General features: G+C 33.6%; 2 protein-coding genes across 7 annotated transcripts; both read left to right on the top strand.

Annotated features, from left to right (window-relative positions):
- Positions 1-16,155: 16,155 nt before the first annotated feature.
- Positions 16,156-24,699, top strand: LOC140443193 (endoribonuclease Arlr-like). 2 transcript variants are annotated; one of them, XM_072534307.1, is made up of 5 exons: positions 16,156-16,335; positions 17,267-17,474; positions 18,857-19,053; positions 19,144-19,376; positions 24,410-24,699. In XM_072534307.1, exons 1-5 carry the CDS (start codon positions 16,278-16,280, stop codon positions 24,641-24,643), a joined length of 930 nt encoding a protein of 309 aa, XP_072390408.1. In that variant the 5' UTR covers positions 16,156-16,277; the 3' UTR covers positions 24,644-24,699. The 2 variants fall into 2 exon arrangements, with proteins under 2 accessions (XP_072390408.1, XP_072390407.1); XM_072534306.1 differs by having other exon boundaries at positions 16,829-17,474.
- Positions 24,700-31,579: 6,880 nt separating this feature from the next.
- Positions 31,580-118,002, top strand: LOC140443192 (uncharacterized). Of its 5 annotated transcripts, none has more exons than XM_072534301.1 (15): positions 31,580-31,801; positions 32,068-32,294; positions 44,481-44,560; positions 50,920-51,084; positions 51,849-52,046; positions 54,023-54,571; positions 59,575-59,899; positions 63,312-63,486; positions 63,545-63,889; positions 67,278-67,458; positions 68,148-68,391; positions 71,395-71,568; positions 91,463-91,661; positions 102,261-102,399; positions 107,480-118,002. In XM_072534301.1, the coding sequence occupies exons 2-15, from the start codon at positions 32,186-32,188 to the stop codon at positions 107,549-107,551; spliced, it is 2,955 nt and encodes a 984-aa protein (XP_072390402.1). In that variant the 5' UTR covers positions 31,580-31,801; positions 32,068-32,185; the 3' UTR covers positions 107,552-118,002. The 5 variants fall into 5 exon arrangements, with proteins under 5 accessions (XP_072390402.1, XP_072390403.1, XP_072390404.1 ...); XM_072534302.1 differs by having other exon boundaries at positions 31,580-31,846; XM_072534303.1 differs by having other exon boundaries at positions 31,581-31,801; positions 68,226-68,391.
- The last annotated feature ends 12,680 nt before the right edge of the window (positions 118,003-130,682 follow it).

Here is a 130,682-nt window from a genome sequence, read left to right as displayed (position 1 = left end):
GATATTATATACTTGTTGTGAGCCTGTAGCCAGTAGCGACTGGATATTGAATGGTGCATACATATTAAATTCAATTAATTTTTGTAGAGAGAGTTTGAATGCTGTTGAAACTTAGGACATTCAAAAAATAGTTTTCCGCAATGTTTGCAATTATCATCTTCAATCACATTTATTTTATATAAATGACTTGGATAACAAGCATATCCAAAGCGTAGTCTATTTATGGTAGTTATATATTTACGTGGAGATTTAAAATTCTTAAACCAAGTAGTTTGTGGAATAACTGGTTGTAAAGTGGTGTATCTTGTTGAGTTTGTAAAGCAGTAAAGATTCCATTGATCTTTCCATGTCGATAGCTGATTTTTTTTAAAAATCGTGATGGCATCTGATACACATAAAGAATATGACAATAAAGTGCCTGATATTATACTGGTTTTAGCTAAGTAATCTACATATTCATTATCTTTGAGTCCAATATGTGCCTTAACCCAAATAAATTTTATATTAAAGCCAGAGTCTGCTAAGTGCTTTAATTGATCCTTTATTAAAAAAATATAAGGATTACTAAATGTTTTGGGCAAACAAGTATTTTTTATGTTCTGTAAAACTGAAAGACAATCTGAAAGAATTAACGATTTTTTAATATAAGAGTTTTTAACATATTTTAAAGCTTCGAGTATGGCCAATGATTCAGCCGAGAAAATTGAGAACTCATTGGAAAGTTTGTACTTAAATTCAGAACCTCCTGAGGGTAGAAAATAGGCACAGCCAGTCCCTTCTATTGATTTAGATGCGTCCGTGTATATAACTGTGGCATCACTATAACAGTTCAAAACAGATCTCAGAATATTGTTACTCAATTTGATGTTGTCACTATATGTGGGTATTATAACTTCAGTTTTATGGAAGAAAGCAAAGAAGTCTAAATTTTTGTCCACTTTGGCCAAATTCTTTGAAAAAATAGAATTGTTCTGTAAAGCAGTGCACAAAGGTGGAGATGGCTTTTTAATCCAATATTTGTGAGTTAGGTCTGATTCGTTAAGTTGACATATACTGGAAAATAATTTGAGATTTGTTGAGTGGGCTTTGAGTACCCATTTTTCGCTTAATAAATTTCTTCTAATTTCAAGAGGAGGTTCATAAGCTTCAACATGTAGTGGTTCTATAGGGGTAGATCTCATGGCACCTAAACAGACCCTTAAGGCAGAATTTTGAAAAATGTCAATTTTTCTTAGAAGATTTCTAGACGCGGAACCATAAAGAGTAGAACCATAATCTATAATGGATCGTATGTAAGCTCTGTAAAACAATAAGGATGTTTCAACATCGCAACCCCACCACACTTTAGTTGTCATTCTAAGAAAATTAATACCTTTATTGCATCTATCCAGCATATTATATTGTATGTGTTGTTTCCAAGTCAATTTTTTATCCAGTATAAGGCCCAGGTATTTGACATGGTTTTTGAATGTAAAAGATTGATTATCAAGAAGTATATTTTGATTTAGAGAAAGGTTGTGTCTTGTAAAGACAGATACTGCTGATTTGGCAATTGATAAATTTAAGCCGTTCTCTAAGTACCATGGGAAAAGAGAACTCCATACTCTGCTTAGGTCTTGCATACCGTTTTCATATTTTTTACTTTCTGTATAGACACAAAACTCATCTGCATATTGTATTATTTTAAATGGAATGTTGTTTATTTGCATATTATGTATGTCAGAGGTGTACATATTAAATAAAATTGGCGATAATACCGAACCTTGTGGTATGCCGTGATAGTTGTGTCGAGGTCCTATTAGTTTGTTATTATGGTCTCTGACGTAGATTATCCTGTCTGTATAGAAACCGATAATTGTGTTCACGAAAGCAATTGGCAAATGAAAGAAATTTACCATTTTGAATTTCAAGGTTGACAAACAAACTGATTCATATGCTCCTTCAATATCCAAGAATAGGGCTGTTAAATAGTTATTCCTAGTTAAGTTATTCTGTATATCTACAACAAGTGTTGTTAAAGCGTCTAGAGTTCCCAAACCTCTTTTGTAGCCAAACTGGTGTACTGGTAGTAAATTCTCTTTTTGTATCCACCAATCTAATCTAAATTTTATAAGTCTTTCTAGGGTTTTGAATACGCAAGAAAGTAAGGATTCAAATTAAGAGCACTAAACAATATACGGTTAGGGTAAAAGTTGCTATTGTCAGTCACCTTAGCATATTAGTAAAAAATGTAATTATCAATATTTATCCTTTAAATACATTGCAAAAGTAACATGATGTATTCTACTAACGGTGTGACAAGAACTGAGATCAAAAGAAATTAACATTTGCTATAATTTATCAATAAAAAAAAAACGTATATTGACCGGTATTAGACTTCATGGTGACACAAAACCGTTCATCACTTAGGTAATCACAACTATAGTCTTGGACAGACTCGTAATAATAACCCGAGCATTCAGCATGGACCCATAGACCACATAACACGCATCGGTACCATAGTTTTTTTTTGTCTCGTCCATAAGCATCACAAATAGCACATTTATTTTCCAGTTCTTCGTCAAGATCTGTGTCATCATCTTACCGTAAGTTTGGCAGTCTTGCAGTACTTTCCTTTTTACCGTCTGTATACCTTAGCCATAAATCTTTTTCTTTGTAAGTTCTGTTGTAGTGCTAACCACATTTTTCCGTTCTGTTTACCTGCATCCTTAGATTTTCTTTTCTTTGTCATGTTTGTTGAAGCTTCTAGCCACATTCTTATTGGCTATAATTTTCTTTTTGTCTTTTTGCATTAACACTTCCTTGTTTGGGGTGCTTGTTATTATTATTACATGTTGTTTTCGCGAAACGCGTGGCTTTGTCTTCACTGGATTATTTCTTGGAATCGGAAGCAAATCTTTGGCAGTGACATTTTGTACACTTGAATTAGATGACTTATTATTGTGTTCAAAGTTATGTTCTTGCAAAATTCTAGTGGGTGTCATAATAAGTTCTTGATCTTGACTTAATAGAGAGGGTGAATCAGCTGTTTGCGCCATGAATTGTACAGGATTTGGGAAAACATGAAATGTGATGATTTGGGAATCTAGTTATTTTACTTTCCTCGCATTTCTTCGTTGTCGGTCGCTATAGAGCTGTTATATATCTGCCTGCAAAAAGTCTTCATATTCGAAGACGCCTGGATTAAAAGGATAAATTCCTGTAACAGCAAATCCTGCTTCAGATTTAGTAATTGTCGATTTAGTAACTTTTTGAAATGCTGCTTTGAATGGACCATAAATGGAAACATCCATTGGCTGAATCCGGTGTGATATACGCGGGGATAAGGACATTATAATGTTTCTTTTTGCAAATTTCATATAATTTAAATGAGATGTGACTGGAATGTGGAATGGTAGTCTAAAATTAATAATATTGGATCATTTTCAGATCATCATCATCATTGGCTTTTACAACTCTTCGTGAGTTTTTGCCGCGTTTACTATTGCCTTCCATTGATTCCGATCCTGTGTTATTATTTCCCATGGCCTTACTTCCATCTTCTCCAGGTCTTCCCTGATTGCGTCTTTCCACCTTTTTCTAGGCCTTCCTGTCGATCTTCTACTATCTGGTCTTTCCCAAAACACATTGCTAATCAGTCTGTCGTCATCACTCCGTACCACGTGGCCTGCCCATCTTAATCTATTGGCTTTTATGTATCTTACGATTTTTCCTTTCCCGAAGACAGTCTCTATTTCATTATTGTATCTGCTCCTCCATTCATTTGTCACGCTGTCCCTGCAAAGACCATATATAATTCGCAGGATTTTGCGTTCCCATACTAATAGCTTATTGATTTCTTTCTTTCTCAATGTCCATGTTTCACTTCCATATGTCACTGCTGGTCGTATTATGGTTTTGTACATTTGGATTTTGGCACGCCTTGAGAGAAGCTTTGACCTCATTAGATGTTGAATGGCAAAGAATGATTTATTCCCCGCCAGTATTCGTATTTCAACCTCCCGTTCTCCTGTGTTTTCACTGGTAATTGTTGCTCCTAGGTATTTGAATTCTTTGACCACCTCAAAATTATGATCGTTTATGGTAATGTTTTGTCTTATTCGCTGTCGTTCCTTTTTTGATACGACCATGTATTTAGTTTTTTCTTCGTTTATTTTCAGGCCTACGCTTAGTGTTGCTTCTTCAAAGTTCGATACTATATCCTTAACTTCCAGTGTTGTCTGTGCTACTGCATCTACATCATCTGCAAATGCGAGAATAATCTTTGCTCCTCCGGCAGTTATGTCTGGTTTGACTCTGGTATAGATTTTTCGCATTGCATATTCCAATGCTAGGTTAAATAGTAATGGGACAGCGGGTCTCCCTGTCTGAGTCCGGTGCTTATGCCGAAAGCCTTTGAAGTTTTGCCTCCTATTCTAATTTGTGCAAAGGAATTGTTGACACACATTCGCGCAATCATGGTCAGCTTCTTTGGTACGCCTAACTCCATCATTGCACTAAACAGTTTTAAGCGATCTATGGAATCATATGCTTGTTTGAAATCTATGAAGATCTGGTGTACTTCTTTATTATTTTCCCAATACTTTTCTAGCATTTGTCTGATAGTAAATATTTGGTCGATTGTTGATCTTCCAGGCCTAAAGCCGCATTGGTAATCGCCAATAATTTCCTCTGTATATGGCAGTAATCGTTTTAGTACAACTGAAGCTAATATCTTATATGTAGTACCGATTAGTGAGATTCCCCTGTAGTTGCCACATGTATCCTTTCTGCCTTTTTTATGTATTGGCACGATAATACAGCCACTCCATTCTTTTGGCATTATTTCTTGTTCCCAGGCTTCTTTCATTAATTGGTGTATTTTAGTTCTAAGTTCATGTCCTCCTTTTTTAATCAGTTCTGCATCAATATTGTCTAGTCCCGGGGATTTGTCATTTTTTATGGTTTCTATCGCCGTGATAATTTCTTACAGGCTTGGCGGTGGTACTTCTATCTCGGCCGTTTGGTACTCACAATTTGCTTTATTTCCATCCGCGTCTACCTGGACATTTAGAAGACTTTCAAAGTATTCAGCCCATCTTTCGATTATTTTATTTTCAGCTGTAATCATTTGCTCATTTTTATCTCTCACAAAGTTCGGTGTTCTTATATATGCACCTTTCTTATGTTGTCTTACTTCTTTGTAGAATTTTTTATTTTGCTTGCTTCTGTGTTCACGTTCTACTTTTTCAATTTTTTGTTGTAAATGTTGTCTCTTTTTTTCTCCTTACTGTTCTTCTGGCTAAGGCTCTCTCTCTATTGTATTGTTCACGCTTTTCATCCGTAGGGTTTGCTAGGTAGTCGATTCTTCTTTTGTTTGCTTCTTTTAAGGTATCCTCGCATTCTTTATCAAACCATTTATTTTTTTTTGCTTTTCTCTTTCGACCTATACACTTCTCTGCTGTTTCTGTAATGATCGTTTTAATGGAGTGCCATTTCTGGTCTATATTTTCTCTTTCATTTTCTTTCGTTTCCAACACCTGGAATCTGTTTCTCAATTCTAGTTGGTATTGTCTCTTTCCCTCTTCTTCTTCCAATTTAGACACATTCCATCTTTCGATCTTCATCTGTTTGTCTGTTGTTTGTGTTGAGATTCTAGTTCTGAGCTTGGCCTTTACTAGGAAATGGTCTGTATCACTATCTGGTCCCCGTCTAGTTCTTACGTCTATTATACTACTGGAATGCCTCCCATCAATTAATACGTGATCAATTTGGTTCCTCGTTCTTCCATCATTTGATCTCCATGTTACCTTATATATGTTTTTCCTGGCAAATTGGGTGCTTTTGATAATCATGTTGCACCCTGCTGCAAACTCAATCAGCCTTGAACCATTGTCATTGGTAATGTCATGTAGACTCTGATTTCCAGCCTTATGTGTTCTTCTTTGCCTATTTTTGCGTTTAAGTCCCCTAATATTATTTTGATGTCATTTTTTGGGGCTTCCGTGTATAATCGGGTTAGGGAGTCATAGAATTCTTCCTTCTCTTCCTCTGCTGCTTCTTCGGTTGGTGCATACACTGAGAATATCGATAGATTGAACCATTTGCCCTTTATTCTTATGCTACATACTCTATCATTAATTGCTTTGAAATCTAGTATAGCAGATTTAATCCTTTCGCTTATTACAAAACCACACCCTCTTTCATGACGTGTTTCATGTCCAGACCATAACACTATTGACTTCTCCATTTGGATTGTCCCAGACCCAGTCCATCTGACTTCTTGGATTGCAGTCACATCGTATTGTAATTCTTCCAACTGTTTTATTGCTCTTGTGGAAATTCCAGGTCGATACCAACTTAGTACGTTCCATGTCCCTAATAGAGTGTCCTTTATTCGTAGCTTACGTCGTTTGTCCTGATAATCTGTCCTATTCCGAGGCAATAGTATTCGTTTCGTAGCAGTGTATTTTTCCGTGTATGGATCGCTGGTCCATAGCACAACCCCCAACCTGGAGGACCAGAATTTTCTGTCTGGGTTTATTCATTTTCAGATGGTTTTGTGAAATAAGCAAAAAAAATTCTACCAGTCAAAGAACAAATCTTCATTAATCCATCCATTTTTAGAGCACCGATGTATAGCACCACGGGTTTAATCTCCTTCCAGACCTGATAAATATCGTTTATCATCGTCATCTTTAGCTCGATTTGGTTTATTGTACTCGATGGCCTTTTCTGTGATTTGTCTTAGTACAAATACGGCGTCTACGCAGGATCTTCCGGATCTGAACCATTGTTGTTCATCTGATAGAGTTGTTAGTTTATTGATTTTGTTGGTTAAGACTTTTTTAGTAAGCTTAAGTGCAGTGTTCAGTAGATTTATACCTATATAATTGTTGGGGCCTTCTTTATCTCCTTTCTTGAACATTGGTATTATTATGCTGTTTCTCTATGCGTCTGGTATCTTGCAGTGCAAAATTACTTTTGTATCTTGTCTTTGTATTGTTTTGTCATCTCTAGGGTTAACTTTCTCCTCCGTGTTTTAGAAGCTCGTTGATTATTCCGTCTGGTCCTGGTGACTTTCTATTTTTGAGTGAATTTATGGCTATCTCTACTTTCTGAAAACTGATTTCTATTTCGTGTCTTAATTCAGGTACTTTATTGTGTTGATTATTATTTTCCCTTCCTTTAAACAGTTCCCTCAGGTATCTTTCCCATTCGTTTGCTGGTATGTTATTGTATTCCTTCAATTCTGCCATTTCTTTCTGTTGATTTTGAATCTCCATATTTGTTTTTGTGTATCGTAGAAGTCGCTTTCCATCCTTTTTATAAACTGTTCCCAGTGTTCATTTTTTGTTCTTCTTACCAACTGCTTTGTTTCATTTCGTATTCTTCTATAGGTGTCTCGAGATTCTGGAGTATTTGATGTTTTGTACTTCGTGTAGGTCTCTCGTTTTTCTTCAGCTCGCATTTATATCTTCGATGTTGTCTATTTGTTTCAGCTGTATCTTCTGTGCTAGCCTCCTTTGGTACATTTCTCTTGTAGAGTAGTTCCACAGTGATTCTACATTGAATTGTTCTTCGGTGATTTTCTGTAGAAAATATTTTGGTGTTTACTTCCTGCGTCTGCTAAGTTTAAAGTTCGTACATCTAGAATCTGGTTTCGGTGGATTTTTCTATTAATGACTATAAAATCAATCATAGATTTGTGCTCCCTGGAGTTTTCAAATGTATATTTATACTGGAGCTTATGGTCGAAAAATGTATTATTGATTCTCAGTTCGTTAAAAGCACAGAGATTAGTCATGGTTTCCATTAAATCTATGTTTTATTCCTGGAACTTTTCATGTTGTTATTTTCCTTCGTTAGTTCTTTCATTTATTCCATGATAATTTGATATTCTATTGTTGGATGGGTATTAGCCTCAGATCTGTTAAGGAGGGCAAACCCCCAAAAACGTTTAGCGTCTAGGGTATGCAAAAAAGAAAATCCGAAAAAGGTCAAGAACGTAAAAAGCAATAAAAGAGAATCAGTATATCTTCCTATTCCTACAAAAAAAGATAATTAGGTATATTAGCCGGGAGAAACGAGTAAACCTGCAGATCGAGACCAAGAAAGTACGAATAGGTTATTAAAAGAGCTCCTGAAAGAAAAGCAACAAATATAGATAGTACACATATGTAGATATCTATTGAAAAGAAAAATTATAATTTATTTTTGTACAATTACATGTAGTTAATTAAATCTAAACCTTAAATGCTTAATTTGAGGCTTATTTTCTAATAATAGATACTCATATAATCTTTTTCCAACACTTTTTTGTGAATATTTAAACAAAGATTAAATTATTTATTACTTAATCAATGTAAACCACGTTTAATAATATATTTATTCACGTGTTAATCTTTAAGATAGCAACCAGACAAAAATAACGCTTTGGCAAAATTTAGAACTACCATTTTTCACCGAGAGGGGAATCCATGTTTTGATTTGGAAATATACAATTACCCGATCAGTTTAAAGCACATATTTGTCCCTTAAAGCATAATTTGCATATCCTAATTGTACATCAGCTGACTGGTATGGAAAAGGGGAAGATTACTTTCACCTATAACCTTTGAGAGATACTATTATTTATAAAGTTTGTTTTGTTTCTATATTTAAACTGGAAATTTTCCGTTTAAAAGTTTCCATATTCAAATAAAGAAGAACAGCAATGTTGCCAGAATGAAAAAATTATACAGGTTTAGGGGAGAAAAATGTAATTCACCGATTCTTCATCTTTTAAAATATAAATAAAATATAACGTTAATATCTTTAATAATAATATAACCTTAAAACCCCGTAGGTACAAATGCTTTAACCTTCAAATAGCACTGAATCAAAACGAGACAGAAATTAACAAATATAAACAATATACTTAGAAAACTAACGAGTAACATATGGATTACATGTCCTGTTGTGCTAAGAACAACGGAAGAAGCACTATGTTTTCCAACTGGTGAATATTCGTGTCTCATCTGGAATAGATCTGTAAACAGATGCCGGAGAACATTTCCAGCAGTACTATGTTCGTAAAAACCTCTTCAGAGTCACGACGACCAGCCTGGCCCAGACTCAGATCTTCCTGCTGCCCTTAACTCCGATGTGACCAAGACCTGCTCTCTCTCATACTAGGGCATCTGGGTAGAACCGTCTGTTAAGACTTTAAGACAGAACTTCACTCTTGTGTCCTTTTGTCCGATGCTCAGTCGCTTGTCTACCGCTGCCTAACCAGGTTTTCTCCGCTATTGTTTCGATGTCATCGCAACCCTGATTCCGACGGGAGACAGCTCAGTCGTTTTCTCATTCGTACTCGCGTTTAACTCTATGTTGTCGACCTCTCTACCCCTGCGGGTCTAGTTCCGCCTCCTCGATTCTTACTAGAACTGCATCTAGCTCCCGTTCTTCCTTCCTTCTCTTTAGTCGCACCTTCTTCACGTAGTTCCGGATTTTGGTCCACTACTATTTATCCGTCACCATCTTCTATATCATTTCCCTCACCGGCTTAAACACTCTCTCCAGCTCATTCCTTTTTCTCTCCCATCTCTCGCATTCCAAGAGGGTATATGCACTTGTCCGATTCGGTCTTTTTCAATCTGAGCAAGTAGCTGCTGAAGCTTCCACGTCCATCAGATTGTCATCTAACCGCCTGTGTCCACAGTTCAGTCATTTCTGCAGATTCGGGATCAGTGAATTCGTCCACTGTGCTACATCCCCCGTTGCATCCCACCATCCAATGGGTGTGGCCCTCACCTCGCTTCTGACATTTTCCCCTCGTATTTTTCTAGTTCCTTGATGAAACGTCCTCTCTCTCCCATATACACACAAGCACATGTAAGGAAAAAGGGAATACAGCCGGTGACCATTACGATTTTATACCTTTTCACCCAAAGGTCCGAAATAGATCTGCTCACACCAAACAGACATCCAATAAGACCTGCAGGATAAAGACGGGATGTATGAGACCAACACCATTCATAAATCTGTAAAAAGCAGTAGGTTTTGCAGATCCCAGAACACGTAGAGAAATGTAAACAATTTATAGATAAGCGACATGGCCTTTATAAAGCTCAAAAGGCACAGTTTTATTAGGACAGTGCAGTTTGATCTGCCAGAAAACTTCCCCCGTTCGCAGATTCTATGGAGACCATCCAAACCTTAAACTTTATTGGACAGCATTAGAATGGTAATCATTCCAACTATGATAAAATGGGGCAAAATAGACCAATGCGAAGTATACTGTGAACTATGATTGTGAAGAGATACCTACAAAATATGAAACATCTTCTCACGTGCCAAATATGTCACTATTGGTGTACCATCGAAAATATTTGTAGCTCGTGAATAAAAATGGAAACGAAGTAGTCCGATATTGGACTGAAAACCTATAAAAAATTTATAGGAATACGATAAAGTAAGTAAAGTGCTAGTATTTTCAAAATTTTAACGGTAATAAAATCGTACCCGACATAGTTTTGGGATTAAGTTGCTTGTAGGTGTAGATTATAATATTGATTTCTCTAAAAACCTTTTAAAATATGTCTGAAAGATGGACAAAATAGACATTAGAGCATAATGTGTCTATTATTAGAACAGATCATTTATTATATGATTGGTGCATTAACTTTTTAAAACACTTACATTGTTTTGAAGATGATAAAACTGGCAGCCGAGCTGTTAATACGAGGATATATTCTTTACGCAATTATTAATTAACCTTGATGTCATTTGTTATTTTCAGAAAATATCATAAGAACAACAATAAAACAGGCATTTGTAATTTTGATAAGAATTTCAACATGTAAACTTTTGCTTATATCAGCTGTTACGTTTTGCATTGGGTAATCTACATAATTATTAGAAACATTCTTTAAAATAAATAATTATATATACATGTATTATATACATATATATATATATATATATATATATATATATATATATATATATATATATATATATATATATATATATATATATATATATGAATAGCAATATATGAAAACAGCAAACGACTATTTTCAAACATCAAAGACCCAGTACCAACCTTATATAAAAATAATGTTGTTTATGAAATACCGTGTCTACGTACATTGACCAAACATCACAATGGCTAAAACAACGCATCACACAACATAAAAGTGATTGCCGCTTAGGAAAAATACTTGCGCAGTAGTTGAGCACTATGAAAACACTGGTCATATGCTAGACTATAACAAAGCTCACATTTTGGCACAGACTGATAACTACAAAAGTAGATTATTTCTTGAGATGTACTACATTAACAAAAATAAAAACACTTTAAATTATAAAACGGACACTGGACAGTTATGTAACATATAAGTATTGTAATATATTGAACAAAATTTATAAATACTCAAAATAGCCAATATTCACCTTAATAACAACTAACCTTATAATTCATCAAAAAAATATCATTCTTCTAACGTTTCTTTTATTGTTATTTTTATTTTTTCATTTGAAGTAATTTTAATTTTTTTTCGTATTTCTATAACGAACGTGCTTAAGACAATTTAATCTTGACATTCAATATTTCAAATACTTCAATGTCAGTTTTTATTTGTGAAATCTTTTAATTTCTGTGAGTGTTTTTAAATGTATTTGTAGGCCATTTTTTGTAATGTTCAAATTGTTTTACAGTTTACTCCTGATGAAGCTATGAAATAAATAGCGAAATATTGAGTATCTTAGTATTCTTCATTTTTTAAAGTGCTTGAGTAGCTTCGTCGTTTGTTAGTTTGACGACCATTGCTGAACCTCCTTTATCTCACCTACTTTAATGCCAAAGACAAATGCTAAAATACTTTACTATGATCTGCCACCCTGAAGATTATATATTATATACATGAAAATCCCAGCAAAACAATAAACAATATGTAGTTAAGAACCAAATTGATTTCATCCTAGTAAACGAACGATTCCAGAACAGCTTTAAGAGAGTAGCCGCTTACCTTGGAGCAGCCGTTAACTCCAACCATAACCCACAAATTGGTGAATTCATGTTTAGAGGTAAAATTATTTCTAAATTGGTTTTATACAAAAATGAAACGAGAGATCTAGGAACACTAATTTAAGCATGAAGAAGACGATATAGAACAACAATAGGAAAACTTCAAAACCAGTATACATAAGGCTTCAAAAAATGGTCTAGGGCAAAAAAATGCGATAAGCAAAGAAAAGTTGGAGCACAGACGGAATTCTACATAATGAAAGAAAGAAGAAATGTACAAAGAAATAAAGTAATGTCTTATTCTTAGGGTGCCTGTCCGTTCCGAACGTTGGCGATCATTCTGGCTATGATGACTTTGTTGGTTGCTATACGAAATAGCTGTGTTGAGGTCTTTCTATACCATGCTCTCAGGTTAGCAAGCCAGGATATTCTTCTTCGTCCTGGGGCCCTTTTTCCTTCAATTTTACCTTGCAAAATGCATTAAAGTAGCTCGTATCTGCCTTGATTTCTCATTATATGTCCCAAGTACTGCAGCTTACGGCTCTTCACGATGTTGACCAAATCCTCAGTTGTGTTTATCCTCCGCAGTACTTCTTCATTGGTGACTTTGTCTGTTCATGGTATCTTCAGGATCCTTCTGCAAGACCATAGCTCAAAAGCCTGAAGTTTTGATAGAGTTTCCGCCTTCAATGTCCACGTTTCTACTCCGTACAGAAGCAATGAATACACAAAACATTTAAGGAGCCTTATTTTTGTTTCTAGGGTGAGTTCATGGCCCTTGAACACAGAACTCATAGTCAAGAATGCACTTTTTGCCTTTTCGATGCAACATTTAATCTCTTGGGTATTGTCCCACGACTCATTAATTATAGTTCCCAAGTAGTTGTATTGTGAGACACGTTCAATTCTCATTTGGTTCACATACAGATTTGCTCCAGTTGGTTTTGCTGGTGTTTATATCCAGTATTGATACAGACGTTAAACGAAATTGGGCTCAATGACAAAGACATGAGAATGATTTAACAACTATATTGGAATCAAAAAACGGGTCTACGCAGAAAAAATGAAGATAAGGAAAGGCGTAAGACAGGCATCAAAAGGCATCCAAGTTAATTTTCTTCCTATTAATAACCTAAGATATGCTAAGGATGAGGCCATAATAGCGGACAATTTAGAAGAGCTGCAAGATTTAGTGAATATTATAGAGTGTGAGAAGAGTAGGAGCTTAACATCAACATCTTCTTCTTAAGGTACCTTCTCCATTACTGAAGATTGGCGATAACTACAGCAAATTGCTCTCTATCTTGAGCTGTTCTTAGTATCGAATGTGTGTCCATGCCTGTCCAGTCTCTTACATTCTTCAACCAGGAGCATTTTCTTCTTCCTGGACCTCTTCTTCCTTCCACTTTCCCTTCCATTATAAGTCGTAGGAAGTTGTATTTTTCTCGTCTGTAAATATGTCCTAGATAACTCTTTTTTTTCTGTTTTTTACAATATTTAGGAGTTCTCTCTCAGTACTCATTCTTCCTAGCACCTCGTTGTTGTGAACTGTAATCGAACGAAGGTGATATTTTGGCATCAATTGGTAACACTTATTTGACAGTTGCGGTGTTGACTAATGTTAATAAGTAATGAAGAAAGTGTTGTTTTTGTTTAAGTATTCCATTTTACACCTTTATACGACGCATACAAGCTGATTAAATTGTTTTTAACAAGATTATTTATTAACTTTTGTTTTGTTTCTATTTATTTACATTAAATATTAATTTGTTTTGTTGTATAATCCACTTTTGCAATAATTGTGACCTATTTGATTTAAAATGGATTCAGGATTTTTTTATACTTTGACAACTATGTCAACTTCGATCTCTGTCAATGTGTCAATGATAATGACGTGCAACGGTATTTAAATTAGATGGACTGTATATGTGAGTTCGAATCACAATATGAATTTCCTTTTTTATTTTTGAAATATTTAAAAACCTCACGTTAGTCTTATTAAATATATGTAATATTCGCAAAAATGCTAAATTTTAAAATAAAATGAAAATTTACAACATAATCCAAGTTGTTGGTTTTTTATTTTTATCTTCCACAAACATTTTTTGAAGTTATACTTCTATACGCGCGTTCGACGTTGGAAATTTGTACGGGAGTGAATCGGCAAAATCATTATATATGTAAGATATAGGTACGAGAGAGACAGAAGATATATTTTCTCTCTCTCTTTCTCTCTCGAGAATAAAATATTCCTTTTGTAAATATATTTCATATTTATTAATATTATTTTTTATTAATATTATTATCATGGTAAATTAAACATATACGTAAGTAAGTTATGTATATTGTCATTTGTAAATACTTATGAATATTGCATTTTAATTTGTATTGTATTATTATATTGAATTATGTTGCAGTGTATTGTATTGTATTTTTATATTAATAACAAAATAAACAATGAATTTTACTGCAGAGTATGTGTAAAAAAATGTTTTTGTATTCAACTCCTTTTATACATATATGAAAATAAAAATATATATTTTCATTAAAATATTAATTCAATCATTCATTTACTATACTCCTATTACAGGTCAAATATTTATATACAGCAAACGATGCACCATATACCTATATACCTAATTATTTTTCTCTTTCTGCTCTCTCTTACCTATAGCATTACATAATGTAATGATTGTGCAGATTGACTTCCATATAAATTTGTAACGGCGAACGCGTGTATAGAAGTATAACTTCTACCGGCAGTCCCACTGGACTGCCACACGTGGCCACACCCGTTTTTTTTTAAGGGATTAACGTTATTGTCCTGCAGTCTAAGCAGATTGTTATACTATCTTTTTGGGTAACGCAGTCATTGGTTGAGGATTGTGCCAGTCTGGTAATCAACTAAATAGTTTAAATAGGTAAAAGAAATAAATTAGACTTACAATAAATTTAATTTTACTACCCAAAACGACCGGTTTCGCTTTCTAACACAGACATGTAATATTGGCATAATTACTATAACTTTTTTGATCTATATCTTTATAAGACAGCACCCGAATATGGGCTGTTCATAATTTCAGCATTTAATTTACTTTGTACCACATGACCTGAGGATGCTTTGCAAATTTTAGAAAGCGAAACCGGTCGTTTTGGGTAGTAAAATTAAATTGATTGTGAGTACCTAAGTCTAATTTATTTCTTTTACCTATTTGAAATGGACTCACACAAGCAACACATTCATGATTTAAATAGTTTAAGTGTTTAATTTCGATTACATTCTCATTAATGAATTTTATTAATTCGATAGAGCCATCGTCTGATTGAGTAGCTTTGTTATATTTTGTTTTTTCGATGGCATATGTTACGTGACGTCGTAGTATTGGTGATCCAGTATCTTCCTTTATTTCTTATGGCCATTTTCCTCTTTCATCAATTAACAGTTTTAGGATGTATTTGCTCCATTGCAGCACTCTCTTCTTCATATCAGCAATTAGGTATAAGTACTTCTTTTGTCATTTCTTAAGAAACGTCGTTGTTTTGTTATTTCTATGAATTTCTATACCTCTGAAACTCTCATCTCTTTATTTTTTTTGTGCAGAAGTAAACAGAATAGGTATAAATAATCATGATTATCGTTGAATGTCTTCTAATTTATGCATCTTTAACGTAACTAAGTAACGGCTATTTTTATTTACTTTAACCGATATTAGAATTATCAAATGCCCTAGTAAACTTCAAAGACTGTATTAGGAAACATGATAAAAATATTTATTTAGAATAATCTGGGAATATTATCAAACAATATAGAAGTAAATATAAATATGCGTCTAATATATTCTTTGATTTTATGTTCAAATATTCATCACTTAGACATAGACAACACAAAATACGTTATGACAGTTTACCTACTTTTAAAAGGAATATATCTTTTATAAAATAGTACTTTACAATAGATAAAAAAAGAAAAATAGTTGCCAATAAGACTTTGATAATCCATTAATCCTAGATTCCTGTAAGAAGTAGTGCCAAATAGTTGCAAAAACCCTAGAATAAGAAACAATTTTTTGATTCTGGGGAAAAACCTTCACGACAAGGATATTTCTCTCTTTCTTTGTCTAAGCATAGGCATTTGTATTGTATCGTCCTTGTCTAACGTTTTTTTATACAAAAGAGGGGAGAGGGATTTGTTTTGATTTTGATAATTTTCTAAATTGCAAAATTAAAGGATGACACGATCTTTCTAATTTTTTAAACATAAGAACAACCTTTGTGACAACCTAAGATGTCTACAAGGACAACAGTAATATTTATTTTTACAATATTTATATCAAATGCTTTATGTAAGTTAAATTGATGTAATTTTATTATTCATTGTTCAAGACATTAAACATATTTTTAAATATATAAACGGTTAGCGATTTATCAGATTATAAGAACCAAGACATTACATTAGAAGAAAAGTCACATTCTCATATACATGCTCACATTCTTACTTTATCAGTAAAGAACATTTAATGTAAAGCTAAGATTTTTACTTAAACCTTTTTGAAATTTTTATGGTCTACCCCTTTTTTTCAAGGTGACTCTGATTTAATATCTTTATAGTTGGCTGGCATGCCCTTATCCTAGCTATTTCTCTTGAACTATAATCTCATTAATTATAATTCTTATAATCTTTTCATTATGGCCTACTCTAGTTGAAATACAACATATCCAAATAGTATATGTTCATTTTTTCAATATAATAAATATTTTTATCATATGATATAACATTCACCTTGACTAACCAATCATCAATAATATCTTTCTAAATATTTATCACATATTACACAGGTGCTGATAACTCAAATAGAAATATCAAGCAAAATCCTTGGCAGAATTTGAACAATTCAAGTTATAATTATAATACTCAGGACAAAAATTTTGTCACACCATGGCCAGCATTGGGTGGTCAGAGAAACCAACAGAACAATTTACAAAGTACTAGGGCACCTCAGTGGGTTCGTCCAAATAATGGGCCAAATTGGGTGAGAAATACTTCACCAAGTAACTCTCAGTTAAGTAATCAAAACAATAATGTACCAGTTCAAAATTTTAGACCAGTTTCACAAAATTCTAATTCATATAACCAACAAAGATATAACAGTGCAAGGGAACAAAATGTGAATTATCCTAGGTTTGATAGTAGTGTAAATAGGGCAAACCAAAATACATATAATCAGAGGGGTAGTTATGTGAGACCTACTGGAGTAAATACTGTTGTTTCTTCAGGGTCTTTCCTAACGGGTTCAGAAGATGCTAGACGAACTAACCAAGGATCTAGTCCTAATTCTAACATAGAAGTTGATGATAATGAATTACGTCAATTCTCAGAAGATCTTTTAAATAAAGATACTATTAATAATGCTGCTCAGTACATTACTATTAATTGGCAAGGCCTTACTACTTCAAGATCAACTAGAGATGAAGCTCCTTTGCAGTAAGTAATTTCTAAATTTTCTCTTTAGGCAATTCTTTGTATCTTATCTATAAGACTATAATTATTGTGTAGTTATAGAAATACCAAATTGTTTAAATATACCCCAATAATTGAGGACTAGAATATGCTGGTGTCTGATCAGCCTATGGTGGAGCAGTACAGCAAGAGATAAGGGCTTGCGGCTTGGTGATACTCCTCCATAGATTCGTACCGGAAGGGCGTGTTTTATTTAATTACTTAAGTTAGTTATAGTATATTAGATACAGAATAGAATATATCAAAAGAACAGGAACATTTTTTTCAGTTCAGTTTAACTAAAATCTTTCACTTAAAACAGAAATGATCAGAGTACTCAACACCTTCTCAGGGTGGAATAATTTGACAATTAATAGGTAGTGTGTGTTATTTCATAATTTTCATAATCTATAACCAAATCCTAAGAACAGTTATTAAATCTTGACTAGCCATTGTGATAAGACTTCTTCATTTTAGTGGTAACCTCTTGTTAGCAAGAAATCGGTTCGTAGTGGATCGTAAAAGCAGATAAAATACCTACAAAAAAGTTTCAAATAACATATTTCTTGTCAAAGTTATAATATAATCAAAATTTTTAAAGCAATCACCATTTTTGTAAAAAGAATTCAAAAATACTGATTTTGCTTTGCACAGATTACGTTAGGTCATAATGGGGAATAATTATATGCAGTTACGTTTGGCATAGTTATAAATAATTGTTAAACTTTTTAAACTCTCTTATACCTCATTGCATTTGCATCAGACGTAATATTTTAATTTTGCAAAGACCTACCTACGTTATAGGAAAATTAATTTTGTGTTTTATAGACACAATTTTTCCCTAAAATGAGTAATACTTTTCGAAATGTATAATAAGATGTTGGGAACTCGTTTTTCACTTATTTTTACACAGGGTGTCCAATTAAGTCAGCACCATATGAGAAACAACTTGTTTATTTTTAGTTTTATGAAAAAGTTCTGCCTATTCTAAAACCTAAAATACAATCCCAGTTTGCCAAAAAATATGAATTGTGGATATTGTTGACTCTTACATAAAATTAATATTTTTTGACACAGCGCCTATATGACTGGAAAAATTTAATATCTGATGATTGTATTCTGGTTTTAGATCATTCAGAACTATTTATAAAGAATAATTTTTTTTTATAAAACTAAAAATAAAAATGTTTTCCATACAGTGCAGAATTAAATTGGATTTTGGGGATTAATGGTGATTCATGTGGGGATTTTGTGATAATTGGCTTAAGTTTTGGTGTTTAAAAAAATAGTTTTTACCGACTTTTCATCCTCAGGTCCCCAATTTAATAAATAAAAACCTAAAATTATGTAAACATATGAATTTTTAGGCTTTTGTCTGTAAGTCCCGCAGCATATTCATTGTCTACAGTCTCAAAACTTTTGCCTTTATATGATAACTACATTTTGGAAGCAAACAAAAATGAAGTTTCTACACAACAAGAGAAGAATGAAGAGAGAGATCTGTTGAATGACATAGTTCAAACTCCTGTGATGCAATATACAAGGAATTTTCTCATGAGTAAAGGTTAGATAATTCAATACATTAGTTTTTATATTATATCAACACCTCAGTGCAAGAACTGGGTGGATATTTTCAGGTATTTTCAATTTTCAGGAAAAATAGGAAGAGATGTCCAAGAATTTAAAGATCTCTTGAATCTTATCTGGTTTAGTATGTATTCAAGGCAAGGAGGAAAGGTTGGTTCAAGCGCATTTGAACATGTCTTTTTGGCAGAGATAAAAAACAACCAAGTCTCTGGATTACATAACTGGGTATATTTCAACGAAGAAGAGAACAAGAATCATGCTAATTATTTGGGTTATATGAAGAAAATCGATTTGGGCGGCGTAAGTACCTATATGAAATGTGTGATATTATCTATTTCTTTCCTAGGTGGCGTAGTTACCCTACCGGACAAACAGTGTGACTTGTCGTTCCAGCTTTTTATATAGATAGATACCTATATGTTTTCTGCAGAGATTTCGGCATTTTTGTTTTAATTATTAACAATTTATTGTATGGTGGAAACTTTGCTGTATGCTGCACTAGTTTTGTGGGAAAGCTTATTGGATTCCATTCCTCAGAGGGTAGAGTACCAAATATTTTACGATCATGGAACTGTAAAGGCTATTCCTTCGATATAACTTAGCAAATCTCAAGGCGTTGATTCAGTATGTGTTTGGTTTTATCAAGTTGTGCATAAGAGGAGAATAAATATTAATCGATTTATATAGCACATTTAATAACAAGAGAATATTTTACATAACTATTAAGAAAAAAATAGTTTTTTTTACAAAATTGTTGATTTATACTGGGTTTTGAATATCGCGCGAAATAGCGAAATATAACGTTGTTGACTGCATTTTAGAGAGAGCGTCACACACCTGGCTTAGTGACTTTTTTCTAGTTGGGTCATTTTGTTCCATCCGCATTACAGCCCTATCCACCTCAGACGTCCTATCTTAATGTTTTACAATATCAGGTTCCTGGTATATTCTATAAAGTTCGAAGTTTTTCCACATTTCATTGTCATTCGCTGCTCCATAGATTTCCCTTAGTACTTTTCTTTCGAAACGTCCTAACATGTTTTGATTACTTTTTGTTCGAGTCCAGGTTTCTGAACCATATGTTAGGACTGGGCGTATTATTATTTTGTAGAGTTTTATTTTTGTATTTCTCAATATAATTGTGGATTTAAGGAGGAGATTGAGCCCAAAATAGCATCTGTTGGCCGTGCAAATTCTGTGGTTTATTTCTGCGGTAGTATTATTTTCAGTCATTAACTACCACCGAACGAGATGGTCATCTGCATCTGCGGTACTAACTTCGCCACGCAGGCCGGTATGAATACTCACATACGGAGGCTACGCTACCGAGGATCCAGACAAGATGATGACAACTTCTGCGGCATTTGTTAGCGTGCATTTAAGTCGTACTAGGGTGTGCGTCAACACATGCGCCGCGCTCATCCTGATGCGTACAACGGGTAGCTCGAGCGGAAGTACGGGAATCCCAATAGGCTGGTGAGATTCACCGACGAGGATCTCATCCGGATGGGGCAGGAGGAATTTCGGTACGAAGGCTGATTCATCCTTGAGTATTTGATGGAAATTTTTCCGAATAATACTAAGGAGCAGATTCGACGTGCCCGGGTTAAGCCCGAATACAAGGAATTTCTCGAAAATCTCAAGGAGGAAGAGCGACGTAGGAATCGATCTACGAGTCCCGTCGCTGGACCTTCTAACATCGAGACTTTCGCGAACTATGCCTCTTCGAAGGGAGAAACCTCGCCGGTGAGAACACCGGCTCAGGGTCAATCGGACACCCTCTCGCCCCTGTGCTCAACAACGTGGGTCAGCACGGTGAACATACGTCCGCTTGTGTGCAGAACCCCGAGGTTGATGAGCCCGTTCCGGTGAGAGATTGTGTGGCGATTGCCTCTTATATCAACGATTATATCACAAGCAAGAACGGACGGTGGGAAATGTAATTAGAACTTTTTAGATATACTCAACTCACGAATGCTGAGCCACATCGTGAGGGCCTCAGGTTTCTGCTAAATGAGTATATAACCACAGAATTTACTACTATGAGTGCCGGGAAGCGAAAGCAGCCAAAATCTCACAATACAACTTTGAAAAAATCGAAAGCTTACAGCTTACAACGCCCCGACTATAGAAAATAGACGTGAAAGGGCTCAACGATACCGTTAGACCCAAACACGATTTCATGCCGATAAATCCGCTCTGGCTCTTGCGATCATAGATGACAAGCCTCTCTAGGGTATCGATGTATACCCCGACATCAGAACAGTGGAAAGGGAATATCGGACGATCTTTTCATCAAGATCGCCTACAGACAACGAACCAATTTCAGATCAGAAGGAACCGCTTGTGATCAGCTATGCTGTAACAGAAGCGGAAATTCTCGAAAATCAAGTCTCAAGCAGTCGGTCCTCAGTTTATTAAGATCGAGGAGCTGCGTAAGGTACCTGTTCAGAAATTGGTTTTAGTCTACAATATCATGCTCCAGTATGGTGTTGTGTGCTTATTTTCATATACTTCGTTTTGTTGGTGTTTATTATTAAACCCATGTTTGTAACTGATTCTTTTAATGCTACATACGTCTCTCGTACAGCGTTTTCCGTTCTCCAGAATATGGATATCATCAGCGTAGGCAAGGATTTGCACAGATTTATTATTTATTGAACCAGTAGTTGTGATTTGTGACATACGTATTACTTTTTCCAGAGCCAGATTGAACAGTACCTATACAGGAGAGAGGGTTTCCCTGGCGCAGTCCGTTATTTTGTTTTAAAAGGTTCAGACAGTTCCCCTGCATTCGTACTCTACATTCAACTTTTTCAAGAGTTAGTTTTATTAAATTTACCAACTGATTTGGTATTCCTAGCTCTTTCATTGCTTTGAACATTTCTCTTCTATTCACAGAATCATAGGCTGCTTTATATTGTGTAAATATGTGATGAGTATCAATGTTTATAAATCAAAAGTAACCGTAATTTTGCACAAGGGTTTTGCGTTGTATAAACTTTTTTTGATACATATTGATAATTTAACCATTAAACTCTCATCTGGTATTCTTCTTCAAGTTCCGCTCCTATTGGAAATCATTCTGGCAATTATAATTTTGTTGGTTACGCGCCTGAATAGTTCAATTGAACTGCATCCAAACCATTCACGGAGATTGCGTAGCCACGAGATTTTACGTCTTCCAACGCTTCTTCTGCCTTTGATTTTACCCTGCATTATATTCCTTAGTAGTTCGTATTTTTCACCTCTCATGATGTGCCCCAAGTATTCCAATTTCCTGATTTTTATGGAATTTAAAACTTCGCATTGTTTTCCTAGTTGTTCGAGAACTTGTTCGTTTGTTTTGCGATCCATCCATGATATTTTCAAAATACGTCGGTAATACCATATTTCGAATGCTTCTAGGTTTTTAATGTTGGATTTTTTAAGTGTTCACGCATCTGGTAGACTTACGTAGAATTACCGTGTCTTCATTATTTTCTGATTAATGTTATTGCAAAAAGAAGCCTGGGATAAACAAATAAAACACCTTTTAAACTAATTGATGGGTCGATCTGAAATTTTGAGGGATTGTTAAGGACCACAATACCCAACTTTGAAGACAACAACAAATTCCTAGGTTGATTTTTTACAATAGTTATAAACAAATAACGGTTTTACCTTATATTGTAGTTTTCAATTAATTTTATAACTTTTAGCGATCGCCATTTTAAACATTGTTAATGGTAAGCAAAGAATAAAAAAAAAATGGCATATTTTACACTAAATTGTTAATAAATACGTAAAATAGTTTCGAAACACAATTAAGATTTCTGCCTTAATCTGAGCCTTTTAAAAATTGCAAGGCAAAGCAGACGTTGATAAAGATGTTAATAGAGACATGGGGAATCTAAAATTTGCATTCCACGACATGTCTCCTCAACTAAGCAGAAATCATTAGCGAATTGGTTTCTTGTACTCATACAGAGTAGATCCGAATAAAATGAAAAAGACAGTCAAGATTTGATTTCACGTACAAAGCGTCTATGTATCTGTTTATACGTATTTCGCCCTAATAAGGCTCATCAGAACAGCTATTCATTGGCGTTCTCAAAGTGAAAAATAAATCTTTCCTGTCTTTAAGAAGCAACACAAAAATGGCTTCGAAACGGACGCAATAGCGACATCTGATAATAAATCCGTAAAATAGTTTCGAAACAATTCAGATTTCTGCCTTAATCATTCTGCCCTAATCTATTAACATCTTTATCAACGTCTGCTTTGCCTTGCAATTTTTAGAAGGCTCAGATTAAGGCAGAAACCTGAATTGTGTTTCGAACTATTTTACGGATTTATTATCAGATGTCGCTATTGCGTCCGTTTCGAAGCCATTTTAGTGTTGCTTCTTAAAGACAGGAAAGATTTAGTTTTCACGTTGAGAACGCCTATGAATATCTGTTCTGATGAGCCTTATTAGGGCGAAATACGTATAAACAGATACATAGACGCTTTGTACGTGAAATCAAATCTTGACTGTCTTTTTCATTTTATTCGGATCTACTCTGTATGAGTACAAGAAACCAATTCGCTAATGATTTCTGCTTAGTTGAGGAGACATGTCGTGGAATGCAAATTTTAGATTCCCCATGTCTCTATTAACATCTTTATCAACGTCTGCTTTGCCTTGCAATTTTTAGAAGGCTCAGATTAAGGCAGAAATCTGAATTGTGTTTCGAAACTATTTTACGGATTTATTATCAGATGTCGCTATTGCGTCCGTTTCGAAGCCATTTTAGTGTTGCTTCTTAAAGACAGGAAAGATTTATTTTTCACGTTGAGAACGCCTATGAAAATCTGTTCTGATGAGCCTTATTAGGGCGAAATACGTATAAACAGATACATAGATGCTTTGTACGTGAAATCAAATCTTGACTGTCTTTTTCATTAAATTGTTAATAATTAAAAAAAGACGCCCTTTCTTTTATATACCTGGATTTGTCACAGTCCTGAACAGAGTCATTTTTGCTTATTTCCCTATGTCGAGATGCATGGGTGCTTGCATCCGTATCATAACCAAACCTTTTAATATGTTTTTTTGTGCTGTCTTTTTAATGAAATTTTGAAAAAAATTTAAAATTTGATAAAGAATTTTTTGACGATTAGATCCCTCTCTTGTAGAGGTATTTCTGAAATTTGATCATTGCTCTAAAGATGGCAGTGGATGGCTAGGAATTAAATGCTTTACTTTGATGAATTACTTTTCATTTCAATTAATTCGTTAAAATTGTACAAATAATGTATAAAGATAAAAAAAACATTATAAATGTGTCTAAAACTTGTATTTTTTGCAGAAAGGGCATATAGTTAAATTCCATTTTACTCTCAATGGTGTAGATAAACCAGTAAACTCCATGTTTATTGGTACCAGTCCTGAATTCGAAATGGCTTTATATTCAACCTGCTTTATCCTGAGACCAGACAGAGTGTGTCCTCTAAAGTTGAATGGCAATCGTTTTATTATTAGGACTTACACATTCAGATACCGAGGAAAGAATTTGATTGGAAGTGCATTCCCAGAGATCTAATTTTGTGATATGTTGTTTTATTATTTTTTATTAATAAAGAATTAAAGTCTGTACAAGTCATTTTTTTACTTTTCTCAGTGTTGATTCGATGTCAGATGAAGAACATGAAGACTCTCAAAATAGTAACACCCATGGCAAACAATAAGATAAAAACAAAGACTTAAACGTGAAGATTCAAAAGACAAAGAAGCTTAAATTACACTCTCAAATAGGTTTCAGTCATTTCCACAGGAAAATTCAGTAATGATACGAATAAAAATCCACCAGTCTCAAAACCCCCTACAATATTTATATATGGCGTGAATGACTATAGCAAAATGATAGATAATTTAGCTCAAGCAATAGAAGTAGAAACTTATTTTACTAAAGCCTTAACAAACAACACAATAAAAATTTTACCAAATACACCTGAATCCTACAGAAAATTAATACATCACGTGCGAGAGGAAAACATCGTCCACCATACATACCAACCTAAGAAAGAGAGAGCAGTTATTTGAGACCTACATCCCTCCTTACCGATAGATGAAATAAAAGCGGAAATCCAGAAAAGGGTAATAAGGTAAGGAACATTAGAAATGTCAGACAAACATTGAGCGGTGAACCATTAACATTATTTTTTGTGGACCCCTAGCCTCAAACGAACAACAAAGAAATATTTGAACTACAGTATATACAACATTGTAAAATAAGGGTAGAATCACCGAGAATTAAAAGAAATATACCACAATGTACACGATGTCAAGAATATGGTCACACTAAAAACTATGCAAAACCATATATGTAATTGCGTAAAATACATTGGATCACACAATACAAAGGACTGCAAGAAACCAAAAAACACGCGAGCAACTTTTACTCACTGCAATGGTGACCATCCTTCTAAAATTATAGAAAATGTTTTGTTTATCGTGAACTACTAAATGTCAGATACAATGACAAAACAAATCACCACTCAAAATCCTGTCAACAGTCCCAATGTAAATATATCTACCCAATATCATGCTCACAATTTCAACAGAATCAATTATAGAGATGCTGCCATTGGAAACATAAATGCAGATAACAAAAATAACAATGAATTACCAGATAAACTATCAAATTTCCTAAACGAATTCAAAAATATGTTCTCTCAACTCTTAAACCAAAATAGCAGTATTTTGGCCATGTTAACTACAGTCATTAACAAAATAGCTTTCACGTTATTACGAATTGCGTCGTGTATGCTAATGGTATTTCAAACCATATACTAGAGATATCACTGTTTTTAAAAATGAATAATATAGATATTCTATTAATATCTGAAAGCCATGCCACACAAAGAACGGGTATTGACATACCTTTACTATACTGTGTATTATGCAAACCATCCAGAGGGAGGAGCACATGCAGGCTCTGCCGTTATTATTGAATCAAAAATTAAACACTGTGCAGTCCAACCTTATATTACGGAAAAAGTCCAAATAGCAATCATTAAAATCGAAACAAACCCACTCTCAGTGTAGCATCAGTATACAGCCTACCTAGACATCCCGTTTCATGCGAAGAGTCTCATGATTTTATACAAACTCTTGGATCCAAATTCACAGCAGTAGGAGACTGGAATGCCAAACACGCCACATGGGGTTCCAGATTACTCATGCCTAAAGGTCGAGTATTAATGAATATCATTCAACAAAATAACTTAAAATACTTATCAACGGGAGAACCCACATACTGGCCTACAGACCCCAAGAAAATCCCAGATTTGTTAGATTTTGCTGTAACAAAAAGAATAGCTGACATCGATAGTGGAATAAAGTCAAACTTCATTTTAACATCAAACCACAGTACAATAATAATAACGTTAAGCCCACACATAATATGGAGAACACCGCCACCCAAACTCACAACTAAAGAATCAAACTGGGATGTTTTCCAAAATCTTGTAAATATTAAGATTAGACTAGATATAAGAATAAAAGAAAACTAAGACGTAGAGAAAGCAGTAGACTATTTAACAACAGTTACAGTTACAAACAACAGGATGGGAAGCAACACCAAAGCGCCAAAGAAGTGTATAAGAAAACCATAATACCCCCCTCCATATAATAGAACTTGTAGCAGAAAAAAGAAGAGCTCGACGCATATGGCAACAAACGAGAAATCCGCTAAATAAAACGTACCTTAACAGGATAAGTCATAGACTAAATAGAGCATTACATGAAGAAAAAAACGACTCTTTCGAGTTTTATGTTTCGAACCTGTCACATGAAGACCACTCTATATCTTCTTCTTCAAGTGCCATCTCCGCGGCAGAGGTCGGCAATCATCATAGCTATTCGGACTTTTGAGACGGCTGCTCTGAACAGTTCATTTGATGTACATCCGTACCACTCTCTCAGGTTGCGCAGCCATGACATTCTACGGAAACTCTATATGGAAAGCTACAAAAAAATTTTTTTTTTTTTTTTATTTCGAATTAACGTGTCTCAACATCTTAGGTCATTGACACGGGAGCAAAGGTTTACAATAGTACTTACAAAGTTATGATACAAAGTTTACAATTGTGAAGAATAAAATATTATGTAAATTATATTTTGTTAAACAATTGAGAAGTTTTTAAAAAGTCTATTAGGCTCTTGAGTCGGCTTGAACAGTTCAGAAGTTCTTCTAGACTATGGGTTATATTGTAGGCAATGCGGGTGGCCTGGTAGTGCTGACATTCTGTGAGGATGTGTTTGACGGTGATAGGAATATCGTTGCAGTGATAACTGTTGGTCTGTAGAGGACATAAGATGACCGTGTGTCAAACGTGTGTGTCCTATTCTCAATCTTCGTATTGCTATCTTTTCTTTTCTGTTCAGAGATGCTAGGGATAAATAGCTGTAAACATTAGGTTGTATTTCTCTGAGCTTTGTGTTTTTGGTGATCCAAAGTTTCTGCCACTTGTCTTGGATATTCCTTTTGAATTTTGATTTTAAATCTTCTTGGAGCTGTTTGATGCTTCTTTTGCAGCGCTGTCAGCCATCTCATTTCCTTGGATGCTGATATGAGAAGGCACCCATATTATTGTTATTGAAGTCCCTCGGGAAGTGAGGAGATGGATCGATTCTAATATTTTTTGTACTAAATGATGTTGATTGTAAATATTTTTTAACGATTGAATTGCGGATAAGGAATCGGTACACAGAGCTACACTTTGATGATTGTCAAAAGGGAACTCGAGAGCTTTTGAAATACTAAAGAGTTCTCCTGAAAATACGCTACATTCGTTTGATATTCGGTATTGTCGCAGCACTGTATCAACTGTAGTGACAGAACAGCCAACTCCATCTGCGTTTCGGGATGCATCGGTATAAAGCACCTTATCATAGTGGGATGTATTCACAATATCTTTGAAAGCTTGTCAAAAAAATTTAAACGACCGAGAATATCAAATTCACCTTTAAGAAAAATAGATATGACCTGAGCCCGTACAAATACAGAAAAAACAACAGTATTCGCAGACCATCTTGCAATTGTATTCTCAGCACCAGATTCTAATAACGATAAAAATGATATAAGAATGTACCTCGAAACTCCATGTCAAATATCTCTTCCTCTAATAACATTTACTTCGACAACTAATAAAAATGCTAAATCCTAAGAAAGCTCCTGGCTATGATTTGATAACAGGAGAATTACTTTCCAAGATATAATGGAAATTTGCTTAAGTTACTATGATTCCAAAACCTGGTAAGCCCGCAACACAAGCAAATTCATATCGACCTATAAGCCTACTCCCAATAATGTCGAAAGTATTAGAAAGGCTTCTTCTTCTTATAGTTCCTTCTCCTATCGGAGGTTGGCTATCATCACAGCTATCCAACCTCCGATAGGAGAAGGAACTACAAGATGAAGAAGCCTTTCTAATACTTTCGACATTATTAGAAAGGCTACTATTATATAAAATCGAGTAAGTTGTTCCCATAAACGAAAATATAACACAACACTGTTATGTTATAGTATCATGCCACAACACCAATTCGGATTTAGACGTGAACACTGAATCATTCAAAAATGCCACAGAATAGTAAATATAATTAAAACAATTCCCGAAGAAAATAAATTACACCTAACAGGCAAAAATTATTCAATAAAATATAAAAATTACACCACTGATCACAACAACGAACTGATAAATAATTTATTCACCCAACCACTTGCTGAAAGAAGATTGAAGACAGTATGGCCAGAAGACCTACCGCAATAATAATTCTTAGAGAACCGCCACTGGACGGTACCTAATTCACGTTAATTTACTTATAGACTATTTGCTTATTAGTCTGTGTATAGAGTAGATTGTAAACATGTAATACAACTATAAAAAAAATTGTTGGCTTCATTATGATCAGATAACATTATCTGCCTTGTTTGAGAGTTTTTTGCTAGATCTCTACTTTTCTCATTGGACCACTACTTCCTTTCGTTACTTTTGTTCTTACATCCAAGTAAATTTTTGTTCGCCTTTTTACTTCTGTCTCTAATTCGTCTTTTTACAAGTTAAATAAATTGTATATTCACATTAAGCTCTAGTAATTCGTTTTCTTCGCCGATAACTTCTATTCTTTAAAATTTGACATACAGATATTTTTTCAAGACAATCCTCCCATTGTTGTATGATTTCTTTCTCAGTGTTGATTCTGTTACCTTGTAACTAACTAAATTGTATTTCTTTTATAAGTATATATTTCTCCTAGATTTTGTACAATTGTGTATTATTTTCGTAACTGTTTTCTTTTGCTGGAAAACGATCTAGAGACGGTAAAAAAAACATAAAAGAAAACCGTCTTGAGCAGGAGTAAGAATTGAATGAAAAGTTAAACTATAATATATAATATAATATATAATAAAAAAATGCCAGTGGGACGAAATATAAATGTTTTTATAATTAAGTATGTAAAAATATTTTAAAAAGGAAGGCACAGTAGATTTTCATATGCCTAGGTATTGATTTTATTATAATATATTATTGTATGTTAGTAGGTACACGTTGTTAGTAAGTACACGTAAATTCGAACTATAATAATAGCATTGTTTAATAGATTCTAAAGTGTAGCCACAGTTTGTCACGTAGGTAGTGGTGTGGTAATCTTACAATTAAAAAGGCTTTTTTTGAAAATATTGTATTTTTAAGAAATCTGTCATATGAAAGCTTGGTTTGAAATTGTTTAATAGATGGCGCTGGTTTTATGTCAAAATAATAGGAAGTTACTGATCATTTTCTTTAAGGTAAAATATATATTAATTACTTGCAAAAGAGGAATAAAACAGGAGATAATTATCGGGCTCAATAGAATGTTTGGAAGTGGACTTCAATGAAAATTAGAGAAGTCTTATAAAAAGGATTATTTAGGTTTTATGGAGGGATTAACTATTATTATTTGAACACCCCAATAGGCTTTCGACAAGAAGACATGTCGTCTCCTAAATTGTTTACAACTTTGCTAGAATTAGAATACGTATGTAAAACAACATATTGGAACGAGAAGGTCATCAATGTAGATGGGAAATTTTTAAATAATCTTAAGTTTGCAGATGAAATCGTTCTCCAAACGCTCTATTCCATCATTTTTTCGAATTCCAGACAATCAATGTTGATATAAGTATATTGAGTTTCTCGGTATCTCCCAAAAGTACGAAAATTGTACTCGAAACGCCTGTTCAGATATTGTAGAAACTAATAACTCTTCCTGAGTTTGCTGAACATTTTTTTCGGAAATAGTTTAGTACTTTGGCAGACTTAAGACAAAATAGTCTTTTGGATAGAAAAAATCAATTAGGATCAACTTAGCGTCAGTATGATATTGGTTAATGTTATGTAAATTGCATACAATTGACGAACTCGGTTATAACTTGATCATAACAATGAATTCTTTATTGCTTTATTTTACTTTTCGTATATTATTAAGTTGTAATTATTAACGACCCAACAGGTCTTTATTGAAATCGTGGTTTTATCTATCCGTCCGTCTGTGTGATAACTCTTAAATGATAAGTCCTAGAGTCTTGAAATTTGGTACGTAGGTAGATGCATCTTGGTGTAAGGAAAAACTCCAATGAATTTGAAATCAATTTATTATTATTCTTATGTTCTTATACCTATTCTTTTAAACTCCTTAAGTATTGAAAGCTTATATAGATTTAGGTTTGATTTTGATGCAAGGAAGAACGTTCTTGAATTTGGATAGGTATTTTTTCTTATTCTTGTACTTTTTCTTTTTCTTGAAGTTCTATTGTCTTTAAACTACAATTAATATTGTAATTCGAATAACAATCTCCGCAATTTAAACGCAAGAAACTGAACATATTGTTTACGCATGTCCAAAATATATGTAAAGTACTTGCATTCTATTCTACGCAAAATTCGAACGTACATTTTTGCAAATTCGGTATTTCGAATACCTTCTCCCTCCCAAACATAAACTATAATACCTCCTCGGTATATTGTGAGTTATTCCTGGTATTTATTCTAAACTAGCATATTCAGAATATAGGGAAATCTCATAGATAAGTTTCCTTTCGTCCAAGAAGATTTCGAGCTGAGGTTCCAAACCTTCTTTTTGGGAATTTTGGTCCTACGAATGCCTATAGTAGAAAGAATAATAAGGATCCGTACATACAGAGCTCGCTATATACAGACTGGCAAATTTCACTTTGTCTTTCAATGTTGCGGGTTTGTCAAGTTTGCCGGCAAAGTAAAAATCATTTATTCTAATACTAATACAACCCGCGGCAGAATTTTAATTATGGAAATAAACTAGTAGCTAGTAAAGCATAAGGTTTTAAATGCCCAAAGTCGTGAAATCGTCATATATTATGCTTGATCATTATTATATATGTATTGTGGGTTACCTACCTTACGGATTTCCCAGAATAGCCGAAACGCCGTATTGAATTATTATACAGTTCCAATATCGTTTGCGCATCCTCTGTGGGAGGCCGCTTTCAGCGCTTTTGTTTTTCGTGCAAATCAGAAAAAACAAAATGGTGACTATTTAATTGAATGTTTTATTTTGTATTTTACTGCACACTACAAATATAAGTAAATGCTTATGAGACTACACCAAAATTATAACTCTCCTGAGTGGAATAGTACACGTGATCATGGCTGTTTACATTAAAACAAGAAATTAGGTAAGATCGTGGGAGGCATGGTGTTCCAGAAACGAAACAATAAACGTAAATAGATATTGTTTATTCTTAGAAAATGTGTTTGAAATGAAAAGATGACTTAAAGTTTAACTTATTTTTTTAACGAATCTACCTTCGCTCGTATTTATAACTGTGTATAATGCAATTATATAATGTTCAAATGTTTATGCTTGTAATAACCTTGTTCCAATTTACATTAGTATTTTTTATTTGTTGTACTATACAAAATAAACATTTTCTTGTTTCAGGGTAATTTTTGCAGTACGGAACCAAAGAAAACGTAGAGATGAATGTGAACCTGTTGCTCTGGCTCTGTTGGGTGGGATTGTGGAATCGCTAGTTTAGCAAATACTGTTTTTCTGCATTATGAGGGAAATGGTAGGAGGCTGTTGTGTTTGTTCTGACGATAGAGGCTGGTCTGAGAATCCCCTTGTGTACTGCGATGGACAATCTTGCACTGTAGCTGTTCACCAAGGTAACTAATCTGACATATACCTTTAACATATTAACTGCCTTATAATTATGTTCTCCTACCTGGATTACTTAAGGATATTTATAATTTGGGTTTGTTTGCATCTTTTACAATACAAGTCCTTAAACATATAGGAGAAAATTGTTGTAGTCAACTGTCTGTGAAGTGACAACGGTCAAATATGTAGTTATTTGTAGGTACGAAGTTTATGAACTATTTGGAACTTATAAAAATGTTGCTTATCTCAACATATTTTGTTGTATGAACTTGTTATTCAATAATTTATATACACTTATTGGACGTTTTTCACATTTGGTCCCAGTGAAGAAAGCCTCAAATGGGTTTGACAGAATGAAATATTGGTGTTTGGCAGTGTTGAAATTTACATTACAAATGAAACATACGCAATCAAAAGGAATAAGATATTTAAAACAGTTTTCAAAAGTAAATAGTAAAATTTCAGTATAAATAATAAAGTTAAAAGACATCTGTTGCAATCTGGCAACTGGTGGTTTGAGGTTTCTGACTCTATTGCCAAATCTATACGCTAACCTATAAAAAGGCAATTGCCAAAAAAAATTTCTAATAATTAATTGCAATTAATATCAAATGAAACTAATATTAATTCATTAATGTTTTATATAAGGTATAAAATTGCAGAACCCATAAAATAATATAATAAAAATGTACATTTTAAAAGCTTTCTCTTTGTATTTGAAGCATATACATTATAAGCACATGGCAACACTGCCAAAGCAATATTTCGTTCTGTGAAACTTAATTGACAGTTAATTTGAGGCTATCTTCACTGGGACCAAATGGGAAAAATGTCCCACTTATCCTAAGAAATCCAATATACAATCTATATAGGTATTTTTGCATGAATGTAAACAATGTAATACTTTGACTCTAGTTTCAATGATATATACACAAGTATTTGTGGAGAAATAAATGTGATAAAAAGAAAATTTTGATGGTATCTTAAAGTTGTAAAAAAATTAAATCTGCTCAAATTCTATCTATCTTGATAAAACCTTCTATCAGTGTTGTTACATTCTTTTATTATGTAAACTAAATATATTGGTTCTACTTCATTTCTGATTTTTGTAGTTAAAATGGAATGCACCAACCTGTAGGTTCCTCAACCTAAATGACATTTGGATGATGATTATTTATTTTTTATTCATTCCAAAAACAAACAATTTACATAATTTAATGTAATTACATATAGGATGTATCACACATTTATTGAGATATTGAAGAAGACAATTATTATACATAAAAGAGAAGTTGTAGTAAAATCAAGCTATACAACTATATATAAGGGTAGCCTAATATCTTCAACAGTTTCATTATATTGTTTATAAGAACAGTCTACCTCAAATCAATCAAACATGATGTGAAAGAATGACTTTATTGAATTAAAACACAATAAATACATGAATTTTTGACAGTAGGCATGTATCTCACTTAAATTTTGTGTTGGCTCCAGTTTTGAATCATAACATTGGCATGTTCTTATGACTACTCTAGGGTATATGTGTCAGCAGACACAGCGATGTTGCCACAGTAATAAAGTAATGTTTATAGAAAGATATACGAGCATGAACACAATTAATTAGGCATTACACAATTTAATTATCATTTCTAATCTCTTAAATGTTGTCAACTCTTGTGTGCCTAGTTTCAAATCATAGTAACCTAAAGCCTCTGTTAGTAGTAATTATTGTATTGTAATGCCCTTTGAATTGTAAACTTGACTAAACATTCACACTGAGATCTTTACTCATCTTTTCCAGGAAATTATTACATACATTCTCCAATATGATATATCATATTTATTTCATTTCAAAGCCTTTTAATGGTTGATCAAAAGTTGATAAAGCACTTGTGCGAATGAGGCTTAACTAAAAATCTAGAAATATTGATATGTATTCAAGATATTTCCATTTTTTTTGTAATTTAGTTTTTTATTTTAGTATTTTTTAAGTAGATTTTACGTTATGGTAAACCATTTCTCAGTTTTGTTTATTTGTATGTTCTTATCAAGTAATGGCATTGTTTCTTTAATGGGAACAGTTCCATAATAGTCTGATTCAAAAATTGAACATAATCAAACAAAATTGTTCCGTTAACACATGTTTTAAATAATAACATAATAAAGTATTTTGTAAGATTAGGTTAGTTGTAGATAAAATAGAGTAGGTTAGACTGTATTAGATTTACTATTACTTGATTGCAATATATAAAAGAAACAGAAAGGTTAGTTTAATATTTGTTGATATAATTTGAGACTCTTGGTTTAATCCTGCAGTTGTAGCTATCTAAGAATCAACATGATTATTTGTCTTGTGTGAACATTTACTTATAGTGTAAATTAGAAGTTTTTTGTAAAACAAAAGCACCAAATACAAATATAATTTTTTCAAATTGAAATACTACTAAAGATCTATAAAAAGGATAAAAAATATAACATTCTAGTTACATATCATGAATCTAATGCAAAACTTGTTAAATCAAACCAGTTGATTTGGTGAAAATGGTATGTAAATAACAGTGGTATGTTTAATATCATCTGAGTCATAAACAAGGCTGTATTTTCTATTTCTTGTCATTCTACTGTACAAAAATACATTCTGTAGTGTGTTAATATTTTTTTCTCTAGTTGTTTATTAATTTCTGTAAAAATCAGAAAAACAAAACATAGAGTGGACTAATTATCCATACAAGATCTATTTTATTTATTTATTTAATACACGGTATAACCCCATTAACAGTTAGGATTCAAAACTTGAAATTACTTATAATATAAAATCAATATCAAAAAGTTTAAAAAATGAGACTAAAAATCTTACATACTAAAAAATACAATCAAATTATAAAAAGAAGAAAATTGAACAATACGAATATACATATCACAAAGCAAGATATCTTTTTAGCCAAGTTAAACGTAAAGAGTAGAAGAAACATAATTCAGTGAAGTTTGTTCTGATTGTAGTCAGTCTAAGTCATCTTACAACAAGGCTTGGTCTTTTAAGCTATCTATAACTTTCCAAAATTTCAAGTCATCTGCCAATGTTAGACATTTGCTACTTAGGAAACAGGAAGCGATGGCTTTAACGAGATATTAAAAAGAAGTGGAGAAGTGTGGCCACTTTGAGGACTCCAGATGTTATTGAGATACTGTCAGACAGATAACCTGTCTTGACTCTTTGACTTCTACCAGGTGTAGAATTTTTAATCCATTCAAAATCTGTGTATAATATATCAGATTAAGTAATAGCAAACCAAGTTTGTTGCAGTGGATTTTTTGCGCTATGAAAACCATGTTGTGATTGAGATATTAAGCTTTTACAGAACCAAGAAAGTTGCTTTGCTATAAGACAGTTGAAGAGCTTAGGGATTGCAGATTGTATACAGATGCTATGATAATTTTCAATGTTGTCTTTCTGACTATTTTTAGATATAGAAACAACATAACTTTCTTTCCATGAAGAAGGATACATAGAGGTTTCCAGAGATCTATTAAACAAAATAAAAAACGGTGTTACAAGAATACAGACACACTTTTTAAATAAAAAATTAGGCATTCCATCTGGGTCAGTAGTAAGCTTATTGGGCAGCTTATTTATGTTATTAAAAATATCAGTCATGGTAATCTTAGGACCAATATTTGTACTAAAGTTGCTATTTAATGGATGGACAGGTACATAAAGGTTGTTGTTATTTGGTGAATACACAGTTTGGAAGAAGTTCATAAATAAATTAGCTATGTCTTGACCATTTGTTGCTGATTAAGAAAACCAGACACTGTCAAAAAATGATGAAGGACTGCTTGCTACTTGCCATAATTTTGGAATTTTAGCTAAATTTATATTACATCCGTCAAAGTTAAAATAATAAAATAAATATAAAAATAAATATAAAATAAATAAATAATAAATAAATAAAAATAAAAAATGACATAAATCAAAGGTGCGCGAACTTATACCACTTTACTGTTAGCAAGAACATATCATACCCCCAGAAGAATAGTATAGTAAATGCCAAAAATTAAATTTTTGACTATTGGCATCATTCGTCATTTGTTTTGTACTCTTTGTAAGTCAAATACTGTCGTAACTCAATGTACATTGCATTCAATGATAATGGACATTATGATCTTAATAAATGCTTCAAACTTGGTTTTATTGTTTGTTTTTGTTACATTATTTTTATGGGAGCAATTACATTCTGTTTTTATTAAAAATATCTGCGAGTTCTCTAGCAGTCATAACACAAATTACACTTAATTGTAATATTTTGACTTATACCACTCCGGCTCTGAGCGGCTCATTTATGTTGTAGGTATTTTTTAGTACGGATTTAACTGTTTTTAACAGTGTACTTCACACAGTCTCTTATTACCTGATAAATAAAAATTTTGATCTTTAAACAAATTGACAATTTTAGTGTTTGGGTAACTTTCCAATTACACTGAAGATTCTTACAAAAATAAGTTGGTACTGTATTATATTTTGAATATACTGATATTTTGAAAATAAGTATTGAGTCAAAACATTTATATATTGTATATGCATATGTTCTTGCATACATACATCTTACATATGTTATTTTTAAAATCAACTATACATGATGACCTGAGTCACATATACAAGGTTTTTGTAGTTGTATATATAAGTGTAACTAAGTGATATTGAAAATGATACACCCACTTAAAACATAAGAAATATTAACGAAATTTTGGCAAATGATGTGTTGCATGGAAAGCAAATATCAATAAAAATATTTGTGTTTGGTCAAATGGTGCCTTTATTCTGTATGATAATAGGAATTTTTAAAATTATTTATTTTTGTTGCTTTACTGGTTTTGAAGGCATTAGTTACTGTACCTCCAGTAACACGCTCACTTTATTCAATTAAGTAAATTTGTACAAGGTAGCATTACAGGATTGAGAGATGCCGGAATGTCGTTTTGGGAAATTGTCAGCAGGAATAGTAAAAATCAATCACTGTAGTTCGAGCTTGAAATTACTTTACACAGAGCAAACGCAACAACGTCTTATATAGGGTGATCCTGAAGTAATTGTACAAAAAAAAACAGTAGATTCTACACTTTAAAATATTATGATTTAAGCCAACTTGCTTTAAAATTTATTTATTTTCAACGGGCTGCTGCCCAATAAGATTAACAATGTTTACAATGTATACAATAAAACAAAAAAATATAAGTATAAATATCACAACAATAAAAGTATAAATATCAAAAAAATTAATCAAGTAATTTAGTTTTACACATCAAAATTATGATTATGAACCAGAAATGAACTCGGCCTTTAGTGCAAAAAAATCTAGATCTGGGTGAATATTTGCCCATCTTAGGGCTTGAGATAAAAAATTATTATATGCATAGTTGTTTCTGTGAAGAGAAACATAAAAAGGTTGGTTTAATCGTGTTCTACAGAGAGGTACATGCAGACCAATCTGCTCAAGTAGCTGAGGACACAAGACTGTAGAATTAATTAAGTTGGGTTTCAATTTGATCATAATTTACTTGATTTAATTCAAAAGGTATACCCTGTTTATATGCTACATATTTCAAGAAGTTGTGTTGAACTGTCTCAATCTTTTATGTGTAAATATTATAAGATGGAGACCATACACAAGACTAATACTCTAAATGGGGTCTGACTAAAGAACAATATAGTAATTTAATCGCTTCAATATTCTGAAAGTCTCTAGTGAATCTTTTTATAAAGCCAAGCATTTGTAAAGACTTGGAAATTATTGACATATAATGCGATTCAAATAAAAGTTTTGAGTCTAAATTAATTCCCAGATCACGAATTTCAGTAACCCAGTCAACAAGAATGGTCTTTATATTATAATTATATTCCATTGGGTCTCTCGATTTTCTAAAAGAAACAGCATGACACTTAGATGCGTTCAGGGCCATGGCATTTAACACACACCACTCACTCAACTGATTGAGATCGTGAACACAATCTTCTGTATTATTGATAATTGTGTAGAACTTAAGATCGTCCGCAAAAAGAAGGGATGAACGGTGCTGGAAGCTTAATCTCACTGGAAACAAAATCCCTGATACGCACCATCTGAACTATGTCAATTAAGTATGTTCTCAGCCATCTAAGAAGTGGCCCATCAACACCCATTTTTTTAAGTTTAACTATGAAAATATTATGGTTGACCCAATCAAAGGCCTTGGAGAAATCAGTGTATACTGCATGTACCCTACAGCCCCTCTCCATGGCCTTCCTCAGGAAGTCCACAAACACTAGTATATTACATTCAGTTGATCTGCTATTCCGAAATCCAAATCATTGGTCTACTAGCTGTTTTTCAAGTGAAGCTTTAAGATAGTCACATACAAAACATTCAAATATCTTTGGTATTACACTAATTATACTAATGGGCCTGTAATTATTCACCAATGAATTATCTCACACTTTAAAAATAGATGTTAAAAAACTATTTTTCAAGCATTCCGGAAATTCACCCTTATTTAAGGATAGATTAAAAATGTTAAAAAGAGAATATAAAACAACAATTCTTAAGAAAACTGGGAGGCAATCCATCAGGACCAGGACCCTTATTCACATCCAGTTCTGATAATTTTAAATAAATATCAGATATAGTTATGTTGAAACCAGTCAAGTTAGGAAGACCAAGTGAAGGTGAATCACTGGGTATGTCACATATTCGAGTGGAATAGACTGTAGAAAAATATGCAAAAAGATTTACAATATCTTGTCCGTGACTGGATTCAACACCATCATAACTCAACACAGCGGGCAAGGAATGCTTTCCCCTCTGTGAATTCACAACGGACCAACATCCCTTCAAATTATTTCTTAATGATAATTCTGTTGAATAAATATGATTTCTGTAACCTTCAGCTCTTAACAATTTGCAGTTGACCCTAAGCTGAGAAAAAGTGCGATAATCCAGAAGTGATTTAGATAAAAGATATTTTTTGTGAGCGTTCTTTTTCTCAACTGTCAGGTCCTTCAACTCTGGAGAGAACCAAGAAGGGAATCTACGTTTTGAATACCTTTTTAGGGGGATAAATAATTCTATAGCTAAGTAAACTATATCATAAAAAATATTCACAATTTGATTCAGTGGTTTTCCTAAAAATAAATTATCCCAACAGAATGTTAAAGTTAAAATTTTAAATTTCATGTTTGAAATTTAAACTTTCATGTTTGTGGACATTTATGTATAAACATTTATAACTGGTGGTTTTTAAGTTAAAGGAATTATAATTTGATGTTTACTTTGATGTAGCTGATAGAGGACGCCACATATCTGGCATAAATTTATGCTTAACTTTTTTACTCTTCAAGTTAGCGCTATTTGAGTCAAAAAATATTAAAGATACATTATTAAAAAAAATGATATACCTATTAATAACTTCAAAACTCAACAGTTTTCGAGATAATCGCGTATTATAAATTACCTGCATAACTCTGATTTAATGGAATTACAAATGTACAGAAATATCTAAAAATGCGAAGGCCACTCCCGAAGGTTTATTTTATTAATAAACATGAAACATGATACAAGTGCCGTGAAAACTACAATACTAAGTGCAGAATCCCGTGAAATTATACAGTTTTAAAATTTACGCAGAAAGAAGCAGAAGGAAATATACTAATTAATGAGTTACTTAGGATACAAGAACGGATAGCTGCTTTGACAGGTAAGTTAATTTTATGTTTAAACAATTGTTTTTGTAAACAAGTATTCTGAATATTTTCGACTACCAACAAAATAAACAGATTTATTGTTGTATAACATATTGCTCTGAAGCTATTTGCTTGTGACATTTTAATATAGTTACTATTTAAATGGGAATAAGCCACAATTAAAGGTTAAAGTAAGTTTATTGAAGTTTCAATTTCCAAACTAATGTTTGTATTTTGAGAACGATTTCCGAAGTGGAAATTGAAACGTCAATAAACGTACTTTAACCTTTAATTGTGGCTTATTCCCATTTAAATAGTAGTTGTATAACATGTCAAGTAATTGAATTAAACAGATACGTGTTTACTGGTGTCAGTTTATCCAGTGTAAAAAAAATCGCCAAATAGGGTCGTGACATTCAGAATGGACAAAGCTCTGGATTTCAAACACCCAACAAACGACACGAAAAATCTTCCAAAATTAGATAGATGTGACCAAACCGGCAGAAAAACCTTTGAAACCCGATTGATCTGACAATATCGTGTAACCAAAGTTCTTCCTCAGTCTGACCTTGGCGGTTTCAGATATTTCTGTATACATATACTGCAGGTATCGAAGGAAAAAATAGACAAAAACATTAATACTTCTGAATTTTGGTATGAAATACTAAATTTAATAGTTTCCAAAATATTAAAGAAAAAATAGTATACACTTATATATTTTTTTATTAAACATTTTACGTTTTATATTAAATTAAATTTCCAATAAAATACATTTTATTTTCAAACCAAATTAAGAAATGGTTAAACTGAATAACATTAAACACTTTGTCAAAGTAAATGTTCGATATGTCCACAATTTTCTTCAATACATTTATCAATACGTTCTATAAAAGATCGTCACATATTAAACAGCATCATTGGTTTAAAAGAAACTGCTGCAATATTTATATCTTCCAGAAGTTGGTTGTGAGTGTTTATGGGATTCTTGTAAACACATTGTTTCGTTGTGCCCCATACACCAAAATCGGGCGGATTCAATTCTGGCCTATGTGGTGGCCAACGAAAATGACTATAATGACCAATTCAGCGTTTGGGAAAGTTGGTGTTTTTATTATGTTCTCACTGCCCTCGTATAATGTTGGGTACACCATCTTGCATGAACCACACATTTTATCTTAACTTAATGGCAATTCTTCCAACAAATCAATAAAATAATTTTGTAAAAAATGTAAATAGTTCTCACCATTTAAATTACGAGGTAACTCGCATGGCCCTAAAAAATGATTACCAATCATTCCACACCATACGTGTATTTTTAATTTATGTTGAAAATGCCTTTCTCTCTTTTAACACGAGGATTTTTCAGTGTACCAGAAATGATTGTTGAAGAATGAAGAAGTAGTCAAGATTTTGCCTGTTTCTGATATCATTTGCAAATCTGCATCTTAAAGGTAATTCTGCTGGAAATAGATTTTGTACAGGTGTAACATGGTTAGAGTGAAAATGCTTACGGTGTGGATTTTTAAAACTGAAGTTTTGCTGATTCCCAACGCTGAAAATAAACGTCGTGTCGTGTACTTACTTGAAAATCATCGTCGACCATTACTTCATCTTCTTGACCAGGAGTAATAATTTTTGGGTCGGCCTAAGTTATTTATCAAATTTAGGACGAAATTAACCACTTTCGCCTAAATTCCAAAATATGTTTAATATGTTTAAAGATTTGGTGATTAGGTTGCAGCCTGTTTGGTTATCTTCTTAAATATTCCCTTTTCGACTTATTAAGATTTATTAAAGAGACTAAGACTTATTTTTAGTTGTCAAAAGCATTCGTGACATCAGCTTACTATGTTAAGATTGCAATTAAAACTGGCTTCAAATAACACATTTAGCAGCCGTAAAAAAAGCATTTTTTTGTTTACATCACCATCTTTGAGCTTGAATATTACAGCAGGAAGTTTATTCCGCAATAACACAGTTAAAGGATGGCAAAGCGGCAGGCCCTGATAATATACAAGCAGAACTACTCAAACTAATGGACAACGAATCAATAGCAATAATCGCAAAGATATTTAACAACATATACAACTCTGGAGAAATACCAACACAATGGCTGAAATCTGAGTTTATTGCACTTAAAAAAAAAAACAGGAGCCAAAAAATGCGAAGATTATCGTACTATAAGCCTCATGAGTCATCTCCTAAAATTGTTCCTAAAGATAATTCATAAGAGAATCTACAAGCTGTGTGAAAGTCCAATTTCCCCCAAGCAGTTCGGGTTCACAAATGCTGTTGGTACTAGAGAGGCTTTGTTATTAGTACAAGTCTTATTCCAGAGATGCAGAGACGTCAACTGCGACGTATACGCATGTCTGGTTGATTACGAGAAAGCGTTTGATCGAGTACAGCACGCCAAGATAATGCAAATACTAAAAGAAGCAGGAATTAACAACCAAGATCTGAAAATAATTAGAAATCTTTACTGGAATCAGACAGCTAATCTCAATGAACACACTGACTATGTGAAAATCATGCTTGGAGTGAGGCAAGGCTGTATTTTGTCTCCTCTAATCTTCAATCTATACTCTGAAAGAAAATTTATCGAAGCTTTGCACGAAACTGAAAAAATTATTCTACTAAATGGTTACCGGCTAAACAACATCAGATATGCAAATGACACCATAGTATTTGCGGACAACTTAGAAGAGCTACAAGTTCTTATGAACAAAATCATATATTACAGTCAACAATATGGACTTAATATAAACGTCAAGAAGACAAAGCTTATGATAATTAGCAAGAAAAGGATAACAGAAGGTCAACTCTACGTCAACCAATCCCCTGTAGAAAGAGTGACGCACTACAACTACCTCGTCACCATATTAAATGATGAATGGACCAACAACCAGGAGATTAGTGCACTCATCGGAAAAGCTAGATCCACCTTCAATCGGATGGGGGCCTTCTTCAAGAGTCACAACTGAGTCAAGTGCTACGATGCTACGTCTTCTCTGTCCTTTTTTATGGTGTTGAATCGTGGACCTTGAACGAAGATATGTGCAGAAAACTGGAAGCATTTGAGATGTGGCTATATCGGAGAATACTTAAGATCCCGTGGACTGACCGAGTCACAAATGAAGAGGTCCTCAGAAAAATGACTAAGAACCGAGAAGTACTGACCACCATCAAATCTCGAAAGTTACAATTCTTCGGACATATTATGCGAAATGAATCCAGATATGCTCTCCTTCAAGCCATCCTGCAAGGAAAAATATTTGGAAAACGAGGTCCAGGAAGAAGAAGAACATCTTGATTAAAGAACCTCAGAATCTGGTTCAATACAACATCTGTGCAGCTTTTCCGCGCTGCTGCAGATAAGATAAAGATTGCCATGATGATCGCCAATATTCGTAACGGATAAGCACATCAAGAAGAAGAATCTTTGAGCTGTTTTTATAAGAATAAACTATTAATTATGCTTATTCACAGGTATTCAATGCTTTATCGCACATTTTTATAAAATGCGATTATCTTGAAAATGGTTGAGTTTTGAAGTTATTAACAGATATATCTTTTTTTTTTTTTGTTGAAATAATGTATCTTTCATATTTTGTAACTCAAATAGGGCTAACTTGAAGAGCAAAAAAGTTAAGCGCAAATTTATGCCAGGCATGTGACATATGTGGCGCCCTCTATCAGCTATATTTAAATTTCAACTTTAACACCTTTTATCTTTCTTGACATATTAATGCATATTGGCTGAAATCGTAATATTTTAAAGCATAGAATCTACTGTTTTTTTTTTTGTACAATTACTTAGGGCAACCCTTTATATACTACTGCTGTCTGAATAACTGTAGCCAGCAAAATTAACGCCTAAGAAAGCGTAAATAACCTTAGAGACTGATTTTATACCTTTAAGTCTATATCACAGGCAGCTACAGGAGAAAGACTTCCCTTACGAGCAGTTTATTGTAGGTCTTGGCTTGTATTTTTATCGACCACATCTTATTTTGACATTGAGCCAAAGACATAGGGGAATGCGATTGCAGTGGAGTTAAAAACGTATTCAGTGTGATAGTGTATGTGCACCAACAAGAAAATTCAGTTTTTTAACTGGAAACTTCCAGGCCCTACACAACAACCGTAACTGTTAGATTACTTTGTGACTCTGGTCAGCTAGGTCTCCAGAGCTTTCACCCATTGAACATGTATAGGTAGAAGATTGAGTGAACTTATTGACTTAATAATTTGTCTAAATGAACTTAAAGAGTCTTGACTCATTATTAAAATTTTCAGGCAAAGTAGACATCATTTTAGAAATTTAAATCAAAAATATATGAAAATATTTTGATGTTTAACGGGTGTTGCATTTTCAATGTTACAGTATATGTATTTCTCTTGAGGGGGTATGCTTGGTTTTATTTAATAATGTATACGTTGTTTAAATTTTATTTAATAACTGTACATTTTGCAGCATGTTATGGTATTGTAACTGTTCCAACTGGTCCGTGGTATTGTCGTAAATGTGAAAGTCAAGAGAGATCTGTCAAAGTGGTGAGTGCTTAGTATCTAATTTTGTAATATGTTGAAGGGTATTGTGGTATTTATGGTGACAAAAACTAGTTAGACTATAGTCTATTCACAGCCAAAAAAACGCGCCTTAACAATTACTCATGAACAGATCCTGATCCTCGTTCACAGAAGCGGGGTACTCTACTCGCCTCACACTCTCTCTACCGCTATGATACCCTCGGTCAATGAATATGCCGGTGGCAAAATTATCATGCGGTGTTTATGTACATATTCGCGCACTTTTCTTGGCTGTGAATATATTCTAGTTATATTTGATTCAAAGTATTACAGGGGACCTATTTTTGTAGTTATCTTTAGATTTTTGAAGACTTATCCGAACTGAACAGTAAATACATATTATAACTACTAATCATTTAGCAGAAATTTTAAATTGTATGTCATAATCAAGTAAAACTATAAATTACCAAATAAATCAAAGCCGTACCAAGGTCATTGACAGTTTAATTTCTTTATTATTGTTAAAAACTATTTTATTTATTTTGAGTAATTGATATAATTAATTTTATAAAAAATTGCGTTGCTTAACATAACTTAATATTTAAATTATAGTTCAGACAGAAATAAATTGTATACAAAACTAAAGGCTACTACGAAAATCAATAAAAGATACTAAAGATATAAAAAAAATAAAAATGGGAATAGGGGATAAGAGCTTCTATGAATATAAATTAAAGCGACTTCATGGAAGATTAAACAATCTTAAAAGACACAAGACTGAAGTTATGAAGAGAACCTTCTGAAAATATTTAATCTCGAAAGTGACAATTATCAATTCGTAAGAACAGAAAAAAGAAATAGTTTAGGATACAGTCAATAACGAACCGTAAATGTGCAATACAATAAAGACAAGCAAACCCCCTGATATAGATAATATCGTCAAAATAATACCATATACGAAGCATTCATGAAGAGATAATTGAAATATCAAGTAATAAATTTGTGTATTTATGAAAACAGTTAACAAGGTTTAGATATTTAAAATTTTTTAATGTTTAAGCTCAAAGAAGGATACTGGATGAGACTTTTGTATATAAAAAACCAACACATGTCAACAGATATCTAAATTACATGAATATTAAAACAAATTATTGTATGATAGAGCCAACATTACTTATTCTAACGAAAATTCGTTCTTAACGGAGAAATTTTTTTTAACACAACTTCATCCTATATTTACAAGACACGATATGAGGAAAATAACAATACCCCACATAAAGGATTATCAGAAAAACTAAGGGCAGGATATAATTTTAACAACATTTAAAGAAAAAACACATTGTATCTAAAACCAAGCCTAAATCACGAACAAGAAAGAACAGAGGATTGTATTTATAAAATACCTTGTGAATGCGAACACTTTTATTTAGGTGAAACGTTAAGACCATTAAATGTTACAATAATCAATCAATCAAAAATAGAGAATTTGATAGATGTGAGATATGTAAATATGCATGGAAAAATGAACATATAATCCGTACATTATTATTATCTCATATTACATAAAGGATGAAAATCTTCAAGTTTCGAGAAAAGAAACAAGTAACGCCTTCGGAGAAGTTGGCCTGACAATATTAATGAAGTAATAGTAACAAAGAGGCAAAAATTGAAGCAGATATTCTGTCTTTCGAAAAAGACAGAAACTTTCTCGTTTCAATCCGTCTGTAATATCCTTCATGTAAAAATCAATTTATGCTTCGCGGAATAACAGTAAATAGAAAATCGGAACACGCGGACGGAACTCGATGATTCAGCGAAATTTGACACGATTAGTCAACCTTTTCCTGTCTAGATCTGTTATTTTAGGCCAACTGTTCTAAGACCTGCAATTCACTTTCACAGTGCGTCTTATAGTAATTTAGTATATTTCTCAAAATTCTTCTAAGATTTTGCATACAGTATCTAGTAAGGCTATACCTCTATAGTTGCAACATTTTAGTTTGTCTGCATTTTTTATGCAGCGGGCATTCGCTGACATGTCATCCCTTATTTGCATAATTTCCCATGTTTGCACTATTAGTTGATATATCCTTCTCTGCAGTTGATCTGCACCAACCTTGATCATTTCTATGCATATTTCAAGGACTTCTGTTATTTTTCATTTCTTGTATTGCTGTCGCCAACTCCTCCTAGTCCTTGTAGGCTGACTTTCAATTATCTCATCTTCTCCCACTGCTCAGTTGACTACTACCTTGCAGAACAATGATAACCTATGGCTCGATGAGTGGTGGACAAAGACGCAGCAAGTGGGAGCAATAAGGCTGTTAGGTAATACACAAAGGTTAGCAAGCCTATGTATTACGGGGGCCATAACAACAACTCCTACAGCAGCGTTGGAAGTCCCACTGAATCTACCACCACTCCATATCTTTATACAGGGCGAAGCCAGATCAGTGATGCACAGATTAATCCATTCTTAGCGACATATAAGCCAGATGCGTGGTGCTGATAACAGAAAGCTAATCGAGGAGCTAAAAGCCGATACTGTGATGGGGCAACCTATCGATGCAACAGCTACGAGATATATCTTTAACAATAAGTTCACAATTAAGATACCAGGCAGGGAAGGCTGGAATGAAGGTGTACCCATACAAGCTGCTGCTACCTGGTACACGGATGGCTCAAAAACATCGGAGGGTGTGGGAGCCGGCATAGTAGGAACAAATCAAGGGATACATTTCCCAGTAAGTCTATCTAAGGATGTGACAGTTCTCCAGGCGGAAATAACGGCATTCCATCACTGCGTGGAAGAAATAGAAAGGCAAGAAAGAACGTTCCATTGAGTTGCCATCTTCACAGATAGTCAGTCAGCACTTAAGGTACTCAATTCTATAGAGGTCAATTCTAAGCTAGTATGGGATTGTGTGTGTGCCCTAAATAAACTAGGAGACCGTAGTAAGTTTACGGTAGCCTGGGTACTGGGGCACGAAGTACATAAATGAAATGGCCAAACAAGGCTCATCAATGCCATTCATTGGACCGGAACCCTTTTGCGGCGTTGAAAAGACAGTACCAAGGAAGTGGGTAGCTCACAAATCTCTGGAATGGTGGAGGAATTCACCAGGACAAAGACAGGCGAAACAGTTCATTACAGAACATTCGCCAAAATTTACGGCAGACCTAAGAAGCAAAGACAGGTAAAATGTCAAAGCCGTAGTAGGTCTTCTAACAGGGCACTGTAAGCTGAATAGCCACGTTAAGCTGATGGGATTATCAGATCACGACCTGTGCAGGTTCTATCACCTCGAAGAAGAAACAGCAGAGCATATTTTATGTCAGTGTGATTGTCTGGCAAATGTGCATTAGGAGAAGGAAATCCACCGGCAAATAGTTACATGGAAGGTACAGTCTCGAAGCTATTAGACTTTTTAAAAAGGGTCAGCACTCCACCTCACCATTTAATAACTCTTCGAAGTGTTTTTCCACTCCGTCATTATTGCTACCTGATCATTAATTAAATTTTTATCTTTGCCATTCATATAACTAGAGTGACTTTGGTAACCTTTGCCCATCTTATTAACTTCTTTATAGAAAGACCTCACCTCTTTGATTTTGAACTTTTCTTCTTTCTCTTTTTCTTTCTACAGAGATCTTTAAGTTTTCCTCGAATTATTCTATATTCTTGTTTTTCCAATCTCTATTATCTGTTATTTTTGTTAATTGTTGTCTTATCTTCTTTTTCTTTGCTATTGCCTGAAACTCTTCGTCAAACCAATCTTTGTTTTTACTGCGCTTGGTGACGCCTTTAACTATTTTCTCCTATAGCAGATTTAATTGGTTCCCAGACTTGCTCTGTTTGTAAATTTTGGACACATTATTGGAGAATTTTATTTATTTCTTCTTCATATTTATTTTTGACTTTTTCGTTAAGTTTTTTCAATATTGTACTTTCTTTTCGTTTTATTCTTCGTTTTCACTTCTTCTTGTCTACCCTCGCATGTAACTTTTATGAGGTAGTGGTCCGAATCGATTTCAGCTCCTCTCATATGATCTATCCTCCTGATCTATCTGGTTCACCGTTCTTCCATCTCGGGAGATCCACGTACCTTTCTATATCTCTTTTCGTTTTAGTTGTGTGCTTCTCACCACCATGTTTTTCTCCATCGCAAATCAATAAGCCTTTGACAATTATCGTTTAATACTTCATGTTAGTGTAACTGTGGTTACCTGTTACTGCAGTGTACAGAGGATCTTTTCACACTTTAGCATTACAATCACCCATTATTACTTTCATATCACGTGTAGACAAGCGTTCGTATTCGTCGTTTAGCTGTTCCTAGTAAAGATCTTTTATCTCGTCGTTTTTTTTTCAGGCGGTGCATAAATATTGATTATCCAGTTCCTTTTATTACTTTAAATTGAACACATCAAAGATCGGATTAAAACTTTGTCCACATTTAGCTACCAAAAAAACCAGTTCCGAGCATTCTGTCGTTTCCTCCACTTTTAAAGCTATTTCAGTTATTTCTGACCCTAAATGTTTTGTTTCTCGCAGAGCATTAAATCGATTTTATACTTCCTTGCTTCATTGATTAGTTCCTTTATTGCACCTTCACAAAAGGTTCCTCTGATTTCCATGTTGCTAACTGTATCTTGTCCTTCTTTTTTTATTTCATTTCCATAGTTCATATTCCTTTTCGTAGCAATTTGTTTCCTTTTCCTACTGGTGCTTAGATTTTTTGCTTTGGTCTCTACCATCAACGTTTGTTTTATGCCATCCCAGCGCCATATTTCTTGATAGGAATATATTTTTTTTATACCATAGTTTCTTCTCCCTTCCTTTCTTACTTTCTGTCTGATATATTTCTGTATGATTATGTCTTTCTTTGATAAGTCGTAGTTGATATAAACTAGGCAATCTCTTTTTTTCTCAATTTACTTTTTTTTTGCATGATTTTTCTTTTATCCCCCCCCCCTTTTGAAGCTCAACCTGACAGACTCTTTCACCTAACTTCACAGTCTTCTATATTCGAACATCTACTGCTAATTCTAATTGCATAAAAATTTTCATTACATTTTTTAGAGTATTTGGGTCATTTGTATCCATTCCAAACCCTGTGTAACTATATTTTTACGCCTTTTTCCATTTTCTAAACTTTCAAGGCTTTCTTGTATTTGAAAAACTACCTGTTTTAGCTTTGTGTTTTCTTTTCTTAATGTTACATTCTCTTGTCCTAACTCTTCTCAATATTCTTTTCGCTCTCTACGGATTTCACTGAGTTCATTTGATTGTTTTTCAATCTTCTTACTCAGTCCTTTTACTCCCTTTTTTCTTCTTGTCGTTTTCGTCTGTGGTGATACCGTCGCTTTCCATTTTGCTCTTTGCCCTTTTCTTATCTGCTCATTACATAAGGTCCGTTTCACTGCGATAAGGGTCTCGTCCAAATCGATTCCTCTGAAGTTGGACTCTTCTCAGTGTAACATGTTACTTTATTACTTTGTGGTAATTGTATTGAGCAGTATATAAAATTTAGAGTCTCGCTAATTACAGGACTTCACTGTGGATTTGGCATCACCGCTTTTCAATTGACCAGGGCCAGGTATTAACTTTACTTGTACTTCTGTATTTACACCTCACTTTTAATATTTTGATTATTTCTCGCTCTGCGCTAAGATTGTCCTATTAACTTCACACTTTATGCGTTGGATATCATTGTTTTTTCTCTCTACTGTCAGATATTGGTTACATATTTTATATTACGTTTTATTATATATAATTATATTTATATTGTATAGATGTCGCCACTAGTCACAGTGAAAAAGTTAAAGTGATTCAGGTATAATAATTGAAAAAACTGACTGTAATTTTTGTTTTAAACCAACCTATCGCTACGTACCTTCCTCTCTACAATCCATATCGCCGCACACAATTGTCCACTTGTCCTTGACCTACTTCAGCGTTTAAATCCTCCATTATGATATTTATATCATGTCTTTTAGTTAGCTTTAAAACACTGCCTATTTATTCATAGAAGGCCTTTATTGTATCTTCATCCTTGTCTGCAGTGGGTGCATATACTTGGATTATATTTATTTTGCGTTTTAAATGAGATTTATCAAGATCAAGATTTACGAGACAACATCAATTATGCAATTGTTCAACTAAGTATTTAAAATCCCCAGGATAATAAATATATGTAAACTTTATAGATTAGGTCGTTATAAAAAATTGTTAGGTAATAACCATGACCAACTGAGGAATTTGCATTTAGAATTTGTTCTATTTTGAAATTACAATTAATTTTGAACGATTAAAATTTAAAGAATTTACCTCATTTTGTTTACTATGGCATTTTTTATTAATGAGTATTGTGGCGTTTTAGAAATGCGAGCTGTGTCCCAGCAAATATGGCGCTCTCAAACGTACCGACAATTCGGGTTGGGCACACGTTGTCTGTGCTTTGTATATTCCAGAAGTGCGATTTGGAAATGTTACTACTATGGAACCGATTCAGTTGCAGTTGATTCCTGCTGAGCGATTTAATAAGGTAAGTATGTATCTCTTACACTGTTTACTGTTCACTATCGGAAGAAAGTAACCTCTCTTTTAGTTATTTACACTTTGCTCAATAAAGGGAGTCCAATGTTCTGAAAAGATCTACAATTTTCTTGAGATTTTCAAGTAGAATTCAAATTATTCAAATTTCACGTTGGCAAAACACTTTTACAGATGCTTTGTTCTACTGAAAGTTTTTTTGACCAATAGGAATTTTCTTTATATTTTTTATGTAGTTGTTCAGGTAAATGTGTAGTATCCTCAGTTATTTGATTGATTCTTTGACAGGTACTCGATTTAAAAGAATTTTCATGGAATCTCTAAAGAATTTTTTAAAAACAGTTGTATATCTTTTCGATTTTGATTTTTACTGTTGGTAAGCACGTTGTAAGCCTGCAGATCAGTTTTTGGTGATTCTTCTTGTGTGTCATCTTCAACTGATGTATTTCACTGTTTTTTTTTACTTCTGAAAGCACATTGTTATCCTGCAGATCAGTTTTTGGTGATTCTTCTTGTGTGCCATCTTCAACTGATGTATTTCACTGCTCTTTTACTATTGGTAAGCAGGGTGTAATCCTGCAGATCAATCATGAGATTTACAGTTAATGAAAATGAAATCGGTCCTTGATCAAAAGTCTCCAATTACAGTTTACTATTGTACAAAATTGTTCGTTAAGCCTCTCTCTGAGGAAAAGTGATCAGGATGGACAATTTAGTTTTTTTTTTGTAATTCGTAATATTTCATTTATTTAATAGGTTTGCTATATTTGCGAAGAGAAAGGGAAACCGTCTAATGCAGCTGTAGGTGCTTGTATGCAGTGCAACAAGGTTGGTTGCAAGCAACAATTTCACGTAACTTGTGCTCAAGGACTAGGACTTCTTTGCGAAGAAGCCGGAAACTATTTGGATAACGTTAAATATTGTGGCTATTGCCAACATCATTACAGTAAACTGGTAAGTACCGCAAAATTTATTTTTAACCTGTATTCAATACAACAATGCTAAATTTTATAGACGAGTTACACGTCCCAAAAGAGCCAATTTTGGTCATACTTTATGTTTTTAAGGTCACTGAATCCGAATATCAAGTTTATTTTTATGTAGAATTGATGGAAGATTTTCTAAAATAAAATTTTAGGCAAAAATGCAATAAAATTAATTTGAATTATTTTTCGGTTTTTATTGTATGTACTTTTGGTCGCTATGAATATTGTCTGCATAAGATTTGAAATATTTCATAATCTCAAAACATCTGATAATGGCAATCAACCACAATCAAGGAAATTGGAACAGCTAGTGAGATATTTCGGGACAAATGGACTGCAACTGACGAAAACGCACCAATTGACCTAGGGCAGCACAAACACCAATGAAACAGTCATTACTACAGTTTGTTATGGAATATGATCTAGACATACTAAATTAAGGGAAACAAACCAACTTTCGTAACTTTACGACGAAAGCAGGTAGAATTGATATAACAGCAGAACAACTCACATGTCTCGAATTGTTAAAAATAGCATGTGTCAAATGAGATGTCTTGTTCATACCATCGACACGTCTGTTTTGAAATAACCGGTAATGGGCTATTAAAAAACCTTATCGTAACCTGCGTAAAACAGACTGAGAAGCATGTCAAATGGTCCTGGAATATTTTTTATGCAGAGCAGAATATTGCTTAGGCAAGGGACGGTAAGGCATACACTGGACCTAGACATGGCTGCCAAACAATTTCAAGAGGTTCTCATGTCGGCGTTTGAAGACAATTGTCCGAAGAGAGTGAGTTATTTCAACAGGAGAGTGTCCTGGTGGAATAATAACCTTGCAAATCAAAAGACAGAAGTCGGAAGAAAATTTACTTTCGCCAAAAGATCACGTTATTGGGTTATCGCAAAGTTCTGACTGAATATAATACGCTCAGATAAGTTACTCCCAATAGGGGGTAAAAAACTTTATATACTTGGGATCCTTAGTCACGTCTGATAATAACGTTACGGAGGAAGTGAAGAGGCGAATATTTATTGCAAATAAATGTTACCATGGCTTAATTAGACACCTAAGATCAGATAACGTCGCAAGAAAGACAAAATGCCAAATATATAAGACCCTAATAAGGCCGGTACTCACATATGGCTCAGAAACCTGGACACTCACTAAAAGAGAGGAAACGTTGTTAGCCACCTTCGAAAGAAAAATCTTGCGACACATATATAAGGGCACAACAGAAAACGGAATATGGCGAAGACGATACAACTCTGAACTATACAAAATATACCAGGATCCGGATATTATAACATTCATTAAAATAGGACGGCTGCGTTGGATAGGACATGTAGAAAGAATGGAAGAAGGCGAAATACCAAACAAAATATTCAAACAGATGCCAGTAGGAAAAAGAACAAGAGGAAGGCCGAAACTGAGATACTTAGAACAAATAGAAAATGATATAACAACCTTAAAAATAAAAAACTGGAGAAAAAAAGCACGAAACAGATCAGAATGGAGAAGAATCCTGGAACAGGCCAAGACCCAAAAAGGGTTGTCGAGCCAGTGATGATGATGATGAAGTTACTCTCACCTGAAAAACTTTTTCAAGGTTAAGTACTCTGAGTCTGAAACAAAACTTATACCAATAGACAGATGGCAGCAAACTGGACTGGAGAGGATAACCTATATTTTTAGGGAAAACTGAAAAGTGGTAGATCAAGACAAGATGAAATGGACAATAACATCATTTTACCCTTTGTGCTTGGTAACCTTTTTCATTCTGTATTTTTTTTTTGCTTTTTCTGAAATAATGCCGTTAAAAATGTTTCTACAGTTAAAAGAACCATATTTACATTGACGAATACCGTTTTTTTGTTGTTTTAATTAATAAAAGCAATGTTTGATATGAATTAGGTGTTGAATTGTTGTTTTTTTTTTTTTAGAAAAAAGGTGGTAACGTCAAAACGATTCCTCCTTACAAACCAGTTGCCAACGAGGCACACAACTCCGACTCCAATTCCGAAAAGGAACCGGAGGGGGGTCCTTCGAATTCCAAAGTCGGAATTTCACCACCCTCGTCCGGTAAACGGAAAGCCATCCAAGGAGGAAGCAAAGCACCGGCGACAAAAAACTCCGGTAAAAACACTAATTCCCAACAACAACAGAAAACCGTCCACAATAATAATAAAGCTAGTGACAAAACTAAAGTGACAGTGAAAAGTGGAAAGAGCGAGGAGACTCCTCCCGCCGATAACGCCGAATCGAACAAAAAAGACGTGGAAAGTGAACAGAAAGAAGTGAAAGACACCAAAGGTTCAAAAAAGCGAAAAGCTAATTCAAGGACGCCCACTCCCGTGAGTAGCGGGAATTCTAGTGAAGTAAGTGTTGTGACGACAGTGACCCTTACTGGTACATCAACTATTAACACAACCAGTACTATAACTAGTGACAAAAAAAGTACTGTAAGTGATAGTGCAGATAAGACGAAAAAAGTAAGTCTGATAAGGTTATCAATTCCCTCATTTTGTAAACAGTTACATTCTTATAACAATTTACATTTAAAATTATTTATTAGTTTATGCTGTGGCACTTGTAAGTAAATAATTTGTTGTGTTAGGAACTGAGAAAATGGTTTCTTTTTGTTTTGATAATATTCAAGCTATTATTATTCATATGAATTTTTTTATAGAAGTGATTTGAACCAATTCTCAGAAATATAAATTATATAGGTTTTTGTTTAATATTAACAAAATACAACTGAATTATCTAGTTGCAAGTGAATGTTGAAATATCGATCATTTTGCAAAGTAATATACAGAAAAGAAATTCCAGGTATTATTTCAATGTTTGCTAGTTTTTATTGTTTAGTACAGTTACAGTTTACAACAATAAAAATGGAAGATAGTTTCGTAAGTATCCTAAATGTGAACGCATTTACTTAGTGAAGATAACAAAGATGAACAAAAAGAACTCTTTTAAGAAGACGGAAGATGAAGCAAGTACTTTAATTGATTGTCAAAACGAGATATAAAGCTGATATTCGCTGACTTTAATGCAAAGATAGAAAGAGAAAGAGATATACAAACAAATTATAGGCAATTACAGTAAACATGAAATTAGTCACGATAATGAGGAGATTTATTAACCTGGCAACTATAGAAAGTCTTTGAGTAGTAAATACCAAAAAAAGTCTAACATGAAAATATGTATAAAGGTACCTGGTTAGTATCAAATAAAGAGTACTCAAACCAAATAGACCATGTACTAATACATAAAAAAGCAAGAAAAATGATAACAGACTACTGAAGCTATAGAGGAGAGGACATATTATATAGTGATTAAGGCCGGGAATATATTTTTTAAGATTTATAGATGAAATTATTTTTTGGTTTTGATTTTTGAGATATGTACTGATACCATATGGTATTCGTAGGCATAGGCAGTAAATTTCTATTTATGCTGATACATCCAGGAATCTTAGCGGGCGTTTTGTACTTTAAATACGAGCCCCTTCTCATATCAGTTGGCCCAACGTTAGATGAAAAAATTAAATTTTAGTGAACAAAAATAAAACGCACTGTAAGTTTTAGAAGTTTTAATGCACCAAACAACATTTTTGAATTTCCTAATTATAGAAAATAATATTTTATAACGTAATGAAAACTATTGATTAAACAGAATAATAATAAATTTGAAAAAAAATGTATAGACTATGTAACATTAACAAAAAAAAAATGTGAAAGTTTACCACTGAGTTACATCCCCTTTATTTTTAATGATATCCACAATTCTTCGAGACTGACATAGTTTTTCAAGTTCTGACAAAATTCGAATGTAAAAGAAACCCATATTTCTTGCAATTTTTTCTTCAATTCGTTGACTGACCTGGCAGGATGTTTTCCCAAAGCTTTTTTCATTTCGTGCCACAAAGTCTCCAATGGGGACAAGTCGGGACTGTTAGAAACTCATTGCAGAAGTGGTATGTCTTGGTCTTCAATCCATTTTAAACTCTTTTTTGAGGTATGCGCCAAACTGCGCAGTCCTGTTGGAAGACAAAATCTTCCGCTGATGTTAAAACGGTGTTCCATAATCGGTAAAAGAGATTCTTCTAAAATATTCAAATATTTGTCCGTGTTTACAATCCCATCGAGGGGATGGGATAAGTGAATGCATAGCCAGGGTTTAGTGAAATTTTTTTATTGTTGAAAATAAATAAAAAACCATAAGGGTAACCGTTTAATAAATATTAATAAAAATGCCATATTAATTAATATTAGAACTTATGAAAACATGCAGAGTATAATTTGTTTATGGTAAACTGCGAATTCCATAGGTGGGCCATCTGATATGGGAAAGGTCTTATATACTTGTACTATTCCTCGTCTAAAATTCAATGGTGATACCTTATTATTTTTACTGTAAAGGAATCAGGCATTTTGAATTACTGCATCGATAAACCATGTAAAAATTGGCCAGTAGAAGTAATGGATTTTGACAAGAGCTATGAGTCATGCCGATGCAGTACACAAGTTTACCTGTTATTTACAAGGGCATAGCTCTTGTCAAAATCCATTACATATACCACTTTTTCCCCCGAATTCCAATCTATTAGGTCAGTCCCCCCCATGTTTTGGTTGGTCAGCAGCCATGCAATTTGGACGAGACACCATCATGTTTTCTTTTTCTTTGTGGCAGTATCTTTTGATAATCTTTTCTGCCTGGACTCCGGCGCTTGTTGATGCTATAATAACAACTGGATTATCCATCCAACGAATCAAAAGGACAGCGTCGTTTCTTTCAATAATTTGTACATATTTTCCACATACTTTTTGTCTTGTTTGCTAGTCAAGGGACATGATGTCAGTATTCATTTTTCCCTGATTGTACCAATGGCCCCGTAATCCAAATGTCGAAGGTATGCCAGCAAGTTTAACCCAGTAAATAAATTATCTATGTGTAAAATGTGTGGCAATTGTGCCATTAGTAATTCTTTTAACATTAACACGAGCCATGCTGCACATTTTCCAACCAACTGGCTACTCTGTATGTTTTCTCGAGGATCAGATAAAGATCAAAATTGACTAAATAAGCATCCCTTGTATTTAACGACCACATCTTGTACCCAAAGCATATCGGCTTGCCACGGATAAAGTGTTTTTTCATCATTTGATCATTCCTCTTGTGCCACTCCTATCGGAGATTGGAAATCATCAAGGCTACCTGACCTTGTTTACAGCTGACCAAGAGTTCATTAGTGGTACAGCCAAACCACTCTCTCCAGCCACAAATAATTTAACTGGCGACATATCTTTATGCATAGAAAAACTGATTGATGGAAATTTTCGAGGCATTGCTTGAAAATCGCCTGAAATCCTCTCTGCTGGTAATTTTTTTGGAGAGACAATCAGAAATCCAATCCTTTTCTTCTGGAGAAATTGAAATAATATTTTTATGCGTTTGAGGATTGCCTTCAGAAGGTATCTGAAAGTAAAATGAAATCATAAAACATCTCACTAACTTTTTAATGTCGATATTGTTGCACTCCCCAATTCTATCATTATTTAGCAATTTAATCTCATCTGGAGCACGCACCTGACGACGAATATATTTAAAACATTGAAATTTGGACGAAAACAAGAAATAAAAATAATTTTACCATTCAGATTGTGAGGCATCCCTCCTTCATCTTCATCCTCCGAATCCATGTCAGTTTCAACGTTAGGTTCAGACAACTCCACAAAAATTTGATTTACTTTCTGCTGTATCTCGTCATCACCCCATATAATATCCAATGCTTCAAAAAGCGAAAAACATTTTCTAAAATGTTAAGTTGTTATAAAATAATGTACCATTACACAGTCTCAAAACGCCTACGGATATCATATGGGATTACAAACTTTTGAGTTGACTTACTACACTGTTGTCAAACCTATTTAGTTTTATTTTTTTAACTGATATGTCTATTGAGGTTCCATTTTCGCATCTAGCGCAATACAACGTGACAGAAAAATGTCTATATGACCACCAAAGTAAAACAACCTGCAACCTGCATCAACTGAAAGCCGACTGTCCAATGAACATGTAAAAATAGCTCGTGCTTCTATATTCTTGACTTTGATGACAGCGGGCGTGGTAAAAGATAACTAATTTGTGACACAAAATGGTATAACCCATTAGCGCTTACAGCGTAGGCGCTAATGGGTTAATCGCAAAAATGAATCAACATGCTCATCAAATTCATCAAATCAGCATTCATGAAATGAAGAAAATGTCGACGACATATGGCAGCGAACTGGTTTGATAACAAATATAAATAGGTAGAAGACAAAAATAAAAAATAAAATAGAAAGTAAAACCAATATCTAGATCAAGAAGGCGTAAGTTCTTGGCAAAAATAATATTGAAACTAGAAACCAACTTTAGAGAAAAGAACAGTAATAAAACACTTTTCAACAAATAAATAAAAAAGAGGATCTGATTTCTTTCTGATGCGGACTAGATGCTCGTCAGATGAAAAGGGCATGTTGCTCTTTGAAAAGGCACAGTGTGTTAAACTTAAGTTTTTTTTTCATTATTGGCTAATCATTTTGCTGTATCCTTATAAACTTGTATGAAAATCGGCGCAGAGACTTAAGGAAACAAGTTTCAACTTAATTTCATGATCATGAATCATCAAAGTGGCGCCCCCCATAACAAAATGTATAATAATATTCATTGTCCAAAGTTATGCCTATTTTGATAACAATTTAGAAATATACAGTAAAACTATTATCCAAAAACCAGAAAAAAGCTTTCAACCTAACCACCCTTTTTCCACATACATAGAGTATATGTATGCCTCTGGGAAATATGCCTAAACATTAGTATATTAAAAGTGTATTTTATGGTTAGAAGTCAAAAGTCATTCGGTTGTACTCCTAAGAAGGTACTTGAGATTTGAACAAAATGAAACTTACAAAAATATGAGACTCTTTTACTGCTCTACTACGTGATTAGAATACCACGACCACTTATGCATACCACATGTTTAGAAGTAACATTTCCTTTCATATTGTCCGGGGTATGTTAGGAGGAACTACAAAATCAAAAAAGAGGTAATACATATTAACTGTTCTCACACAGTACCAATCCTTATCACTCTGTAATGTAAGCTGTATGAATTGTGTTTTCAAAAGATTCCATTCGGTTCAATACCTATGAAAATTTTTGGAATTGAAAATATCTATGTAATTATATCTAAGATATAATTTATTTTTAGAATTTTCTGAAGAATCAAATAATTATTTTTCCAAAACTTTATATTACATGTTTTATTTTCATTTAAGCAGATATGGGCTGTGAATATTTCATCGATATTAGATGATTATTAAGACATATATAAGGGAATTACGTTTTCATTGGGTAAAGCGCCATAAACTAATAATCAAAAAATGTTTTTTGAAAATTTTACAGTGGCCCTTTCCTTTAAAAAATGTTATTAAACTTTTCTGTTTAGGCGAGGATCGAAACAACACAAGCAATAATATCCAACCAGCCCGTGGTGGCTCTCACGTCGATATCTCCCACCAAAACAATAGTTCAACCCACAACTTCTGAATCGTTACCAACAGTCAGTACACCACCTGTTGTGTCAACACCACCAGTCATTCAGACAACGCAAGTGATATCCCAGTCGCTTGTAGTGTCAGTGCCGCTTGTAAATACATCTCTCAGTCCCCACAAGGCGATTGTCAACAATCAAACTAGTGTAGTTACGCCTGTATCTCAAGAGAGAAGTAGCAGTACAGGGAGTGCGGAGAGAAGCACCCCTGTTATAATTAGTAAGTAGATCAGTCACATAATAATATTACATTAGTTGACTTACAAAAAAAAATAAACGGTTTTTAAAACATACCATACAAGCAGGTTTTGTAAAAGGAAAGGTACTCGAGAACAAATATGGAACCTGCGACAACTTATTGAGAAGTCTAGAGAAATTCAATTACCACCGACAATGTGTTTCATGAACTATGAAAAATCCCCAGAAGAGTGGACTGATCGAGTAACGCTTGCTGGAAGAAAAATTTCTTACTTAAGATTTGTTGATGACACTAAACTAATGAAGCCGCAGAGCAAGAAATGCTGGTTATTTTGCGAAGAGCTGAGTTTAAAAAGCAAGAAAGTCAGTCTAAAATTAAGAAAAACATAATGAAGAAAAAAAAAAGACAAAAATAATGGTAATAGGTAGATTTTGAATTTTACAATATATGTACAGAAGATGACTTCGAATGACAGTAGTCAATGACTACTGTTTTGAACAAACATACAAATGTTTAAAGACCTTTTACTCTAAATCTTTTTCTCCTGATGATGCTAACAAATAATTAAAACTGTTTCAGAGAAATTTCTCTGAAGCAAGCGTTTTACAGAAGGAAAGAATGAACAAAAACGTTTATTTTTGGAGATGACACACATTAAAAAAAAATGTATTAACAGGAAAATTGTCACATTTACTGGTACATATAATCCTTCCAAAAATATCAAACACATAGGCAATCAACAATCATGATAAGTAATGTGAGTCATCTATCAGTTTCTTCTGACAACATAACGTAAATGTCTGTTCAGATGCAGAGGTAAACAATGGTAACATAACAAGTTTTACTAAAATATGAGTACTTTAAAGCTTAACTATAACCAGAGTGATGCACATATTGTATATTAAAAAACTAAATCCCAGAAAATATGTAGAAGTCATAGCTTCAAACCAAATCTCTCCACGAGTAAGTTCCGAGATCATTAATTTTATATATGTTAGTACTAATATAATCATTTCCTCAGATGTCCTGAAGAAGAATTAAATAAATTCGAAAGCTAGATTAAATAAATTCGAAAGCTAGATGAAATGTCTAAGATTTTAGCTAAATTTCTAGGCCAAAATCATTGACTGTCGATAACCCTTTATCTATTTCAATCACATAAAGATAGTGAAGTAATGCATAAATAATTATTTATTATATATAATAAGGTAAACAATATATTGTAGTTTTTAAATTAAGTTTAATTGAAATCATTGACTAAAATTTGTATACAGGGTGAACTACAACACGAAATTAAGATTTTCTCAATTTTTTAAATGGATCATCCTCTATATTATTTTTTAGAAATATTGTATTTGATACTCTTTCATTTTTATATAGCATTCCCTATACCTATACTCATTATTTTCCGAGATATTTTTAGTTACCTTCAAATTTCGGAAATACATTCAATTTTTGTAAGTAGATATAAGTATTGAGTCTCCACCTCTCAGGAAAGCTATTATTTAGATGATTGTGAATAGGAGCACTGTGGTGAATTGAAGCACCGTCGTGTAAAAATCACATTCTTTGTCGAATATTAAGTGGTAGCAGTAGTATGGGCAAATGATTATTTAGAAAATCCAGATATATGGCAGCATTCACACGACCGTCAAAAAAATGTGGTCCAATCACATAATCGCCAACAATACCACCCTAAACATTTATAGACCACCCAGTTTGACTATAAGTGTTTACAAAATACTGATGGCTTGATGCATAGTAATGAAAATTAAGCCGATTCACCGTTCCATTTTTGTGAAATGTAGCCTCATCTCCAAAAAGCACATAATCGAAAAAAAATCGGTTTCTTTGCACTTGCTGCTGAGACCATTGACAAAAAGCTAATCTGCGTCGATAACATCGACTGCCAATTCTTGATGTAACTGTATGCGGTAAGGATGCAGTTTATGTTTAAGAAGGATTTTTGCCGCCGAAGTTTGACTAATGTCATGTTGACGTGAAATTTCACGAGTGCTTACGTGGAGATGTTTAGTAGTAGCTACCAGTACATCATATTCCTTTTCTTCACTTAGAACAGTTTTGGTTTTCTTATTTTTTTCATATACAACTGACCCAGTGCGAACAAAATAATCCATTAATTTTTCAAAAGCTCTTGTGCTTGGCTTCCTCCGTTCAGGATATCGCTCGTGATATCTGGATTCAAGTAAGTAATTTCTCAAACTTTCTCCTAATACCCAGATCATAATATGTTAACTCTTCCACAGAAAAATTCATTTTTAACAATAAAGAGAAGCCACACATACCAATTAAAAAGGTAATAATACGAAAACTGTCATTTTTTCAAAGCCTACTATTTTACCTTTGTAACTGACACAAATGGCCTTTTACTTATTAATATCTGCGCATAACAATCGGCAATTGATACAACAACCTAAAAATTGTTACATCAATTGTATATTGTTTTGCTTTCTGTTTTGTGTGAGTTATTTATTGAATAAAAATAATCTTGTTATATTATTATACAAAGCATATTATCTTGTAGGAATTTTAGGAATCTTGTATTTCATTAAGGAAATATGTATTTCTATAATATCACATTTATTGATACATTCATTACATATTGCTATGGTTTATATTTTTTCTTAGTTACTTTTTGAATAAAAATATTTTGTTATATTATCACCCAATACTTAATACTTATTTCTACTTACAAAAATTGAATGTATTTCCGAAATTTGAAGAAAGCTAAAAATATCTCGGAAAGTAATGAGTTTAGGTATAGGGAATGCTATATAAAAATGAAAAAGTATAAATACAGTATTTCTAAAAAATAAAATATAGGGTGATCCATTTAAAAAAATTGAGAAAATCGTAATTTTGTTTTGTAGTTCACACTGTATACAAATTTTTGTCAACGATTTCAATTAAACTTAATTTAAAAACTACAATACATTGTTTACTTTACTATATAAAATAAATAATTGTTTATGCATTACTTCTTTATATACATGGTGTTGATTTCATAGGGATTTCAAATTAAAAATGGTCATAACTTGTTAAACACTCTGTATAGTAATGCAACACCCAATACTATAAGAACAAGAATTATGAGAAGAATACAAATTTGAAAAAATATATAGGGTGTCTCATTTAACAAATTGTGTTTGATATACTACGTAGTTATTAATCACCCTGTAGATTTCCACATATTTTCCAATTATGGAGAATATAATTATCTACATTTTTTCTAAATTTGTCTTTTGGATATTCTATACCATAATGGAATTATCAACCGATGTCACACTAAAAACTCACCTATACCTATAACTCCTATACCTATACCATATACCTATAACTCATATATATATATATATATATATATATATATATATATATATATATATATTGATATTCTTACTATGTTTTTTAGATAATATGATTGGTGGTAACAGTAATCAGGAAATGCTCACCCCAGATATGAATTCGGGAGGCCTGAAAATTACATATGAAAAACAACCCGATTCCATAAATACCGAAGTCGATATGGAATTGGAGCTTGATACTGCCCCTTCCGCCAATGTTGAAGTACCTGCCAAAAGAGGAAGGTAAAAAAATGAAACTTCCCATTCTTTCGTCCGTTCTATTAACTTTTTTTGTCTAAAGATCTCAGTCGCAGTCCAACGACAAAAGTGATCGCTCAAGCCGAAACAGAAAACGGAATAGCACCGGAACCACCTCGACGCCAGTTCCTACCCCACCTTTACCAAATAACACTACAGTTCCTAAAAGATCTAGCAGATCACACGCTTCCACCCCGCCTACGGAACCTCCTGGGGCTTTCAGTTCTATAGTACCTCCGTCGCAGATTAAGGAATCGCCTCCCAGTAGTCCCAGTTCGGAGAGTCAGAGTGGAGCTCCTGTTGGTCGAAGGACGAGAGCTAGGAAAAGCGATTCTTCGGTGGTGGCAGGTGGATCTGGATCATCTAAGGATAGTAAAGATGTTAAAGTGTAAGTAAAAGAATTTAATGTAAAGTATATAACACATTTGAAAGTAAGTTTTAATATTTAAAACACAATTTTTCAAGAATCAACTTTTTGTAACTTATCTTTATTCCATAAGTTTCCAACATTGTTGTAGCGATAAATGAGGCGGTGAAAGAAAAAGTGGTATAACTCACTTCTTTTATACAATAGAGATAAGTGTATATTCAAAATCTCCATATTCAAATCTATCAGAAGCAACAGTGGTGTAAGTCATACCTCTTCTATTTGCTCACAGATAGCAGCACAAACTTGACAGTCAAACAAAATCTCTGTAGTAGTAGGGGGAATAGTGGTGCAACTCAGACTTACACCACTATTCCTTCATTCCTAAGGCAGTTATTTAGTATTTTGCGATTGTGATTTTTCAATACAATGGATGACGACAGTTTAAGTAATGTGAGTGATGAGCCTAGTATTTTCGCTTACTTAAGAGATGAGTAGGTACCTTCTGATTCTCAACAAGAAAGTACTGGTAAGTTAAACTTGTGTATTATATTTGATTGTATAAAATCAAAACTAACCTCAAAATGTTAAATTCTCTACACTAACAATAAATAAACTATAAATAGAACAACGTTTTTGAGTGATATTTTAATACAGTTGGTTTGTTTCAGTCTGTGAATCAAACGAGGAAGTCTCTCCCCAAGACCATGAAACGAAAAGTAATAGAGAAGAAGTAGAAGTTTGCGTGCCCAAGAGAGCACGCAAACGACAGAGGCATGAAAATAAAAAAGAAAAAAGAAAGTGGCTTCGCTACTCAGGTTGTGAGTATAAGACAACAAAAGGAAAAGTAGTGCCAGGTAAAACTTTTTCAAACAACTGTTTTTGAAATAAAAAATGTTTTGAAAATATATCATGTGAAGATAGAAAAAACATTTGAATCATTATGGAAATTGAAATCATTTACAGCACAGAATGCTTTTATTTGTCGTTTGATCAAGCAAAAGAAACCTGAGTTAAAACGTCCTAGGGATCAGTCACGACCTGGTAAGACAGTGTCATAACCAATATTTCATTGATAAACAAGGCAAAACCACGAATATATGTAGAAAATACTTTCTTGGAATCTTTCAGATATCTGATGGACGAATGACACCGGCCATTAATAAGATAAAATAAGAGGAATCACCTGGTTCAGATTCTCGAGGCCATGGTATACCAACCAATAAAATATCTGAACTATGTCCGGAAACATATTGCAAATTTTCCATCTTACCAATCGCACTATACAAAGAATAAGAATCCCAATCGTATGTATCTATCTACTGACCTTAATGTACTGTAATGTAATACCCTTCTGTATCGCTTGTACAGTGAGTACTGTCAGAAACAAGGCACTGTCTCCGTTTCCTGTGATATTTATCGCTGTACATTCAATAATGAGTACAGACTTTATTTTCATGTACCTCAAAAAGATACATGCTCTAAGTGTGATGCTTACAAATTAAAAAAAGCTGCAATAACAGATGATAATAAGATAAGACAGATTGAAGTAGAGCACGAATTTCATCTTAGAAAGGCCGAGCTTGCACATACTTCTATGAAAAATGATACAGAGCAGGCCCAGATTGACGATTCTTACTATGCATTCACTTTTGACGTAGAGAAAGCCCTAGCTTTCCCAAAACTAACCACATAACCACATCTATCGCATACTATAAACGTAATATGTACATTTACAACTTGGGCTGCCATGAGCTATCATCTGGCTTAGGCTACATGTATGGATGGGGTGAAATAACAACTTCGAGATGATCTTAGGAAATCAGTGCCTGTGTCACAAAGCACATAGAATTACGTTCAGCAAATTCAAATATGTTGTATTGTACAGTCACAGCTGCACCGGCCAAAATAGAAACTGGAATTTTGCCTTGGTCTTGTTACAGTTAGTTCAAATAGTATCGAAATAGTTGATCACAAGTTTATGGTAAGCAGACGCTCTTACTTACCAAACGACTCAGACTTCAATTGAAACTCACTCTAAAGGTAAACAGATTTATGTGCCTGAAGATTGGTTTTCAGTCATAGTTCGGTGTAGAAACACAAAAGCTTTCATTTTCTCAAAAAGGCTTAGAGAAGACTTTAAAGATCTGACACAACTCACTAAATCAATTACAAAAAGAAAAACCAATACGGATAACCAATTAGTGTCATGGTTAAAAATGCAATAAAAAAAGATGAGCCATTTGCACTGTTCTATAAAGAAACACAAGATGAAGATTTTTACTTTTCACAAATTAATATGCTTCGAAGCAAGCAGAAGGGAAGACCAACATTGTTGAAAAATCTTCAAATGGATTGCCCGTACATAGCACCTCGACCACTCATTCGAGCCAAAAAACGGGATATGTGTGATTTACTATCATACATTCCTCCAGTCCATCATTCTTATTTTAGAAATCTTATATCATCTGATGAAGTCAATGACGAAGCTGGACCACTTGCTGATGTAGAAGAAAATAATGACTAATAAACTAGTGAATTTATTTTTGATTTTCTAATGTAAAAACCATAAACATGTTTTGCTTTTTGTACATTCTCTTTAAACTCTTAAAAGAAAAGTGGTGTAAGTCATTCCACCCCTTAAAAACTATCCTTAACATAGTTTTATTTGCACAAAAATGTTAGTAAAGTTATATATATTCTTAATAAATAAAAAATACCAGAAGTATGTGTATAAATGTTACATAGATTTAATTACAATATTTCTAATAAAACCTTTTATATCTCAAATTGATGCTCAGATGACTTATACCACTTTTCCTTTCACCGCCTCAAATTTAACATTTTTATATTCTGTCCTCTTGAGCTTGATAGCACAGCACCTCATTATAAATTCAAAAATGTGTCTGAAACACTAGAGTGTCGTTCAAAAAGTTAAAGCGACTCATAAGCATTTCTTCATTAGAAATGTGTTGTTACTCGATATCTTTCGTTGTATTCTCCCTATATCATGAGATTCAGGTAGCCGAGACAATAGGTTCGAGTATTAACATTAAACGAAAACGAAGGATTTGTCGATTCAGTGCTAGGGAATTGGGTATAAATGTTTGGAAAATGAAATTTCATTATAATCTAAATTTATTGTAGTATTAGACCAATAAAGTTGATAAAAAATAAGGTTTTTTCGTCATAACTGGATGAATATTATCAAAATTAATCTTTTTTTATATATTTTTAATATTATTAAAAAATTACTAACATTTAATATAAATTTTTAATTTTCGCATTCGTGAGATATGCTGCGCCTATGGTTTATGGAGGATAATGATATATGTTTGAGGATTCATGCTATCATTCTCAAGAGGACAGATTATAGCGAAAATTATATTGTGTTGAATGTGTATTTTAGTTTTCAGAATGGCATAGCCGCACCCCATATGTTAGGCAACCAGTTAAATCCTAATTCAACGATGCATTCTAAAATGAATGATCATCTTACCAATGAATTAGAGGCTCACAGCATATTCAATCCAAATGAAAGTAGTTCTAGTCTTCTAGGACCTCAACTACACCATCGAGTACTTCAGCAGGTGAGTATTCTAAAAGTATAATATTTTAATAGTGATTGGCGATTTGACACACACTTACACAATATTTTAGAGTCTTATTCTAAATATTTTTTAGTTATTATTAATAATCAATTCTTTATAGGTTTAATATAATCTTCTAGGCTGTGGTTTAAGCAACAAAAAACTAGGTTTTCTAGGAATTTTAGGTTTCTTGGGAATAATCTTATGAAATGAATGTATTTTGAGAGGTTTTATAGCTTTTGAAATAACAGTATTTTCTTTTTTTGGTTTATTTTGGTGATCAGTATTGGTTTCCGACATGTCCCTATTTAATACTATCTGTCTTCTTGGATAGTCTTTAATATTTATGGTATAACCCACCAGCATCCCTAATTGCAGAATGATAGTGAGCACTTCATCGTCAAAAAAGGTCATCAACCGTTTTGAAAAGGGTGTTTTTGTACCAGCAAAGTAATTCATCTTATATATTATTTCATTTACAACCGACACTGTATGAATTGACTGTTTTAAATAATTTTTAAATAAAAATGTGTATTTTCATAAAAATACTTTTTGTATACATTTTTTGGGACACTCAGTAGTACTTTAGGTTTTGTAAAAATATTGCTTTTAATATCTTCACAGCGACACACTTACAATAAATCATATCGTATACATTATGTTAGAGTATCTTTATCCCTTTTTGTTAGCAAGCGCCGAGAGAAAGAGAAAGATACTCTGAGAGTGGCGATGTCGTCCAAGTCGAAACCAACGCTATTAATTTACAGGCAAGAGCAAGTAGTACGGGTTCTAGCACTGCTTCTGGAGGTAGTGGACTGTCTTCTATGCTTGGCGGAGGAGGTGGTACTATACCGCAGTCCTTGGATCAGTTACTCGAAAGGCAATGGGAACAAGGATCTCAGTTTTTGATGGAACAAGCTCAACATTTTGATAGTGAGTATTATTATTTCTATATATTTTTTTAAATTTTAATTAGACTTCTACAGCTGGTTCCTAAAAAAACTGATACGACTCTTAAAGCATATTTTGTAGAAAATTGAGCAGTGTATTTTGAAGGATAAATACTTATTATTTACATACTGTCACTTTCACTTCCAAATCTTAAAATTTATCAGATAACTTATTCTGTTCAACCTCAAAAAATGACTCCACATGCTAGCAAAGAACTAAAAGCAAGAATTGTAACACAATTAGAAGATGGTTTGTTACTATCTGCCGTAGCTAACCATTTTAACGTAAGCAGAAAAACAGTTTTTAATATTAATAAAAGATGGAGAGAACAAGAAACTCTTGAAAAAAAGCAAGGTTCTGGAAGACCAAAAATATCTACCGCTCATGAAGATCGTACGCTTAAGGAGAGATTAAAAGAGAATCCTTATGAAGAGAGATGCGAAAACTGCAATAATTATGTCACAGTTTCCGGGAAGAAAGACAACAACTTGGTGCAGAATTTAAGCATCACGTCTTAGGTACCGAACTGCAGCAAAAAAACAAGCTCTTACACCACAACAGAAGCAATCAAGACTTATATTTGCTTTAAACTGCTACAAAATGAAGATTTTTGGGACAGGGTAATATTTACAAATGAAATAATTTTTCAATCTTCTAAAAAGGGCAAAATTGCGGTGTATACACCAGATAATAATAGATTTAATCCTCTATATGTTGATAGATATCGAACAGCTTGTCATTTTAGCGCCAATGTATGGGAATTAATTTCATCTAGAGGTAGGTTTGTTAAGCAGACTTATCTGAATATTCTAGAAAACATGTTTCCCAGTGTAGAACAGTTATATCCAGAAAATAATTGTATCCTCCAACAAGATAATTGTCCTGTTCACACTCATCATCATCAACTAGCCTCTAACGTCCACTGCTGAACATATGCCCCTCGCATGCTTTTCCGCTTAGTCCGATTTTGCGCCATCTGAATCCAATTTGTAGTCACTCTTTTTATGGCATCTGTCAATCTCGTTGGGGGTCGACCTCTATTTCTGTTAGCTTGTATTCGGGGTCTCCATTCCAAAATTCTTTTTGTCCACCGGTCATCAACTGATCTTGCTACATGACCTGCCCAGTTCCACTTTACTGTTGTTATCATTTCAATAACGTCTGCTACTCCTGATCTTTTGCGTATAGTAGCATTGGGTATTCTATCACGTAGAGAAATCCCTAACATTATTCTCTCCATTGCCCTTTCCGCAACTTGTAGTTTACTCACTGTTGTTCTTGCGAGTGACGTTTCTGCGCCGTAGGTCATCACTGGCAAAATACACTGATTAAATACTTTTCTTTTTAGACACATTGGAATCTTAGACCTAAAACTATCCTTCATCTTTCCAAATGCAGCCCAAGCGAGGTTTATTCTTCTTTTCAGCTCGATTGTTTGGTTGTCTCGACTTATTCTGATCTCATGGCTCAAGTATTTATAGGAGTCAACTGGCTCAATATCTTTGTCTTCTACTGAGATGTTTTTATTGTGGACTAAATTTGTCATAAATTGTATTTTTGAAAAATTTATTTTAAGACCAACTCTTTTGTGGCAGTATGGAGTTCTTGGAGCATTATCTGTGTTCGATCAAAGCTGTCTGCAATAAGAACCATATCATCTGCAAATTTAAGGTTATTTAAAAATTTTCCATCTACATTGATGCCCTTTTCGTTCCAATCTATTGTTTTACAAGCTTATTCTAGCAAAGTTGTAAATAATTTAGGAGACATGTTGTCTCCTTGCCGAACGCCTCTTTCAATACGAAAGGTCCCAGTATCTTCATTAAGTCTTACACAGGCTGTAGCATGCTGATAGATGTATCTGATGAGGGATATGTATCGGTGATCTATTCTACATTGTGTTAGAGCTTGTAGCATTTCACTTTGATTGACCGTATCAAATGCCTTTTCAAAGTCAACAAAGACACGTATCAGGGGTGTATTATATTCAATGGTTTTTTCAATCAACGACTTAATGGTTTGCAAATGATCATTTGTTCCGTATCCAGAACTAAATCCTGCCTGTTCACACTACAAATATAATAAAAAAGTGGCTCCAGAATAACAACATCGAATCCTTACTATGGCCCAGCTACAGTCCAGATTTAAACCCAATCGAGAATGTGTGGGAGGTTATTATAAAACGGTTTTATCGGAGTAATTTTATACCTCAAAATGCTGAAGAGCTGTGGCACGGTATACAACAGGTTTGGGAAGAGCTCTCTAAAGAAGACAATAGTTCCTTTCACGCAGATGGACCGAAGACTACAAGCTGTTATCAATGCTGATGGAGATATTACAAAATATTAATTTTATTTTAACATACTTAAATTTAGTATAGTTTTGGTCTTCCAGAGCCTCGCTTTCTTTCGAATGTTTCTTGTTTCCTCCATTTTTTATTAATAGAAAAACTGTGGTTCTGCTTATGTTAAAATATTTTGCTGCCTCTGATAGTGCTCAGTTATCTTTTAATTTGGTTACAATTCTTGCTTTAATATATTGTTGAGTTAAGTCGTTTGTTTTATTCCTTAATAATAATAAAAATAATAACAACATCCTTATTTTATCTAAAAACTATCATTTATATACTCTTTACAAAATGCAGGAATTCAAAATAATATCAAAATTTACACCTCAATAATTATTACAATTTATGAATTAACATATGTAATCAATTTCTTGTTTGTTTATTTTATTATTTGTCTGTCATAATAAATATAATATAATGTCAGGCCAATCAAATACACTCCTCAAAATGATCAAATCTTACTAAGAGTCGTATCAGTTTTTTCAGGAACCAGCTGTACGTCTTCATTTCAAAAACGCTGACTTTACTGACTTTAAAAAGTGCCTCATACGTTTTTTAATAATTTAAAAAAATAGAAAAAGTATTTTCCAATGTTTCATGTATAAATGTTTAATATTTAAAGTACTTCTTTTTTTCAGTTGCTTCTCTCCTTTCTTGTCTGCATCAGCTTCGAGCAGAAAATTTGAGGTTAGAAGAACACGTGAGTTCGTTGGTACGAAGAAGGGACCATTTACTTGCAATTAATGCTAGGTTAGCTCTTCCTCTCAACAGTCAACCACCCGCTGCTCCCCTTTCGACGCATCCGCACACAGGTAATTATTTTCTTATTTGTAAACTAAGAAGTTAATTATTATTAAAAAATTTTTAATAACCAAGGTAATAACTCGATAATGAATAGCGATTATCTCGTAATTATACGAAATTCCGTTGTGCATAGCCATTGTTTTAGGTTTGGGATAGTTGCTGGGAGCAAAATCTGGAGAACAGAGCAAGTGACACATAATTCAAAATCCAAATTAATGGAAGGTTAGGTAGATACGATGCCTTGTTCTAAATTTTTGAAAAAAATTCCATTTTTTGGCCATTTTTATTTATTATAGTTACTAAAGGCTCAGTTTCCAAACCAATTAAAATTTTTCAACGTATACCATTTATCGTGTAGCGGATTTTCTGAAAACTTTTCTCATAAGTTACATAGGTTTAAGGTAGTGAATTCGAATATGATTTTCTTTTTAGTCGGAAATATATAGTTCCCAAGATATAACTGACTTTACGAAACCCTATCATGAAATTTATCTAATTTTCGTCTGAATACCTAATATTCTTAACTTCCAGTGACCACATCCAGATACCAGTATAGATGGTCCTGAAGAATTGCTGAAGTTAGTTAACCAGTTCATGCGAATTTCATTATGGTTTGTTAATATTTTTTGTCAATCACTTTTTCTGTTGCTTGTTCCACGTTCATCTTTATGTACGTATGTACAGCGTTAACAGGCCTTTTAGGCCCATTGCTGGATGGATAATTTCCATCGTTTTCTGTTTTTAGCTATCAGCTTCCAGTCTCTGAGTCCCATCTCTCTGACATCTTCCATCACAACATCTCTCCATTTCTTTCTTGGTCTTCTTCTCATTTTTTGCCCTCAGGTACTCTCCAAGCAATATTCTTCACTAGTCTATTACCTTGTATTCTTTCTAGATGTCCGAGCCATTCTAGTCTACGTTTTTTCACTACTTTTGTTATTGTAGGGTTAGTATACAAATGGTATACTTCTGCATTCGTTCGTCTTCTCCATTCTCCCTCTACTACTTTTCCACCAAATATTCTGCGAAGTATCTTTCTTTCCATGCTTCCAATCGGTTCTGTATGGTTTTGTTCATAGTCCATGTCTCGGCAGCTTATAGCATTGTGGGTCTAAATTATATTTTTGTATACTCTTATTTTTGTATTACGAGATATACCTTTGGCCTTAATTATTTTGCTCATGGCCCCAGCACACATGTTGCTCTTGGTCAGTCTCAGGTTAATTTCAGTTTCTTCCTTACATGTCTGTTCAATAAGAGTACCTGAGTACATATTATATTCATCCACCTTCTCGAATCCTACAACTGATCCATCCTCCACCTCCAATTTAAAGTATCCCCTGGTGTTTATTCCTTTTTTGCTCGATATCTCCATGTACTTCGATTTATTAATATTAACTTTCAGTCCCATTTTAGAGCTTTCTCGAATCAGTCTTTTTGCTATATTTGATAGTTCTTTTCCATTTCTTGCAATGAGAACCACAGCATAAGCGTAGGCTAAGCATTGGTGCTCCTTGTATAAAATAGTGCCGGACCTATTTATCCCATTAACCCTTACATTTTTTTATAGACCTATATTGAATAGCAATGTAGCCAACGGGTCTCCTTGGCGGACACCCTTTTTCAGTCGAATTCTTCTGAGACTGTACTGTTGCATTTCACAACACAAGTGGTTTGTCTAATTGTCATTTTTTCCAATCTTACTATTTTTTCTGGCACTTGGAATTCTTTTAGCGTTTCTATTAATTTGTTTCTGTCTATTGTATCGTAGGCGGCTTTGTAACAATACTTGTGCTGAAATGTTGTATTCATAGCAACTGATCAGGATTTGTTTTAGCATAAAAATTTGATGGTTTGTTGATCTTTCTTTTCAAAATCCTTCCTGATATTCTCCTAGATTCTTCTTTACATATATTTCAAATCGTTTTTTAATTAGTATGGCGAGCACTTTATATATTACCTCTAATAAGGATATTCCTCTATAGTTTGCGCATTCAGTTTTATCTTCCTTTTTGTGTATAGGAATTATAATCGACTTATTCCATTCTTGAGGCATTTCTTCGGCATCCTACACTTCTAGTATTAGCTCTTTAAGTTGGTTTATTAAAGCCTCTACTTCATATTTTAAGTTCTCTGCCACAATGCTGTTCTCCCCGGGGCTTTTTTGACTTTTCGTATCTTTTATTATTTCTTCAATTCTTGTGGGTTTTGGTATTTCTTCGATTACTATTTGAGGTTTAGGAGCATTATAATTTTCTTCAGTAGTCACTCCGTCATTTAGCATCTCTTCGAAATATTCTTTCCGCTTTTCACATATTTGGTCTTCGTCCACTATCAGGTTTCCTTGCTTATCTTTTACATTTCTCCGTTCTTCCCTGATACCCAGTTTTAATGTATTTTACCTCTTTGTAAAAAATTTTTATTTCATTTTTCTTGTAATTTTCTTCAATACTACTTACTTTATCATCCACATACTTTCTTTACTTTTTTTCGTTGTTCAGCATACCTTTCTAGGTCGTCTTGTTTTTGCGATCATAAACTTTTTAATCTCAAATCTAATCTTTTTCTTTAACCCTGTTCTACATTCGTCATCGAACCAGTGTTTTTTTCTAAATCTTTTTGTTCTTGGTATGTTCTTCGACGTTGCTTCCTTAATAGTGTTTGTCACAGTAGTACTATCTTGTTTGGCGAAGGTTTCTTGTATATCCTTTTGATAATCCTACACTCCCCCAAAGTTTCGCAGTTTTTCAAAATTAAATTTACGTTGCACTTTTTGTATCCGTTTATGCTTTTTAATTATTGCTTCTCTCATATTAATTCTAAACAGAAAATGATATCTGAGTCTACGTCAGCCCCTCTACACATTTTCACATTCGTTATTAAATTGGCGAATTTCTCTTGTATTAAGATGTGGTCTATTTGATTAGTTTCATTTGATCCCAGAACCTTTCACGTTCCTTTATATATATTTTTTCTCCTGAAATGCGTACTCATTATTTTCATCCCGTTTTCAATTGCGCATGTAATCAATCTTTAGCCATTATCATTTGTATTCATATGGTTACTTTCACCCCCTGATATGTTTATATATATATATATATATATATATATATATATATATATATATATATATATATATATATATATATATATATATACACTCGCGATCATAAAATCCGGGTCACCTTGAAAATTTCAAGTTTCTTGAATATTTTTGCATCTGGTGCAATAATAACCTTTTTTTAGGCTAACGTATTTTTTATTTGTCATCAATGTTTGTTTTGAAAGAACAAAATAACGGTTTTTTATTGTTTTTATTGAAAAAGCAGAAAACAAACCAAATTGTTGAAACAGACATACGAAAGGAAAAATGAAAAATACAGACCGTGGTAAAACATCAGTGGAATTTCAATGACTAATATCGTGTATTGCCTCCAATTGCTCTAATAACCTCTTGCAGACGACGGGGCATATTCTCAATTTTTCTCCTGATTACATGTTGTGGTATGTTATTCCACTCTCTTACTAACAGATCCTTAAGCTCCTGTGCGTTGTTAGGAGGAGGTGTATGGGTTTGAATACGTTTTTCAAATCGTCCCAGAGATGTTTGATGGGATTCAGGTCCGGAGACCTAGCTGGCCAGGGTAAGCTCGTAATTCTAACCTCGTCCAAGTATTGCATACTAATCCTGGCAACGTGCGATCGCGGATTGTCCTGCATAAAAACGGCGTCTTCTCCAAGCCCTGCCTTGATGGGCGTAACATGTTCTTCCAGAATCTCCGTAATGTACCTTCGTGCAGTTAAGGACCCATTTTCGATGAAGGGTAATTCTGTGCGGAAGTCGGAAGATACACCTCCCCAAGCCATGACCGAGCCTTCACCAAATGGCATTCTTGGAGCAATGCAAGCTTGTGAAAATCGTTCACCGGTTCCCCTCCAAACTCTTACATGTCCATTGGATCCAGTTAGGCAAAAACGGGATTCATCTGAGAATAACACTTTGCTCCAATCATTAATTTCCCAATGCGCGTATTGTCGAACAAAAGCTAGTCGTGCAACTCGATGCGCCCGGCCAAGTGGCGGTCCTGTAGCCATTACCCGAGAAGATATTCCAGAAGAACAAAGTCTTCTCCTGACTGTTGCAACGCTAACATTGCAATTTCGTACTTCCTGTAGGCAATTTCGATGCATAACCGCAGTTGAGGTCCGGTCTCGTAAAGCCTGAAACACAAGAAAACGGTCATCTCGTGCCGTGGTCGTTGTTCTTCGTCCAGAGCCAGGTCGTCTGGTTAGCAAACTCGTCTTCTGAAAGCGTTGAAGCACTCGTTGAACCGTAGAAAGGCTTACGCCAACAGTTCTTGCGACTTGGCGTTGAGTGTGACCGTCTTCCACAAACGCAATAGTGTGTGCCGTTTCAACAACAATCAAGGCATTTTTGGCAAAAAATAAACAATAATAAACACTAATAATGGCACTAATAAACACTAATGGCGGCAATAATAAACGTTTGTTTGTTGAGTTTGAACAGAAAGTCGAAGCACAAATGAGACATTTAAAACAAGCGGCAGTTACAGGTACCGTTCATTTTGGGAAGTGTACAGTTTTCCGCGCAATCGGCATTATTGGAATTCTTTATTACAAAGGAAACCGCTAAGCTGACAACAATTCTCAGAAACATGCATTAGTTTGTATTTGTGTTATTATTATTTACGATAAAGCTTGTTAAAAATGAAATAACGGCGATTTTCAAGGTGACCCGGATTTTATGATCGCGAGTGTATATATATACAGTAGACTCCCTCTATAACGAGAACTGAAATGACAGACTAATTACCTCGTTATAAGCCGATCTCGTTATATCAGACAATAATAATACTGTGCATACATATGAATCTGTAGTTTTCTAAACCATTAACTTCCTATAGTGAAGCCATTCGGAGCAATATAGGATGCTAATAAATATTGTTTGAATGGCGTTTTTTAAAAAAAGTTATTTACTTTTATTGTCAATGAAATATATTAAAACATAAAAGAGTTGTTTACTTTTATTATCAATGATATACGATAAAACAAAAAATCTGTACTTAACATTTTTTTCCAACTACATAATGTATAAAGCGTATTTTCAAGGATAACATAAACTATTGCTTCCGAAATTTTAAGAACTCTGTCATTTTTAACTGCTTTAAATGGTCCAGTATCATTCTAGCATATATTTTTTAAAGATGTGAAACAGTTGTATTTATTCATTGTAAAGAAGTTTATTGCGGGCTGCAGCTAAGTTTATTGAGGGGCTGTTTGAAAAGGTATATATTTATAGCCACAACGACCAAAAACGTAAAAAACACGTTTTTAGATCTTATTTTCTCTCGTTATAGCCAAATTTGCCTCGCTATAAACGGTTATAGTTCAATAGAAATTTCACGGGACATCTAATGTATCTCGTTATAAGCGAAACCTCGTAATAACAGTGTTCGTTATAGAGGGAGTATACTGTATATATATATATATATATATATATATATATATATATATATATATATATATATATATATATATATATATATATATATATATATATATATATATATATCTTCTCTTCCGACCTTTGCATTGGCATCGCCTATAATAATTTTACTATCTTTTCTGGGCATTTCTTCAGACAATGACTCTAATTCTTCATAAAATTCATCTTTTACTTCTTCTGTTGGAGCATGTATATTTATCAGCGATATCATGTTCTCTTTTCCTTAAATTCTAATTGCACACATTTTGTCAGATTTTGCTACGAATCGTTTTACCTGCTTTACGTCTTCATGTACCAGAAAACCCACTCCAAAATTCCTATTATCGCCCCCACTTGTATAAAACGTGTATGGGCTAATATTTTCAATGTTGTTTCCAGTCAAATGTGTTTCTTGTATTGCTATGATGTGTATTTTATATTTTTTAAGTTCTTCTATTAGGTTAATTAATGCTCCCTTCTCGTATACTCCTCGTACGTTTATTTTTATATTTTCCTAATATAAATCTTCTACAGTTTGCTTGGTTGGTTTATCTGTTAAGCAGTTTCTATTTCATATTTACATTTGTCCTTTTTGTTATTTCACCTGACTGGCTATGCAACACATTGCTATAATATAAATACAAGGTGTACTAAGTAAAATGGGCATTGACCTGGGAGAAACTTGCCTATATACCCTACAGTTTGCAGACGATTAAGTCCTTATAGCCAACGATAAAGAAGACCTGACATATATGGCCAGAAAACTACAGGAAGAATACAAAAAGTGGGGTTTAGAACTGAATACACAAAAAACAAAATATCTCCCAATAGGCGCAGAACTATCCAACATTCAGATGACACAACCGAAATTGCATTCTGCACTGAATATACCTACCTAGGAATTGATTTCGACACCACAGGCACAGACAATAGGGAAATTAGAAAACGAATAACCCAGGCCCGTAGAACAATTGGATGCCTTAACGGAGTTCTTTGGAGCTCAGAAATTGGTAAAAGACGAAAATACAATATATATGAATCTCTCATAAAAACCAGCTTAACCTATGGCACAGAGACATGGAGACTAACAGAAAGCAATAAAAAGAAAACTCGAAGCAACAGAAATGGATGTATTTAGACGATCACTTCGAATATCTAAGGCAGACAGAATTAGAAACGATGAAATAAGGAATCGGATGGGGGTAGATGGATCACTGGCAACAGACATAGAAAGGAAACAACTTATATGGTATGGCCATGTTCAAAAGAATGCCAGAAACAAGACTACCAAAAATCGCCATGAAATGGATACCACCAAATCGTAAGAAACGAGGAAGACCAAAAAGAACATGGAAGGAGGGAATAACAAAGGCAATGAGCTCCCGAGACTTTACCGAAGAACAATGGAATGATAGAAATTCGTGGAAATTAGGCATCGGACAACGACGCAAGACGTTTGAAACCGATATATATATATATATATATATATATATATATATATATATATATATATATATATATATATATATATATATATATATACTAAGTAAAATTGACTTAGTTTTCGTATTGTTTTTTTATAACATTTGGGTTAGTTACAAACTTAACCAATAATTTCTTCTTTTTTGCACAATTCAATACCCAAGTCTTTTTTAAAGGTGTTCAAATTCTTCAGATTGTTTTATCAAGCAATTTCCTTTCATCAAACTAATTTTTCTTCTTTAATCTTGAAGTGATCTCCCGAAAGTGGTCTCAGGATCTTATTGGTAACTGACCTACAAGAACGAACAATATTCTAAATTAGAAGAATGATTGTCATTTTAAATTAAACGTCAAATTCAACTTCATAAATATGAAATTATGCAGAAACTTTATAGCCTCTCTCGTTTACCAAATATACAAAATAACTTATACAGCTTTCGGAATTATTGTGTGGCCTCTGATAACCAGAAACACTATGAAGCTAGGAAACTACTAGGGTAAGGTCTAAAGAAGCAAATAATACTGCTACTATATCGGATCTTTTCGTCGCTATCTCTCTGTTTTCTAAGAGATTGACTGTGTCTCTTAAAATTTCTGGTCTGTTCTAGTATCATATTCACGTTCTTTTAAGCTTCTTTTGTGCTATTCATCCTTTGTTAGAAATAAAACTATCATCATCATCATAAGTGGCTCGACAATCCGTTGTGGATCTTGGCCTGCTCACAAAGAAGTCGCCACTCCTGTCGATTCCTGGCAACTTCCCTCCATCTTCTAACCCCTAGAATCTGTAGGTCTTCTTCCACATCATCAATCCATCTCATTCGTGGTCGTCCTCTGCTTCTTGTGCCCTCTGGTTGTGAAAATGTTAATCTCTTCGTGTATTCGTGATCTGACATCCTAGCAATGTGTCTAGCCCATGTAAGTCTCTGCACTTTAACGAATTTCACAATATCTGGATCGGTGTATAACTGATACAGTTCAAAGTTGTATCTTCGACGCCATAGCCCATTTTCATTTACGGCCCCAAAAATCTTTCTAAGAATTTTTCTCTCAAAAATACCAAGAAGTCTTTTACCATTTTGAGATAAGATCCATGTTTCAGCCCATATATCAAAACTGGTCTTATTGAAGTCCTGTATATATTAAGCTTTAGTGCACGTTTTATATTTTTATTTTTTAAATGTCTCTGGAGGCCGTGAACAGTTCTGTTTGTTATTGCTATGCGTCTTTTTATTTCGTCGCTTGTCGTGTTTGTTGCGTTTACTAGCGATCCAAGATATGTAAATTCTTTGACTTGCTCAAAGGTATGGTTGTTAATTTGAATTCTTTGTTGGATATTTCGAGGGTTTTTAGAAACCAACATATATTTGGTTTTTTCCTCGTTTACCACAAGTCCTAATTCACTTGCTGCGTCCGCAAGCCTTGTAAAACACAAAAATAAAACTATACTCATGCTAAAACAAACGAATGAATAGTATACTCTAGTACCACAATTGTAGCGAGTGACTCATATTTTCAATGTAGACCTTTTCGGGTCTGAGGATAAAGGAAATCAAGGAGTCATAGGTGTGCAGTTATTATTAAAAAATGATCAGGATTTTTGGGAAAATCCCTTTATCCTTTTAAATTAACAAACCTATGACTGATTCAAGGATTAAATTTAATTCCTATTGTCAAATCAGACTTAATGACATGGGGTTAGAAAAAGGGTCGTCTAATAACTTTTAGCACAGATGAAACTGAATTACTTAAACAATTCTTGGTACGTTACAGTACTAATAATAAATGATTCATCTTAACTGAATATTTATTTCCATAAAATATAAAAAAATATTTCTTACATTATATATAATCTATGTCATCTTCAGATTCATCAGTAGTATCTTCGCCTAGATCCACAACAACTGGTTCCATGGTAATTTCAATGAAGTTATCAAGGTTCCACAAACTCTGCTCTTCTTTCACTACATGCTCGATACATTTGATCCACGAGTGTGAGGTCACATTGCTGACGGCACTATTAAGCAGTTTTTTACATCATTTAATTTGAAAGTAATATTGTTCCTTGCTACTTTATGTTTTGTAACAATAAAACACTGAAAACTTTGTTTTCAAAACTTCCACAAAATTTATTTTAAATTCTTATCACTACAGCTGTTTCGGCTGATTGCCTTTCTCAAGTGATCTGTTTTTGGCATGGGTTTACACTTTATAGTCTCTAATGAAATAGGTTGAGGAGGGGAGAACTGTTTGTCTCAAGCTGGTCATTCAGTGTAGTGAAACCAAAAATTCCTGTTACAAAGAGAATAAAACAGCCATTTCAATTAAAAATAAATCAATAGAAAACAACATAGTGTTTACAAAAGCAGACAAAGGTAACACTACTATTGCTATAGATAAAATAGAATATAATAACAAAACAATAGAATTTTTAAATAATCAAAACATTGAAACGTTACACAAAGATCCAACAGAAAAGTATCAAAAACAATTTAAACTAGCGTTAGAAAATTCAAAATCAATAGTAAATCCAATAGAACAGAAATACCTCAGTATCATGAACCCACAGCCTCCTAAATTATACTCTTTCATTAAACTACACAAACCGGATCACCCAATAAGACCTGTAGTGTCTTTTTATACAGCTCCGTCATATAAACTTTCAAAAAAAACTGTTCTTCTTCTTCTTCTTCAGTGCCTTATCCGGTCCGGATGTTGGCGATCATCAAGGCTATCATGGTTTTGTTGACTGCTCTGCGAAACAGCTCCGCTGAGGTCATCCCAAACCATTGTCGGAGATTTTTCAACCACGAGATACGACGGCGTCCCGGTCCTCTTCTGCCAAATACTTTACCCTGCATAACAAGTTGAAGAATTCGATATTTTTCTTCGTTCCGCATCACGTGGCCGAGGTACTCAAGCTTGCGTTGTTTAATTAAATTAAGCACTTCTTTTTCTTTTGTCATGCGCTGTAGGACCTCAACGTTGGTGACATGGTCCACATAAGATATTTTTAGTATCCTTCTGTATATCCACATCAAAAAAACTGTTAGAGATTATTTTAGAACACACTAAATTTTCACCTAAATTTACCATAAAAAATATAATAGAACTAGTTAATAACATACAACATTTTCAGTTACCTAACAACTCCAGATTAATTTCATTTGACGTAAAAAATCTTTGTCCTAGTATCCCTCCTACAGAAACTTTTATTCTAGTAAAAAACCTTTTAGACCAAAATAGTACAAATCCAATCATTACATCTGAGATTTTACATCTTCTTGAAGTTTGCATAAACCAGGACTACTTTGAATTTAATAATGAATTATATACAAATAACAGTGCAGGACTTATAATGGGCAATCCTCTAAGCCCATTGCTATCAGATATTTTTATGGATCATCTAGAGACAAAGATTTCAAAACATCCCATATTCAAACAGTTTTTATATTGGTGGAGATACGTAGACGACGTACTGGTATGTTTCACAGGAACTAACAGGCAACTCGACCAATTTTTATCGTATATTAATTCTCTTCATAGTCATATTGAATTTACAATAGAAACAGAACAAAATCAATCCATAAATTTTTTAGATTTAAAAATTACCAGACTTAAAAACAAACATGACTTCTCCATATTTCATAAACCTACCCATACCGACACGACTATTCACAATTCATCATCCCATCCCACACAACATAAACTGGCAGCCTATCATAGTATGTTACATAGATTAACAGCAATTCCTATGTCAAAATACAATTTTTAGACAGAATTAAATATCATTAAGTAAATAGCAGTAAACAATGGATACAACGAACAAACAATTAATAAAATGTTAAATCAAAAACTACACAAGAAAGCCCTGAACTTAGTATTTCCACCACCAGAGAAAAAACCCAGTACCTTCTGCTCGATCACATATACAGGCAAAATATCAACAAAAATAGCCAAACACATAAAAAAGAAAGGAATAACACCAGCTTTCAGAACAAATAACAACCTAGGCAAATATATTAAAAACAACAAGAGCCAACATAAAAAACACTTACACAGTGGTGTGTACAAACTTAAATGTGGCGACTGCCCAAAAACTTACATTGGTCAAACAGGTAGAAATTTTAATAAACGAATAGCAGAACATAAAAGGGCTTTCAATAATAGAAAAACAGATTCTACATACGCACTTCACCTTCTAGATCATAATCATTCTTTTAATGACGAATTTAAAATTCTACACATTCAAAATAAAGGCCTTAAGCTATCTTTGTTAGAATCTATGGAAATCAACAAATTAAAAAACACAGATATAATTCTGAATGACCAGCTTGAGACAAACAGTTCTCCCCTCCTCAACCTATTTCATTAGAGACTATAAAGTGTAAACCCATGCCAAAAACAGATCACTTGAGAAAGGCAATCAGCCGAAACAGCTGTAGTGATAAGAATTTAAAATAAATTTTGTGGAAGTTTTGAAAACAAAGTTTTCAGTGTTTTATTGTTACATAAAATGAATTTCCATCAAGTAACGGTCGAATCCATCAATTACTTTATGTTTTGAGCCCATATCTACCCCCTATAAACTCCCAAGTTCTATCGGGCTTAACTCACAATGGTATGGCGGCAATCGAACTACAATTATTTATTATTATTATTATTATTTCATCTACATATTTAATATATTTATCTTTATGACACCCTGCTAATTTAGATACTCGATTTTCAAAATTAGTTTATTCTATTTAGTATTTTTTTTAGTACGCCAATCCGCAATCTCGGCTTTTCTCCATTTAGTAGTTGATAACTGTTCGCCGGCAGTGATGTGGAGTGTTATCCAGATCCTGGTTCTATTTTTAACAGAATATCTGAAAACCATTGTTCATAATGATCTGCATCCATTTCCTCATGGTAATATCCAGTCTTTTTAGAAACAAATGCATTTAAACCTTCTTCAATAAATTCTGTTTCGCTACCAATATGGCTAATAATAAGGCGTTATCGCTTTCCAGGTGGGGCTTTTGACCTGTTGACAAACCACCTAGGAAAGCTTGTTGTTTGTTTTCCACATTTAAATGCTGCCAAATTTTTGTCATAGTATGTCCTTCATTTAACACATGTTTCATCTGTATAATGTAATGCACGATGAATGGTCTGTTTGGTTGTATCATTTTAATAAGTTTATTTGTTTTCTTCTTCTTGTCTCAACCTTCAAAATATTATTGTCGTTTGTTTCATCGTCTGTTTTAATTACTCTGTACACACTAGCTTCGGAAACTTTTGTCAAAATACTACATAATGTTACTACATCGCTTACATTCATATTTTGTGCTCTGGCTCGAAGTCCTTCAAACATATTTCTGATCCTAATTTTTACTTCGCGTGTTAAATTGTGACGTTTCTTTTTGATACACGGTTCACTATTACTACTGTCAGTCATATTTATTATTTGTCACCAAATTAAATTAAATTAAATTACTCACAATTCACAAAAAGTAAACGTAAAACGCCCTCCACTAATAACACTACAAACAATTCTGTTCTCTGCTTTATGAAACCACTGTCAGTGCGCTTATGAAACTGACGTACATATAGCGTACAAAAAAAGAACTACGCGAACAATGGCGTTGTTGTCAGTTACATCGCCCTAATCTGTGACGAAGTTGTTGATTTCTAACATTATCTACCATTAGAGAAAGATATAAACTACAACATTCCAGATAACTTCAACTTCAATCATACACGCTGACAACGTTACATTTTCCCTAGAACCCAAATCTTTACCTTGAACAGTTTAAAAATAGACCAGTCAAATTATTGAAATGTATTTCATATAAATTGAAATCCCTTCTATCTGAACGTATATTCTTTGAACAGTCAGAAGAAGATTTTTGTCAATTTTTAAGAGATTAAACAGATTCTGCAATAATCCATTAACTTGTTTAACAAATAATAATTAAATTTTTCCTTTTGTTGGAATAAAAATATTTTTTTCTAAAAGGTAAACGTCCAATTTTACTGGCCTAAAAAAAACCATTAAAACATGGTTCACTCGCTACGATTGTTGTACTTGGCTCTAGGTCAGAGACACATCATGTATAATTAACTACAAGCACGTAAAGATCAGAATTTTATATCAATTCAACATCTCTCAGAATTTCACCTCAAAATATGGCTAATGCCTAGAATATCGAGGCCAATTAAGTCAACTGTCAAGTTGGTATTACCACCCACCGTCAATGATAAACATTTACAGGTTAAGATCATTCATAATGATGAAATAATGTAAAATTTAATTTTCATTTCAATACATTTTGGTTTAATCTCCTTATAAAATAATATGTAAGTTAAACATGCAACAAGAAAACAGTTTCAGAACCTTTTTATTCTGAGATCGACCGTGATTTCTTGACTAATTGCTACTTTTTATTGATAGTAAATAAACTCCTGGACAAAATTAACGTACCACTTGAAATAATCTAAATATTTACAATATGAACACAAAATAAAAAATAATAAACACCTACACAAATAAGTCCAACATGACTTTGTCATGACCTTAATTTGCCTTATTGTTTCTTTAAAATTTGTTTTTGTCAGAAATGCGTAAATAAGCTAGCATAACTCCAAATTGCAAAAAGAAAAAAATGAGTAAAGTAACACAATAAAATGCATCTGGGTCATCACTTATAACCGTGTAGGCCCTCCTCTACTTCTTATGACTGCATTTATGCGTCGAAGCATGCTTGATATCAAATGTTCAACAAAAGTTTGCGGAATATTCTCCCATTCTTCAATAACGGCCTCAATGAGTTGGTTGTGATTGGCAATAGGGAGGCTACGACTTCGAATCTTTTTTTTTGAGATAGTCCCAAGGATGCTATATAGGATTCATGTCCGGACTGTTAGGTGGCCACTCTAATAATGGAATGTCAACATCATTTAGGTAGCCAATAACCTATCGAGCCACATGAGGACGAGCGTTGTTTTGCATGAATAAAAAATTAGGTCCAAGAAACGGAGCAAAAGGCATTACATGTTCGACAATAATGTTGTCTAAGTAATAATGGGCATTCATAGACCTCGTACGTATGGGGACCAACTCCGTACGAGCTTCAAAACAAATTCTCCCCCAAAACATATTAGAGCCACCACCAAAAGGTACTTTAAGAGAGATATTGCAGCTGGCAAACCTTTCTCCTCGCCTTCGCCAGACACGCTCACGACCATCTGGAGCTTTTAGGCTTACTCTAGTCTCATCGGAGAAAAGAACTCGTTTCCAATCATCGATGGTCCAATTTTGATGCAATCTTGCAAAATTCAATCTCTGAACCCTGTGTTCTCTGGTAAGCAAGGGTTTTTTGGCCGGCTTTCTGTTGCTCAATTCTGCTTCATGTAAATGTCTTCGAACTGTTCGAGACGATATCGTGACATTTCGAACATCTGCTAGTTCATTTTTTAGCAGATTGCTATAGCAATCAATTGTGACTCTCCTATCTCTGAGCGCACGTTGTCTCAAAAAACGATCATCAATTTGATTAGTGTAACGTTTTCGCCTTTGCCCTGGTCATCGATGGTACTACCCTGTTTCATTATATCGCCTCACCTTGCGACTGATGCTGGAATGATGTCTTCCTAACAAACCTGCAACGTATCGCATTGAATATCCTTCATCTTTTCACATTCGTTATTAAATTGGCGAATTTCTCTTGTATTAAGATGTGGTCTATTTGATTAGTTTCATTTGATCCCAGAACCTTTCACGTTCCTTTATATATATTTTTTCTCCTGAAATGCGTACTCATTATTTTCATCCCGTTTTCAATTGCGCATGTAATCAATCTTTAGCCATTATATATCGTGACATTTCGAACATCTGCTAGTTCATTTTTTAGCAAATTGCTATAGCAAATTGTGACTTTCCTATCTCTGAGCGCACGTTGTCTCAAAAAACGATCATCAATTTGATTAGTGTAACGTTTTCGCCTTTGCCCTGGTCATCGATGGTACTACCTTGTTTCATTATATCGTCTCACCTTGCGACTGATGCTGGAATGATGTCTTCCTAACAAACCTGCAACTTATCGCATTGAATATCCTTCATCTAGGAGAGTCGATGCTCGCACTGCCTCCTCCATCGACAAATTTCTTTGGCGGTTAATTTTTTATTTGATTTCTATGCAAATGAACTTCCAAACATGCATGTGATGAAAAATATCACAATAAAAAGCTTGTTTCCCACAATCACTTTGATTGAATCGCTACTTTTTATGAAAAGTTACTTTTTATGAAAAGTTTAACTCACTTTTAGTCTAAAACGAAGTTTAATACAAATTATTGTTAAAACAAGACTATTATTAGCTTACATAACAACTGTCACTGTCAGACAAGGTCCATAGGCAACTTGTCGTACAGTAAATTATAAATAAAGATTATTGAGAAAAATATGAGTGGTGCGTTAATTTTGTCCAAGAGTTTAGATGATTTGTCGTTGATCTTTCTGGTTTAAAAGAAATTCTCTTCTAAGGCATATATGTCCAATATTTTTATTAAATATCTTCATATAAGCCTTAAGTTGAACTAAGGGTTGTGATTGATGAGCACTCCTACAATAATTTCTGTTTTCATTAGAACTTTTCTCGATAAAACTTATTAAACCTTTACAAAGCAAATAAAGTAGAGTAATCTGATTATTTTTTAGTTTTTCTACTCATGAGCTGTATGAAGTAGTGGCAGATATTAAAAACTATGATAAATTCTTACCATTTTGTACAAAATCAACGATACTATCTAATGACAATCAGCAATGTATAGCAAATTTGGAAATTGGATTTCCGCCTATAGTCGAAAACTATACGTCTATAGTAAAGCTCATCGAATCGAATTTAGTTCAGGCCAGATGCTTCGATGGTAGGCTGTTTCATTACCTAGAATCAACTTGGGTGTTTAATTCTGCGTTGGAAAGTAATCCGAGAACATGCTTGACTGATTATTCTCTTAAATTTTGCTTTAAATCGAAGATTTATTCTCATATTGCGTCAGTGTTTTTCAAGTACTTAGTTCAAGAAATGGAAAATGCTTTTATAAATGAAGCTGTCAGAAGATATGGCCAGCCTTCAATCTCTATGTATAAACTTACTCCAGCTAGTATTTCCCCTAAGATGCAATAATTTTATTTTGTTTATTTACATAAATATATTAATTTGATCAAAAATAAAAAAGTTATGAAACGTTTTAATGAAATTATTTAAATTAATTAAAAGAAGCACCAAAACAAAACGAACTTTTTTATCGAATCTGTGTTGAATTATATGCAAACAAAAAGATGATAAGGAAAGGTAGTGGGAAAATTTTGAGGACTGGGGAAAAATCTGCATCTTTTCTTGGCGTCCTCCGATGCCGCCACGCCAGACTTTGTAATCAAACAGCTAATTGAAATAGTCATCTAGTTGCAAGGCTAGCCCTTTCATTTGATTGAACAACGCGTTATGATGTCTTACTTATAAAATGATGTTATTTACTTCACTGATGAGGTTATTAATAATTTTCATGTTACATTTAAATCATTTATTGACATAACAAACTGCTATGACATTTAAATCCACAAAGAACTTTTTTCTTGAAGCAAGCACATCTCATTGTACGGCATTGTTTTTGTACTGGTTTACAGGAGCATTTTTGAAAACCTTGCATCCCAAACTTTGATTCTGTAGTCACAGCTTCTCGTAAACATATCTGAGTATCTAAAATTTCATCATCATAGCTTTCCGTTAACGAGTGCAATTCTTGTCGCACAAAAAAGTTTTTAATGATTCCTGATTTTGTGCCGATTCTATAAACTCCATTTCTAAAATCCACAATTTTTCCTTTGATTTTTTTTGGTGTCCACAGGTCTACGATTCACTTTCGGCACACTTATCAGGACACTACTGCCAATAAGTAGAGGTGTCAGTTTTTTTGCTGTGTTCTTAACGATTTTTTCAGCTGCACGTTTTAAACTTTTTCGGGCCTCATTTCTCAGCAATAGTATGTTTTCTTCCGTTTTGCATCTAAAACACAGTACTGTGGAACCGAAACCTTTCTCTCCTACTACAGACAATCCACATGTGATATAAACAGGATTATTGCAAGACTTAAAGCTATGGGCACTAGTGATAGGATTTTGACATGTGACACAAATTAGTTCAATGTACTCAGTCTTCTGTAACTGACTAGATTCTTCGTCAATGTTATTAGTATCTACATTTGTAGAGTAATTGTCACTTACATTTGAGGAACTAGGTTCAGCCACTATAATTTCTAAATGAATATTATTACTTATTAGATTCGTATCAGTATTAATGATTTAACAATTCTCAGGATTTTCAGGTTGTTCGAGTAAGGTCCCTGTGATTTTAGTTTCATCATTATATGCTACATTCGATTTCTCGGTGTTTAAACTCTGATGCTGTATCTCAGAACTATCGTCACATTTCCCATTTTTTAATTTTTGCAACTGTTCTTCTGTTTCAATGTGCATCAACAATTGGAAGGGTATATTAGCACCTTTTAAATCACCTTTAAGATCACTACCAAACAATGCTTTATAAGGAGACCTCCCGATGATTCGATGAAATGAAGAATTTTTGTGGTACTGACAAAACAAACAACCAATATTCGACCACTTGGTCGAATTTTTGTCTGTTCTGTTTTGTTTGTTGCTACGTCCTGGTTGCTACGTTCAACGCTGCATATTGTAAACAATGTGTTGAATCACTTTTGATTGTTATCATAAAGATTCGACTTTATAGCTAGTCGTTCGGCTGAATAGCGTCGTTCTAATCAAACAACTATTTTTCAATCAGTTAACTGGTGCTACTAGCGGCGCGGTGGTCAAGAAACAAATTTCGTCAATGATATGGCGGCTTTTCAATCAGCCATGTCGTTGAACTTTTTATTTGCATGAAAATTCGACAAAATAACTAGTCGTGTGATTGAATGGCGTTATTCAAAAGGCTGTTTAATCGAACGGCTAATTTAACCATCTGGCTGCGACACATACATAACGAATAATAGAAAATTTTAGTGATTTATTCAACAATGGTTTTTTATATTGTGAATATTACGTTGCAGCATTTTTTTGTCCACTCCCTATATCATAAGAATTTCATCATAAGGTGGTAGATTCGACTATTACTTGATGGAAATTCATTTTATCTAAGAATAAAATACTGGAAATTTTTGTTTTGTAGATTTCCACAAAATTTATTTATTATTTATTTTCAGTACAATGGTTTAGGCAGAGTGCCTTTCTCAAGTGATGTATTTTTACTATGGTTCTACACTTTATAGTCATTAACCGAATAAATTGAGGAGGGGAGAGCTGTTTGTCTCAAGTTGGTCTTTGAGAATTATATTTGTGATTTTTAATTTATTAATTTGCATAAATTCTAATAAAAATATATTTTTAATATGGAGAATTTGAAATTGGTCGTTATAAGAATGATTATGATCTAGAAGTGCGTATGTAGAATCTGTTTTTTTATTATTGTGTTCTGATATACGTTTGTTAAAGATTCTGCTATTTTGACCGATGTAAGTTTTTGGGCAGTCACCACATGTTTGTATGTACCACTGTGTAAGTGCTTTTGTTGTTCTTTGTTGTCTTGTTGTTCTTAATAAATTAGCTTAAGTTGTTATTTGTTCTGAAACCTGTTGTTATATCTTTCTTTTTTATGTGTTTGGTATATGTAATCGAGCAGAAGCTTTTTGACTTTGAAATCTAGGTTTCTTCGTTTAATTTAAATTCAAATACAGAACATCCCCTTGGGTTAATTTTTTAAAGTAAAAATAAAATCGAATTGAATTTAATGAACGAATTACACTTTTTGGAACTACTCGTGATATAGCTTTTAGCGTGACATATAGCTTTTAATGTACAGCAAACGACATTTAATTGCGAAATAACTAATTTTCGTCTTGACTTTCCAGACTCCTCTGACAAGCTAAACGATAGGAAGCTCAGTATTGATAGCGTAGCGTATCTGCTAAGTGTTTTTTGCACATTGTTTTCACCAGAGACAGGGATCTTTGGGAACGTAAAAAAGTCGGTGGGACTTAGGTCGGGGATATACGATGGATGGTTTAACAATTCGATGTTTTGAAGCTTCAAAAACTCTATTGTCTTTTGGGCAGTGTGAGCACTTGCATTTTCCTGATGTAGGATGATTTGTTGATTTCATGATTTGATTTTGTGTTGCTTTGTCGGAGTTTTGAGATAACTTTTGGTAAACAAACGGTAACGTATATACCAATCAGAATTAACCGTTCTTCGATCTTCTAAAGCAATTGTTGCTACATGACCAGATTTTGTCACAAAAGTTGCGACCATTTTCTTTGAAACACTTCGAGAACAGATCACTTTTGTTGGTTTTTCCTCATTGTGAAACACCCACACGGCGGATTGGCGTTTATTTTTGGGTTCGTAGGAGTAAATCCAAGATTCATAGTCATGAACAATACTATAAACGTTTTTTGAGCTTCCTTTGTTGAACCGTTCTAATGTTTTTCGACACCAATTGACGCGAACCGCTTTTTGCTCTTATGTGTGCAAATGAGGGATGCAACGGGAAACCAACCTCGTAACACCCAGTTCTTCATGTAGGATCTTTTGGATCGAATACTACTGTTTTGTGTAGACCTGGCCTGGATTCGTCTCTCTGCAACGACCACGTTGAAGTTCGTGAAATAGTTGACTGGTGTGATTCTTCATTCCCAAACACAGAAACCATTTCAGCGAGACATTGCTGTTTGGTTTAAATAGTCAATACTATCACAGATTAGTCAGTCTAGGAATCTGATTTTGTAACCATTTTTATTCATTATTAAAAAAATCTTGTAAACCCTTAATGGTGTTTTTTTTTCTATACAAGTTAACAATATCCATCCATCGGTGACAGCTGTGCACGGAGAAGTTCCAAGGTCGAGGCATAGCGGCGGAGTATCCAGTTACCCCAATCATCCCCAATCCACTGCGGAACATCCGATCGAAAACGGATTACCGCCTGAGGCATATCCTCCCAATTCCCACAGAAGCCGAAGTCCCGGAAGCCAACCGAGCCCGAATGTACGGTAAGTACGTGTTCAAATTTTGTTACGTAATATCGGAGGTTATTATTTATTTTTGAAACAATACTTTAATTAGTGAAGCGTCGCCGGGCTTGATATAAAAAATGTCATATGTGATTTGATTGGGGTCAATGATTTTTAATTATTTTGAGAATAAAATCTTTGTTGATTGAGTAACAATAAAATCGGCAACCAAATAAAAGAATGCTCTTTAAATGCCAATTTAATTTTACATACAACTTTGACGAATTCCCATACACATACAGGGTGTTTCAAAATTCACACCTGCCTTTTCCCAATACGAATCGGCCGACTAAGATAAATATAAATTAAACAATTGGAGTTATGTCCTTGGTTACCGAGTTATTGAAATAAAAAAACAAATATCTAAAATTCTTAAAAATAAAATAAAAAAAAAAAACTAATCGCCTCCTACTTTAATGTAAACATTTGAACGATTTATCATTAAATTCTGAACCCTCTGTAGCGCGTTCTCGTCTATACATATCACACAACGTGAATATGAATCAGAACTCTCAACAGGTTCCAAGTAAATCTTTTCTTTCAACAATTCTTGTAATGTTTATCCGTTTCGGATGTAACCATCATGGCAATATGTACTTAAACTGCTGCTCTGAAAAGATTTATGGTTGTTGTGTTGAACCACGTATGCAGATTTATCAGCCAGGAAATCCTTTGCCGTCCTGTGTCTGTGACTTGTCTACCATAATGTGCAAGGCACCATCATATTGGAACCAATTCAATCTAGTTGCCAATAGAACTTGATCAAGCAATGGTAGTGGTAAATGGTCATTTCAAAAATGAAAATACGACGCTGAATTGTCGGTGAGCAAATGTCATCTGACCATTATCTTTGGTGATATTAAATTTTACTCATTAAATAAAGAGTTTCATCTTTCCATTCTTGTCAGTTTTTATGGTTCCTATCTGAGAAAACGTATACTTATCAGTAGACATAATATGTAATACATAATAAAGCTACTTATTTACATCATGTAAAACTTAAACTTTTTGTCGCCTGAACATTCTTTCTCAATAATCTATGAATTGTATCCTTTTTGAAAGTGAGTTTCTCTCGATATAAAGACTTATACTTGGTCCCGCTTCAACAAAATCAAGAATTTCTTCTTGGACGTCGTTGGGCCTAAAATGCCGTAGTCCTTATTTAATCTGAGATTTAAATTACTTGTTTTAAGTAATATTTTTTCAACCCCTCGGTCGTATAGTTTTTGCATCAGGATGACGTCGATCTGAAAAGTTTACTGCATATGCTCTAGCTGCAGCACTGGTATTATCATTATACTTTTAACATATCAAGATATTTTCAACGTCAGTTAACTCAATAACCAAGAACAAAACGTAAAATGTTTATTCTTATGATTTAATTTCCTTTAGTCGGGCGATGCATATTAGGAAATGACGGGGGGATAATTTTGAGAGACTCTATTCTCCTACAAGCATTATTAATGTATATTGGCAATCGTATTTACAGACGATAAGGGAGGAAGTTTTTGACGAGCAAGTTGAAATATTGATTGATCAATTGATTTTGTTGGTCGCAGATTTGTTGCTCTTTCGATAACCTAAATACTTATCTCAAAATAATTAAGGAAAACCCTAATATCCTGCATAACTATGCCACATCCGGTACACAAAAATATAAATAGTGCTTCAAGATATAGTATATATCAGAGACCACGAAGAATAGTGATCAGCCAGTACCTATCTTTGAATAAACCTTCTTTCACATGTTGTAACATCTGTTTAATTTTTTTTTCGCTTTTTTACTTCGATCTTTAGCACAGGCAACTTATGTAGTTGGCTCACAGTCTCACTAACTAGACTCAGATGCAAAAAAACGCAACGGAGAAAACTTTGGTCAAATTCAAAGTATGTATTTAATTTTTTTTATTTTTAGCCCTATTGGATGATTTTTTTAACACACTGTATAAATTTATAAATTTTAATTTGGTATAGTCGGTTTTTTGATAACATTTTATATTTGACGTATTGTATGGGGTTAATTAAAACGTGGTTTTATTATTCTAACTTTGAAACATCCTGTGGAATAATTCCGTTTGCGAATTTTCGTAAAACCTTATTTTTCGGTTGCAACCATGTCTCCTAAGCATTATGTTTTTTGTTTCATGTCAAAATATGCATTGGTTCATTTTTTAGAGCCAAATGAATTTGCCACCCGCAACTTAAGACTTTTTAAATTATGATTATTTTGGAGTTAATGTCATATTGACACTTACATTTTGCTTACCTATGATTGACATGGTTCTTAGTGTCGAAGATTGTGCGAAAACTCTGGTTGAAGATGGGCGAAATTATGAATATGTGGCTAGAGTACTACACACTCATTGCTCTACCATCCAAAGGGTTGTGGAACGTTTTATACGAACTGGAACAAACAAGCGTAAAGCGGGAAGTATCAGGAAGCGAAAAATTACCGCTTTAAAGGATCGTTTTATAGGAGTCAACGCTTTGCGGGATCGTTATTTAACAGCGGTGCAAACAAGAAATCAGCTTCAAGAGGTTCGAGGCAATAATGTAAGTGTATTTACAGTTCGTCGAAGATTACATGAATTTGGTTTGCAAAGTTGCAGACCAGCAACTGAACCAAAATTACTTCCATGGCACAGAGTGGCTAGACTACAATTTTCCAGGGAACATTTACATTGGAATTTAGGGCAATGGAGTAATGTTCTTTTTACGGATGAGTCGAGGTACTGTCTTCACTCGTTGGGTGGGGGAGAACGAGTATGGCGTCGAACTGGAGAGAGATTTGCGGAGTGCGCTTTCGGTCCCCGCGTTAGCTATGGAGGGGGTTCGGAGATGGTATGGGCAGAAATATCCCGAGTGGCGCAGACTGAATTGGTATTTATTGAGGGTTCGTTGACTACATACCGGTATATTGAGGAAATTTAAGCGAATCACGTAGTACCCTTTTCTCAATATATCGGCGATGATTTTCTATTAATGCAAGATAATGCGCGACCCCAGTCTGCAATGTGTGTCACGCAATATTTAGAGGAAGTTGGTATTAATAAAATGAACTGGCCAGCGTGTTCGCCAGATCTGAACCCAATTGAGCACGATTTTGATATGCTTGGTAGTTGATATTAGAGGTCGCGAAGTCGCACCAGTCTCAACTAACGAACTTCGCTTGGCTCTAGAAAAGGAATGGCAAAACGTCCAACAAGATGATATTCGCAACCTCATAGACAGCATGAGCCGACGTGTACAGGCAGTTATAGAGGCTAGGGGAGGAAATACATAGTATTAAGTTATTTTTTAGTAGTTTTTCTTTGTTATTTGCGTACTTAGGTTAAGTTAAATTTTGTTTTTTTTTATGTTTTGTTATTGTTATCAGTGTTCATTAAAACCAAGATCATGTCGTTGCTTTTAAGTATTATTTAAATACAGTGCTTCTGGGATGTCGATATGACATTCCTTCGATATCAGTCACCAAAGCCCCCATCGTCGTATTACAAATTAATACAAAAGATAATGGTAATAATAGGAAAAGTCGTAAATTGTGGGCGGCAAAGTCATTTCACTCCTAAAAATGAATCAATCCATATTTTCACATGAAACAAAAAACATAATACTTAGAAAACATCGTTGCGACCGAAAAACAAGGTTTTGCGAAAATAATTATTATTACGAATTATTCCACAGGATGTTTCAAAGTTAGGATAAAAACCACCTTTCGATTAACCCCGTATAAGTCAAATACAAAATTTTCTTAAAAAACTCACTATACTAAATTAAAATTTATAAATATTTACAGTGTGCTAAAAAACCATCTAAATAGGACTAAAAATAAAAAACTGAAGTACTTTGAATTTGACCAAAATTTTTTCCGTTGTGTTTTTTTTGCATCTGAGTGTATACTCAGTGATATAAAATTTACTACCCGGTTTGTCATACGCTCAGTACTAAAGAACTCAGACCGGCACGCACATACGGCACTCACAGTATTAGTTTTTGCACAGCATAAATATTTGTGGTGTAATAACTGATTTTTGACTATCTTCATCACTTTCGTTGGCGGCCGAAAGCATTTCATAGTTGCAAAAGATAGTGCCTTATCACCAATAGTGCAAAGTTGTCATCCATGGCAAGTTTATGTTACAAATATAAAATTTTCTAGTATAAATGCCAGACTACACCTGATAATTTAGTGTTACCAAAGTTCAAAATATAAGTAATGCTCCTCGTATAAGTAAGATAAAGTTATTAGCTTCTTCTTATTATGCCCTAGGCTAAACCGAATCGAAAACTTACTGTTTTATCTAAAAACACCACAATAGTATACACAATTGTCGGCTTTCAATGCTTTTTTCAATTTTATAGCACGATCAACTTAATGAATGGTCGATATGTATTCTAAAACGTATTTAAATGGTTGAGCAAATAAGTCTTCTAACTGAGAGGTTTCCATTCTTCGAATTTTTCAAATATTCTACTGGCTTCAAAACTGATATTAATTATGTATTTTATTTTACTTAAAGCGTTTATTACAGGGCTTAAATATATTGAAGCACTATTTATAGGTGATTTTTTTTATATAATAATACAATCGTTAATTAATATTTAAATGGGAATAAGCCACAATTAAAGGTTAAAATACATTTATTGACGTTTCAATTTCCACTTCGGAAATCGTTCTCGTTGGTATTTTGAGAACGATTTCCGAAGTGGAAATTGAAACGTCAATAAATGTATTTTAACCTTTAATTGTGGCTTATTCCCATTTAAATATTAATTAATTTAAAATGCCACAAGAAAATAGCTTCAGAACAATTATACAATCGTTATTTGATAAAACAGGTTAATGTTCTAATTAAGTTTGTTTCTAATTAAGGAGTGGTCCTTCGAATTAGTTTACCATATTTTGTTCTTTCAGTAAGTTTAGTAGATTTTAAAACGAAGAAACGTGCACAAATTTATATTCAGAACTAAATTGAATAAATTAAATGAAACCAACCTCAATCATAATCCACCTCTTATTTCATTTGGCATATATACTATAACAATTTACAATTGAAGGTGATTCATTGGCAACATCGCACTTTGCAGAGGCGTACCAAAATAATATTTTAAATATTTATTATTTATTTAAACACAAGTAATTACGTAATAATTAAATCTAAGAACTATATAATTATTAAATTATCATGTGTATTTTGACAGGACAGTATAGCTGTCTCACAAAATAAAGTAAAATTTTATAGTTGTTATAGAGTGCCTAATACAGTACGTCAAAAAATAGAACATTTTGCAAAATAATTAATATATTCCATTTATTAAGGAGACTTAGGAACAGTAATCAACAACAAAGGAGACATCCAGGACGATCTTAACAACAGAATGGAAAACACAGGAAAACTATTCCAAGCACTAAATAGAGGATTCCTTAATAACAAAGAAATATCAACAAAGACCAAGATGACAATATACAAAACAATATATAGACCTACAGTGACATATGGAGCAGAAAATTAGATATTAAACAAAAGACATAAGAGCAGAATCCAGGCAGCAGAGATGAAATACCTCAGAAGAACGATCGGAGTAAAAAGAACTGATAGAATCAGAAATGAAGAAATAAGAGAAAGGCTTAAAATCAAACCGATACTCGACTCAATCAAGTAGAAAAAATTAGCATGGTTCGGACATCTAACCCGGATGGACAATAATAGACAAGTAAAAAGAGTGTGGGACGCCAAACCAATAGGGAAGAACAGAAGAGGAAGACCCATTAAAGAATGGAACAGTGACATCTCGCAGATACTGCAGAGTAAGGGTAAGACTTGGCAGGAAGCAACACAGATGGCATCCAATAGGAACGAATGGAGAAAGTTCGTTAAGAGCTAGGACACCTCGGAAGATTGTAAAATATTGTAATGTAATGAATTGAATTATAAACGGCCCAACAACGAAAGGTACAAATGGGTCTACTGATTAAGTAAGTAAGTAATTAGAAGAACTACAAAGCAAAGAAATAACTACCTAAGTTATGCTTATGAAGTTTCGGAATCCAGCGACTCGTCCGAAGGGGAATCCTCAGTCACACTTAAGTATATTATTATTTTGTCGAAAACAGTGTCCATTATCCCGTCCAATCACCACATTTTCTCTTCTTCCTTGTTCACATGGGCTACGGCATTAGTCCAATCTTCTTTCCGTATCCGTTCCATTGCGAGTTCTAACAAACGTTGGACATAAGAAATTTTAAATGTTACGATTTCACAAGTTACGGAACCCTTTACTTGAGCCCAGATTAATTCTATCGGTTTTAACTCGCAATGGTAAGGAGGAAGTCTCAAAATGGTGATGCCTTTAGCACGAGTCATTATATCTACAATATGCTGGCGATAAATGTCATGATGCTATCTAATGACATTTATAAGCTCAGCCCTCGGAAAATGGAATTCCTTTTTGTCCTAAACAATTCTGCATGTCTGCTTTTCTAGTGGACATAGTTGGCAGATGTTTTACATTTCTGAAACAATACCTGCACGCTAAATAAAACTTCCCTCGTACCAATGTCGTTCACAAATCCGAACTATGTGGGAACAATTTGTTCCTCGCATTTCTGGTAAATTCTTTGGTGGATGACTTTTAAAAACATCTTCAGCAGATGGCTCATTAGGCTTATGGTCCTATAGTCTTCACAAAAGTTTGCTCCTGGTTTTTTGGGCAATGGTACGAACTCCGATTAGAACCTCTCTACTGGTATTTTTCCTGCCTTGTATATTTCATTAAATATTTCAGTTATTATTGTTATTTGCTTTGCATCTAATAGCTTCAGCAGTTCTGCAGGAGTTTCATCAATTCCCGGTGCCTTTCTATCCTTTATTTGTCTGACGGCTGCCGTTATTTCTTCTAGTAGGATTTCAGGACCTGAATTTTCTTCAATGGTGGGTTCTTGTATTGTTCTAAGGTCGTGGAAAAGTTTCTCCAAGTATTCTTCCCATACTTTCCTTTTATCTTCTTTGGTTATGGCAAGATTGCCTTCATCATCTGTTATTTTTCCGCTGTTGCGTTTTCGGGATTTTCCAGCTATTTCCTTCACCTTTTGATGGACATTGACGTTATCATATCGACTCTGATACTCCTCTAATTTATTGACATTGTTCTGTTTTTTGTTTGTCTTTGGCTTCTCTTATCTTCTGACGATAAAACCTTCTCGGTTTTCTTCCTGTTGTTTACTTACCTCAAAAACTATTTTAAAGTTAATAAATTTAATAAAGTCTAATAAATATAAAACAAAGTCACATTAACAATAAACAAAACACATCATGCCTATGCAGATATGGATGCTTGATGATGAAGAAACTATTTCTCCCATTCCCACTCTTTTCAAAGACGTAAATATATAGACCAGCGAAGTGTTGATAAGTTTACCGATGTTTCAAAGTATTCAACGAACTTGTTCAACTATTCGCTCGTGACTCGCACCGGTATGTAGAAGGTATATTGTTACGCGGGCAAATTTTATGGAAGCATCTTACTTTTCACTTATCCACATTCGCAAAGCATATACAATGAAAATGACCCTGGTAAAAATTCACTTCTACATTTAACATTGTTGCCGTTAGCTCTGAGTTAAATTTGTAGTTGAGTCACCTTCAATTGAAAATTGTTATAATATAACCTGTCTGATTTCTCATCCATTCGTCTTACATGGTTGTGCCACATCCTCTCACCCTGTCTCTTCTTGTTTTGCCCACTATTTTCCTTAGGGTTTTCATTTCGGCAACCCTTAGCATCTGTTTTGTTAGTATCTTCGCGCACTTCTATGCCATATGTCATGATCGGTCGTATGCAAGTCTTATAGATTCTAATTTTACTATCTGTGCGCATATACGGATTTGACCAGACTATCTCCCGCAGACATCCCGACAATGCCGATGCTTTGTTGATCTGACTCCTTAGTTCCTTTACTGGGTCGTGTGCTTGATATATATATGCCCAGATATCTGAATTGCTTCACCTGTTCTATGAGGTTGTTCTCAACCACTAACTTACATCTGAGCGGATCTTTTGCTATTGTCATACTTTTAGTTTTGTTGGTAGAAATGGTCATATTTAGTTGGCGGCTTATTTGAAAGAACTGAAAGAGCTGTCTCTGAAGATCATCTTCTGATTCGGTAATAATTGCTGCATCATCTGCGTAACACACCATACCAATTCTTTTGTTGCCCATTCTGTATCCGAGATTGAGAGATGTTACTTTGTTTATAATTTTGCCCATGAGTAGGTTAAACAAGACCTTAAAACTAAGAGTTTTATTTACCATGACACTTTGCTACCGCTGTGAAAGACAAAACCTCCGCAAAAGTAGAATTTATAATGATGTACATCTATTTTAAACGAAACTACCTACGCAAATGTAAAAGAATGTACTAAACAAGAAACGCACCAAATTTAGTTTCATTTTGTTTCTATCGTTGCAAATAAGGTACCAAAAGTTCTTATATGTACTGTAACGAAATTATTTATGCCTACCATAGGGTAAGAATATAGGGTAGAAATAGGGGACAGAAACTATGGGGGCGAAGATAGGGCAAGCAAAACAATCGTTACTGATGCGAACGGCACTCAGGGGGGTGTTGGAGAGCTGGGGTCGTGAATAAGTGAACGACAAGGGGTTGAGATTGGGGTAGCTACCAACATATGAAAACAAAGGGGTTACTTGCATAAATCTCCTGGACAAATGGACAAAAAAAAGACAAGAAGAAATACCTCTAGCTATTTAAAAGGGACGCCGCTTCGAGAAAACTTCCTGCTGGAGGAAAGAAAGTTTCTTCCTTCCTAAAAAGTAAACATACAAAAAGATTAGGAGATTTTCTAAAATAGAAACAAACAAAATGGTTGAAGCAATAAATTAAACATTTATTTGTGTCTCTAACAAACAGTTATCAAATATATAAATAGCACAAAAAATATACTATATAAATAGTTGCCAAATACAGTATAAAAAAAACTTACATGTGTCCATTTACAAACTCCATTTACAAAGAGGTTGGAGATACTACAAAAACTTACAAATGTTATCGCACAGAAATTAACCTTTTTTTTTTAAACAAACAAACAAAACAAATAAATATCCAAACAAATGAAGCTAGCTGTCATATGTTAGCATTAAATTAAAAGAAAACAATTAAAATGACAGCTAAGTTAAACCATAAAATTTACAATTTATTAATTATTACAAAATCCTTTTAAATTTTAACGAAAGCAATTATTGATAATTATCAAAAATAATGTCTGTCTTTACTTTAAAATTAATATGTTAAATGTTACCTTGATTTCACTGTTTAGCACTTAACTTTCAAAAAAAACTTGTTAACATCTATAGGACTCTATCTGGACATATTCTCCAACAGGGACAAAGCAAACCATTTCCATACTCAGGGACGAACAATCAATAGATGTAGAATTATTTTCTGTGGAGGAAGCAAGCTGACAACGGGGACATCCTATATAATAATTTTCCAAATTTCTTCAGTGCCGGTTCATAAATCTTATGGTGATTACTATGTTCCAAACTGCCATATTGCAGAGAGTATTATCACCTTAACCGGTCTTAAGACATAACACAAAAAAAAAATCTTTCTACTCTGGCATCTCTTGCTTTACTCCATTGTAGCACGTCTGCTCTGCTTGGGGCTTAAATGTCGACTCCTCAATGCCTTACATTTTACAAATTTCAACGCAAAATAAATTTCCCTTTACGTCTCACAGCTAGTTTTTGCCTACAAGCTTAAAACAAACAATCTACCCTTTTTTAACCTCGTTCTTAGCAACGAACCAACAAAAAAACTTCTTGATTATTTACTTTTAAATTGGTTAACTGGAAATTTTTTTACCTCACAATACATACAGAGAATAGGGGAATATTAATGTAAACAAAGACAAAAAAAATATTCTCAGTTAATACGTCTTAGAAAAACCGTATACCTGACTTGCAATATTATATTAGGGGACTCGAAACAACTTTTAAATATTCCAGTTTATTGCGTTTTAACGACGGAAGACAAAAACAGCTGAATACCAAAACTTGATATTTAGAATCTCAACTTAAAATGCATATTGATCGTTTTAAAATTCATTTGCAAACAGAAAAACGAAAATATTCCACCAAATTTAAAACGCTACAGTACTAAATTAATTACTGGAAGAACAAAATATTTAAAAATAACTAAAAGAATGTAAAACCACATTAAGCGTGAAATAAACGTGCCAAAATAATTTTTTGTGTTACTTAACCTAACCTAACTTTCACGACTTATATTCCTTTAAAAAGCTTATATTTTATAGTTTTTTATACAGTTTTATAGTTATTTTTATATATTTTTATTAAATTTATTACTAGATAACGATAAGACAATTGACCCTCAATTTGTGATTAATTCAAACCGAATGTGGTTTTGTTTACCTACTAAAACCTTAATAATTATGAATTAGAATAAAAATGTATGTATATAGTTACTGTACCAACTTATAAAATTGTTAAGAACCGCTTCACCAAAATATAATACGAGCTGACATGTATTTTAGACATTCACCAGCTGGACCTTATCCCAATAGTGGTTTGCAGAGACAGAATGCAGACGGGCGGTCTGCGTCTGCGCTGCGACCTCAGCCTTATCTTATGTACGATAGGGCGGGGGGACCGCCAATTTCTACACAACAACAGGTATTTCCTCTCACTCCTCGCTCATAATACTCTGTCTTGCTTGAGTAAAAACAATGCTTGAGGGAATGCCTTAGTTGATATACATATTTCATGTACATATACATTTTTTTCTTCTCGGTTGTTGTCATTGTGGTGTATATTTTGATCATACATATGGGTGGTATATTTTACCACAATTTAATAAATTTTAATAATTTGTACAATAATGACGGTAAGCAACATTATAACACCTTTATAATAAGGCTATATGTCTATATAAGTGTGTAAAATTTCAAACAGATCGGTTTGGTATTTAAAGGGACTTACTTTATAAATTTTCAAAAAATCGATTTTTGATTTTTTACATAAAAACTTTACCTCATCTTTCTTGCGCCACTCTCATTCAGTTTTTATTTTGTCTTCTTAAATAGTCAGAACATCGTGTAGAACCGACGCTTCTCTTTTCTTGCCTTGGTCTCATTCCAATAACCTCGCTGATTCTTCATTCTAGCTATGTGTCTTGCCCATCTCCATTTTAGTCTGGTTATCCTTTCGAGGACGTCAGTCACCTTGGTTCTTCTCCTGACCTCTTGGTTTTTTATTTTTTCTCGTAGAGTTATTCCTAACATGGATCGCTCCATTCTTCTCTGTGTGACTCTTAGTTTGGTAGCTGAGGCTTTTGTTAAGGAAATTGTTTATGTTCCATATGTCAACACTGCGAAGATGCATTGATCAAACACCTTTCTCTACAGGCATGTGGGCAGCTCACTTTTAAAAGTTTCTCTCAGTCTTTTTATGTGCTGCCCACCCAAGACCGATTCTTCTTTTCAGTTCATGGGACTGATTATTCCTGCCCACAAAACACAGACGAGTATTTAGATCTTGCTGAGTTTCGTTTAAATCTGGTAGCTTTTCTCCTTCTGATTGCTCTAAATTAGAATCGTGATCATTGTTCTCCAAAAGTCATCTTCGTTTTCAGGAGATCCACCTATCCCATCGTCGCTCTCAATTTCAGCTTATTTGGCTAAAATACGCTTTATTTTTTTTCTCGTAAGAACACATAACCTGCAAATAAAAAAATACTATTACAATACCTAAATATCTAAAACTGAAACTGCAACACAAATATCTTTGATACTTATGTATACGCGCACGGTCAAAAGCACCGACTACAAAAATATTAAACTGTATCTTGTAAGGAATTATTTTGCCTATCACATAGGATATTACTATGGGGGGTTGAAAATTGGGGACAGAAATTATTGGGGGTGGAGATAGGGCAAGCAAAATAAACGAAACTTATGCGAAGAGCGCTCAGGATTTATTTGGAGAACGAGGTCGTGGATAAGTGAATGGCAAGGGGGTTGGATTGGGACATCTACCAAAAAAATGAAATAAAGGAGTACTTACATGAATCTTCTGGACAAATTGGCTAACAAAACACAAGAAAGTCCTCTAGCTATTTGAAATAGGGACGCCGCTTCGAGGAACTTCCTGCTGGATGAAATAAAAGGTTCTTCCGTCCTAAAAAACACTCTCACCACAAACATACTATATTAATAGTTAGAGCGCGCTGAAAAATTTGCAATATTTCCGGTTCTAGAAAATGTAGAATATTCATTATTTTCTTAAACCTGGGTAACTCGACGAAATATTAACAACTGAAATACTGAGTAATTTTCATTTCCTTAAAATATTGAAAAATGCTGGAAAATTCACAATTTTTTTTTCAAAATTTTAATTTATTTAAAGTGTATTCAATTCAAAATGCAGGCAACACAATGACTAACATGAGAATATGTCTACAAAAAATCATACATCACTATTGCTTGGATTTTACGGTTCTTTGTTTGAGAAAGTTCGATCATTTCATGGGGCTTAAGGTAATGGTAATGGCTGTGCTGCCTTAACTTATGAAGGTTTTAGTGGTAGTAGTCATGGAAGTTTTTCAAGCTATACGATACTTTTAATATGTCCAGGTGTAGGATTTGTTTTCAAGAATTATATATATATTTAATTGCTGTATATAAATAAATGTATCATGTTGTTAAACGGTTTTGATATATAGCAAGATTCTCATATAATTACACATTGAAACATTTATGATGCATATAATTTCAAAAATGTTATACTTTCATGACACTATCAGGATCGCTATCACAAAATATATCATCGTAAAAAATAATTTCATAAATGATGTATCATAAAAATCTAGTGTTACCGAAATATTTAGTGTATTAATAGAACTACATGTCGGAAGGTCATGAAACTACTGATTAGTATGAATAAAACCCTAAAAATTAGTATAATCTAAATGTTCAATAAATTTAATTTAACAAAGTTTACGTGGCAACTACTCCTTTTCTTACATTTTTTATATTTTAACATTTACTGCTATTTTTAAGTAACTGAGTTGAAGTGATTTTATTACATGCTTCAAGTACCTAGTAGTACCTAGTATCATTGTGCAATGAGATTGGAAAACCTCAAAAAACCTATTTTCTCCTGTTCCTTGTGTTATTGGTTGCGGTACTCTTACGGAGAAGATGTAGGGAGGAAAGCGAGTTTAGGGACCTGAATAGTCCCAGAAGAATTACAGAATTAATTATCAAGGAAACTAAATATATAGTAATATATTACTACAAACGTCAAAAAGCCCCAAAACCAGATGATGTATATGTAAAAGTTAGGCCCCGCTTTACTTTTCCGGCTATACCCAAAACTGCATGGATGAAATTCCGCGCAAAGACCACAGGCTAATAAGCATATGAGTCAGTTTTTAAATCTTGAGATCTAAAAATTTCCAGAGGCAACTGACAATTTCATTTGGACCTCTTTTAGCCACCTGCTCATGCCAGATAAAGCAGTAACCCTGATTATTTCCAACATCATACTCTGTAAAGTTACATGTAGAGTATTTGCTTTTGTAATAAGAATAATTTACGTTAGACAAATGAGTAGCTAAAACTACCCACGGTTGTATCGGGAAGCGTTGGAGATATATAAGCACCCAAATAATTTTAATCGGATAGAAGAAGGACTACAAATCAACAAAACATGGATACTAATATTAAAATCCACAAAAACCCTTCCCGCAAAACACGAAGAAAGAAAAGCTACTACAAACGACGACACGCCCCCTCACGCGGAAACCAGTGGAGGGGAAGCGAGTAGAAAGTATAAATATGGCCTCCGCAGTACAACGCGGCGTCAGTTTCAGCTTACAAGCGAAGCAGTAACATCTCCAGAAGATGCCAACGCCTAGTGTTGGCGAAACGTCTAGAACTAATCTCAGAAGACAATGGCCTGGCAGCCCGAACAAACAGTTTAACAACGTTGTTCTTCATTACGAATGTAGTAGTAATATTCTCGAGAGTATTTTCTTCGAGACCATTGTTCTGCACTAATAGTTACTGGTTTTTTGGCAAGCTGTCTCACATGACGAGCAATCAAATCGTACATTATCATAGAATTCTATACCAATATCGTATAATCTTTTAACTTCCAACCTATCTGTCTTCCTTTAATTTTAGACCCAGATTTAGACTAGTTTTATTAGAATTTGTATACACCTACTCAATAACATTTCTAATTATTTTCCTATTTACTCTCTCTATATTGTCCCTGTTTCTTATCTTTCTATTTGTTGTTGCCTCAGTTATACTCTTATTAGGTTTAGTTATTACTCCAGGGATGTTTTCCTCTTCTGTCGGAATGTAATCTGGGTCAATATCCGAGTCTGCATGAAATGGTTCCTCATCGCTTTCCTTCTCAATTATTTCATTTTCATTCGCATTGGCTTCATTCTCTTGTAAGTTTACTGAAATTAACACAAGAGAGGTACATAATATTTTTTAATGCGGAATTCAAACGTCATTCATCTCATTCGTCTTTTTGTATTTGCTTTCTTCTACAATACTTACAGCAATATTTTACCTTAATAAATAAGTAGATTTTTTCTTTGTTGTTTTTATTTTAAATAAAGTCGATTATGAATTTACCTTCAAACGAGCTATAAGAAATATCCGTTTCAGTGTTTTTATAGGCCTTCTCAGCTAATTCCAAGATTAACACACTTCTGGAACAGATTATGGCAGTTATAACAACACTAAACTTTTGAACATAATCTTAAACTAGCGCCGAATACCGTAGCAACTCATGTTACTATATCTAAAGATATCGCCTCGGATAACAACGAAGACTATTGTAACTCAAGATATGATGATTTTCTACGGTTGTTTTTCATAAATCGGAGATACTATAAAAAGCTTTCATAAATCGGAGATACTATAAAACGCATACACGTGAGATTGGTTGCCTAACTATATTTTACTGAGATACGATTCTTTCCTAGAGAAGAGATCATTATGTTTTATTGTTTTGCGCTCGTAACTCAAAAAGAGGAAAATTTGAGTTAATACAGTCTTCGTTGGACCAGTCGAACTGTAATATTTGTTTTTTAATGGTTAAATAACCTTATAAAGAGCCTGACGATGGGTTGGAAATTATAGAGCCCGGAACCTCTTCTCCAATATTAGTATCAAAGTCTTTTCTTTTATTAACTATTTAGAAAATGGACTGACGTGTGTAAACAATTCATCAACATTCTGGTAAATTTGATTTCCCATAATGGCTGTAAATTCCATTTGCTGGCTAAGTTATAAATCAACAAAAATAGAATGCAAAACGGAACTTTAATTTTTTAAGGTTAATTGAACCTTTTACCTTTAGTGTCTAAACATTTATACAGATTCAAAATTTTTTTACATGATGGTCGGTTTTATTGGGAGGTAAATTGCCGACTATCTCTGCAACTATTTACCTCTAGGTACTTTAAATTCAAGATAACACGACAATAGCCATTTTTCTGTATTTCACCTCCTAAATAGCCTACAAATGATCTATAAATAGCAGTAAATATAGTAATGTGATTCATATGAGAAAGGTGTTTTACCACTGAACCAGTTGTTATTTACCTGCGTTTATTAATATTTAAAACAAGAATTTTGACGGTTTTATTGAAAACATGAATTTTTCGTTCCAAGTTCTATTGCTGCACTAAATGTAAACATAGTTGTATGAAATAAATTTCTTTTTTCAGGTGGTAATACGAAGGGATAGAGGCGAAAGAGAATTGGACATAATACACCAAGCCCCGTTGAAGCCCAGCTGAAACACAGCTGTAGATCCTTCGTTTAGTATTACTAGACTGTTAGACTTGCGTTGACAAATCATCGAAATTAGAATACATTCTTTTGGGTTTGTGGCGAGTCCGGTTAATTATGATTTTCTGTGTTGACGAACCATCTAGTCAATAATTATTTCATGTATCATTTGGTCTGATAGCCAGCTAAATAAGGGTTTGATTATAAGAGTCGATAGAGTTATTAACATTATTTTTTCATATAAGAGTATGTATTAACAGTCGAAACAATGAAAGATTCTATAAGCTCAATTGCTGTTGTTGGAGCTACGCAAAAGCTACTTCTCTTGTTTCATGTCTATTAAAATTTTCATACTTTTTGCATCATTTTGTCGCCATGTGATGACGTGATTGTTCTGTACGCCTATTTATGTTATGTTATGGAATATAAGAAACTCTGAAAACAACAAACCAAGCGTAAGGTATCTGAATCATCCAATATTTTTTAATACAATATTTTATATTTCAATTGAAACAAGAAATATTTTGTTACTCTAACTGTAATAAATTATTAAGTGAAAAGTAAGTTAAATACGGTAAGTCGGGGAAATATACCATACCTACGGAAGTAATTTTAAACAATGTAGTAGATGCCAACTCAAAAATTTCTGTATTATTGTTGTTTATTTTCAATACAAACAATTACAACTTTCAATTTTATTTATAAAGTGTTCCATATATGAGTATAAATTTTTCTGTTCCTTAATATGAAAAACCGCCCCAAAACGTCTTTTTGAGTGGATTTTTTATTGTTTATACCAAGTGCGCACAAGTCGAATTTCCTTCACATCTCCCTCATACACTTTTATTGATATTCTTATACTAAAAAAAGGTGTCTTATCTGAAAATCATTCTCGTTTCATCATAATCTTAGTTAGAAAATGTTCTAAGACTATGAGAACCTTGTACCTATCTGTGCGTTAATACCTTTAGGTGATATAAGCCTAAGGTCTTTATGGCATACCGCTATGTTTTATTTTTCTTTGTCATTGTATTAAATTCGCTAAATCTTGTTATATGATACCTCGCAAGTCACGATTGGCCCGAAAGTAGCAAAGATACGTGTGTAATTTCCCTTTGGCATGCCGCCATCTTTAATTTTTCTTTGTCAGCCTATTCTATCCGTTAAACCCTGTCACATGACACCTAATACGCCACGATCAGACGAGCCGTTTCCGCGACATGGCCGCGTGACGCCAGAGGTCAAAGTATCCTGAAGTGGCTACCTTTCTACTGATCCAGTGTTCATTTTTTGTTTAATTATCTTATATACAGCTTCTAAGCGTACGGAACACTTCCTAGCAATGTCCCTTTCCATAGTTTTTCATTGGCGCAGTGTCGGCGATAGCACACACTTGAAAAAAACTAGAAAAGACATGCTATATATCCTAAAACACACAAAACATGTGTAACTTAGCCACAATAACCGATAAAACGACTGAAACGACTATTAACTTAATTCAAACTGATATGTTATGCGATAACTTAAGAAACACCTGTCAAAAGTGATGCCAAGTTGAAATAATACAGAAATTGTCTACTTTCACATTGATTCTCACAATACTGTACTTCCGTCTACTTTTTTCTTCAATTTTACTTTATTGTTTTTAGTATTTTAATTGTTTATTCGCTTTTCTTTGTATAGATTGTTTTTATTCTTCAAACTTTGTTTCTCTTACTTGAGTATAATATTTTCTTATTTAAGTTACTCAATCTTTTTTTAAAGGTTCAGATGTTGGATTAGAAGAAACAGTGGCTTGGCTCACGGTTTTATAATAGTTTAGGTTTTATAACAGCTTCTATAATATTATCTTTAATTCAGTATATAAATTCTTTAACTGAAAGAAAAAATACACACTCAAAAAATAGATCATGTGTTCAGTTAAAGTAAGAGGTAAGATGCTCAGTAGAGCTAAGATGATACAAGACATCACTCTTCATGTTAAAAAATGGCATATTGTTCCAACATACCAGAAATTAAATTGGGAGTTCATCGTGCAAGAATGTACATGACCAGATATGTTTGTATTCGTGTAACACATGTACATGATTCACAATATTATAAAAAGACAATGTACATACCTAAATATTTCAAAAACAAAATCATTGAAAACTTGTGGAAACTCACTTCAGAGATGTATATAAGTCCAAAAATAGACATGTGGCATCTTAACCATATACTTATTTGTCATATAAAGAATTTCAATGAATAACAATGATTTTAAGTAAAATTAAGAGTTAAATATTTCTTGTATGGAAATGAGATAATTAGATTATCGTTTAAACTCTTAAATAAACACTGTCAGAACGAAAATACAGTTCAATAATATTTACTCTCATTCTCTTTGTCAACCATTTTCCATCCACTCCTGAATGTAGGTCTCTCCCAATTGCTTCCATCTTTCTCTATCTTGCGCCAATCTAATCCACTGTTTGCCTGCCACTGCTCTTATATCATTTACCCATCTTTTTTGAGGTCTTCCCATGCTTCTTGTTGTCTTCCTTACTCTCATTAATGCATTAGAAAAGTAAATTTTGCTAATTTTATGAGTTATTTTAGTTATTTGAAAATTCGAAATAAACTGTCACTTTTACTTTGTATATTTCTACAATATATTTTAATCATTTTATGAAATATTGTTCTGAAGCTATTTTCATGTGGCATGTGGCATCTCAAACTTGTGGTATTGTGGCCCACAATCATAAATCAATTTTTGGAATTTCAATGCAGGAATATTTTGACATAACGTTTTTTTGACGTTTAACGTCAGATATCTTGTGAACGCTGAAATTCGACATCAAATAAAATGTCTACGTCTACGTCAAAAATTACGTTTTATGGCAAAACGTTACGTATTGTGTCAAAACATCACGTTTTCCGTAAAATGTCAAGTTCCACGTCGTGTAGCTAACTTCACACTGATCGTATCGGGTCGGGCCGATTCATTGGGTCCAAAGCTCACCAAAGTGAAGACTATTCCTAAGTGAGTATCATGCGTTACCACAACAACTGCAACAATCATTCTTAAGTTATATTTTATTACAATCCGTCAAATTCACATAAATGCGTGACAATATAATATTTAAATGTTAAAATCCACAAGGAAACTAAGTTCCTGTAGCTGGCTGTATACCATGTATCACAAAAAATTTAAGTAAAAATCCTTTATAAAAGGTATATAAAACCCATACGGGCTATGTCATGAAGACAAAACGTTTTCGGAAACCATGTTCCATCCTCAGTGTCTAGGTGTACATGTTTTGAGCCACTAAATATCAGGGTAAAAACCCGTTTAACGGGTTTCCGAAAACGTTTTGTCTTCATGACATAGCCCTTTTGGGTTTTTAATTTATATACCTTTTATGAAGGTATTTTTCCTTAAATTTTTTATTTAAATGTTAGTATAAACTGTTTCAACTCTTATGATCAAACCCAAGACATAATCCTCGTAAGACTTTTGATTTGATGAGCGATTGTCTGATAATTTTTTGAGGCTGATCGTAAATCGTATGCCAAAAATTTATTATATTGATGCTATGTTTGCTATTAATTTTTATCTATACTTTCAAGAAACTCCTTTACAGTTTCTCGAAAGTATTAAGCGAAAAATGATCCTATAGCCAAATCAGCACTGAATTGCTTGTATGTACTGACTTCATTTTGAATTGGCTACTTTTTACAAAAATTTTTTATATTATATTGGTATAGGTTTTTGTTGTTTTGTTTCCTTATTCTACCGATTGTCTGGTAGTAAAATATGGTGATTAAATTAATTTTAATGTGATTTATATATGTTGAAATCAGATATGCACGTTTGCATTCACAAAATGATTGAAAACTATTGAAAAATATTCATTTTACAATCATAGTAGTTTTTATCTTTAAAGGGAATTCATCTCTGGAATGTATATTTGTATATAAACAGTGTCAAGAATTTAATTTTGAAAATATTGGTTTAGGACTGATATTTTTCCTTTCTATGGTTGAACGATGACAAAAACTTAATATTTTCTGTAAATTATGAAATTAAAAATAATAGATATATCAACTTTAGAGTGGAAAAAGGTGAAAACAAATTTCTGGAAACATACAAGTAAATTATAAAACATTACAATAAGATATTTTAATTTTTTTAACTGTTGAAATTATCCAACGCTGTTATAGGACACATTGAATTTCTTACATGTCCCGCCCATCTTCATTTTTGTCTAATATCTTCGATAATGTCTTTCACTCCAGTTCGCTTACGAACTTACTCGTTTCTTAGACTATTTCTCAAGTTTATTTTAAGAGCGTAGGCGCAAAATTTCGGGCCGATGCTTTTTAAATGCATTCATTTTTTTTTTCGAATCCTGAGAAAACTAACAAATATTTTTGAAAAATTTAAACGCAAAATGAAAGATTACATTATTACCGAGGGCTGAAAGTCCCTTAGAATAAACAAAAAGTTTTTTTGAATGAGATATTTGAAATTAAAAATTACACTAAAATTTCTCTTTTTTTTTCACCTCTGTAACTTATTAAAATAAACATTATAGAAGTTTTCATTCTGCGTTTAAATTTTTCAAAAATATTTATTAGTTTTCTCAGGATTCGAAAAAAAAAGAATGCATTTAAAAAGCATTGGCCCGAAATTTTGCGCCTATGCTCTTAACCATTGATTTCTCCGTTTTACGTTGTGTCCTAAATTTTTGCTTTGGTGTTATTGGGAGAGTTAAGATTTCTGCTTCGTATGTGAGGACTGAAAGCTTTCCTTTTTAAATAGATTGGAACATTAGTTTTAAACACGTCTCTCAGAATCATTTTTCCGAATAAAACTCTTCTGAGTGGCTTAGATATCTGGCTGTCTCTGTCTGTCTGGATATCTGCGTTAATATTGTTTTGTGGCTCAAATAAGCATATCTTTCCACAACTTCTATGGGCGATTTCTTGATTTCTATTATGGAAATTTCTCATAATTTTTGTTTTTCCATAGTTTATCAAAAAACCGATTTTCTGGTTTCTGCTATCTTCTATTATGGGAAAAATGTTATCGGAGATGATCTAATTTCGGACCATTGATGTTAATACCTTTAGCATTAGAGTTCCAATCCAATGGTTTAAATGCTTACTCCAATTATGTCTTGGTAACTGTCTTTTGATTGTTCACGCACACGTTGATTGTACGCAACCGAACACAGTGCTCATCTTTGATGGTATGACTACCCAAAGACGAAAAGAGATAACTTTTGTTTCAGATCACATTTATTACGATAAAATATCTTTACCAGTAAATACATCTGCAGTAACTAGTTGATGGGAGCAACAACTAAAGAAAATAATTTTTTACTTGTACGCTCCTACTTTTGTGCGGTCCGTCTGTCGATTACAGTTGATGGAATCAAAACCTCCACAGATACAGAAAAAGTGATCAATGATTCGTATTCTGTATTAAAAGTTTGGCGGGGGAAAATGAAACTGGAAACTTACACATCCAGAGAGCTTTGGAGGAGTCTCTGAAATAATATATAGGAGAAAATATAATTCTTCATATTTACTAATTTGAATGTATCGGCAATAATGGTAAATTTTAGGTAATATTTTCTGTTTTCAACATATATTATTCATGTTATTCTCAAATGTACAAATTTTGTTTATAGGGCCCAACTAAATTTAATTTTTATCTTAGCGTGTACTTTTTATTTTAGGTAATTATGTGCGTACTTTCAATTTTAAATAACAGACTAGCCCAATATAAGAGGTCTCATTTATTGTTTTTGTTATATAGATTACCGCTACTTTACAAAGTAAACGTTGTTTTATTTGTTGTGATATTGATATTTTTTATAGAAAAATGATTCAACAAAGATGGCACTTAGTTTGTGAGCCTTTCTGGAACTTCTTCGTTTTGCTATGGACTACAGTATGTAAGGTGGGTTGTGGGGATCCCCTGTCACCCACACAAATCACAGCTACCGATGTAATCAGCCACGCCCATTGAGGTCACAAGTGATGCCCCGCGCCACTTTTTCAACTTTTTGACACTTAGACCTGTTGGTGATAAATTAACGACATGTCATATGCCGAAAAAGTGTTGGAAAAGTCAGTGTTGGGATGTGGGTTGTAACATCAGGGTTACTAAGTGAGGTACTAAGGATTGAGCAAAGTTGTTCATTTCTGATCAACTTTTGGCCAGCATATCACTTCTCTAAGCTATTTTCTCTGACTAATATTTGTAATAATTTGATAATTCGCGATAAAACACATGTTTTATCATGTAACGTAGTGGTGCTAATAAAAATGCGTTATACACAAAAAAAATTGTTGAATATGCAAAGTGGACAGAAATAAAAAATATTTATTTTAAGTACAAAATTCCTGTGTTCAATTGCTTTATTTAAAATTTATTTAAAAAAAAATAATTCTAAAATTATAAGTGCGAAAGTATCGGCGAGCGAATGTTTGTATAATCTGAAACAATTTATTATTGGAAAATATATGACAATACAGTAAGGTCTCGTTTTATGCGATGGATACGTTCCACAGAAAAGCGCATATGAAAAAATGCATACAAAAGACATTACTTGCCTTGAAAAAATAGGAATACGTCCCATAGCTTTCTAAAATTACATAAAACCAAAACAAAAATAAAAAAGTTTCAAAAAACTAAAAGAAATAGGCTGCATGGTAAATTAACTTCGAATATCTGAAAGAAATTCATACAAAATCTTAAAACAAACTGGTTCATATTTCTATTCGTTTTTGTGACTATATTTATTTATATCGTGTCAATAAACAGGAAAACAGGGGCACCTGTTTATTTTACTAGTATTGTTGTTGAAAGTAAACTAATTATGTATGAACTTCGTCTGCAGGTGGATGTTTTCCTAAGTTGTCTCGTTATAAAACGTGTTTAAAATAGCTTAATTCTTTAATACTCTTCCAGTTTAAATCATGTTTTTCTATAAATTTTCTAACATCAACTGCTTTTTCTTGTTTTACTTGTAAAGTAAATCTTTGTCTTTTAAAGCACGTGATCTAAGAGATTTATTTATTAAGAGGGGTTTCAACGTCCTATCTCCTGATGTATTGCTACAAAGTATGTACTCGATCTTTACGTGCCTTATGTCCACTTGCAGTTTTTTCATCCTTTGCGATGTAAGTTCGGTTAGGCATTTTTTTCCAATAGGGACAGTGGGGGCCCATCGATACAGTTTTTTTCTACTTTTAATTTTTCCGGAATTTAATGAGTATAAAATGTAATTTTTCGTAGAATGCAGTAATAACTAACCTATTTTTAATAAAACATCTCTAAAATAGAAAAATGTTAACAAAAAAAAAGAAAAGATATTTGTGTAATTCTTAAACGTAGTCAATGCATCAAAGTGCCCCACATACAGGGTACAATGATTCAACTCATGAGGCAGTTTTGTACAGCTAGGGGTACATTAATACACTGTTATAAATGAATAAAAAAAATAATATTTCAATGCAATTTATTAGCAAATCAAATATAAACAAATGTTAATAAAGTAGTAACATACTATTTTACTGAATGTTGTACGAAGCGAGAGTTATGGGAAATCTGCAGAGTGAAGCTGTTCGATTTGTCCCTGCAGTAACATTAGGCATCGGTAATTTTAGACAAACGTCTGAAAAATTGACTGAAGCTTCATCTTTCACATCAGGAAAACTAAAAGTCGACGATCCCGGTTTCTTCCTTAGATAAGATATATGATACTCCAACCTGTCATGTTTGGCCAAGACTTTTCCCACATAGTGCACAACTGATTTCTTTTTTTCAAATTTTATTACTAAAAAGTCACCTTCATTTATATTTTCTGGGAATGGTTGGAGCAAATCAGCAGGGCTATCATCATTTGATAACTCTGAAAAATCCGATGATAAATCCATCGCCTCGAATTCTTCAGAACAACTTGTAGAACTATCACTTTCAATTTTTTTTTATTTTAGCAATTTTCTTTGGGATGTTACTTGAATCAGCAACAGCTACAATATTCCTAGCAGTTTTTAATTCTTTGGCACGTCGTCTTTGTTCTTTAATCTGCATCTGTCTTTGTTTGGTATTGTGTAGTTCTAAAAGTCGTTCCTTCTCGGGAGTGTCAGTGTAAATACGTGATTTACCACGTTCCTTTCCTTTTCGTTGTTTTGCGATTTTGTTTATTTTTGGGCAATGTCTTACACTCTCAGGACTTATAATTAAAGAAGCGGGTGTTGACGGTCGAAGTTCTAGCCGTTGAACAGCGCCAAATGACGATGGATTATCTTCTGGAAGTGATTGCGTTGCTGTGCTAGGCCCGGGTTGAGCAACTGGGAACTCTGTGGAAACAGAAGGATTTTCCAAAACGTTTGGGTCTGTTGAGATTACATCGGAAGCATAAATGTCGCAAGGAGCAAAATCCTCATCACAAAAAACAAGTTTGTTGCAGGGTGAATGCCTGGTTTCATAAATCCACTAGTAATGTTCTTTCCCGTGAATGCTTCAAAATATGCTAGTTTAGCAAGACTTGGTATCTCATAAATGGTTAAGGCTTTACCTGGGTGGCCAGTATGCATATCGTTAGAGGCAACTTTTAACTTGCTTTTAAAGGGACCAAATACCCCCACATCAAGTGGTTGTAACTTGTGCGAGGTATGTGGAGGAAACGATAAATAAACTATGCCATTCGCCCTGGAGTAATCGACAGCTTCAATTGATATATGCGATTCGTGGTTATCACAAAGCAAAGACCTTACTGTATATTCAATATGATATTTTGCATAGTTTGGGGCGGTTCAGTCTGGGAAAATTTTAAAGTCCGTGCGAAAAAGCGGCATCCTTTGATGTACTGCCAAGTGAGCAGCTGTGACAGATGGCATCTGTCAATTTGCCTTGCCAAACGTCATAAACCAACTATCATACGCTATCCATCAAGCGTCAACTTTCATTGGAAAATATATTCAATAATAATTCACTTCGAAATTTTCTGATGCTGCCATGTAACTTTGAGATGAATATCAGGTAACGATTGCCAACCTCTATCAGAAGGAGGAACAAAGAATTAAAATAAATATATGGGAATAACGCCATATATGTTTAAAAAATTCTGTTTTGGCACTCTAAACATGGCTCTGTCACAAAGAGATACTTTTTATTTTAAAGTATATAAGCATTGACTATCGATATTTTCGTATCTTGAACAGTAAGAAATATTTACACGGTGTGGGGATAATGTATAGAAGGTTCAGATTATTTAGGAAATGGTATCAGTATTTTAACGATTTTCTAATGACTTTTACATGGCTGCCAGATCTTCAGTTTTTTTTTTAAAGAGTGAGCGCATTATATTGTTTATGTATTAAAAGCTGCTATAGCGTTTGTACAGTCAACGTGTGAACAGGTCGAGTATAACATCATACACATATTCATAATCATATAGATTATTCTAAAAAAAAGTGGCAGTGATTTAAATAGCTTTGAAAATACTTGGTAGTTAAAAACAAAAACAAAAAAGTGGAACTCATATAAAGTGGAGTTTTAAATATTATCTAAAACCAGTTCATTGTATTATAATTGGATCGTCGTGCAGAGCAATCTGCCAAAAACCACTCCTCGAAATCATGGTTAAGAAGATTTTTCCATTCACTCGCACTTTTTTTCCAAGTTTCAGAGTTTCTTCAAAATATTGTGAACGAAGTGGGAGGTGAAGAGCAGCCTTACAATAATGCTTTTCTTATCGCAAATGGGCTGTATGTTTTGTTCCTGAAGTTAATGGCTACTTTATAACTTATCTTTTAAGATTTTACCATGTAGTATGTTCAGAGATATTACAGAGTTTCCCCATATCTTTCTCATTTTTGTTTCTATTTCGTTTCTCCTTTACTATTTCCTACTATTCTTTATTATCTTGTCTCGCTCATTCACATGGGCAATAGTATGTACATTGCTCGGTCAGTGAGTGGCAATTTCCGTGTCGTTTCTCGAATTTCGGTTAAGAAACTTAATTTAAAAATTATTGAATAAAACTTCTTTAATCAGACAAGGGTAAATGCCTACTTGGTTAAATATATAGAACAGTATCTGGGAGAACTCAGAAAATATTCTTTCCAATAGAGAATCGGAGTAAGCTGGACAATTATTCGATAAAACAGAGCTGAAGATTTGACAACAATGTAAATATCACTTGAACCTTCGAAAATCATTTTTCAGAAACGTCTACAAACTGTTTCCTAGCTTGAACATTCCATACATTAACCTCAATCTATTTGCTCATTAAAACCGTATGTATGTCACAAATTAGTACTAACAACATACACTGTAGTGTTGGTATGACTGAAAATTTTAGGTCTAGAATGACTAACATATTATGTGAGTACTATTTTGTTTATATTATTTTGTAATCTATCTGTAATTGATTTACTATACATTTGTTTATTGAAAGATGTACCTGAAGTATATGTTTTTTCAAGTAACACATCTTAACCTTATACCCAAAATTTTTTCTCCTCTATTCTTTACAGTTTTTCAGTGAACACGTGTATTTTAAGTATTCGGGGTCAAGAAGAGAAATTTTTGGAGTAGTAATAAAACAATTAGATTTTTCATTTAACAAATAGATTTATTTATCAAATTCTAGTTCCATTCAAACTTTTCAAAAGGTGACTTTAGTTTTCTGTAAAAAATTTATTTATTCATCAATATCTATGTTGTTTTTTTTTTTTAAGTAATCCTCCCCAGATATAATAAACTTATGCAAGCGCTCTTTCCAATCCTCAAAACACTTCTGATATACACTTTTTGGCATGACATTGACCTCTTCTAGCGATGTGGTCTTTATCTCCTCAATCACTACAAATTCCCTTTCTGTCATAGATTTCTTCGGTTTTGGGAACAGGAAAAAGTCGCAGTGGATCAAGTCCGGTAAATATGGTGACTTAATGATTGTCCTGGTTTAGGACAAAAAAATCACGAGCAAACAATGACAAATATTCATGACTTAATCTCCAATTCTGGGCGTTTTTTCGTATTACTTTACGCAAACAGCGCGTGACTTTAAGATAATATTCCTTATTGACTGTAAGATCCTCTGGAAAGAACTCGATAATATACGACGCCATTGTACTCAAACAAAATAGTCAACAAACCCTTCACTTTTGACGGAATTGGTGTGATTTTTAGGTCTTGACTCTTAACAGATTCCGTTGAGATGATTGGGCCTTGATTTCGACGTCAGAATCATATACCATGCTTTGTCACCAGTTATGGTCCTTTTGAGCAAATCTGGATCGTCGTTGACTTCAACAGCTCATGAGCGATGCTTATCCGACGGTTCTTTTGGTCACAATTTAGCAATTTTAGAACAAATTCGCTGCCACAAGTTTTATTCCTAAAACACCCGAAAAAATTGCATGGCAGGAGTCAACCAACATGCCGACATCTTCAACAACTTTTTCAATATTGACTTGACTATTCTCGATAATCATTTTATTCACTTTTTATTCTTTTTTCTCAATGTAGACACACCAAATGCTACAGTCAACATCATTAATTTTCACATTTTGATCCATTTTTTCGATATAGTCACCAAGACACACAAAAACAGATATAAATATTATATCTAAAAAATCAAGATGGGTACTAATGTTATATGTACCTGTGTTGCTGACGTGTTTACCAACATAATAAACAAATTTAAAATCGAATGTGCTCACCCTGCGACATTTGAAGTCACCTCTAGTTCTTAACAAACTTTGTATATGAAAGATTCTTGACCAAATTATAGAAAAGGGACAATAAAGAATATTAACCAAGCAAAATATCTGGACAAACATCGGAAGAATCTAAAAATCAAAGAAGTAGTATGTTTAACAGATCCGTAGTGGTAATAGGATTTCCATTAGTTTGTCATCTTTGTCATCTCAATGATAAGTTTAAAAGTATTTTTTAAACGGGGAAGAAATGGATTAAGATTAGTGATAAAATCTCCAATCATGTAAATCTCGGTTTATGCAAGTCCAGTAGTTTAGTAAAGTGATCGAGTAATTAGTAATTGGCATGTTTGAATACATTATTTATTTTAGCTGAACTGACTGGAAAATTCAGGTAAAACTATGGAGTCAATTCAATTAAAACTCAAAATAAGCAATCCCAGTTTCTTAGAGATATATGGACACACAACCCCTTGAAGAGTTGTTATGAACCCATATGTTTAAGAGTTGAGGAGATCGGATCCAACAGGCCGAGATCCAGAAGTAATTTCCTAATATCTCATAAGAACTACTCGTAATACCTCCCAACCTCGAAACACTCCACCATTCCTCACACCACACTATCACTCAGACGTCTGGTGAGGTTTCTGTCGTCGTTACTTAATTTGAGAATGCCTCTGAGGCAATTCTCAAGTTGTTACTTCATTGCAGTGAAACCGCTTTGTTTATGAATTAGCGTTAGACGCTTTCCTTTCATAGTTTGTTGTATTTTTCTCTTAAGTATATTTAGCTTAAGTACATTTGCCCAGTCCTGGCTATATAGAGGCTACATTGAAGATAATATTTTCGGAGTGTTGATAATTTGTGTTTTATAATTTTTATTGAGTTTATATTATAAAAAACGAAAAAATGAGTATGTTAGGAGTCTACGTTTATCTGTAATACAATATCTTCGTGTCTGGAGCCTCATATGTATCTCCCCTCATCTGATTTTTATCTTACATCCTCAATTCCTTAGGATAATTGTTGGATTTCCACTTTTAGTTTTACGTAATTGTGTTTTAATTTATAGTCCTATTTCTGTCACCGAAAAAAGAAAGAGAGGTCAACCTATTACTTGAATTTTTCAAGTTGATGAAGCTTTTCATAAAATCAAATAGGCTCTTACAATATTTTTCTATGCATGTCTACCTTGCTTGCAACGCAAGCAACTCTTGTATGACAAGTGTCTCATTTCAAAAGGATGATGGATTAGAACATCATATTACCTTCTTCAGAAAATCTTCAACAAGTATAGTACTACTAAAAAATAATTATTAGCAATTTTGCTAAGAATTCTATGTTAGGAAACTTTTGTTTTCTTTTCTGATGGTGGAAATTTCTCAAAACCACCGTACCAGGTTAAACCGCTTCGGGGGTATCTGGTCTAGTCCGGGGGACCTACGTGGCTTGAGTGCATCTAATGCCTCGATTAATTCATTCATGGTAAAGGGTACATACCGCTCAGCTCCATTGTCCCCCTCCATCTGCAGACCGTAAAAAGCTCTCGTGTTACCCAAGCTTTTTGAGCATATGAGGGGTACGCATGGAACTTTTTCATTGCGATCCTATATCCTTGACCAAAGATGTCCTCATCCAGCTTGTCACACAGTTCTCTCCAGTACCTTAAGAAACTGCCTTGTCAGAAATGCACTCTACTATAGTAGCTGACCCTCTTTTAAGAATTCCTGAAGCATTTCTTTTAAATTAGATGAATTTAAGAGAAAGATTTGGCAGAAACAGTTTGTCTTATGCCTGACAATAAGCTTGTAGTTTTGTAAGAAGGTACTGTTTTTCCAGGTTTTGGTATCCTAATCACATGGGCGTCTTTTCAGTGGGATGGTAAGTGTCTTAAGTCTTAGCTTACTGGTAATAAATAAAGTAAGATACACTATCACCTTCTTTGGTAGGTTTTGTACGTATGTTATCTGGTCTGGTAGCTTCTTTACAGATGATTTCTTTTACTTGTAAAGTTAGGTTTTACTACTTTAGTTTTTTGCAATTTATTTAAACCTGACAATTGACACAGCCAACAAGAGGGCTAAGGTCAATTATTGATTAATGTTATCATGTGCCAAAAACCAAATCTAAAAATTTTGGGGTTAAGGGTGTATTGAGGAGCGGAGTGTGGATCGGATCACTACTTAGCCATGGCAAAGATGTTAGTTAAATGCCAGGAAAATAACAGTGACCTTCAATATGAACAAACAATGCCCGGAAATATGAGTGTAAATAAATATAATTTGTGAAGTCTGATGAATGAATTAACTCAATTTCTGTACAAACTCAGATTGGCTATAAAACTACAAAATATTAGAAAAGATAACAAGACGGTGGAAGAACTATACTGTCACTGTAGACAAGACTGTATACATTATGCAGCACAAGAGGCCACAGGGTATAAGGAAAATGTGCAAAACCAAGATCCGGAGTGGTGGTCAAAAGAAATAAGAGAGTTGGTAGACACCAAAAAGATAACATCGAATCTGACTACAAATACAAAATCCAGAAGACTGTAGAACATAAACTTACTCTAATAGGGAAGTTATTGGGACAACAAATGTGAAGAAATAAACAGATATATGGCTGGAACTCGAGTATCTGAAACGTGGAAGTTTATAGGAAATCTAAGAAAAGATCACAAAGGAACAGGGAGATTAAAGCTAGATAAGTATGTCAGAGTGGAATATAACAAATCCCTATTGACAAAAGGAAGACCGCATTGCGAAATAAATTACAGCGACTTCAGAACAGATTCAATAGACGAAGTACAACCAATCAGTGGGTACAAAACTCAAATAAAATGAAAAACGGGAAAGCCACAGTACCTGGAAACATCTCCATTGAATTAATAAAACTCTGACAGTCAGTACTAATAGAATTGTTGGCGGAGATTCTTAATGAATCAAGCAAGAAAATGTTCCAGAAGATTGGAGCTTGGCGTGTATAAGCTCTATCTACAAAAAAAAAATACAAATAGGAAATGTAAAAATTACAGAGGTATAAGCGTTATTATTGGAGGTTGTACGGCCGATTGATAAAAAACGAATCGAAAACCAATATGAAAAAATAGAATATCAGTGTGGATTCCCTGCTGGCAGATCTTGTGTTGATAATATATTTGTACTTCAACAAATTATAGAGAAAAGAACAGCCAGAAATCTACCGACTCATGTAGTTTTCGTTGAATTAGAGAAGGCTTATGGTATAGTACCCTTAAAAAGATTGTTTTAAATATTGACGAAGGCAGACCTAAGTAATGCATACATCAACGCTATAGCGGCAATGTGCATAAACGCAAAAACTGTCGTTAAAATAGAGAATGAAATGTCAGGATTTACAATAGGGGAGGGTGGACCACAGTGAGACAAAAATCGTATTTCTTCAAATAGAACTCGGAAATTTCAAAAATTAAATTGAATTCCGTACTTACGGTTTAGATGCCTATTTACGCCAACAACACAATAGATTAACTGAAAGAAAAACCTAACACAAATTGTAAACAAGCGTTTATTTTTTTCATGAAAACTGTCTTCGCTGTGTACCTCATGCGAGGCACAGTGAGACAGTATACAGTACACAGTGAGGCATGACTATTTCAGTTTCCTTATCGAACATCGAGTCCCGAAAATTACCAAATTTAAAAATGTTGCATTGTCGCTTGGTGGCGGCTGGCAATGGATCTGGAAGCACAACTTCCAAGCAAAACGACATCTTCTACGTTAGGTTTATTGCCTTTCCTCAAAAACGATACTTTAAACTCTTCATCCTGCTTTTTTAATTCTGTAATTAAAAGGAAAATTAAATAATATGCAATAATACGAGGTATTATAGCTATAATGTTACCTTTAACTTTTCCAACATAGTATATTCTACCAGGGAACCGTATGAGCACAAATTTTCCTTCTGTTTTTGGTTAATTCGAATCTTGATCCAGCATAAAAATTTCTTCATCCATTTCCATGTCTGAGGATTCCTCTTTATATTCGACTTCCTCTTCACTTTAACTTGTATCACTTTCTTCTGAAATATTTCTGCTTTTCGATGGTACCTTCACGTTTTTCCCTTTTTTAAAGATTTTAATTCATTCATATAGTTTATTGTTTTTCTTCAGTAAGTATATTCTCAGGGGTGTCTGTTAACACTGCGCTTTTTTTATTTCTTCTTGCCCTGGCAGTCTTTCTTGGTCTTGCTTTAGGAAACCCTTGAGTTACTTGAGCAACTTCAGTTACTTCGGCTTGTCGACTTGGTGTCTCAACATTATTATCTCCGCTAACAGAATTTATTACAGCACCATTAACATGACTTGGTCCTGGTGCATTAGATAGATCTGTGCTCTTATCGGTGTCTAACAGTCTGTCAGTTACGCTTGCTGGAAGAAAATCAGCATCCCCAAATATTTCAGGGTTAAATAGATGAATTCCCGATCTCTCAAATTCTTTAACTATATTGCCGGGGGTAAAAGCATCCAAAAACGCAAGGGGAATACACTCGGCTATATTGTAAATTGTATAAAAAGGAAGACCCGGATTTGTTTAGCATGCATTTGTCACATTCTATGTTATAATATGATTTAAACGGACCAAAAACTGTTAGAGCAAGGGGCTGCAATGTGCAGACAAAGGTAATATAAAAACTGCAGCCTCTCGAGCCCTGTTAACTATTTTTGCAGATACCTGACACTCTGCATTATCATAAATCAATCATCATCACCATTTGGCTCTACAACTCTATGTGAGTCTTGGCCGCGTTTACTATTTACCTCCATTGTTGTCGTTCCTGAGCAGCTATTTCCCATTGCTGTATTCCCATTTTGCGTAGATCACTGACTACTGCGTCCTTCCATCTCTTTCTTGGGCGACCAATTGACCTTCTGCCATCGGGCCTTTCCCAGAATGTGGCGTTCATGAGTCTTTCGTCACTCAATCTTAGTACGTGGCCCGCCCATCTTATTCGGTTTGCTTTAATGTATGTTTTCATCTCCATATACTGTCATTCATTGTGGAGTTCATCATTGTGTCTTCTTCTCCATTCTCCTGTTGTCTCTTCTCTGTAAGGCTCATAGATAGTCCGCAGTATCTTTCTTCCCAGTACCAGTAATTTTGTCGTTTCCCGCTGGTTCAGAGTCCATGTTTCGCTTCCATACGTTATTGTGGGACAAATTATTGTCTTGTATACTCTTATTTTTGCTGGTATTGAGAATATTTTTGATTTAAGTACGGCCATTAATGAGTAATATGCCCTGTTTCCTGCAATGATCCTGGCTGTCACGTCCTTTTCATATTTATTTTTAGATGTTATGATCGCTCCCAGGTACTTGAATTCTGTGACGACTTTAAAGTTGTATTCATTGATTGTTACGTTTTGTCTAACCCTTGTCTTGGGTTCTTCGTAACCACCATGTATTTGGTCTTGTCCTCGTTGACCTTCAGACCAACTTCCTTGGCTCCGTTTTCGAATAGGGTGAAAACTTCTTTTGCATCTCTGGTGGATTGTGCAATTGTGTCCACGTCATCCGCAAACGTCAATAGTATTTTTGACCCTTGGGCGGCAAATCCGTTTGTCAGTTGTGGTTGAGCTTTCTTTACCGCATGTTCCAGTGCAAAATTAAATAGCAGGGGGGCGAGAAGATCTCCTTGTCTAAGCCCGGTGTCAATTCCTCCGACGTGGTGCTGCCAATTCTGATCCGTGCGGAAGCGTGCTTCCCAATTTCAAATTTGGCGCTCAATTAAATTGATATCTTATTTGTGGCTGGGTTTCGTTTAGTGCCACATGCCGCTGTAGTCAATTCGCATTTTCCCGAGTTTTGCAGGTAGTTTATCATAAATCAATAGAGAAGGATCAATGGCTAAAACAAGCCTTAAACTATGTTTCATGGAATAGAAGAAGTAGAGGAAGACCAGAATTAGAATGGAGATAAGTAATCAGAGGAATGTGTGTAAAATTGAGGAGGCTCGATTAATTTCTTGGTTCATTTTTACAAAATACGAAAGTCATGCAATTCTATTTTTAATATGATTTTTTTAATTACTATCAGTACTCCACTTATTACTAAAACCACTTAAACTAATCACTCCGCCACGTATAGACTCAACTTCATTTAAAAAACTCGACAAAACTACTTTATTAAATCACTATCTATGTCTGACCCGAGCTGAAGAGTCTCTTAATTAACTTGTCTATTTCATTTTGTCGTCAGTGAATTTAAATAATAGTGTTATATTGTTTTTTCCTGCTTGTTGCTTTCGTAAAGTGTAAACATAATTTTCCCGAAGCCAGCACTTTGGCCGGACTTTCATCGTGTGTATAAAAGTAATTTAATTTTATGTAATTTAAATAATGTAAGGTTATCCTAATTAGACGATAGAATGTTATATTCTTTTTAACATTGAAATAATTAAATAATATTGCATAAAAACTTTAGATACCACAACGTAGTCGAAACAGTGTCGAAAATGACTAGTAAGGACCAATCGATCAAGTGAAATATTTATTCTTTGTAACGAGAAGATGTAAATAGAAAAGGAGAAGATATTTGCATTTAATATTATATTGTACTGAGTAATTACATATTGTTTTATAGAGTCACTGGCTGGTCGAACAGACGTACTTGTTTATAAGCTATATGAGTCAAAAAATGAATAGAATCTGGTTCGTTTCTGGAAATTAATATATGGCGTGAATTTGACTTAACCACTGGCCCAACACAATCCAGAAGCTTCACCTTTAAACTTGAATGTCCTCCAGTGTATACACATAACGTTCATTTGTTAAAGAGCAACAATTTGTTTTAAACTGTAATCAATTGTCACGTTACAATTGAATACTGCTCGATAGGTATTATATGGAATATGACATTTATACGTTGTTGACCTCGAGTTCGTTTAACTTCATTTCATGTTGCCCGTCAGTTTGACTTTTTTTACTTGTAGCAGTGCGAGTTCTATGATATAAGTTGGTACGTCATATTAGTGGCTTTTTCAGAATCAAATTCAACTAAAACTAAAAAAAATTTTATGGATTCGACCGTTACTTGATGAAAATTCATTTTATATAACAATAAAACACTGAAAACTTTGTTTTCAGACCAACTTGAGACAAATAGTTCTCCCCTCCTCAACCTATTTCTTTAAAAACTATAAAGTGTAAACGCATACCAAAAATAGATCACTTGAGTAAGGCACTCTGCTGAAACAGCTGTAGTGATAAGATTTTATAATAAATTTTGTGGAAGTTTTGAAAACAAAGTTTTCAGTGTTACTTGCTAAACTGTTTGTTCGGGTTGTTAGGCCGTTATCTTCTAAGATTAATTCTCGACGTTTCTATAACACTAGTGTTTGGCATCTTCTGGAGACGTTACTGCTTCGTTTGTAAGCTGAAACTGACTCACTTGTAAGCTGATAAATTTTCGGAAACGTTTCAATTATCTGTGCAATTTTCTTAAATTTTCTTTTCGTGAGAACCTGCTACAAAGTAATAGAAAACTTAAAAAAAAAAGATGAATGAAATTTTTTTTCGTGTTTAATAAGGGTGTATGCATCATAAGCTCAGTATCTTTCAAATTCTTCTTCGTCGTCTTTTTATCTAGACATGACTCTGTCTGTTTTTCAATGTGCCTACAGTAAGTTGTCGTTCCATCGTTTTCGTGCTCTTTCTATTGGGGAACCGTCTCTTGCCGTTTTTACTAGTCTATTTGTTGTCATTCGGCTTATAAGATCGTTCCATTCTACTCTTCTATTTCTTACCCAGTTCTTGATGTTCTCCACCTTGCATCTGCGTCGTATATCTGTACTTTTAGCTCTGTCCCATAGTGTCTTATCATCAATTTTTCATCTGTGTTTTCATCTCTGCTGTTTCTAACATCCTTTTTGTCCTCTCTGTGTCAGGTCGTGTTTCTGTCGCGTATGTCATTATTGGTCTGATGACTGTTTTGTAAAACTCTGCCTTTTATTCCTTTCCCGATATTTTTATTTCTCCATATTGTTAAATTCAGGCAACCAGCGGCTCTGTTTGCTCTATTCACTTGATCTTCTACTTCAGTGTCGAGCTTTCGAGATATTTAAACTCCATCACTTGTTCTATCACCTGACGTTCTTCTTCTACTTTTACTTTTATTGTGTTGTTTTGGTAGATATTTTCGATCGTTTTGATTTTTCCTAGAGGTATCTCTCTAATAAGTGGATAACGTCATTTAATTTGACCCTGTCAGATGCCTTCTTAAGGTCCACGAGACATAGATGTGCCGATTTGTTGTATTCTAATGATTTCTCTTGCACTTGCCTCATAAATATAGCGTCGGTGCATGATCTTCCCGACCTAAAACCTTGTTTTTCTTCTGCTAGTGTTATAATTTCATTCAGTTTATTTGTTATCCCTTTATTTGTTAATTCTAGTATTGTGTTTAATAAATTCATTCCTCTGTAATTTTCCTAGTCCGATTTGTTTCCCTTTTTGGAGAGAGGTATTAGGATGCTTGATTTCCATTCTTGAGGATTTGGGATGCATTCTTCAAATTAAACTGCACTTTTTATTAACTGACTAATCTATTATACTTTTCTACATTTATAATAGGAATGCTTGAAAAGTTTGATGTGGGGAAAGACAAGTTTATGGTTTAAAAAATTACTTTATTCTTTATTTAAAACTTTTTTCACAAAGAATTTTATTACTGTCCGAGGTTGTGCCTGGGAAAATTTTATATCTTAATGACATTGTAAGCTCCTCCCACTGACTACAGCTCACAAGAGTGAGAAAACTCTGCACTGGCCCGTTTCGCCTTTCCGATAACATTTTACAAGTTTAAACAAGAAAACTCTTGCCAGGACTGCGCGGCAAGTCTACACTTTGGCCGCACTTCTAGAGAAGACAAGTAAGTAGCTAGTTAAAATAGCATTAATTTCACCATCGGTCAGTATTGGTGGGTAATAAAATTTCACCATCGGTATTGGTAGAAATTTTTTTTTTTATATTTTGATTTTTTGTAAAGCTTCAAAAATTTTTCGACTATACCCCACAACAAAGAGTTTTGTAAACCTCTTTAGAAATAGAAGAGCTCACAAAAAAAGATCAATACTGAAGAGGTTAGTACAGGTAAAGCCTAGCGACAGAAATAAGAGTAGATTCAGAGTTAATAAACTTAAAAATGTAGAAGAGTAGTTGAGTCAATTGAAAGCAACTTAAAGTAGAAAAAAGAGTATATTGGAGGCTCTATAAATACGAAAAAGGAAGTGGTACATCATAAATGAGTGGTCCACGGACTTAAAAAGGCAAGTTTATCCCTAGTAAAAGGAAAATATTTAATGGATTTCATAGATACATAAATAGATGAATCCAATCCTTGAGTACTCCTCTAATTCTAGCTTATTTTATCGATGTCGAGCAAACTTTTGATAAGTTCATAGATATTATACTCGTTCGAGACGTGGCATTCAAGCCAGTGGCGGATCTGGAATCTGTCTTGGGAAGGAAGGGAAGAGAGACTTCCAAATGAAATTATGACATCGTATGAAGACATAAAAAGATAAACCCAAACTAAATAAAATACGTAAATAATAATATATGCATTAAGTTCCCTTAATTTTTCTAATTAGCGGGTACATTGGGTTGAATTTGTCTATCTGTGGTTAAGTTTCGTTAGGAAATCCTTATGTTAATTTCTCTGCATATGTAATTCTAATGGTTTCTGCTATATCTCGGAACTCCATATTAGGCCTTCCAAGGCTTCGTTCTGAATTCAACTATCTTTTCTACATTTATTTTAACTTCACAAAAAATATCATTAAAATTAGACAATATTTAGTCCTTAATAAATTCTTCTGTTGTGAAATTGTCTAACGATACAGTGGACCATAATTCGACAATTTGTGTTTTGTGCTGCTCAAGTTAAAACTTTTGGTGTATTATTTATAGTTGAGCGTCATCCAGAATTTCTGCAAATTCCATAATTCATTGGGGGCGACTGAAAACGGTTCAAGTCGCCAGAATTCTTGTTTAGGATTACTGACAGATTATATCTCAGTCATTTTTACTTTTTATCAGCTTTCAAGGTAAATTTATTGTCTACTGTTTTCTAAACAATCAAAAGATTGTATCTACATTACTTTACAAAATGCATTTTTTAAGATTAAAATATATAATGATTTTCGAGAAAACAAAAGCTAAAAAAAATTATCTCGAGTGTTTTGCACGCAAAGACATCAATTATGTACAGGACCACTTCATGTTTCCTATCAAAAAAAAACCTTGAAAATGCCTAAATATGTTTTTTCGAGTATATTCGACGGGGTATTACGTATTTTTGGAGAATGTATATTACGACGGAGTATGAAGATTATTGTTTGTACGAAAATTAATTGAAGACTACCATATATGTGGTTTAAAAGTGAATAAAACGAAAACCGAATACTTTTGGATTGAAAGGCAACAAAAAGATCTCATATTAGACGACAGAACCACGATAAAGTACTGCTATGACTACAAATATCTCGGTATCAATATTTCGCACGATGGAACACAAACAGTATTTTATGGGACCAATCCATCAGCAAAGAATATAAAAAGAGGATATATACGACTAAAGTGAAAAGTATTATCCACAAGGAAAATAAAATTCGTGTAGTTGGCCATATACTATAAATCACAAAAGTTTTTTTCTAAATCCTTTATAAACGGTATATAATTAAAAAGAGCCTTCGGGCTACATCACAACAGAACGTTTTCGTATTTACTAGTCTATCAACAGTGCATTTACCAAGTGCACATCAGACAAGCCGCTAAATATGTGGGTAGAAACCCTTAAAATGGTGCAATTTTTTTTATTTATTACATCTTTGTTAAAATATACCCTGCATGGCAACGTAACACTCCCAATGGGGTTGCTGAACCTGTTGCTGAGTTGATGTCTCTCTATGAGATCTAGATGGTAACTGAACGAAAGTCGTTTTAATTATATAGCTTTTATAAAGGATTTTTAAATATTACTTTTGAAAAGTATCACTCTATTTACTCCGTGAGTGACTGACGCGACACCTACCGCCTTCATCTGACAGTTTTGGACCTATCAATTTTCAGGTTAAACATATGACATTGTTAAATACATTCGAAATTGACAATTATTAATAATTAACTTTTTAATTATATTTTTTCAGTTTATGTACAAAATAAATGTAGTATTAAAAACTGGGTTTCTCAAAATTCATCATAATATATCTTTCCAACCATAAACGGAAAAGAAAGGGAAAAATCTAGTACTGGCAAATCAAGTTTTTCACGTGAAAGAGCATATATTTAAAAACAGTTATAGTAAAAGTTATGATATAAAAGCTAAAGTCATCAGGCACTCTGCAGTTAGCTTGAAGCCTTGTAAAATATCAT

This window comes from Diabrotica undecimpunctata, chromosome 6 (assembly GCF_040954645.1).
Source record: "Diabrotica undecimpunctata isolate CICGRU chromosome 6, icDiaUnde3, whole genome shotgun sequence".
NCBI lineage: Eukaryota > Metazoa > Arthropoda > Insecta > Coleoptera > Chrysomelidae > Diabrotica > Diabrotica undecimpunctata.
This window is presented reverse-complemented; position numbering and strand designations above follow the sequence as displayed.

Bases quoted from the DNA above. Each gene is read 5' to 3' on its own strand.
- LOC140443192 (XM_072534301.1), top strand. From the start codon at position 32,186: ATGAGGGAAATGGTAGGAGGCTGTTGTGTTTGTTCTGACGATAGAGGC. The intron at 59,900-63,311 runs GTAAGTAGATCA...TATGTTTTTTAG, and splicing joins AAGCACCCCTGTTATAATTA to ATAATATGATTGGTGGTAAC. The intron at 63,890-67,277 runs GTAAGTAAAAGA...TGTGTATTTTAG, and splicing joins GATAGTAAAGATGTTAAAGT to TTTTCAGAATGGCATAGCCG.
- LOC140443193 (XM_072534306.1), top strand. From the start codon at position 16,278: ATGTCTACAAGGACAACAGTAATATTTATTTTTACAATATTTATATCA. The intron at 16,336-16,828 runs GTAAGTTAAATT...CATATTACACAG, and splicing joins ATTTATATCAAATGCTTTAT to GTGCTGATAACTCAAATAGA. The intron at 17,475-18,856 runs GTAAGTAATTTC...ATGAATTTTTAG, and splicing joins AGAGATGAAGCTCCTTTGCA to GCTTTTGTCTGTAAGTCCCG.